This window comes from Tetrao urogallus (assembly GCF_951394365.1).
Source record: "Tetrao urogallus genome assembly, chromosome: 7".
Lineage (NCBI taxonomy): Eukaryota > Metazoa > Chordata > Aves > Galliformes > Phasianidae > Tetrao > Tetrao urogallus.
In genome coordinates, this window is record NC_136820.1 from 13,840,366 (window position 1) to 13,984,544 (window position 144,179).

Consider the following 144,179-nt stretch of genomic DNA (forward strand, 5'->3'; position numbering starts at 1 on the left):
TCTGAGCTGGTCACCTAAAACCAGGAACAACTAAACATATTATTAAGTCTGGCGATGTATTTCACTGCTGTTCTGTATAAGAGGTTGAAATGTCTTATATTTAGATATTGTACACAAGAAGGATAAGAGAAGAAATATAATTTTTTTGGTTAAAAATCAGTTGCATACTTTTTCCACATGTATAGAAATATAACTGAAAACTTTCTGTAAAGCTTTTTGGTACTATTGTTGATGGACAAAATCCTTATTTGTGTTACCAACAGATAATTTATGAGAAAAGCTAATAATAAGAGGAATAAAAAAAAATAATATGGACACACAGTGAGGATGTTTGGTAGTTTGTTGGAGACCTTTTATATACCATGTGGCCATGTATTCTAAAATGTTTCTGTTCACCAAAGCAAGTAAAACTCCCATTGTCAGAACTCTGTAATGATTTCAGTATTGTGACATACCTGAAAATGATTAAGCAGCAGATTTTTTTTTCCTTTTCTCTTCTGTTCTTTTTTTTTTTTTTTAAAAAAAAAGATATACTGAAACTGAAACAAATTTCCCTACACTTAAAGTAGTTATTGAAAGGTACAACTCCTCAAACATAACAGTTATAAAATGTGTAAATCTTTATGTGGGAGAACAAAGAAACATAAGGATAATTGATCTTTTAAAGAGAAAGGAGGAGAGAAAATGAAGAGGAAGTGATTTTATTTCCTGAGAAACCTGTCTTGACTTGCTGTAAGCCTTTCAAATCTACTCTACTCATCTAAACCTGTACTGATTGCAGTTAGTGACTGTAATAATGGTGACATCACTGTTTTGTTTACACTGAAATGTCTTTTGAGGGCATCACAACAGAGATGGTTTAAGGACAGGTATTGATTATGTCTCATCTTTGGAATTTGGTAATTATGATGGTGCACCTCAAACATGCTGCACTTGTCCTCTAGTCTGTTTTTTTCCTGAGCTTTAGATTATAATCTCCTCAGGCCTGTGATTATTTCTTCATAAGCATTTAAAAACCACGTAGAACAATAAATCTCCAGCAAAGATACAAGAATAACTCTTCTCCTTGACCATACTAATATACAATTAATATTTAGTCACCATTTTTGCAGGCTGCTATTGGTTCTTATTTGATCCTGTTGTTCATATGTCTTCTAAGATGGTATGGTATTCACACAGTTGCCTAAGTTTTTGTTTGTTTTGTTTAGTTACAACACCACTCTTACTGCATTCAAGACACGCATAGGAGAGTTTTAATGAGAGCGTTGACAGCTTCAATTAATTATCCATATCATATACAGTTTTAGACACCTTGAACTCATAATTTTTTTGAGTGTTTAGTTCTTTAGGACACAGATATTCAAAATGCAACCTCCATTAGCTTTATTTGCAAGTGTATTTGCCTTTCCACAGTTTGGACCAGATAAACAGGCACCGGGAATGTAAAGAATGCACAACTTAGTTCACTATGTAAGAGAAAGTTTCATTTTTGAAATTGTGATGTAGGAAGTACATTGGCAGGTGTCAATCTTGGTTTAAATGATCTTCCTTGTAACTTTCAGTCCTGAGACTCTTCAGTTTTTCTGCTGCATTCCTCTCTCCCAAGACCCTTTTCTTTTTCATTCACAGCATTTGGCCAAAATGTTACTTCCTACTTTTGTGTCTTTCTTGCCTCCTCCTTAACATTTGGCTTTTAGACTTCTAGTTCCCCAGAGATCAGCATCTTTAAAAGCAGTGATTTGCTTGGAACCAGGCTTCTCATCCTGCCCAGGTATTTCTCCTGCATCTGTGACTCTTTGTACTAGTATTTGTGTCTGTCTTTGCCTTTATCCCTTTTGTCTGAATTCTGTTACTCCTTTTTCAATGCTTTTTGTTTTAGTACAGCTATAGGAATCAGCTGCTTGCATACTGCATCCCTCTCCTCCTCACACAGTGGTTTCATTTCTTGAATTTGTACTTTTTTCTGCCACTATCAGATGTTCCAACAAGAAGGGCTGATGTCTTCCCTTGTTTCCCCTCCAGCACCTCTCTTCTTATTTCCCATTATCCTCAGTCTAAGACATTGTTCTAGCCATGGAAATGATTTCTCCTTTCTAGATGGAAAGAGGGGGCAGGAACTAGGGAATAGTGACTGCTACAGCATTTTCTTTCTTCATCAAGAAGAAAGGGGCACTACTCCTTCCAAAAGAATGTCTTGCAATTATCTGCAACAGGTACTTCCCACCATTGTCAATGTTGCATTAATGATATTTTGTTAGCCTGTGGAAACAGCCCTGACTAACAGACAAAAGCCCTGAGAAGGAGCCTGCGTTGGCAGTGGCCACAGCTGTTGTAATGGCCCATCAGACATGGTCTGGTCATCCGGTTCATGAAGTCTGTGGTAAATTCCAGAGGTCATACTTGCCAGAGCAGCTGGTGATGGCAGTGAATGGGATGCTAATGTCAGAATGGGAGGAAGGTGCTTATATCAGCACCTAACTTCCTTTGAGCCCTGCAGGTGCACGATGGCTGGCAAGAAATGCAAAATCAGGAGTGTAAGGTGTGAAGCTGATGCTGATGGCTCTGCCCTAAGGAGACAGGTAGTTTCCTAATCAGAGATCCGGCTTATCCAACAACTTCTACCTCTTCCATGCATGTCCAAGAATGTTTGTGGGGGTGGTGGGAGGGAAAGGAGGAAGAGGAGTGGAAGAAAAGCATCACTGTGACACTTTGGTGGACAGGGTATGTCATACTAAAATACTGAGGATTCTCTTCCAGTGGCGTAATAGCCCTATGCAGCTCCTTTTGGACTTCATCCATGTATCAGTAACAGTTGCACTTATGTGCACAAAGCTGGTTTCTATTTCAATAGTGGAGGTTTTTTGTTTTGTTTTGTTTTGTTTGTTTGTTTGCTTGTTTTGTTTTTTGTTTGTTTGTTTGTTTCTGGAAAATGCAGGTTTGGGGCATTACCAAGTTCTGGTCAACTTCATGTGAACAGAAGCATCACTTTCTTCTCACTCGGGGCAGCATGGTGTGGGGATAACAGGTTGGCCTTTTCTGCTATATTTATACATACTGTGACCTGATGGAATGCAGTGAGCAAACAAGTTTTTCAGCTCAGGAAATGATTGAAGAGGGTGTTCACCTGGAGATGCTGTTCTCAGTACTGAGTGCCAAAGGAAGTATGGTGAATGAATGCTGGGTTTATTTTGTTCTGCAAATTGATCTGTTAATTGGGTACTCTGATGCCATGGAGAAGAGTGTTAGAGCACCTGTTCTCTGCCAGAGGAAAAAACCCTCTTAACAGATCAAGAGAAAAGGAACATCGTCTAATGCCTAAACCTAACTGACATTCATGCTAGTAGACTCCTTTTTGATGGACTAAACATTCTTCTGACTCTGGCTGAGTTTTTCAGAAACTCTGTTTTCTATGCCCTGAGGAGACACATAAAAAACTGAAGTTTGCTGCACGCTATGGAAGTCCTTACTTTATTACTGTCTTCTGGGCTCATCCCTCAAAGAGCCAAGTAATTCTGTGCTTGTGAAGATGGCTTGTACCAAAGAAAGACATGTGTGATCTATCTCTCAAGACATTGGTGAGAGGGCTGACTTATGGGGTTACAGTTTATCCTCATTATACCCAGGGTTTCTAGTGCAGGATCAATTCAACAGTCTGAGCTGGAACTCTGACAGCTCACCTGTAACTGGAAGAGGAAAGGACAGAATGGGTCACAGAGTAGGTCACATACTGAAGGTGTGTCATGGCACTTCACAGCGTGGTCAGTATAGCAAAGTGCTTTACTTTTCTCTCTTCTGCTATCTGAATTCTCTGAGTTCAAACTCAGCTGAGGCATGAACCAGGCTACAATCTAGCACACTGAAGAGTGTGCTAAGATTGCTGCCTGTTTAATCAGCTCTACACAGTTTGCCTTCGTTTATCTTGTCTGCACAACTGGGCAGGTATAGCTGCTGGTAATTATATGTTTCTCAAACTATAGGTTATGGTCACCTGGTATAGACCTACGCCAAATCATTCATCTGAAAGCTTCCTCCAAGTTGTCTGCACTGGGAGTTCCATCCTCATGCCAGGAGTTCCCCTGTGCCATCCAGTAGCATGGGCCTGCTGCTCCTTCCAGGCCATCCAGAGGAGCCGTCAGCTGTTACAGCTCAAGGTGGTCCCTACTGGCACCTTTCTGAGAACCTCTGAGGAGTGCTGCTGATGTTCATGCTCAGGGCCATGTGCTCAACTGTGGCTGCCCTCCAAAGCGTGCGGCCCTTGAGGTTCTGCGGTGCCTTGTGCTAGTGGCCAGCAGAGGCCTGGTGTGCCTCCACAGCCAGGAGTACATTTCTATCTGCAGGCCCTGCGGGGCCTCCTTTTGTAGTGCTCCCAGCCTGGCATAGTGTTTGCTGATGTGGGCATTCTGTCCATTTGCTGTTTCTGAAGCTCCTGCTAAGACCAGCAGCTCTCTCAGCTCAATCTGAGAGAGACTGTCCGAGACACAGGCTTATCTTCCCCTTGCTGTGATCTGCCTTGACCGTAAGACATCAGTGTCAGCCTGCTGTCTTTCACACTGCATCCCCTCGATGACAGTGTGATCTCCGTGCCTCTCAGCAATCCACTCAGACTTCAGTGCTTTCAGAAGACAAGCTGGGACCAGGCCTGCAGTGAAAGTCCCTGTTTTGTTCCTGAGATTTCCACACCATACAGAGTTCATGTGCTGTAACAAATTAGTGCTAGGCCTACAGCATCCCTCAGGTGCTGCAATATATGGGCTGCGCTGTTCCATGGCTATGTAACACCTCTGCCCTCTTGGTGCACAAGCCCTCTTGTGCCAGCTTCTTGTGTTTATGGCAGTAGAGATCCATTCACACCTCAGTTCCAAAAGTCCTGTACCAACAGAGGATGCTCCTGCTGGGCAGGGCTTCAGGGTGGGAAAAGGAGCTCTATCTTACATCTGCTGTAAAGGCTGTGGTAGCTGTAGTTACAGGGAGAAGCCCATGATGATGTGAACACGTTAACAAACACAGCAAGCACGAAAGGATGGTTCTTCCCCCATGTATGTTCAGTCCCACAAGCACCAGCTGTTTAGAACTGAGAGCATTCGAGGAGGGTGTAATCTTACTTTGGCAGCAACGTGGAGGTTGTCTCTCTGAGGCAAGTGTAACCAGCCCTTCTTTATGGACTTACACCAGAGTCAGTCTCTACAGAGACAGCCACAAGCACATGGTAGCACTAACACCAGTATCAAGCCTTCAGAATGAAAGACTAATGGAATATTTAGACAAGGGCAAGCAGTAGTGTTTTTGAAAATGACTAAATGATCTTGGCTACATTTAAAAGAAAAAAGAAGGAGAAGAAATAAAAGATTCAGCCGGAGGCAAACACGTGGGATGGAAAACGTCAGCTCTACCGGCAAAACGCCCCGAGGCGCGCCGGACAACCCCGAGGCGGCACTGCTGCGGCCACGCGGCTGCTGGCAGTCCGCCGCTCCGTTCCGCGCCGCCCCCTCGCCCCGCCGCGCCCCGCTCCGCCCGGCCTCGCCCGGGCCGCAGAGCGCAGCCAGCCCCCGGGGGGCCGCGGCGGGCGGGGGCGCCTTCGCGCGAGGCGCTGCTCTCCCTGCCATTGGCTGACGGCGCCGCCGGCCGCGCGGGGGGAGGGGGCGCGGCGAGGCGGCCTGGGCTCGGCCCCCGGCGCGGCGGAGCAGTCGCGGCCGCCCCATCCCGAGGGCAGCAACGCCACGAACCTCCGCCGACAGGCAGCGGCGCCCGGCTCCCGCCCGTCTTCCGCTTCTCGACCCGCTGCCGGCCAGCTCGGCGGGGCCGCGATGGAAGAGGAGCGGGCCGGCGAGCAGATGAGACCGTTGCTCACCACGGTAACGTGGGGGAAGCGGGGGCGCGCACAAAGGGCCGCCGCGGGGCCGCGCGGGGTCGGGGGCTGCGGGGAATGGGAGGGGGCGGCGGGGACCCCTCGTGTGCCTCCCGCCCCTCGACGGACGAAGGCGGAAGCGGCGCCGCCGGTGCCGGGCGTTTGGGACGCCTCTGGCAGCGGGGCGGGGGCCGCAGGTGTGCCGCCCGCCGGCCTCGTGCGCGGCGCCCTCCGCACCGCATCCCCTCCCGGGGCGGCGGGAGCCTTTGTTCCGCCGCGAGCGGCCCGGCCCCGGCCTTTGTGAGGCGCCCGCCGGGCTCGTGTCTCGCTCCTGCCGCCGGTGTTCCTGGCGGCGGGGTGCCCCGCCGCGTGCTCCGGGGCCGGGCCGGGCGCCATCCCGGCGGGGCCCGGGCCTGGGGGGCTCGCGGGGGCAGATGGAGCGCCGGGACTTAGGCTCCTTCCTTCCAGGACCGGTGGCGAGGCGAAGCAGACATTTGTTGCCTTACTTCCTGTGCTACTGAAAAATACATGTGGTTCCCCAGTTGTAATTTCCCCTCCCTTCAGATGACTCAAGGTCTGGATTTTGTTAATGAGTCTCTATGCCCTTGCTTTGATATCCTCCTTGGAGGCCCTTTCCAAAAAGGTGTTGCACAGCAGCGTCTTTTTGGTGCCTGAAGAGGACAGATGTGTGTTTGGTGACACAAAGAAGGCGGTGATGGACAGAGAAATAGTGCACAGAACTGTCCGGTTTTCATCTGCCCACTGCTCTTCAAGGAGAGACTTGAGTCATGTTTGACAAAACCGGCACTCAAATGAAGTGCTGCCTTCCTGTGACATCAGTGTGCTCAGTGCCTTTCCTTTGTTGTAACGGAGCTCTGAGAACTCCATCTCGCTGAGGTCCAGGGTGTGCATCTTATCTGTGTTCTTATCAGCTTTGTGTGATGGCTTCAGAAATCAAAATAATTGCACAGCTCTTAACACTTCTATAAATCTATTCCAGACCGTTGCTCCATCATCTCGTTGTTGCTGTCAGAATAACATATTCCAAATTCGTGGCCAGTTGTTTAGGGTAAATCCACAGTGAGAGCAAACAGCTGATGCCATTAACCGTGTTAAAGCTACCTTGCCTCTCTGTAGGAGGTACTTCTCAGCTGGCAGTAGAACACTCATTCCTGTCCAGTAGGGAGATATGAGGCTGTGTGGAGCCAATTGCAAAGCCTTAGGGCTTCCAGTGCGTAAGACTATTGTGATAGATGCTAATAGTTACCCTCAGGTGAATCCTAATGAAAAGAGGATTACCGACCTCATGAAAGTCAATGTGCCCCAGCACATCTTTGTCAGGCCCAGCAGGAGTCACTTAGACTCCGTTGTACCAGAAATTAAGGAGGGGCTTTCGGGTCAGCCACATGAGCTGCTGTACTACTGCAGTTGCTTTTCATGCAGACCTTGGGAACTGAGGTGTTCAGAGGAGTGGTCCAGGATGGTTTCTGTGTATCAGCAGAGGCTAGGCAGGGGCTGGTCTGAGTGCAGAGGGGTGGGTATTTGGGAGGCGACTGCAACTGAGACTGAGTGAAATGGTCAGAAAGGTGGTGAGAGGAGGACAGAAAGATTGGTAAGAAGTAGGAAAAAAAAGAATTTCTAGGGAGGACTGATGAAGCACGTGGCTTAAGCAAAAGAACAGGACATACACTGATCTTTTAGCAATTACATAGTGTAGCAACAAAGGATTTGTTATGAGAAGTTTATACAGAATCACTAAAGTTGGAAAAAGCCTGTAAGATCATCTAGTCCAGCTGTCAACCTGTCATCACCACACACACTAAACCATGTCCCTAGTATGTACCTGGAAGCTTTAGTACAACACTACTAAATCCCAAGTATGAGTGCTTTTGACAGTACAGCTTAGTTTTTCTAATCCTGTGCCTCTGTTACTGCTGCTAGCAGCGTTTGCTGAAACTGCTTACACGTGCAAGGTTGTAAGGAATAAACATCTCTGAAAGGTGACAGAAACTCTGTAGGAAGTGTGAATCAAGTGCTGGGTCTTAGAAATGCAGAAGCGCAGTCAAGGGAGTAGCTTCTTTCCTTTCTTCTTCCACTTTTTGATAAGTCAGATTCTTAGATAAAAAAGCAACTTTGCTGTTTCTTGGGTGGAGGAGCATCTCTGTCAATCAATCCCCACCCTTCCCATGGGACTTTTTCCATCAGCAGCGTAAAACACCTTTTAACTTGCTTATTTTATATTACAGGTCCAGTCCTAAAGATGAGAATCACCATATTCATAGGATATTTTGAGGAGATGGCATGGTGGCAATGTGTACACAAGAGGTGGAGGCAAAACAAATTTCTGCTGTAGTTACTATGACAAGAGAGAAACTGCTGGTCAGAATATCTGATAGGAATAAGGAATACAATAGAAAAAAGATAACGAATTAATAAATCCATGGTTCTTTCATACTTTACATACTGTAAGCTGCTCTGTTCCCCTCTCCTTATTGTTACTGGAAAAGATTCACTGAAGGGCAATAAGATATGAAATAGTTCTTAGATGAGAACTGACTGAACAGGCTAGGGCTTGTCAGCCTTGTAGAGATAACTTGGAGACGGGATGATGGTATGTTAAGGCTCTATAAAGTTACTGTGGAGAAAGCAGATGGAGGGGGAAGAGAGGCGTGTGGTGTTAAATGAAGCCAACAGGAGCTAGGTTCAGAGCAAACAAAAGGAGGTGGTTCTTCACCCAGTGTAGGAATTTTGTATACAAGAAGATTTTGTGGACTGAAGGGCAGGTTAGACAGTGAACTTTTTTGACAGGGAACTTTTTTGCTCAAGTGTTTGATTTTGACCCCTTTATGATATACGTGGTGCAAAGAGTGGTAGACCGTGCATTATGGCTGAGTAATAGTAATGGGTGCTGTGGTTGTGTTCTTTTTCCTTTTTTTTTTTTTTTTTTTTTTTTTCCCCTGGTGTAGCAAATCTGTTTTGATCACTAGTCTGCTGTGTATTATGATAACAACTGAAAGTGGCTCCCGTTGGAGAAAAAGCTTTTCTTGCTGGCTTTCCATGACATGATGACATGACAGAATGTAGTCTACCAGATAGCACTGAAGATAGCTCTCACATTTCTCTGCTGTTCCTGAAGTGACTGCATGATTGTACCTTTACTTTTCAACAGCCCTATATGTGTATTATTAAGTGGGTTTTAGACGTTACTGATCAACAGTGATCATGTTGCAATGGCAGCTTCAGGCTTTTACTTTAGGCTTTGCTTTAGCACTTACGAGATACAGCCTCACTTCACCAACATGCATAATCACTGCAGTGGAGTCTGTCCATTCTTTTATCCCAGTGCTTTTTTTAAATGCAACTAGATAGTGTTTGGTACTCCAACTTTTCTCATCTGTGGTAAAACCCTTGAAGGCTTACAGCAATATAGGGTAACAAAAATCAGAGCCTCTTAAAATAAAAAAAAAATACACAAAGTGACGGAAATTAGTCCTGTCAGAATCGGCTGTGAACTACAATTCTGCAGCTTAATAATAAAGATACAAATTGCGTTTTCTTTCCAAGAAAAATCTTAGATACATTTATATTAATGTATTTTGGGGAGAAACAGGTGTTTGGTGGCAGCTGGACTGGAGCATGTGGCTTTGGAACCATGCTTTGGTGCAGTTACTGCATTTCAGATAGCCCAGTAACTGTGTGGTAATGGAAACAGTTCCTTTTAAAAAGCGTTTAAAGTTTTAATTTACCTAGGTGGTTCCTTATGCATAATAATGTGAGTACCATCAGTACAGTAAAACCAACTTTGATGGGATTGACTGTTTCACATCTTTACACATGTCTTGTATGACTGTTTTACAAATGAGCTGGTGCAGAAGTTTCCTCTTGGTGCGATTGCTAGTCTTCCCATTTGACATGTGGCTTTTGTGATGGTAAGTCAAATGACAGGTCTCTGGAGAATATTATGCTGGTAGATTTACATGTATTTTTTTTCATATTAACACAGCTGGATATGGTGCTTTCTCTTTATGGCTAGATGAGGGTAACTGAGGGCATGTCTGTGCTGCATAACTGAGCACAGTGCGGGGAACTCTCCTCCCCCATGGGTCTGTGGCATCTGGTTGAACACATGCTCTCAACAATTTAAACCAGTACGGTTACACTGATGTGGTGATGTCCCTGCTAAATAACCCTGGCCAGAAAGAGTATCGTTGGCCTGATGACCTTTCTGACTTGTGTCTATGACTTTGATAGACAGACTGCTTTTCTGTATTGTGCTGATTGGATATTCTAGGTTTGGTTAAGGTGTGTACAGCTTGCACCGTGTGGGCCTGTAGGTAATGCTTGTGATTGCTTCTGGATTAGAAATGCTGTAAGCTGCTATTACCTATATGTGCTGTCAGCCTTTTTGAGTTCTTAGGAAGTTACCTATGGCTGCCCCAGACTTGAGAGCTTTCATTAGGCTTAATTGCTGTGGATTTTATTTGTTGTCCAAGATGAGATGCAGAGTAGAGTAAGTGTAAAATCCATGCGATTGAGACATTGTCTTGGGTTTGGTATAGCATATTCTGAAATGATAAAGTTTAGGAACATTTACATTTCACGCTATTTACTAAAGTTAAGGTGGTTGACTAGTTAATATTCTGAAATAATGATATGAATGAATAAGGAGGTTCAAGTAAAGGTTCTATAAATCAGCAGGTTGAGAAATACACCACAAATTGTGCACCACCTTTTATATCAGTAGATGACTGAATGCAAAGATGAATATTGATTCTTTGACAGGTGTTTTGAAATACATATTTCTCAATTCACAGTTAGCAGGAGGTGAAATGATTAAAATACTAGTTTTAAAGAGTGCAGCATTTGCATTTAAAACAAAAGAATTCAATCCTGACATCTTAGAACTCTTTTTTTTTTTTTTTTTTTTTTTTTTTTTTTTTTTTTTTTACTGGCAATAAATGTCAATTATGCAAGCATCCCACATCTACCTTGTCAGCATATCTCAGTGGTTATTAGAAGGGATGATCTGTTCAAGAGTTTGTGTTAGTGCTTGGCACCCTCTAAGTTTGTGTTTCACTGGGAATTAAAGTTTGCTGCAGTTTCTGTGGCAAAGGAAATGTGTATTTTTAACCACTAGATGGAGTCATTTTATTTGCATACCAACATGCTTATTTACATAGGATTAAAAAACTTTTTTTTTTTTTTTTTTTTTTCTTTTTTTAAGTCTCCTCAGTCATTTTGTATTTGGAGTATGGCCTGTGGTTATTTTATTATTTGATTGCAGGTAAGACCAAATATTTTGTTCTTCCAGTCGCAGTGTTAGGATTATACAGCAAGAAGACTATTCCTCTTTTATGGGTGTGTAGAAGAGAGTGAATGCTTGTGCTCTGAGAGCATTACATTTATCTTTGTAAGTTACCCACTTTAACAAGAGCAGAGCTCTTATAGCTTTTGTATACCTTGTGATACCTGAAGTAACGTTTCAGAATATTGATGCATATTATTGTATCTCTCAGCCTGGATGCTTTTGTTACTTGAGATTTTGTTTTTCCTATTCCAGTGCTTTAACTAAACTGACTCAATACTATCCAGTGGAATGGTTGTCCTATTTGGGTATATTGGCACAAGTTGTCTTAATCATTTCGGCAGTGACAGAGTGCTCTATAACCTTTAAAAAAAAGCAAACAAACAAAAACCCACAACAACAACAACAAACCCTTTGCTTATTAGTTCTAGCAAGTCTCATTTTAGCAGGAACATTTCAAATGTATTTGGTGCCAAGCCTCCTATGTTCTTTCAGCAACCACTTTTCTGAAGCGTATGGTTTACTTAGAGTTTGATTCTTTGATCCTGTTGGTGAAGTAACCAGTGTCTAACCTGCATTTATACTTAGTCCTTCAGTTTCCCCAGCTCTTTCAACTCTTCTGTTCTGAACGCTGTTCTTAATGAATGCAGTTTTGAAGACTAGGGCCTTATTAACATCTTCATTTCAAATTCTCTCATTAACAGGTATTTTGCGAGCTATAGGTATGTCTTCTTTTTCCCAGAATTCCTACTGTGAGGGATTTTGAAAGTTCTTCTAACTCAGTGTTGGTGATTTTATGCTTGCTTTTTGTTCCATCTCATTGATAATTTGAATTTTCAGCAAATGATGTACCAAGTACTAGTGTTTTTCATAGTAGTTATGCTGAAAGGCATCTAGACTTGTCTTATTGGCAGTATGGCTAAGACCAATACTAAAATGTTTCTAAACTTCAAAACAGGCTTGAAGGTTTTTATTAGTGAAAGAGAGTCTAAAGTAGAGGTTTCCACACATCAAGCCATTGCCCTGCTTTAACAGAATTCCTGGTACTTCCTCCAAATGAACTGGAGCTTACTGTGGGTAAGGCATGCAGACAGGTATTAAAGAGAGGATGTGGGATTTACCTATGGAACTGTGTCTTTTATGATTCCACCATCTGATGTATATTGAAGTTCTACTGCTTAACCATGTATTCTACTTGCTGTTGCTACTTTCCTCTAGTATAGCTATAATACTGGGGATCTGTGTCTGTAAAGATCTGCTTTAAGGCAGGAAGAACTGGAGGCTTGCCTGACAATCTGACTGAATGATTTAATTGTTTTTCTCCATCATCATTTTTCAGTATGAGAACATATGTGCACTATGAACACGTGTATGGGCAGTGTGTTTGGGAAGGCTATGCTTCCCTAAAGTGAAAGGTACAGATTATTTTTTTCCTAGTCATTTACATCCTGGGCTGATTCTTTTGTATTTTCCATGACTAATGTCTATTAAACATATGCTTGCTGTGTCTTGATTTGGATCTGTTTTTTGGTAAGGAGTAGGACTGTTAAGTGGTTGTAAATACTTGGGTTATGGTAAAGATAATGTTATAAATTTTGCCCTTCTACAAAAAGCTGAGATTTTGTTTCAACAAAAGTACTACTTCTCAACGCTACAACTGTTTCATTAGCAGAGTAGAGTTATCATGTGATGTGAGAATCTGTAATCAGGCTGTTTTGTGGTATATGTCTGTTACCAAAGAACAGAAAGAAGTTAAAGTAAACTTGTATTTGAGAGAAATTTCAGTTGGATCTCATTTGGTCTCCGTTTCTGGAGTGGGACAACTTCCCAAACCAAAATTTCTGTTGCCTTCGGGCCTTCAGGCTGTTGTGCTTCAGCTTAGTATAACTTTTGAGATCCAGAACACATGTGATTTTTTTTTTCTTGAAATTTTTTTTTTCTTCCACACAAGGTTATGAGTGAGTGAGTGCAGCTAATAAATCATGTCTGTTGCTAACTGATCAGACTCAGTTGACATTTGAAAGCCCCAAATCTTCAGATATTCTTTCACATTTGTAAGAAAAGAATGTATTGCAGATGCTGATGGCCATAAAACCTTCCTGTACAAACTTATTTTCTGCTTCTGTTCTATAACTTCAGTTAAAAAAAAAAAAAAAAAAAAATAGTTTCCTCCCTTACTGCTTCCACATCTGTCACTAGTTTCAACTTCTAGATAACAACTACTAGTTTCAGCTCTGCTTTGGCTTGTTTAGTTCTACCCCTGCACAGCTGTATGTCTTTGTATTCCTTCTACCAGTTTCCACCTTTCATACTGTTTTCACATTTGAAATCAGTCGTAAGTTGCCTTTTCTTGCATGCTGTCCCATTTTCAGGCCTTCACGACTTCTTGCGAGTTGAAATCTGCTCTCCTGTTCATTGCCTTCCCAGTCTGGCTTTCCTCAGGAGCCTTCATCCATCTGTTGTTGCACTCCAGCTATGCTAGCTGTTCCAGTGTTACTCTGTAATTTCAATGAAGCTCTGACTTGTAAGTCAGCCTATTACTTCCCATACTGTGTGCATTGGTGTGCAAGCACTTGAGATGGGCCCGCATCCATCACAGAGTGAATGAGTGCCTTTTCTGTTAAGGATTCTCCATGTCTTCACTGAAATCTGACAGCCTTTCTCTATCAAGCTCTATTCACACGATTGATGGCAAAGATGCTCTTGCCCCACTTGAGCAGGTGGATCCTTGATCCTGAAATGAAGCTGGCCATAGAAATAAAAGTCATGCTGGAAATCAGATGTTGACCATGTGGATGCTTGCAGTCCAACCTGAGCCTTCTGCTTATCTTTGGAAGGACTGAGAATGCCACATGGGCCTTTTCACCCTTGCCTGTGGAGTGCACTATTTACACTAGATTCACTCAACAATAATGATTAGTTTTTTGGAAGTATTGCTGATGACTACATGGGTAAGTAGCAAAGGGTGCTATTTTGAGAACTGGATAAGCCTTGACAATCTTTCCAAAACATCCTAGATCCCAGCATCCGGCAAGCAGCAGACCTGCAAGGACTTGCTGTTGATCTTTAACTATATGCAGTGTGTCATCCCATCCTGCAGTTACTTCATCTCCCACAGATGAGGCTGCTGCTATACCAGCCCCTGGGGAGGAGCACCTGCTGTTCCTTGTGGTGCAGCATCTGGACAGTGACATTCTTCTGATGGAGTTCTTAGGATTTCTAAGAGAAATGTTTTCTGTGAGGAATGATTGCGCCAGCTTATGGTAGGGATTTTGCCATGCAGCGAGTTTTAGGCCGCTTGGTATCTGTGCCTCATGGACTGCTTTGACATCTGATAGCTACCTCTGTTAACTCAACCCTGGGAGATGATCTGTGCCTGTGCTAATGTTTTTAAACTAATAAACTTCACCATCTATTTCTGTTCATGAATATATATATATATATATATATAAATAAAAATAATATTATATATATTATATGTATTATATTTATTTATTATTTTATATTGGCTCATTGAGGGACAACCCAATAAAACTTCATTTTTTTCCAGGTCACGTATTTATATTGATGCACATTTCTTTGCCTTACCTTGTCATATTTAATGTGGTACTTGTTAAATGCTGTCATGTAGGGGAAAGAGAATTTTGCTCTTTTCTTCTACTCTGTAGTGTCTGTAGCTCTAATTTGTCATAGGTTGAAACTTCAGTACTCCTTCCTTCTCTAGAAAGAAATAAGAAGAAAATAAGGAAGTCTTTTTCAGATATATTACCTTCTTGCTGTGCTGGTTGCAAGTATAACTTGTTTCACTTAACAACTCGAGCTCATTGGACAACTGTTTGTACAATCTTAGATTACTGTGTTGTTCCTGTTTGTAGATTCTACAGGATGCAGTGGAATAAAATTGGATTGCAATCATTTCAGTCCTCAAATAAGAAATATTTTGGTTTTTATGTTGTGTCAGACAAGGAAATTTTGGACCTGGGGCGTTCTTGTTCACTTGTTTGTATAGGAGTGTAGCAATAAACATCTGTTTATGCTCATACGTTTGGAAGTTTTATTTTTGCACATCTTATAGGTGTAATAATACTTGCTCAGAATTGCCTACTTGTAAATGTTCATCCAGAAGAGCTGTGCTGTACCTATAAACTTTTGTATTCTGACTTATCACTACTATCAAGTTATACTGCATAAAGTGCTCTGATAAGTGCATTGACTCCACTGTACGTAGAATCACAGAATCATAAGGGTTGGAAGGGACCCCTGGAGTTCCTCTAGCCCAACCCTCTTGCTAAAGCTGGTTCCCTATAGCGTACTGCATAGGAAAGCTCCCAAGCAGCTTTTGGGCATCTCCAGAGGAGGAGACTCCACAGCCTTTTTGGGCAGGCTGTTCCACTTTGTCACCTTCACATTAAAGAAGTTTTTCTCACTTTTCACAGAACTTCCTCAGTTCCAATCTGTGCCCATTGTTCTGTCATTGGGCACCGATGCAAAAAGCCTGGCCCCATCTGCTTGACTCCCATCCAGTTGGGTATTTATAAGCACTGCTGAGATCCCCCCTGTCTCCTCTTCTGGCTGAGCAGTGCCAGGTCTCACAGCGGTTCCTCATAAGGGAGCTTCTTCAGGCCTCTCATCATCTTTGTGGCCCTGTATGTATGTGTTGAGTACATGTATGGATTGAGAACTGGGCATTCTTTGGTTGTTATCTGAGAGCTCATTTAATTCTGTTAACAAGCTTTGTATTTATTTGTAGGTAAAATGAAGTTAATGTTCTCCGAAAGATCTGGGAGCTGCTGTGGTTGCTGATGTCTGTTACAGGTGTTGTTGGGGCAAGTCATTTCCATGCTACAGCCTTCCTGGTTGAAAAGCTAGGAAGCTTACTAAAGTCTACAGAGTTTACAAACCTTGAAAACAAAGTAATGGAAGCATAATTAAGAATGCAGTAGGAAGTACTGTGAATTTGTGAAATAGAAAGTGGTGTTACGAAATCAAGTGAAAGCTGTTCTTATACCTGACTCGTTAAGCAACTGTGACATTAGCCCTTGAAGTTAAGGGCAGTTTGACAGGTTGAGGCATTTCAGGAGCTTGAGTTTCTTCATTGTGAGCCTGAATGGAAAAAAAAACCTCCTGGTTTCGTGCAGTAGCCTGATCTACTTTGAACATTAATTTTCTGTCTTGATTATCTCTTGCATATAGATTTCATAGCAGTCATTCTTGCTTCCATTACAGTTGAAAAGATACTGCTACTTTAAATTTTGATGTGTATTTGCTACTTATTGTGTGGCTACATTGAAACTACCATCTCTATGATTCTTTGTATTTGCTTCACTTGGACACAACTGTAGCTTCTAAGAGATGTTGTCCTTTGGCTAATAACCTGTCCTGCTCTGGTTTTCAGGTGTATTCTCTCAAAGGTTTCTTTTGTCTTTTCAGAGAGGTGGTATGCATTTGCTTTGAGACTCAGATGGGATGTCTTTATTTAATTTCCAAAGGCTATTAAAATAAGCTTTAGAAGAGCAGGAATGTATTTTGTTAATATGAAGATGATGAATATGTTCCTGATGGAAGAAAGCTTTTGGACCACAGGGTTACAAATTACCTTTGCAGTGCTGCTCTGGAACAAACCAAGAGTATATTACACATTTGTGCATTCTTTGAATAATTCGTGAAGTCAAAGAACTGATTGCACGTTCTTTAATTAGCTTGCTAAACAATAAGGTGGGATTATTATTTAGACTATTGCTGGATTTATTACTTCTTTGTTTCTCTTAAAAAAAAAAAAAGAAGATTAAAAGATTATACTTAAACTGTTCTAGGGATAGTGTGTTTTGTATGCTTTTTCCTCTTTGGCTTGTACCTCGCTATTGTGAGGATATACTACTGTGTAAGTGTGTGTATATTTTGAGTGTAAGCACACACGTTTCTTTCACACGTCAAACATATTTTGAGGCAGACCTAGTGTACGAAAAAGGAAGTGAGAAACTTTGTAGTGAATAGCTGCAGTTGGTGTTGCTGTTGATGGTAAATTTCTTCATTTTCTGTTTGTCAAGTAACTGCACTCCACCAGCCATGCATTTTAAGACTGTTTATATAAAAACAAACAGATAGCATCAGATGATTGTTATGACTCACTTAAGGAAGTGATAAAACACAAGAGCAGCAGCAGTCCTTTCCTTTTTCAACCTGATTTTATTAACATTGCTGGGCTTGCCTGCTATTGTCAGATACCAGAAAGGAATTTAAGCAGACATATATTTTTGTCATTAATATTTGGTTGATTTGCAAATAGTTACATAACTATAGGGTGGAGAGACATTTTTCAGCTTAAATTAAGTGTTCATAAGAGTTACTGGAAAGCTACATTGTAAACAAGGAAAATTATTAAAACTTCTCTGAATGGTTTTTTTTTTGTGTGCATGCAAATCTTTGAGCTTTCAAAACTGCCATTGTACACATGTCAAAAAAAAGGAAGAATATCAGCCAGCTTTTTTTGCTTGGCATCAGTCTTGCCATCTAACTGCTGATGCTATATAAAGAGATTGCAATTTAAATTCTTTAAAAATATAACCAGTTTCAATTTGATGTACTTATTTTGTAATGTACTCTGCTATATTAACTTTGCTTTTACTGTAACATACAACTGTGTATGTGCATATGGGAAGGACAGATGCTCTTGAGTCTTGCTTTATACTCAGATATGTCCAGCTAGTGCTTCAGCTGAAGATCAGTTTATTCAAAAATTGAGAGTGCTTTTCATTAAAGTTACTAGGATGACCATTAATTTGAACTATGTGAAATTACAGATTCAAGCTTCAGAACAGTGGACCCAAAAAAATGTAGATAAACATCTGATCTCCAAGAAAGAGCAAATTAAATATTGGTAGAGTGCTAGCTTAAACTATTTTTTTTGTATGGGATAATGCCATGCCCAAATGATTCTCAGTCATTTGTTTGACATGCTTAAATATACTTAAATCAGGAATCCATTTATATGCAATTAAATTTCACAGTTTTGTAACTCAACTTCTGTACAATGCATTCTTACTTGGTAGGTAGCCAGTTGGTTTGCAGAAATTGAGAAATAAGATGGTAGTATTATGTTTGGTGTTAACAAATGGTACTAGTTTGAGATTTTCAATTCTTGAGCATGAGTAAGTTACTTCTGCTGTGAAGGAGACACAAGTGAAAGCCAAAATACAAATAGGGAGCTGAAGAAACTTAATGTGCCTCAAACCAAAGAAAATATATACTATTTGTATGCTGAGTTTTGAGTGCATACAATAGACTAAAAAATTGTTAGATGTCTCAAATTGAGTACTGCTAATTCTACTTTTCCCTGTAGTTCTCTGACTTAAAGCAAACCAAAACAAAGTTCTCCTATCTACTCAATGAGAATAATGTGCCGATTTTCAGGGTATCTTAATGAAGTGAATCCTGTTTCCCAGTTATGAAGGCATAGTGAAGATGAAGAACTTCAATCTGTAACAGAAAAATATTATCTGTAAATTATAGTCAGCTTGTGCTATTTCTGAATGTATTAATGTGTAGTTAGTGATATCTGTGCTGTAATGCGGTTGTTTATGGTTCTGTTAGTGAGTAGTAGTGAAATGGTTGAGCCTCTTCTTTCTTTGCATTGAGGTACGACTCAGTGCTGAACCCTCAGTCCAGTGTTGGCAGCCTTGCTGGAAAGATACAATTGCTAGTCTGGATGCTCTGAGGTCTCTTGGCTGTGTGGACTGTTCTCTCTGTGTTAGCTAGTCTATATGTACCAGGCTCTTTGTTACGTATTGAGTTGAGCTGGGCCTGTACATCTTAAAATAAAGGAAAACAGGAAGTTTCAGTGTGCTTTTCTTGTTGCTGTTGGTGCAACTCATAATTTAATTCGATTACGGAATGTTAGCTGATCTGAATACAGCAAATAATTTAGAATACGCTGTTTTGCTAAGTAGGGTGACTAATTTGTCTCTGTTACAGTCACTGGTTCGTTATATGACAAGATGTTTACTTTGTTTGTATTCACTGTGGTAGCAGTGGCCCAGGTGTCTGAGTATGATGCGCCAGTCCTGGAGACTATGTAAGGTGAGAATTTGTACACTAACAGTAGCTGTCGAACCGGGTGGCCTTCCTCCAGATTATATTATTCTGAAGTGTGTACAAAGCTTGAAGATTTATCTGCTTGTCCGTACCAAGCAGCTCTGTGGTTGAGTTTCTTGTGGGGGAGAGGGAGGAGAATAGGTCTAGACTTCAAAATTATATAGTGACGATTAATGCATTCACAGGTAATTAACTTCCTGACATGAAGCTTAATTTTATTTTATTTTATTTTTTTTTTTTGCCAGTTACCCTTGGAAAAGGTCTGTAAGAGCTTGATAAGCACTGGTTAGGTGGTTCAGATCAAGCGATTGGAGCTGCAGTCTGATCTGTTGCCATAAGAGGCTACTGCAATTAGGGGAAAATCACAAGTGCTACTTCCAGGTGCTGGGGGACCAGAACCAGGGTGAATTTGGTGGCAGCAGAAGCACCAGGGAACCAGGCAAAGGTGTACCTGTTTTCAGAAATGGCTGCTAGAGAAAGATGTCACTGTCTCTAGACGTAAGTTTGTTTTAGATGCTGTAGAGGTGGCAAGAGATCTAAACAATAGCAGTACAGGTGTCAGAGCAAGGTGCTGTGGATGCTGCTGGAAGTCCAAGCTGGGTTCTGGCTTGGGAAGGCAGTGGAACTGAGTGCACAGGGAAGTGACAGAAGGGATGTCTGTATTTGTATTTGTGCTTGTTTCAAGAAGTGTGATGTACGCGTACAACATGCATGAGTTTTCACTTAAGAATAAATAACACATACTTCCAGGGTGAGATATTGGGTCTTGTGACTTTTGCATTGCTACTATTTGTTTTGAAGCCTTGAGGATCAAGATGATACGTGGTGATATGGCACAAGAATGTGAACATTAAGACAACATTATGGTATGGAGAACCTGTTTCTTGCTTCAGTTGTTTGGCAGTATGAAATGGGCTTGGGGCAAAAACAGGATAAACTGCCTTTCTTGTCTCAAGTGTCACTACAAAAATATCAATTTTTTTATTGTGCAAGTTTACTGTTTCGTTTACTGATGATTGATTGTTGTGGGCTCCCCAGTGCAAAAAGGACAGGGAAAAGAGTCCAGCGAAGAGCCATGAAGATGATAAAGGGCCTGGAGTACCTCCCTTATGAGGAAAGGCTGAACAACCTGGGTGTGTTCAGCCTTGCGAAAAGAAGACTCAGAGGGGATCTGATCAATATCTATAAGTATCTCAGGTGCGGGAGGCAAATGGACGAGGTCAGACTCTTCAGTGGTGTGTAGTAATAGGACAGGGGGAGAAGGCCACAAACTGGAGCATAGGAAGTTCTTCACAGATGTGCATAAGAAGTTCTTCACACTAAGGGTGATGGAGTACTAGAACAGGTTACCCAGAGAGGTTGCGGAGTCTCCTTCCCTGGAGATGTTCAAGTCTCTCCTGGATGCCTACCTGTGCAACCTGGTCTAGGGAGCCTGCTTTGGCAGTGGGGTTGGACTCGGTGATCTCTAGAGGTCCCTTCCAATTCCTACAGTTCTTTGATTCTGTGATAAACATCTTCTGAATCTGGTAGTATTCCTGAAGCAAAGTACAGGAGGGAAGAGGAGGGAACAAACTGAGGAACTGTTTTCAATCTCCTGTTGCTTATATAGGAACCATTAAAATAAGATAACGATTGAGGAAGAGACTTGTGAAAAGTGATATCAGGTGATGGGAAGCTTGTGTGTGTGTCCTTCTGTGGCCCTTCATGAGAGTTCCATGAGAGGCCCTTCATGGCCCTTCTCCAGAGTTCTATGGGAAATTCACGTGTAACAACTAGAAACGGAGGTAAGTTTTGGAAAATATCCATTGACAAGGGATATTTTCTTACTTTCCCATTTGTTTTGGTTTCCAGCTTTGGCGTAAAATATCTAATGCTTTTCTTTGTTAGAAAAAACTTTGGCTTTTATCCCTAGCCTGATCTGTTGACAGGTGGCCTCAGAGGAATTAGATTGTCACTAAGTGTACTGTTCTGTGTGAGCGAGTCTGTACACAGCGATGTGAAAAGAGTCCTATGGAATGTTTCCCCTAGAAAATGGTTTGGGACTCCGGAGAAGTTGGTGTTTTCTCCACGTACCTGCAAGGATCGGCAGTGACTTGTGTTGCAGCAGTGGAGTTTCCGTTGGTGGCTGCAGACAAATGCCCCTGTGTTTAAGTTGGAAGGAGGGTGCTTGCAGTTCTACTTAGGTGTTGCATACTGCTTTGTATATATCTAAACACTGAGTTCTTTCAAGCTGCACAGAATTAACATGTTACTCTTCTGGTTCACTTTCACATGGGTTGCTAAGCTACTAGTGAAGTGCCTGCTTTATTTCTTTAGTAACTACACAGACCCACAGCAGCTTTCCAGTGGCCTGATGTTAAAGAGATAGAAATGAAAACTGAACTGTAAAATGATCTCCTGGATGTAAACTTCTTCAAAGTTTTGGTTTTCCCTGTTTGGTGCCGTCTGTATTACTGAAGAAAGTGTTTCTAAACCCCTTAGATCCCAATAAATCAGTTTTGTTAGGAGAAATATCAGAAAATTACGAAAACAATTCTGTTTTCCCTTTGTCTTTAGTATTATCTTATTAATGGAGATGTTTCTTCAAAGTTGTTAATAGACTGGATACAATGAAGCAGTGCCAGATTTACTTGCTTTAAACTGAATAATTGAATGTGTTCCTGTATCCAGGACCCTACAAGAGGGGCAGAGCAACGAGCTAGTATTCTTTTCAACTCAGAAAGGGCCACCCAGCGTACAGATACTGCAGAACTGGGAAGTCTGGAGCATAGCACAATCTGTCTTCCTTTCCAGCTGAGGGTTGGTTTTAAATGCTAATTACTTAATTAATACTTTTTTTTTTTTTTTTTTTTTTAGTTTGTTACCATAGTGGAGAGAGCCTGTACTTCAAGGCCTGCTCACAATGCATTTGTAAAGTGGTCTCTAATTGACAAGTATAGGATGGAAGAGTTATGTTCTTCTTAGATTATCTGTTAGTATCATGCAGATATGAATTGTAACTCCTTTGATTGCTGCCCTTCTTTAGTGGCTTTTTTATCACCTTCACGCTCCTTGATACAGAAATTCTTATGTGAATATTTATGTGTCACAATTTTATTTGTGAGTAACAGAACTACACGTAAGTGGAGGCTTCTGGATTTGATCTCTTTTAGAAAATTCTGAGAATCAGCTGTGGATTTTGTTTTCTTGAAAAGTATTGATATTTTTCTTCTGTGGTTTCCTAAGTTCCAGTAAAAACTGTTTGAAGAGAGGATATTTTGTGTTGCATCTTTGTAGCCTTTGGTCCATAAAATCTTGGTGACAAAGATAAGAATCGAGAAAGTGTATTTGAGTCAGTGCTTTAGAATGGATATGAAAGGTTAAGAATACTTGATTTTTTAGCAATGTAAGCATAGATGTGTTTCCTGTATTTGTGTTTTCTATTAAATGCGTAGTTTGATAAGTGTCTTGATAGGTTTCTGGACTAGTGAGGTTAATTTGCAACGTCTAGAAAATATTTGAGTAGTTAACTGGATTTTTTTGTTTCTTTGCTTGAGTAAGCTTTTCTGTGGAATATAATACTGCTTTAAAATGCCAATAAGGATGTAGGACTATAAAAGTAGGCAAATGATTATTTAAAGAAAAAGGAAAGGGGTGAGTTCCAGGAAACTTCTGAACTCTTCCACCCTCTTCCTCCACCCTTTTTGTTATAAACAATCTGTGAGTGCTGCTAATGGCATCTTCTAAACCTGTGTATCTATCTTTGTCTCCTAATGCTACTTAATTCTTTCAGAGCCATACAGGCTTGCCTTCTAAATTCAAACTAAGACCCAGACTAGAGATGAAGCATGCTGACGTGGTGGTTCTCAGTCTGGCACTGCGGTACAGATATCTCCATTGTCGATTGCGTTAGTGATGATGCTGATTAGGAGCGCGTATGCGTGTAGGAATGAGTATAAGCTGCTGGTAACATTACATGCTATTTAAAAAAAAAAGCATTTATCATATGGGGTCAGTCAGAAATTGAAACAAGCTTCGAATACACACTATTATTCTTTATATTCCTTTCTTAGTAATACATCTGCTAGTATTGGTTTTTCTTTCTTTTTTTTTTCTTTTTTTTTTTTTTTGATGCTCAAGGAAGGAAACTATGAAATTTCTAAGATCTTTTAGAAATCTGTTTTTGAGGAAATGTAAATGGTTCCTAAAGTCAGAATATGAAATCTACTGCTTTTATTTAAATGAATTGCAGCCCAGACAAAAGCTCTGAAAAGAACACCTAGATCACCAAAAGCTGTGATGTTGTTTTTCCCAAAATATCTAGTTTTCTTCAAGGGTGATTAAAATTTCAGTAAGAAGGTACTGTTTTCTACTAAAGATGAGTGCCATGTTGGTACAACCTCATTTGATTATGACTACTTAACCAACTTACAGCAACTTAGGCAAAATAACATTGTATAAAAAGAAAAATAGAGTAGGAAGTTGCTTATAATATGGTTATAACCTAGGCAAATGAGTACATTATCATTATAGACATGGGGATTTGCCCAGAGGGCAGGAATATTCAATTTTCTTTCTGTTTATTTCTCTAAGTGTTGATTTTGGCTGTTGGTGGGAAGGTTTCAGTATTTCTACTCTTAACTGTTGTTTCTCCTATATCTCAAATTTCATTTCATATAACTCATTTAATAGAAGTGAACATTTCTCTGTAAATACCCTTAATAACCCCTTCTGCTCCCCCCAATAAAAAAACAAAAACAAAAACCTACTACCATGGTTAAACATTTATATTGCTATTTGTGCATGTGTAATTAAGTTATCTGGTGGCAGAAATTTGCTTGTTGCAGTGACGTCCCTGTGGCTGTAAGCTGTAGTTAACTTTTTCTTTGTATGTCACAGTAAAAGCAGGTGTTTGTTTCTGTGCAGATAGATGATTTCTCTACAGATTTGATAGTTCCGGAAATATATTCTTGTTTTGGAGACTTGGTATCTAAGTCATTAGAAAATACCATGCAGTTTTTTTATTTTATCTGCTCTTCCTTGTCTAATGTCTGTAGAAATGTGACTTGGCTATAACGTGCAGTTGCCACTGTGGGGTTAAACACTTGCGTTTTTCCTGATAATATTTAAAAATTCCATAGTGGCTCTAAAATACTGAATTACAAATGCCTGGGCCAAAGTGCTTGAAGCCATTGGATACAGCATATTTGAGTCATGTTGATGGAAGATCTGTTGTGTAGGTCTCCAGTCCGAAGTATGTATTTGATTCATTTCTCTAATGTTTGGTTTACTGTGTGTTTAAGTTAGCATTTTATTTTTCTGACGTTTAATGGGGTTGTTCATGTTCATAAGGACATCTTAAAGCTTTTGAAACTTGTTTCCAGTTTGGAGAGAGAACGCAGGAGGAGAGTATGTACCAAAGGGTGTAGTTTGACATAGTGAAGCTTTAAGGTTTGTAGGGCTGGATCGGAATTGCCATGATTGCATCTCGGAAAGCATAGGCCTGGAGCAGGCTTGTTCTGAAAGTTCATATTTGCCATATGAGAAAATTGTGTTGGTAAATCACAAGTAGACCTTATGCAAAACTAGATAATAGCCTGTCTTCCAGAAGTCAGAATAAAAACTTGTGTAAATTCTGTTTCATTTTTGAATTTGACTTGAAATCTGTCTTTTTGAAGCCAATATTTTTGCCACTGGGTGGTGGCACAGTGATTAACCTGCATGATACTGTGATCTTACTGCTGTATTAACAAGACAGATAACTTACATTGCCTATCCAAAATGATGAAAAACATTTCTATGTGGTTTGGATAAATTTTTAAGAAAGCACCTTTTTTTGGTAGTAGGCTGGTTAAAACTCAGTTTAAATGGTAACACTGTCTGAAGTAGAGAATTCCAAGCGTTTGTTAAATCAGATAACAAATAATTTGCCTACTGGATGCATGGACAGTTTTCATTAAGTAGCCACTCAAATCATGAGTTTTCAGTAATAGTCCTACAGTGTTAATTTTTGTTCTTCTTTGTGCATCTGTCTTGGAAACACTACTGTGTAGGTTCGCCTACATGATTATTGAATAAAGAAAAAATAATATTGTAGTTAAGTATTACAAAGACTAGTTTTAATGATTGCTCTTCAGAAAAAGGGTGGTGTGGATTCAGAAGAAGTGTGGGTTTTCTTTCCTAACTAATTTTCTGGATCTGTCAGATTTTTTCTCTTAAACGTTGTCCATTGAACTGTTGACTTTACCCAAACTAATCAAGAGCTGAGTTGATTTTATCCAACTTTAGGATAGGTTTCCTCTGCAGGGCATGTCCACCTCAGCTGGAAATGCCCCCATGGTCCTGTCTTTGCCATCTGGGCCAGACACCCTCCTGATGCCATTGGTGCCAACTCAGCAGCAGTGACTTCACAGCTGAAGTGGCAAAATGTTATTAGGGCTGGCTTTTTGCTGAATACCCTGGCCTGGTAAGTTGTTGGCTCCCATGTTTGCCAGCACTATCACAAGAAAGGGAATTACAGTGTTCTGTTACTGTCCTCTTTGCTACTAAGATGCACATGGATTGCTGGAACTGTTACCTCTTTCTTTATCAGAATCTATAATCATTGCCTTACCTTCATGCTACAGCTTGCTGTACATTGATTTGTAGGTAAAATTGTTCATCAGTGTAAGAGTAAATGTGTTATCAGTGAATTATCACATAGATATTTGTTTGGGATGCAATTATATGAATAAAGACAGGGAAAGCTGAAGGTGAAGAGTTAGGCCTCAGATTCATGGGAGATGGTAAGACTCATGATCTACTTCTATGTCAAGGGAAATGTGTAGGTGAATAATTAGTCAATTTTTACAACATTCCTAGAGTAATATTTTATGTGTTATCTGCTGATGTTTGATCTTGTACGGGAGCTGTTCTATGTGGGTGCACTTCGATTTGATAAAATTTGAGAGTGTCATAACTGAATGCATGGATCCCTCCCTTGTTTTTTTCTTTTCTTGCCTGAGAATTTACAGTCAGGATAAGAATTTGGTTTGCGTGTACTTCAAATAACGTCAGTACAAACGAGTTAATTTTATCTGTCCCATATTATGTTGCTTCATATCTGGACTCATCTAGTGTTCATTCTGTGCCATCTATTACTCTAGGGGATGAATGTTTCATGTTTGTACAAGTGACTATGGAACATAAATATATGAGCTTGGTTAGATTGTCTTAATGGTGTTGAAACAGCTCTGGTTCGTACTTCTTGTAGATTTAGGTGGCGATCTGAGACTACTTTAAGATAAGGAAAACTAGAATATCTGTCAAAAATGTTGCCAAAAGGCCTAGAGACAAACTTATGTAAAACTGACTGTTGAGGGACATGTTGTAGATATACAGGGAGTAGCTTTGAATTTGGAAAGCATCCTCCTGCCAGGAAAAAAAGAAATAAGAAAAAAGCACTAGCTAGCTCAAAGCTATTTGCATGGTGACCACTTGCTCATACATGTGAAAGCAAAATTCTTGACAGAGTTATGTTTGAACAGGAATTTCTTCCATCAATCTCTACAGGAGGATGTTTCTGAGTACAGAAAGTACGTACTCTAAAATGTGGTGTAATTTTTTTTTTTCAACTTCATGTTGTGTATCCAGATCAGAACTTCAGGATGAGTAACAAAGTAATCTATACGATGGAATGCATAGTAATCTCACCATTGATGTTTATTCAAACTACAACCTTCAGTATTATCCTCTAGGTACTAGAATTGCAGCACTCCCAATGGTGTGTGATTGTGCAACTTTACAAGAGTTCAGCTCACAGCCTGCGTGATGCTCTGGGTCCCAGTGGCTTACAGCAGCCTGAGAAATCCCAGAGTTCACCAGTAGGGCAGCACACCAGAGAGTATCAGCGCGGAACACTGCTGTGGTTTTGTAAACACACAGATAGTGAGCCTGTACAAAGTAAAGCAAGCTGACACGCGCTGTGTAGATGCACCTCTTGTGATCTAGCTGTTTTGTGGAAGCTGTGTTCTAAAAAATTCTTGTATGCAGTCAAGCCCTTATTCTTATGAGTTATTTCATTTTGTTAAATGATGAGCCACTGCCTACCATGGGTTCTGTTTTTCCTTGCTAAGAGAATTATGTCTACTAAGGGGAATAATGTAATTGATTGGTATTATAGACAACTCTGCTTAGTATAGGTTAGTAGGTTCCTGTATAATAAACAAGCTGAACAAAACCATCTTTAGTGGTACTTGGTACAACTGAAAAGGAAGAGATGATGCTCTTTCATGGATGGCCTGCATTCAAGAAGATTATAGAGTTGACCTTGTATGACTTGTATGATTTCTACAGGGAAGGGCTGAGTTGGATGCAACTCAAAAATCCTATTTCTGAGGGAGAAATTTTTAAAGTAATGATACAAACCTTATCCTAGATCTACCAGTCCCTCAGTTTAGATTTGTATATGGCACTGTGGCCTCCAACAAGCTCTCAATTTCCTTGTGCCCGTATCTATCTGCTAAGTGTGACTGCCATGTGTGAGCCTGTGCTGAGAGCACAGCCCTGGAGATGCAGCAGAAGCCCTGGATAGCAGGTTGCTGGCACTGCATGACAGACTGGGCTGGTAACTGTCATCTCAAGAGCAAAATTTGGAGGTTAGAAAAGAAGAGTTTGTGGCTATAGTAATAGATGTGGCCTGCTGGTTGATGTATTAATGATAATATGTGATAAGGGATATTTTGATAATTGATCCAGAAGCTGATTGTAACAAGTGACATGAAACGCACCTTGAACAGGTCTGAAAGTGAAAATTAGGAGGAAAGACAGATGGACAAAATGTTTATGATAGCTACCAAGCCCTCATACACTTCATAAAGAATCATGTGGAACATCAGATATGTGGTTGAAAGGTTGCTGTAGCACAAATAGTTTAGCTCTGAGTTCTCATGCTGTTGTCACTGAACACGTTCAAGGACAGGATAGTTTTGGGTATAGTTGGCTTCAGTTTGTTTCGGAACAGTTTTTTCTGTAGTTAAGCATGTTGAGGCAGTTGCAGTTGTGAGTTACTGCATAACTTCCCATCTTAAGTAAAACTTTGGTATTTACTTTTAGGTGAGAGCAGACTTTTATCCACAAAGTATTTTGTTATGAGGCTTAAAAGATGAAAACTTGAGTCTGTTTGAAAAAGACTCATTTAATCTTTACAGCGTTGGGTTTTGAGCATGGCTCTACATGTATGTTGTTTTCTATTTCTTTTTAAAGGAAGAAATATTTGAAGTGTTTTTTTAGTTTGTTCCAAGGCTGAGTGACTGTTAACTGGGAACCATTTGACTACAGACAAAAAATAAAAAATAATTAAAAAAAAAATAATCAGTAAACTGCTGCAACAGTTTTCTTTTTTTTTTTTTTTTTATTTTTTTTTATTTTTTATTTTTTTTAATTCCCAAACCAAATAAGTATTCTTTCTGTTTAACAGAATTCCAACAATAAAGGGGTGGCCCAACCCCTCTACTGGCCCAACCACCCCACCTCGAAAAAAAAAAAAAGGTATTCTGCCCCAAAGGAGTAGATGGCTTTTCACCTCACCCAGAGGAAACCTACTTTGCACTCTTGGTGGAAATCAAAATAATTTTATTACAGGTTTTTGCTAAGGAAGGCTGCTTTAAAATACAGGAGAGCTACCCCAAAATACAGTTCAGCATAGCCATGTTGCTAGCAGAGTAGCTGAAGGACTGTGGATATCTGCGCTCTGTATCCAGGACAGCATAGGTGTGGTTGGGGTGCTCAGCTGAGAAGACCTAACTAGGAGTGAGAATGTCTGCTCCCTTCATTACCTTTGTTCTTCCTATTAAATTGTTCAGTCTTCTGTGTAGCAGCAAAGAGGGCCTATAGCAGCTTGGAGGAGAAAAGGCCTGCACACACACACACACATACTTGTTGGTGAACATCTTTTTACTAGAATGGGAGCAAATTGCACGAGGATTTTTTAGTTATCCGTAGTTCATTCTGCAGATTGAGAGCATAAGGTTTATGTCAGGAAAAAAAAAAAACTGCTTTGGAATGAGTGCTCAGTGGAGGGTCGGTGACATGGCTGTAAACGCACTTAGCAGATGTTTTGACTTCTAGGAACCAAGGTACATTTCATTTCATAGAGCTAAGGAAGGCTTGGATCAGCATGGAAGTATAACCTTGTAGCTGTCCTCAGCTGTGGCTGCTGCAGAAAATGCAAAGTCCCAAGCTCCATTTCAGCTCCTTTTTTGGTATTCTCTGAGCAGGAATCAGAGACGCACCGCTGTGCTCCTTCTGCTGCCCCGCGACCCTCAGCGTCCTGGGAGATGGGAGGCCTGCGAGGTGTGATTGGCTGCAGACGGGAGCCGTTCCCCTGGGCCCTCCCGTGGGTTGCAGACGTGCGGCAGTCCTGTACGTGCAGCTGCCTGTGTGCGGCCACCCAGCTCCGGGAGCGCTGTGCGAGGGCACTGCGGGTAGCATGGAAGGAGCTCCGCCGGGGAAGAGAGTGCAACATGTATGTACACAGCAGTGCGTGGCTCCCGAAGGGTGCGAGTCGGTTTGGGTGCAGGGCTTTGCTTTCTGAGTGCTGTGCGCTATCCTCTTGGTGAAGGAAAGGTCTGATGGGGTAAGACTGGAAGCAGCGGTGCTTCTATGCTGTTGGAGAGATTTCTGTGTAATTAGAGTTGCTGAGGTGTGGTAACTGGCTTAATATTGAAAGGTTTGCTTGTACAAGCACAAGTGTGTACTACCAGATTTTGAGAGTGGATTGTTTTGTGTGTGTTGTTTTGAGTCAATTTTCCTTAATCTGAAGGTTACCAACTGTGGCTGTGAGTAATTCTGTGCAAGGGTAGCAGGGGAGTTTCTATTCCTGAAATAGTGAATTAATTTTTCCTCTTCATGCCACCACTCCCACCCCTCCTCCTCCCCAAAAATGCCACGGCAGCGAATGCAATGAGTTCTGTTACAAGTCAAATGTTCCTGGGTGTTTTCTTCTGACTTGAGCAGCATGGCTATAAAAATGCATTTGTGGGGATTTCTGCAGTGGAGCAGTGGACATCAATGCCAGCGTTATGAACTTTGCTTTGTTCTCATATAGGCAGTCTTTATCGCTAATATTTACCTGCAGTGCAGCAGGTAATGGGGATTGCTACTTCATAGTTCCCTGGAAACTAATGTCTATGGGGTGGAATTTTCCAAAGCTGTAAGCCTTTAAAAATCCTTGAATTATTTAATGCAAGTTTTATGAGAAGACTGCTAAATTTTCTATTTTCCTTTATGAACATAACAAGCATTTCATTTACACGTGTCGGCATACATCTAATTGTGGTGCTTTCGTGCAGCATTTGGTTCCTGATTTTCATTGTGGTGCTGCTTTGAACTCGGCACAGGGCTGTCTCAGCGTCCACGTATTGGTAGGGGCAGGCACTGGTTAAAGCTGATGGAAAGCCTGAAGGGTGTGCATACACCAGAATGACTGCACTTTGGCATATTATTGGTATTTACGGATCCTTTCATTATTTGACTATTGAGCTTTTTAAACTGTAATTTGAGAAATAATTGAACTGAAATGAGCCACGTATTTTTGAATGAAACCCACTGCTGTGAGGCAGTGATAGAATGCACTTTGTAAAATGACAACTGGGCTCTTAAACACGCAACTTGACACCTTCTGTTGGAGTGGTGACATTATTTGCTAACTTCAGTAGTAAATTTCCGAGCTCACAGAGCACCCAGGTTGAATTCACTTTGTTTTGCACCGTGATTCGTAAAAGGCCTTGTGGTTATGGTATAAAGACTGCTGTGCGATTGGTCAGAGCCAAGACTTCTCCTGCAGGTTGTGGTGCTCAGCCAGACAGTGACCTGATTAATGTTTGCTAGAACCACTGAAATGATATTACTTATAATGTTTATGAATAACTAGTTTATATGTTCAACTGTGCAGGAAGGAAAAGATATTAAAATATTACTGTTTTCTAGAGCTGTTTTTTTATTTTTCTTCCAAAAATGGTAACTGTTTTTAGATTAATATGTGTACATTTCTTTCCTTACTTCATGTACAGTTTTGAAAAAGTGAAATGCAGCATCCACAGAGTCAGCTGATTCTGTTGATGTCTTTTGGTCTTATTTATCCAAACTGAAGACTTGTGTAGCTCCTATGCTTGTTGTGAGAATTCTAGAAGCGGATTGATCAGAGTTCAGTATTCAGTAGGATAAGCTGAGCAGTTAATTAGAGGATTAGTAGGCTAGAAAAACTTCTTTAAATATTGCTAACCCCTTTTTCTATAGCTGTGGTCTTACTGAAATCTGTGCAGCTTCCCTGTGCGGCTCTGAATATTGCTTTGGGAAGGATTCCCATCGACTTGTGAGGGTAGTTGTGTAACAGCAGTGGGATAACCACAGATAAAATCCGCAGGAAGGAGGAGGTGGGGGGACCCAAAGCCCTGGAGCTGCATTGTGTCTTTCCTGTAGTGCTTGGAAAATAGCTGCTGCTGTGATAACGGGACAAGAAAATATCAGGAAAACAGCTGTTTCTCCAGCAAATGAGAATGTAACAAATAGGACCAAGGAAACCCATCAGTATGATTTCTGTTTTAAAACTGGAAAGTTTTCTGTTTCTACTAGTTTTGTTCTTACCTATGTCTTGACTTATTACTGTTTAGAAAGAATTTTTCATTTTCACATCCTGCATGTCCTTCAAGGCGCCAACAACTGGAGATGCCTGCCTCCTCCCCACTGTCGTCTCATCTTACCTCTGATTTAAAGGGGAATCATTCTGACAGAAGTAAAACTATCTATTTAGAACTTCTTATGTGCTGCTGTTACTGGTTCCTACAGGGGATCCAGGTCAAAAGTCCTTTGCATAAGACTGGTCGGTGCACTGAAAGTATTAGAGGAGAGCTGGGGCACAGAGCTAGGGCACAGACCTGCTGCTGGTGTCTGCCAGTGATTGGTGTCGATCTCTTATGAGAAGTCACAGGCAGCATTATTTCTAAGGTTCCTAATCTTAAGTACTTCCAGACTTGCTGTTGCTACTTGATTTGTTCTATAAAGTTAGGAAGTACTGGTTGTATCTGATTTTTTTAATTTTTTTATTTTTATTTTTCCCCTGAAGCATTACTGCTTATTAGTTTACAGTTCTGGGAAACAGAATGATTGGCTAAGAGGCTGTACATGCATTCTCTGAATTGAAGATGTATTTCAGTGTCTGATTCTGTGGGGTCTTATGTGTGCTTAAACAGAAACATAGGCTTCTGAAATAAGCTGTTAGGAAATGCATTGTGAATTACCCTACCAGTTCTTAATTATTCTGAATGTTTTCAGTTGCAGTGTGACAAAACAATGCATGTGTGCCTATCTAGTAAAAGTCTTTTTTCTGTATTTTTACATGTATACACATTTGTACGCACATCTGGGAAATAGGTGCAGAATCAGTTTTCATAGTCTCTTTTTAGTTATTTTTTTTGTTAGATGTGTGCTCAAAATAGAGTTTTTCATTTCTTTATTTAGCTTAAAGCAGATCACCATTGGCAATTATTCTGTGTTTCATTTTATTTTTCTGATGCTGGAACCTTGATAGGTAGAGTCTATTTTCTGAGTACATGTCCAGCAGAAGGAGACCTGACAGTACAATGTACTTGTGGGGCTTCAGAGAGGGGTTGCCATCAGTGCAGCATGTGTGTTCAGTGTGATGATGTTGACAGCTGTAGTAGGGCACAACAAAATGAGGAGCTTTGTACTTTGCGCCAGGGACAGAGGGAAATGACCTAACCATGCCCTCATCCCCCTTTAGCAAATGCATCTAGTTGAAATTCTGCCGTAGGGGTTCCTGGTAGCATGGAATTGTATGCCTGAGTTGAGAAAAAGGCAAACAATCTCCAGAACTGCTGGGAATAATTTTTGTGTGTGTGTGTGTGTGTTTGTGTGTGTGTGTGTGTGTGTATGTGTGTATACACATTTGTGTGCTGCCTCCTATGCCCTTCTTCCTATGAACACCAGTGCTCTCTTCTGGTGCTGCAATTAATTAGTTGCACTGTCTTGAAGAGCTTCAGTTGAATGGATGTAAGTGGAGCAGATGAGCATTGTCTGAGTTCAACCATAACTTTGCTAAGACTGAGAGACGTGGTCAGTGGGTATGGTGGTGATGGGTTGGTGGTTGGACTAGGTGATCTCAGTGATCTTTTCCAACCTTAATGATTGTCAACACAATTGGGTTATTACATTATTAGATTGTTTACTTGCATTTCAAAAGTTAACTGATCAGTCATCTGAATAATCATTGTTTATCACCAGAATATGAGTGAACTACATTCTAAGTACCTTAAAACTGATGCTACTGCTGTGTGCCCTCTGAAGCCTGTTCTATCTGTGTGAGTGCAGGAGGGCAGGCGAGCTGTGTGGTGAAAAGAGCATGTGCAGATGGCAGTGGAAAGTTTCCTTTACATTTCATAGCCAGTACGTCATATTTTTGCTAGATAGTAACTGACACATGCTGCTGGAGGCTGACAGCTTAATCCTTGCAAACTGGAGTGTTTTCCTTCATGCTTTTCGCAATGTAGGGCTAACTTTGATATTGTAATATTGATATTTAGATGTGAAAGCGTACTGTACAAAATGAAGACACTTGTTTGGGAAGGCAGGTGAAGAAGGCATGGGCAATTTTTGGGTTCCTGGTTGTTTGCAATAAAAGGGAGTTTAAGGTCTTCTCCTTTACTGAACAAAGACACCTGAAAACCAGAGGTGGCAAGGGGAATTCTAGTAGGGATCTCCTAGAATGGCCCACACAAAAGAGAACTTGAAAGGCTGTATTTGGTCTGCAGCATTAAAGGGGACTGATATTCATGCTGGGAAAAGCTGGAAAGCTGACTGGGATCTGCTTGTGCTACCCCTTCTCATTTCAGTTGTTCTGTCTTTTTAGTGGGAAAGGTTACACATGTTTAGAAGTGAGTCTTCAGTTTTGCTTTGGCTTATCTTCATCAGCTGTCTCTGAGCAACTGTGGGATCACTGTGCGTGAAGTTTCACATGGAATTGGTGATGAACTGCAGAAGAATGCTTACTAAGATACTGCTGTTCTCTTTAGGTGCCTTAGAAGGGGAAGCTGACAAAACTGTAAATGGTCCTACATTTCTTTGTACTTTTTTACATCCTGAACAGTTTATAAAGTAAAAGATCAACTGAAATGGGAATGCATTTTGATTCACCAGCTGAAAGTTTTCTCTTGCTTGTGCCTTAAACTGACGTGGTGGATCTTCTATAATTACTCGAAACCTATGCCCTACAGACTTTATTTTTAGCAAGGAAAAGGCTGAAGCTTGGAATCGGTTTAAATTTTTCTTTTTTTATTTGACCTGAGGCAAAAGTATCCTAGGACTTGCTAGCGGCAACACAGTTCAATTAAAATGACTTTGTGCCTTTCTAAACAAAAGGCTATAAATAATATACTTTTTCATGTATGATATTTGTGGTTGCTAATGGTTTATTCTTGGAAGAGTCTTTGCATATGTCGAGTACTTTGAGATAGTGATAGAATGGTTTGCAAGGGCATGCATGCCTTTCTGTAATCTAATCTCAAAAGACGTAAGTTTCACATGGTGTGGTTTTGAAGGCTGCATTTGTATGTATAAAGTTGGCATCTTATTAAAAGAAAAGGATAAATAGTAGTATCACAGTATAAGAGATTCAACAAGTACAGTTTGAAAACATTGCTAGAAGATTAGTCTTTTCTTGCATGTGAATTTTCCAGTGTGTGTAGTTTTCTTTCAGTATGCATTGGTCTGTGTAATGAGGTTGGGAAGAGTCTTGTCTTCCTGTGTTGCTAGAAAACTGCTTGGCAAGCTTCTGAGTATCCTAAAAGAGAAATGGAGGAGGAAAAAAAAAAGTTACATGCATGATATTTTAGTGGGTTCTATGGCTGCATGCATCTCGAATTTTAACAGACTGAAGTGTGCAGATCGCCTGAATTATCTTTATTTCCATCTCTAGCTTCAGAGTTTTCCGGTAATATGCTGGCTTTGTTTGTATGTCAGGTTCGATGAAGTAATGTTTACTACACACTTACAATTTTCTATTTTGTGTTACTGAGATAAACTGGAAAGTGGTTACACTTGATGCTTCCTGTGTAGTGTTATGAATGTAACAAAGTACCAGTGCACTTAGATGTTTTTCTGTATTTATTTGGTACCCCAACAGATCATTAACTTAAACATTTTAGTGTTGCTGCTTGCTTCAACAGCTCTTTTTGTTACTGGCTTTTTGTATGTTAATTTTTTCCCCCCAAATTTGTACTGGAAAACACATCTTCAGTAAAATCAAGAGCTAAGACCTCCTACTGGCACTGTTTCTCTCCTACCTCCAGAACTGTTACCAGAGATGGCAGAGATTGATTGTGTTATGGAGGCATCTCCTGGAGGGCTCTTTAATCCTGTTTTGATATGTAGGAGGCAGGAATGCCTTTCACCTCTGAGATCTTAATACTGTGACTCTTTCTAAACTTCTACCACTTCTTTTTTATTAATGAACTATTCCTATCTTTGTAATAGCTCCCCAGATTTGCGCACCATACGAAACTTTGGTTTAATCACCTGAAATTTATTGTCTCTAGTGGTCTAGGCTGTGAAGAAGTTTGATTTTTCTGACATGCATATCTGCCATTTCAATACATCTGAAGTGACAAAAAGAAATTGCTAACACCCTTCCTGACATCCTCAATCTCAAAGGGACAGAATCCTCCTTTATTTAGTTTTCATGAGATTGTTCTGTCTTATGCTACTCCTTACTCTACATCTTCCTTATTTACATGATGCTAGCTGCTTTCCTTTTTCATGTGATCAAACTGCTTTTGTTACAGCCTTCTCAGAAATGGAAGGACACTTGTTATGGGGTCCATTAGAAATCTCATCTGAAAATTATTTCTTCCTTTGTGTGCTGGGTCATTAGTTGTCTTTATATTCTTTATTCATTCTATTTCTTAATGATTTGGATTTGTTTTTGTGTGGGTGACATGCTGTGATAGTACCTGCTCTAGAGGGACTGAGGAGTTGCGTGTTTGGTTGTTTCTGGGGGTGGTGAGTGGGGTGTTACAGCTTGTTTTGGCTTACAGCTGCTATACAGTGTGGTGATGTTCATTCTCAGTGCTTCCCTGTGAGAAAACATTCCTCTACACCTACAGCACTGTGCTGTTGAGTAATTCAAAAGTCAAAATTTAGGTGAATATCAAAACTGGCTCTCAGTCCCTGTAAGATTTAGCTTGCATTGTTACAGCACGAAACCCGAATCGCCGATCTTGCATTGAGCTATGTAAATGTGCCACTGGGCTCCTTCCAGGGATGAGGAGCAGCCCGGTGCCTTGTGGTGGATCAAGGTGTTTCATGTCCCCGACAGAAGTCAGTTTAGTGAGTTGGAAAACAGAGTCAGTTATTTAAAATAAATAAGTAAATGATTCAACTCTTTATATTCAGCTTCATGACTGATAAATCTGGTTCTGGTGGAGGAAGGAAGTGATTGCCCAGGGGAGTGGTAAAAGCAAGGGACAGCATTCTCCATTAGGTAGCCTTGTATTGCAGGTAGTGAGGTGCATGGCCAAACCCTGCCCTTAGGGCAGGCAGCAGGTGACTGCAGGCAGCTGGTTCTGCTAGCAGGCCATGGATGATGAGCTAGTATGAGTGAGCTGTTTTCTGCAAAATACAAACTGCTGGGAAAAAGGTGAATTTTAAGTTGTTTAGATGTCAGTTCTGAGATGATGTTGAGACACCTGTTGCTGTAAAAGTTATGTTAAGGTTTCTTTGTCAAATTGAGCCAAAAGTAGTGTGTAAAGGGCTGCATTAGGCATGTTCTCTCCAGTGCTGTGTGGGATTAGAGGAAGCGTTCAGAGTATAACTTATTCTGGAGCCTGTATGTATTTTAAATATCACACTTTTGTGTTACGGGTGGTAACATTTCACTAGTAAAGGAACCTGAACAGAAGATACAACTGCAGTTGTCTAACTTTGTACATAAACAGCATGAATTGGGTAGAATTGTAGCATATGCAGAACCTGCTGAAAGCTGGGGAAAGGATTTGTTATTTGAATCCTTGATCTAGAAGAGATGCTGGAGCTGTTTTACCCCCTCATATTACCTGTGGTTCGCAAAAGCTGTGCCAGAAAATCTCACATAGGATTAGTTCTCTAAACAAACAGGTTCAAGATCTCCGAATGTGAACTTCTGTAACTTTTAATAATTTGCCTTCTGTTTTGGTGAAGGAGATTTGCTACTGTTGAATGTAAAACTAAAAAAATATTCCACTCCTGGAATGCATGTCCTGATTCTTGATAAGAGGAAATCAACAGCCTTACAAAGGAAATGCCACGATGTTTAGTGTATCTGTGGATTTATTCTCCTGTTTCCCAGCTTTGAATTCTGCTCTCTGGGTGTTGATATAAATGGTTTTACATTTCTGTAGACAGCATTTGCTCTGAGGGTTCCTTTCTTTTCTACTTTTTTTCTTGGGACTGTTCAGCTGTGTGTTGTGTCCCTCACCTCTTCTTTATCTTTATTGCGATACTGGTTGGAATTCGATGTAAATTTTGTCCCATCTTTTTGCCTTTTGCCAAGGCACTTGAGTCTCTTCTTAAACTTGAAGGAACATCTCTTAAAGTACAGTAGCAGTTATTTTTGTAGAAGTAAATAATAGTCAAGAAGCTTTGAATTGTCCTCTCTTTTGTCTCTACACAAATAGCATGTTTTTCTTCGTTATTTTATGACACATGGTTTTGTAGCTTTAATCATACTGTTATTTTGATATTTTCTAACAACAGTGAAATGTTTTCCTTCAATACAGAATAATATTTTCTAGAGGAATTGTATGAGTAGTTTTTCTATTTCGTTTTCTTTCTCAGTTTCTAAGGGATGAACTTTTATTATTTTAGATCACTTTGGCTGTCAGGTTCAGAATTGAAGAGTATATTTAGGAATTTAAAAGAAGGTAGTGTTAGTTGTATGTTCTTAACTTAAGCTCATGTTTTTTTTTCTTCTTCAGGGTCATGATGAAGAAGCTGTTGTGGATATGGGCAAAATCAGCTCTACTATCAATACAAACTTTGAGAAAGAAGAACTAGAGAGTGAGTTTGGGGTTTTTCTGCTTAATTTTTTGCCTCAAGATAAAATACCTATTTTCCTTCAAGTGCAACCAGTATTGCTAAAAGGAACCTGAATTTTATGGCTGGCACGCAGTTCTAGGAGTAAAATCTGGAAACTGCAGATGACCTATGTTTCTTTTGATCGTTCCGCATGCTAGTAAATCCTCAGTGTTCTTTGAATCTGTCACAGGAAAAAATATTTTAAAAACATTCTTGAAGTTTTCTAAGGGAAAGGTTTGCTTATGAGACTCTCTATTAGAATGTTGTTTTGGATAAATGATTATTCTTGGCAGGTGGTTTCCCAGCATGAATGATGTCAAAACTTAGAGGAGTCTTGAGGAAGATGTTTTGTTTTCTTATCTGGAAGTTTACTGTCTTTGTGACTGTGGTCATACGCTTTTAAGCACTGCTTAGGTGATCAGTTTTTTAGTTTCATACTGAATTGTGTATTTGTCAGTCTGCAATCAGTTAAAATATTATGGAATCCTATTTAATTTCCTTTTTTTTTTTTTTTTTAATGCCAAATCTTGCATTTAGGGCAAAAAGGAAGAAAATACATCAAGTCCATTTTATACTGAAAAGTGCAAAATTAAATACTTTTTCTAAGAATTAATTTCTTGATGGCTTGAAAAGGAGGTAGATTGGCATGAAAATTCATGCATGCCAGTTAATGATGCAAACAGAAAAAGCCAGAGGACATGCAGTGTTTTAAATCTTATTTAGTTACCTGTGCTCTGAAGCTTAATTAACATTTGTGAAATGCCAGAATGCTATCAGTAGTTACATTAAGTAGTATTTTGTGAGAGTAGTGACTTGTTTGTCCAGTATTCTGAAGCAGCATTATAGCAGCAGTTTCTAGTGGATAAAAGTTGAGTTCAGGTTGCTGTCACATTTTCTTTTTTTATGATTAAATGACACAGTTTATAGTGATTGCGTGTTGCTACAGTCATATTACTGTGTTTCCTTTCCTCTTTCTGCTTTCTATCTTGAACTGATACTTTCTGTCTAACTGTATTGTAAGCTTTGCTAAATATCTTAAGCCAGCAGAAAAAGAAACATACCTTACAAAGGAAAATAATGAGAAAGATCTCATCAACTGAGCACCCTGAACCAGTTTGCCCAGTCTGCCAACACTGAGAGGAGGAAGGAAGTGTGGTGTAAAGTTGAGAGGTACAGAGGTGGAGGTGGCAACAATGGCACTTCACATAGAGTCAAGCTAGTGTGAAACCACTCTCATGTCTGTTTTTGTATTTAAGTCTTCAGTGCAGAAGTCTGCTTCAGTGCTGTCTCCTTCATCTCCTTCTCTTGTTTTTATCTGGGACAAGACCCAAAAAAAATATGTGTGTGTTTAGCAGAGAGGCAGGGGTTAAGAGGAGGCAGACATTCAGCTGGAGCAATTTGTCAGTGCACCGAACAGCTGGAATGCCTCAGCACAGAAATGGCATGGGAACAAACGAGCAACCAGATCACTTCCCCAGTCTCCTTGATAGCACAGGCACAGGAATGTTGCAGCCAGCACAGCGCTGCAAGGGGTGCAGGGCAGGGGTGGGGAGATAGGTTAAGGCTGCTCAATGCAATTTCAGCAGTTGCATTGCTGACTGAAAATATCCTTTGTTTCCTGTGGCCAAAGAATAAATTAAGGTGAAACCAATGCGTGTGTTTCATGAGTATTTCAGTCAATAGCAATTGGAAGGAGAGATGAGCAGTTGCTCATAGCCGTGCAGCCTTGCCCTCTTTTCTTTGGCTATCTCACCCTCTCTTTGGAATGGCCCAGTATAATTTTCTGCACTGGCAGTGCAGAGATGAAACAAGTAATTAGTAAGGAGTGTCTGACAAGAAAAATGTGTTCCGACAGAATTATCACAAATCTGAAGCTTCAGGTAGATCAGTATTCCCACTTCTGTGTTAAAATACTTTTGGCAATTACATTATGTTTTGTGAGAAAATCAGATCTTTTTTTAATGGTAGAATGGGGAAAGGCAGAGACTGTGTACTTTTTGTCTTTTGTCAATGGTAACTGTTCCAAAGTAAGAACATTAAGTTTTTCTTTGCATGTAAATACAGTCATTTGAGTAGTGTACTTCTCTGAGATTTACTAAAAGAAGTTGCTTAGATTTAGGATGTTTTAGATGATAAATGTATGTGAACTTAGAGCTGTTTATTATGGGATCAGTGATTGTAAGCTACGATGATGAGACTAGACATGAAGGTTTGGGGCTGCTTTGTTTCTAATTCTGGAATTAAAATCTGACAAGGAGAGAAATAGAATTATTGTCTGCAAGCAGTGGAAAACTCTGGATAGTATTATTTTTCATTACAAGCTTGTGAAAATTTTCTTGTAGCCTTGGAAAGATCTATGGCAACATTAAGTAATGTGTTTCAAGACCTCAAGCTGTTTCAATCCAGTTCCCCCACTGACTTGAAAAGGAGTTCTAGGAAATTGGAACCTCTCCAGCAATGCGTGTTGATTCATTTTAAAGGAGGGACAGCAAACTGTTATTTGTATTCAGCTATGGTGTGAAGCACCAAATCTTGAGAGTCAGCAATGACAGGAGATATTCAACAGCTTTAAAGCCACTGCAAAATGATGCTGATTGGTTTGATGCCACAGAAGGTATAACTTAGTACTAAAGCTATGTTTTTTGGTCCTGTCATTATGGGATAATTATTTTCTGGAAATTTTGAAATGAAAAAATTTTTGACATGAAATTTTAATGGAAAGAAGTCTAGTTGCTGAAAACAAAAATAAATCTTGGAGACTGGGTTCTGTACTCTATTTATGGTTGCTGGGAAAGTGTGGTACATATCCAGAGTGAAAGTATTTAGATTAGAAAGGTTAAACATGGCTACTTGTTTCATAACTCTTCCTGTAAAAGATAAATGGGTCAAAATGGTGAACTGCAATTATGGCTGGATTAAATCAATACTAAACTAAGGTAACACTTTCTACTGAAGCTGTATTTGTTGCTTTAGAAGAACTAGAAAGGACAATAGCGTTTTAAAACAGCATCTTTAGGGACCCTTAAAGTTCTTAGCTTGATGTTAAACTCTTTAAGCTGCAAAGAATGGATTTAATGAGAATAACAACAAAGTAAGGGCAGAAGGAAGTAAGGCAAGAATAGTAGTGGCACAGGTACTTCATCCTGTCTTTAAAAAAACAAATTACAAAAAAAAAAAAACGTGAATGATCCGCAACCAAAACTACTCTACTAAGAGCCATATCTTAGGAAAGCTCTCTTAAACCTGAGTTGCTATGTTTGGCTTGATATTATTAGGTCTCATCTTTTCAAATGTGTAGATGGTTTTTCAAGTAGATTTCAGGATACGTAGACTAGATCTAGCTTAATGGAAAAGAGGTTTCTGCTAAGAATAACAGAAGACAGGTTACAGGCATAGCAAAGATAAGGAGTTTACACAGAACAGAGGTTTTGTTCCAGTAGAAAATCTGAGGTCGAGTGTCCATTTCAGCAGAATAGTATTCTGTGGCATAAATCCAAGAAGCAGCTTTCAAGAGTTAAGATGATTTACTAGCTACTCTAACACTATCCTGTGGCAGGTGTAAGTAGTGTTTACATTTGAAATGACCCTGTTAGCTCTGATACTTCGATGACTTAAAGCCGTATTTTTCCTTTAAGAAAACAGCTGTGCTTTTCTGTTAATCTTAGTTGATAAGTAGATAAATAATCCTGCAGTTTTTCCTCCTTTAGAAGTGAACATTGTGTATCTAAGTGAAAAACTTTCTCTGCAAATGTTCTGCAGTTTAGTGTGTTGGGAGCAGTTGGAAATTGTTTCAGTACTATAAAAAGAGAACTTATTCTGTAACTTGTGGTGGAATGTACTGCTATGTTGATGTGTTTTTTTTTTAGTTTAGGTGGTAGGTTTAATATTCTAACTTTTAGATGCATCTTAATTGCAGATATTCAAAAAGCCATGAATGTTTCCTGTAAAATGTTTCAGGAGACCAGGTACAGAAGTAGGTGAATATAAGATGTAATAGGAACATTGTCCTGTTCTGTAATAGCAAGGTGCACTAATGTAGACAGGCAGTGCAGAACACATTTCTGCATGGTCCTCAAACTACCAAGTAAATGTTTCAGCTTTTAAAAGACTTAAAAATGATCTTGGAAAGAGCCCTATTTGATGGAGGGGAAAGTGGCAAAGAGTTTTGAAATGCTGTTTTTTGTGAAGTTGTACTTGTTCATGTGATCAAAAGTGCAGTGCAGTGGTGTGAAACTACTTCTGAAAGCAAAAATTTAGGATGATCATTGATGGTTCTTGCAGACCACCTTTCATTCATTTTCTTCTGTGATATACTTGAATTTTAATGTTTAAATTTAACTGAAAGCAAGCAAAAAAAAGATCTATTCAAGTACAGTACCAGTCAGGAATGTTAGCCCTGCTCTGATTCATATGCAACATCAACCTACAGTTGACTTGCACAGTAATGCAGCAACATAGAACAAACAGAGATAAATGTCACCTGGCTTTAGCTCTGCTCTGTAAGTCAGAAAAGTCGAGGATATTTTGCTATTATGACTCCTAATGCAGTCTTCATTAAATAAGCATTGGAGTTAGGTTGCATCGCTACACCTTTGTCACGGGTGTGTTGAAATTTACACTTACATTTTTTTCTGGGGAATTCTGCATTTTACAGTCCACAGTCAAGTTTCACGTAAACTGTTTTACTGTTCATTTCTACAGTATTCAGACTTCTATGCAGAGAGAATAATTTTCCTCAACTTTCTTAAAGCATACTGTTACTTACAGTACTAATTACAAAGGCAAGTCCTTAACAAATGTCATCGAAACTATTTTCAGACTGGCTGTTAAGAAGGAAATGTGGCAACCTTGTTGTATAGACATAAAACTCAGTAGAGCACCCAAATTGACTAGACACAATTTTCAGCGTTCACGTTGTTGTTTCTGAAGTCAGAAAATTATTTCTAAATTTTAGAACAGTCTTAGGGAATCTGCTTGATTCTGCCAAACTGAAAATTTTGAAATTTACTTGTGTGTTACTGGAGCCCTTGAAGTTGCCTGAGGCGATAAGTTTTATTTATTTATGAAAAACAACAAAAACCACTGTAAGAAATATAAATTCATATTCCTGGCTAAATAACTGCTGCATAATCTCAAAACTCCCATGCAGATTTTAGTGTTTCTTTTTGAAACAAATTTAAGAAAAATGCCATTAAAAACAAGCCAATGCCTTTTACATAGTGTAAAGCTTTAAAATACATTTATAATGTAAAATGCACCAAGATGAAAGCAATGCTATTTAAAAGTTTATGGCCTAAGGTGTGTATTTATGTTTTTATTTGCAAACTTACTTTATCTGAGGGAGCATTTTGATGCATCTAGTTAGAACACAAGCATCACAAATTTTGTGAAAAGATGGCAGCTTCGTAATCTGAAACATTTAAAAATATTACTCAAGCATTAGAGCCGTGACAGGGAAGTTTTATCTAACGGTACAATTGAAACTTAAAACTTTAAAATAGACTTGATGAGTCAAAATTGCTCAAACAAAGATTTTTGAAATGAGGCAGAAGATGCAGGAAACTGTGCTATTCTGCAGCCTATTGTTTCTTGATGGCTTTTCATAATGTTTGTTACTTTTAGTCCTTTTAAAATCAGTTGTTCTAAAAATTGGCAGAGCTTGTAGCTTGATGGATCTCAGAATTCCTGCTGAATGGTTTGGATCCATCCAAATGGATCCATTTGAAATTCATTTAAAGTTAATGTTTCTAACTAGTTGACACTAAAAACATCACACTTTACTAAGTTTGATTTCTGAATACCTATCTTGTAAAGCAAGTGTGAAAGCTTTTCCTAAGAATGTGTAACCCTTATATGGGACAGGATTCCCTCTAATGTTTTTCTTACCTTACAAAGATCAGGAAATAAATGCGCTTGGGGCAAGTTAATTCATTTAAAGACATTCTGCAGCATTTGTACAAGAGAGGAGTGTGCTCAGATCTGTAACAAGAATGTATTTGTGACCATTAATGACATACAGAAACCTTTTTTGGCAAATGTTTCTTTTGAAGCCATTTACCAGAGCAGTATGATGATTGAGTAAGCCAACATCATTATAGAGCTTAGTATTCTTGGGGATTCCAGCCATTGTTCCTAATTAAATTTTTGCCTGAATTGTCTAGTCTCTGAGTTTTCTACCCTATATCCTTTTTTCTGAGTGTCACTACAGAGCTGGCCTGGAGGAGGTCCTTGAGCTCAGAGCGTCGCTTTCAGTTATGGCCAGGTTTGGATGTGTAGTGCGAGGGCAGGCAGCTCCCTTGGATACCCAGTGCTGGCTCCTGCCCGAGGCTACAGAGATGGGTGTTGGCTACAGGCCACAAAGCCTTGGGACAGACCTGCGGGCGTACAGTGCCAGAATCTCTTTGCAGCTCTGTCATTTGGCACTAGACTTTCCCCATTACTGTTACTACCTGCACGTCTGATGTAATTACTGACAGTGCCTTCTTGAGTACTGTTGATTGAATCAAACAGAACTAAACATTCAGAGCATTTTTCTCTTCTGACTGCTGCACTGACTCATATTTGATTTTAAATCTACAGAAGAAACCCACTTGTATGCGTAATGAGAGTTGTGGAATTTATTGCTTCAGCATAATGTGATGCAGGCTTTCATTGTGTAGTGAGAAGACATTCTTTCTTACTGAGCTGCTTTACCATACGCTGTGCATATGAAAATTTTCAGTTATGCTTTTCAGTCTTATATGCCGAGATATTTCAGTACAAAGACCATATTCTCAGATATGCTTAATTACTAGGAGCAACAGGAAATTTCAGAATAGGGCCCAGAAGGCTTAATAGATTTTAAAATATTTTGAACTGTGGCCTCTAGCTAAGGCACATAACCCTTTGTGGAATAATTTATTTTATTCCTTTATATAAATCTGTTGATTAAAAAAAATTGATTTCGGATATTCTCAAGGGAAGTGATAATCTCTGTCAAATAATTCTTTTAACAAAACACAAAAAAAGACCCTTTGCTTATAATAAGACGCTTTTTGTAGAAAATTGATGCTTGGAAAACCGAGGTGATCACATACAAACAGGCTTCTGTGTAAAATGAATGACCTTTCCAGTTTCTTATCTGAAGATTTTGAAAAATAGCAATTTCTGTTATAAAGTCTCTGTCATCAAGTGACTATGGGGAGCTTATAGAGAATGTGAAGTCAGTCTCTTGCCAGAGGTGCACAGTGAAAGGATGAGGGGGTATAGATGCAAAGATGGGGGATAGGAAGTGCAGCTTGTGCATCTTGAAATTGTTTCCATAGGGGGTTTGTTTATATGTTGGAATGGGTGGCCCAGAAAGACTGTGGAGTTATCATTTCAAATACTCAGAACTTGACTGGTTGTCATCCTGAGCAACTTGATCATAAAGAAGCTTCAGCTTTGAAGTTGGTCCTGCTTTGAGAGTTGATAACAGCTAGCGAGTCTTCACATGGCCCATACAACATTAATTAACATCTCTGCAGTTCAGATTTCGAAGAATCAAGATTTGAGAACGTATCGCATTCCTTTTCACATAGACAGAAACTTGGTTTTCCTTGGTAGCATAGGGAAGAATGTTCTCCTTTGTATGAAGCTTGAAAGGCATCTAGTTATCACTGATGGTTAGAAAAAAGAAATTCCTGTACGGAAACACAGTTGCCACATCAAAGAATTCTGGATGTATGTTTTTGACTTTAGAAGTCTTCTATCACCATTTACATAGAGCTCTGTGAAGAAATCAGGAAATTAAACACAGTATTTTTTGTTAGTTTTGTAGGACTTTATATAAACTGACTTGCAGAGTAAGACCATCTAATTGAGATATGCAGCAAACTCCTAATATTTAAATTCGTTTCACAGGGATAAGGGCCTTAATAGTAAATACCCTTGGTGGATTTTAACAGCTAAGCTTGGATAAAGTCATGTTAGATTAAAATAAACAATTATCTCTTGAATTCTGTATCGCTAAATTTAGTATCAGGCAGTGTAATAAATCTGTTGATTGTAGGTTTAATGTAATTCTTTAACAAGATTTGCTTGGGAGTGGTACTATGGTACAAATGTGTTTGTGTGAGTTAAGCTTTGAAGGTCAAGCAGTTCTACCTTTTTAAGCTTTGAAGAATAATATTCAGATAAAAGGCTGTGTTCCTTTTGAAGTAACATGGTTGCCAATAATATGGATTCTGGGCTTTTAGACTTACCTGTCTTTATCTGATTTTATTTTATTTTATTTTTTTTTTTTTAGGCCTGGGTGAAGGGAACTGTTAGCCACATTGCCCAATTCATTGGGAATGAAGGAAGAAAATCTTGTTAATTATTGGAAATTATGCTAGTAACTATATATATTCATTTTCCAGCATTAATTACTGCTATTTAAATAATGAAACCAAGAGAACATAGGCCTACTCAATACGACTGTTTTTATTTTCAGGAACTTTTTAGCGCTTTTCTCTGCGAAGTTAGAATTAAGGTTAAACTTGTCTGATTCGTGGGCACTTTTGCCCTGCCTTTTGGTGTTAATATACTTGGCAGCATTCAGTAGCAGCAGTTTTTGACTTCCTAGGTAGTAGTAGAGCTTTCTTTGTTCATACATGTCCATGATTAAAAAGACCCAAACAAACAAAAAAGAAAAACAAACAAACAAAAAAATTTGGCTTCAATGGCCAAACTTGATTAGTGTATTGGACTTCTCATCCTCCTATATATAAATAAATTGAGAGATTTTTTTCACTGTTTCTTTAAGTAGCTCTAATAGAATCGCATTGGACTGTGATGTGTTTGACTTAATTGCTGAAAGTCATCTGGCTTGTCTGTGTTTCTTCTTAGTCCTGAAATCCAGTGAGGATCTAGCTATTAGATCACTGTGCAGGTATAAAGCAGATACAAAGGTAATTGAAGAAAGTATTCTTGTTTCACACTTGCCTGCTAAACAGCGTCTACATGAGCAAATAGCCATTCACACAAGTTGCTTATAGGCAGTGAGAGCTGAAGGGTAGTATAAACCATTGGAAGGTTCATTCAGTGTCACTGTGGTACCCTGGAGGTAGAGTAGTGATCAATGAACTGTTGACTGTTTAACAGTATGTTTAATTAGAGCTTAATACATGCTACTTGACTCAGTAAAATATAACGTGCCCTGATGGTGTAAGGTGGTGGGGATGATTGGTGCAGCTGCTGCTAGTGGTGGTTGCAGTGGGCAGATCTGAGTGGGACCTGGTGAATGCTGTTGGTCTCAAGCCTTGTCGGGTGTCTGCATGCTTACTTACTGCATTGCTGTGGTATTAGTAACCTGACTGTTGTTAATGGTGCCATCTAGCTATGTTCTATGCCAGGTTGATTGATTAACATTCAGGAGTCACGTTGGTGATAATTGCTCTGAAATTACCTCTCACGCAGTAGTTATGGAGGGTGAGGTTCAGCTTCTTTTTGTAAGAAACTCATGAAAGATTCTCTGTCTATAAATAGGAGTAATAAATGCGTCAACAATTTAATCAATTTTCCACTCTTAATGGAAACAAATTATTGTTAATATGCTTCATTTCACATTTGGTCACAGTGCCAGTCAGTCAGGTCTAATTAAAGCTCAGTTCAAATTGCATCAAGAATCAAGTCTCATAATTTAGAAAGCAATCTTCAACAGATAAAACAAACATTGAGTTTGTACATGGTTTTTTTTTTTTTTTTTTTTTTGGTTAGTCTTCTCCCTTGTGTTACTTGTCTTACTGTTTTAAGATGTACTATGAAAAAAGATTTATATTTTGAGGAGGGCTTAGAGGTGCTATTCTTGCATGCTAGAAATTATTTTTATTCTTCAAAACTCTGTAATGGACAGATTCTTCAATGTCCTCGTAATCCCTCTCTCTCTCTCTATCTCTGTGTGTGTGTTTGTGTGTGTGTAGTCACAACTCCTGGGGACTTTTTGACTTCTGTAAATTTGCTGAATTTACATTTCTCTAAGAGGTGGAAAACCACTTCCTTTTCCTTTTCCATTCCACAGAATGTCAGCCTTCTGTAATGACTCTTCTACGGTATGAAATCAAGTATTCAGTGTTAACCTCCAGGCTTATTGTTAATGTGATTCTTCCTGAGATTGTTGAAGAAGAAATTGAAAAGATTACTATATGTGCCAACTGTATTAGAGTAAACATGGCAGTAGCTTGTACAAAACGATTGATTTCTTCTGCCAGGCTGTTGGTGCTAGTATTGCCTTAATGTGAAAGGCCAAAGAGAAATAAGATGTTTAAAGTAAATGTTGTAAAGAGCTGTTTGCACTAATTTGAGGATGTGCTATTGAAATTTATTAAAAGATTCTAGAATCAAAAAAGAGAGGAGAAAAAAATCCACAAAAAACTTTTTGTCAGTTGTGTGATATTTTAGGCATAAATTTGCTTGTGTAAGTTTGTTTCCTTTCTCATACTAAATTAATGGTATATTTGAACATGAGGTTCACATAGGCGCGTCACATATTATTTAGAAATATTGGCAGTTTGTTCAACTGTAGAAAACTACTTCTGACTTATAAGCTATGGGTAATTTCTTAATGAAGCTTGTATGATGATTTTCAGTAAACAAAAGTTATATCTTATAATTTTTTCTATTGTGCTTCTGGTTTCCTGGTGTTTATCAGGCAACTGATAAGCATTACATGTTTCGCAGCAGAGTTCTTGAATTGAGCCACAATTTATTCTTACTCAGTTTACCTGGGAAATGACTATAACACTAGTTCCTTGACACTGGGTAAGGATAGAAGACAAAAGGCAACAGTAATTCAGTAAACGTCATTTTGCCAAGTGCTTTTGGATTTCTTTTTGACTTTGTCAAATTCCATGTCTTACAGAATCACAGAATCACTTGGGTTGGAAAGGACCTTAAAGATCATCAAGTTCAATTGCAGCCTATCCGTACTGTCTTTCTGACAGTGATGCTAAATATTGGGCAGGAGGGTCTTTTTGCGTGCATGCATGTGTGTGTATGTGTGTAATTGTTTTCCTTTGAACTTTTTTGACAGGCCACAGAGCTGTGTATATTGGTGTTCATGTCCCGTTTGGAAAGCAAGGTCGTCGACGGCATAGACATCGTGGGCATAGACATCACAGAAGAAAAAAAGAAAAAGAAACTGATAGAGAAGATGGCAGAGAATCTCCATCATATGGTAAGAAATTTGTCTGGAGTTCTTTGTGTCTCTTGAAAATAAGCTTATAATAGTTACTTTTGTGCTCAAGTGCTTATGCTGTTTCTTTTATTCTTACTATAATTGTGTTTCTATTTTCAATCAGGCAAACATTTTGTTGTTTTATATAGTCATGAATTGTTGGGCTTCAGGTGTGTAAATGAATGTTCAGCAGCCTGCACTGAATTGGACTGAGTTTATAATACTGTTTTAGCATAAAAATATTGGCTATCTGCATTAAACTCAATTTCTCATTTTGTGATCTTGTATTTTCTGACACTCAATACTTTAAAAAATATGGGTAGAGCTACAAAGCAGCATTTTCATGGTAACTTGATCCATGATCTTAAAATACTTATTTGAGTTTTCCAGTTGTCTGATAGTAAGGAATTGTACTGCCTCCTGAGATTTACTTTTTATGGATTTCTTTGAATATACTGGAATTGGGACAGAAACAGTTTACTGTAGATCTTTGTAGATAATAAATATTGTTTTCAAGAGCTTTTTTCAGAAATAGTTTATTGGATGATGACAACATTGCAAAAGCAGAATTTAGTTCTGAGTTTATTAGTAATTCAGATCTTTTATCTGAATCTAAAAAATACTCTTGAAGATAATTTTGTGCTGCATGCTTCTTGCTGGGACTGGAAAATGTAACTGTTACATTTTATTTCTTCTATAATAGAAGTATAAGTTATTTTAGTTGTTGAGTTTCTCCTTTTCTTCAAGACACGCCATCCCAACGAGTGCAATTTATCCTGGGTACTGAAGATGATGATGAACACATTCCTCATGATCTCTTCACTGAAATGGATGAACTTTGCTTCAGGGATGGAGAAGAGTATGAGTGGAAAGAAACTGCAAGGTAAGCAAAAGGTAGATTGTTTCAAGGTGTATCTTCTAGTGATTTTATTTGAAAGAACTGCAAACTAGATCTGTGTTGGAATTTTCTTGAACTGTAGGAGTTTTTCAGTTCAAGCTCAGAAAACTGAAACTTCTACTATCGTTGTCAAATTCTGGAGAAATTAATATGGCTTCTTAAAAGACCCTGAATTTCACTGCTGCAAGTTGTAGCTTTGTGAAAGCTACAATGTTCCTTTATTAATACACGTGCTTAACCATGTAGTGCAGAATTTACTGTCTCAGAAAAATTTACTCTATTATCGTTGATAATAAATAGTGTCTTTTTTTACTCAAATCTAAATAATATTGGGTATTTACATATGTTGTTCTTTGGAAGGTCTTTTAATTTTTTGTTTGTTCTGAAAGATTGTGTGTTTGTTCTTTGTAGGAGGCCACAGTTAATTTTTTTCCTTCTACATGTGTTGTAATATGCGCTCTTCCGATTACCTTATTGCATTCTGACTTTTGCAGAAGTTCAGCTTCTGTTATACCTGTGAATTAGAATAAAAGCCAATTAATAGTTAAACCCTAATGTTACTTAACTCTTGAATGTCTGATTTGGCATCCTAGAATCAACACTATATGCAATGCATTTCAGACAGTTTTTTAATCCTAAAATACAGATGAAACTAAGACATGCAAATCAAGTGACATAGCACAGTCCTACACTGTTCTTATGAATTTGTGAATAGATAGGTATTGTTTAAACCTGATGAAACAAAATGGACTAGAACTAAAAGAGCTCAGCCTGGGCAAAGAGCTAGATAAGTGTTCTAACTGTTAATCTGCTCAGCTTTCTGAGAAAGGAAAGTCAGCATGTACTGATGTATCTCCCTCTTCAGCATTGCTTAGAGCCACAGAGGGGAGGGCTTGCCAAGTTGTCTGTTTTCCGGGACAAAAATAAATATTTATATGTGTATTCATTTCAGGTGGCTAAAATTTGAAGAGGATGTTGAAGATGGTGGTGATCGGTGGAGCAAGCCTTATGTAGCAACTCTGTCTCTGCACAGTCTCTTTGAACTGCGAAGCTGTATTCTTAATGGGACAGTCATGTTGGACATGAGAGCAAACACGCTAGATGAGATAGCAGGTTGCAGCAAAACTTTTTTTGGAATACTTTATTTCTAAATTTTAATCTCTACTTGAAATACACTTTTAAAATATTCTTGAAAATAAGGTATTGAAGAAATAGTTATGTACATCTGCAGTTTTCTTCATCTTGTTATCAAGAGCTGGTTGCTCACTTAAAAGGAGCTCTGCTGGTTGCGTAGCACCTCCTTTATTTACGTGTTTTTAGGATGAGGTCTAGAATCTACCTTTGTTCTAATTCTTGAGTGTGTTCTTTGTTTTTACTTCTACAGATGAAGTATAAATATCTTCCAGAGCATTTTAGGACTTATTTGTGCTCTTTAGTACCATAATTATTAATCATAACTTGGCTGATGTTAACTTGATGCCATTAGCGCATTTGAGTGTTGCACATCTATTATTTTTTTCACCTTTGTAAGAGGTGAGCAGAAGTAAATTAGACATTTAACCTATTGTGTTGAATGGCATCACTAATCACATGGTCATTTTGGGTACTGTAGAATCATCTTGGAAAGCTTTTTTTAAAAATCAGAGTTGTACTTGTTTAGCCTGAATGCCTTTGAGCTAGTTTCACCTAATTTTCCTGGTATCTCTTGCTACAGGTGCCACACAGTGGAATGCCTGCTCAGCAATCATGCTAGGCTTAGGGCCGCCCAACACGTTTGAGAAGGACGAGGTGTTTTGGCATAAAAAAGTTGGCATAGCCAGAATTTTTTTTTTCTTTTAAGTCTTCAAATTTTTCTTAGGAAATTGGCATTCCTTTCCTATTTTCCTGACTTGCTAAGGAAAAGTGTACATGGTTTGTAAAGGCAATCGATCATTTGATTGAGTTTTATTACATTAATTACAGAAGTAATCTAAGTTTATAAGAAACATAGTTACTGCTTAATTCTGTGTAAACAGTGCTTTGGTTTTTTAATAGCAAATATTTTATATTTTAGGTGGGTCTGTAACATATGAAGAGATTGCATAAATTTGTTTGAAGTTAATTTTTGGTGTCATTATGAAAGTATACTCTGCCAAGAATTATTATCCTATACAAGGCTATAAATGTGTTATCTCAGTTCCCTGAATAGGTGTTCAGTTTTCCCTTAAACAGGCAGAAGCCATAGCATAAGACTGTGTGTTACCAGTGATTCCCAAAGGACGTTGTTCTGTACTGGCAAGGACTTTATGGCATATAATTTTGCTTGTAAAGCATTTTGAGCCATAACTTTTTTCACTGTGAAAAGTGCTATGCGATTACGGCTTATCATTGTAGTTCATTGATGCACTAGTTAAGAATAGAAAAATACGTTGAAAAGTTATGTGTCACATAGGGCAATTTTGGTTTTGCAGGTGTGTGTGTTTCTGAGTAAAAATAACTACATAATCACAGCAGACTTTCATCTGTGTGAGCATACTGGTGAGATGCACCTTTGAAACTTGATACTGTTTGCCAGTTGATGCATCAGTTTTAGCTGATAAAACTAGCTTTCATTTTACATTTCCTTTTTTTAAAATGTGTGCATTACAAGCCTCAGGAGCTCGAGTCATCTGAAAGTAACAGAAGTTATGGAATTCATTCCATTATCTTACAACTATCCTTCTAGTGTAGTTATATACTTTCAAAATAAGGAACACTAGGTTAAGGCTTTAAGATGTCTGTTGTGTATTCACTCTTAGTTGAATACACAGGTGTTTCTTTTTTGAAAGGAAGTTGCAATTGAAACAAACCATAAAACATTAAGTAGCTTATTTCTTAAAATGATACTACTAGTATTTTATATCTACATTCTCTGTTTTACTTACTTACTTGTTTAATGACATCTTTGAAAATTTCCTGTGGATTCTTGAAGATGGCATTGATGTTGAAAAGGCACTTCTGTTTATCATATAATTCATTTTTTTTCATATGATTTGTTACAACTACAGTGTTTGGGTGTGTGGAAGGATAGTTACGTATATAAACATTTCATTTTTCTGTTTTTGCTCTTCTGTAGATATGGTCTTGGACAACATGATTGCTTCTGGCCAACTGGATGAATCCATAAGGGAGAATGTGAGAGTGGCACTTCTAAAAAGGCACCATCACCAGAATGAGAAAAAATTCAGCAATCGGATTCCTTTGGTTCGGTCTTTCGCAGATATAGGCAAGAAACATTCTGACCCTCACTTGCTTGAACGAAATGGTGAGATAAGTTGTAGTGTCCAGTTTGTTCTAACCTGTTACAAAATGTTTTCACTGGGAGATGAAGGAAAATTCAGCTGATAATTGCAGATAAGTGTTTTCTTCTTGATAAGCAATGAACTAATAGTAACAGTATATGCCATGCATAGTCATGTTTGATGTTTCTGTATATTTTTGAATTCACTCAAATGCTTCACTCCTGCCTGTATATGTAGCATGCATTATTATTTTGAAGTGTAGAAGTAGATGCCCTAATGCTTTTTAGGGTACGCTTGAATGAAATATGTAATGTTTGAGGAATTTCATCATTGTGGCATAGTTTCATATGCTTGTCAGGTAGCTACTGCTTGCTTATTTAGTTTATGCAAGAGAATTTGCTTTGTGATCATGTAGTGAGTTCAGTGATGCTGCCAATTACTGACTTTTAATTCAGTGTTATTTTTACATGGTGAGAGAGCTCACTATTCTAATGGTGAAAAAATTACTTTTATCTAGTACACAGTTCTTGCCATGTTTTCTGTAGAACATTCTGCCTGGGCGAGAAAAAAAAGTGCATGAGAAATATATGCAGTATTTTTAGAGACTTAAAATGCAGAGCAGTTTACTTCTGTTTTTATGGCTTGTTTCCCTCTGTTTTTTTTTGTTTGTTTGTTTGTTTGTTCTTATGCTTTGCATTAACTAAGCCATGTGACATTTCAAGCTAAATTTATTAGTATAGTGAAAGCTTAATACTGATTTCATGAGTCACTCCTTGCAACAAAGTTCCTTTCCAGTCTTTGGAAATGTCTCATATGCCCTGCTTGTTTAAGTGCTTGTTGGATTGAATCCAGGTTCAGTGTGTTTGTGGAGTGTTCTCTAGTCCGAACTTTCTGATGCGTGTTCTTAGCTAGTGAGTAAACGATGCATACTTTTCACTGATGATAGTTTCAGAATCAGTTTTTCCTAGAAAGGAAATGTGACTGAGTAAAAGTACAATTTCTTCCATATAACTTCTGACTTGTTCTTTTTTGTTTAGCGAATGTGCAAGTTTCAAATATAAACTTGGTTTTACCCATTCTTTAACAGCTGTATCCCCAGGGTTGATTTTTTTCATACGCTTGTTAACTTTTCCTTTATTGTCATAAAGTCACCCTCTACTAAACTGGTAAAACAAACATACATGTATAATAATTTTTAGGCACCTTGTACACATGTGTGTTTAGTTTTAAGACATCTGATGTTCATAACTCAGACATCCTTACTAGTCCAGTGCAGCTGTTATTCATAGTGATTAATACAGATAAAATCAAACAATTTGCTTTGGCACTCCTGACTTCACTGTATTGCTATTATAATTGCTCAACTCTAAGACATCAGTTCTTATTTTAAATCATTTGTATCTGTAGGACCCACTTTTCCATGCTGCAGGGGAATGTGTGTGATGTTTACCTAGGTATACTTTCTGTGCCTCTGTCTTGCAAGTTGTTCTGAAGTTGTCAAGTGTATTGGTCTCTGTAATAGTGCCTAGTATAAATTTGAGACTAAATGTCCAGTTCGGTATTTTGGTTTTGCTTGATGGCATATTATGTGAAAGTAGCATGGCTTTGATTTCATGGATTGTAGGAGAAGTAATTGTTTCTCTTTTCAAGGTGACTTTCATCCCAGGTGTTTTTCTCTCCTTTTTTTTTGTTGTTGTTGTTGTGAATAGAACTAAGCTTTCTAATGGAAATATGAAGATACAGTCTCTGTTCCTGCTTTAGAAAGAACTAGAGTCCATGACAAACTGAAACCTTGAAGGACCTATGACAAAAATATTCTCTTTAACATGAAAGTAGTGGGGATGAATCCAGTGGAGACTGGATGGGAGAAGAAAAGTCACAGTGAATTTTGGAGAGATGTGTTTGATTTTAGGCAGTTTGGGGGTATTTGGTAAGTTGCAGTAAAAAAGATGGAGATGGAATCATGTAAATTCCTCTTTATGGCCTCTTTAAGACTATGTATTGAGACTACATCTGGCTAGAAAACTTACAATTAAACAAGAACTCTGTAGGAAGACAGTAGCATGTAATATGATTTGATAGTTCAATCATGTTGTTTTTAAAAATATTTTCATTAAAAATATTAATTATATATAATGAATGGAATTAATTGTGAACTCTTGTAATGTATTAACTGCTAAATATTTTTATGGTAGTTTTTCTTGATGGCATTAAAGGTAGCTGCTGTGTGATTTGGAATAAGTTCTAGGAAACGTTGAGAGTTTGAAGAGATACCATTTTTTAGTTTTGTTCTTAAATTCTTGCCAATTTTAAAACGATATCTTCTCCCACATATCTTTGGTGTTCTGATTAGTACTTTCGAGTAACTTCTGACTTCTCTAATGTCTAAAATCAGATCTGCTCTTACCTTGTCTCACTTGCATGAGTATGACACTTTTGGCCCATAAAACTTGCAATTTACTATGTAAATTGTTAATCCATATTTGTTTCTGATTTAGTATGTCCCTGTTGTAAGCCTCATGGTGTTTCATTTGTTTTATCTCAGGGGAAGGCCTTTCAGCCTCCCGCCACTCTTTGCGAAGAGGTCTCTCTGCCTCAAATATTTCCCTGAGAGGAGAAAACCGTTTGTCAGTTCTTCTCAATTACCTTCTTCCCTCTTCAAGAGCTGGAACCCCGGCAACCTCAAGGTGTACAACCCCTGTAACTACCCCTCAAAATACACCACCCTCCAGTCCTACCTGCAGCCACCCACCAAGCACAAGTGCCCAGCCAAGTCCACTTCAGGGCAAGGATATTCCTTCAGTAATTATCCATCCACCTGAGGAGGACTTAGAAGTGCAGGAAAGCCAGGAAGAGAAGACAGAGGAGAATTTTGGCAAAACACCAGGCAACTATCGAAATTTAAACTATCCACGTGTGATGCTTTCTGCATCAGGATCACTGCATTGTGATGTTTTTGGCACATAACTTGGGCACAAGGGATTGTGATAACGGTTACTTCTGCCTGCATGCTTTATTTCTTCTCACTTGTGACTGCTTTCTTGTTCAGCACTTCTAACTTCTTAGCTTTTTAATAAAAGCTCGCAAAAAAATTATTTATTTAACCTTCATTGGCGTAGTTGAAAAGGAATAAGATTTTAAAACATAATATGTAAGCAAAATGTCAAAAATGTTGGCCTTTTTCTATCATTCACTTACAGTCCATGCCAGGTTTTGTTTTTATTGTATTTTTGTCAGTGGATGAAGTAATGTTTTACACAAGTGATTGATATTCAGAGCTAGCTACAGCTGAAGTCTTACTGAAGTGTTAGTGAGGACTATAAAAACAATTAGGAAGGAATCAGTAGTCAATCTTATCTATAGATTAGTTTTATTATGAAGTTGTTGAACAGACTTATTTTTACTTTTGCACTTCTAAAAAACAGGACAATTATAAAGCAGTTTGATGGAACGGGCAGATTCAATGCATCTATACCTGCTTCCAGGAAGCTTTCCATTAGTGAAGTGTTTCAACATCAGACATTATTTTGTTGTTTGATATGCAACAGTAAGGTAAGGTAGTTCAGAACATTCATAGGTCAGATTTCAGTAATTTATTAGCTGGCTTGCTTACTGGATAAATCTTGTTCTTTAAAGGGACAATCTTGCTGTTTAACCTTCAAGCTCCTGCTGCATTTATTTTTTCTTTCAGAACTTCTTTCCTACCATAATCTAGCTTTTAGGTTTTTCTGCTTTGTATCTATGTGTATTCAAAATAAACAACAAGAGCAGCTGATTCCACCCAAGTCTTTCATCAGAGAAGTTTTTCTTGCTTTCCTTCCTTTCTTATTCAGTAATTAGATTGAAAGATTACTGGACCTTAGTTCCCCCTGAACTGCTGCTGTGCACTGTATTTGATTGTATTTGAAAAATACAATTTGTTTTGTTGTTTGCATGTATTTAGTGTAAGTATTCTTTATTTATTGATTAATGTTTTACCCTTCCAACTCTATCTGTTCATCTCCTTACTAGGATTAGTTTCAAGGTAAAACAGAGCACACTGCTACATAGAGCAGTAAAAATAAGCTAACAGAAAAGGCTGTGGTTATCTGTCTTTTCACATTTTGCAGCCAAGCTGCTTGAATGAAAAGAGTAGATTATTTTACAGACTATGACCTTGAGTTGATTAGAGACCTCCAACCTTACTTCAATTCAGAAAAGTGAACTAAAACCCCTCTCTGCCTCCATGAAGGAAAATAAAGAGAATTCATGTGAAGACCAACCTCTCTTATGAATGACCTTTCTAAGATACTTTACTTCTGGTTTATAATTAGCAGCTGTAATTAGTTTTAAGTTCTCTTATTTTCTGCTCGTCTGACAGGAGTGCCAGACCCAAGATCTCAAGAATCCAACAGAAGGCAAACAAATGATTGAATACTGGTGCTATTACTATCACTAGTAAAGCTTTCCACCAGAATCTCCCAAGTCACATTTGGATTACTTTTGTCTCTCAAGGAGTTGTTTCTCATAATTGGAAAAATCTGAAAGGGGTGTTTTCCCAGTTAGTCCATAAGTAAATGTCTTTCCAGGGAAAGATGAATACCAATAATGATGGAATACAATTTTGTTTTCAGTTGGTTTTCTCCCCACCCCAGTTTTTAATTTGACATTGTCTGACCACAAAAAGACGTCTTCCTTTCAGATGCTTTTGAAGACATTCTCAGACTGTGATTGCAGGCCTGTAACTGAACTAATCTCTGTCTTGTGAGATAGACTCAGAAGGGAACTCTGAAGCAAAAGTCATCTTTATTGTCAGAAAAGCCCACTTGTCTGAGTTCCATTTCATTTAGGGATCATGATCTGTAATTCAGAATATTGCGGCTTGCATACTTTTTCCACATCTTGATGATTGAGTTTGCCTTCTCAGTGAAGTGTTTTAATTTGCTAATAGATGGCTTTATTCTTTTCAGCATTCTTCTGTCCTTGTGCTATTCAGTTTTCATTTTCTCTTCCTCTTTTGTAAATAGCTGGAAGGATTCTGAAACTGATGTGATTTACTGTAAAAGGCAGGAAGGTGGACACTCAAACTACCACTTGCTTTTTATCAAGCAGTCATTAGTTTATATAAAACGAAGCAGGAGAAAGGTACCCTTTAAAATTCTTTTGTCATTTCTCAAGAACAGCTTTATTTTTTTCAAACTTTGAAATGGTTGCATTATGGATTTTGTAGGATGAGCTAGGAGGGCAAATGTCTCAGAGCTAAAGATGATCACTTAAAAGTTTAACAATGTTAGTGAATTGTAATCCCTATGAGTAACAGCTAAGGAGCTTGTTACATGAGATCTCTTAATTCACTACTAATTGTGTTATAAAGCTATATAAAATAATGTTCTGAACAGCTTTCGTAAAAGTCTACTAACTGAAAATAAGTCAGAAGGCTTTTCCATATTGGATTTCTAGGAGTATGTCTTTTTTTTTTTTTTTTTTTTTTTTCCCACCTACTGCATTTTAATTTAAAAAGAAAAATACCTAATATTTCTTCAAGGAGAAATGTGATGTAATTTTGTCTTCAAAACTTTTCTATTTAATAACTGTTGTCTGTATGGACATAATTATGTTGGAATAGTCATGCTTAGGTGTTGAGCTCAGAGTGGAAGGGTAGAAAGTGATTATTATCGGTTGAACTAACTAAGTATAGGATTTATAATGTTAACTCATTACTTGTGCATGGTTAGATTTCACAAAGGAAATTACAGCTTATTAACCTCATTTGCTTTTTTGCTTCAGGACAAACTGGCCACACCACTTAAGCTCATATAAGCTATAGAAGCTTAAGGCTTGGACCTGCATGATTTTGATTGATGATGGCACTTTGAAAGAGTTTTTTGGAAATAAATTTGGGGAACTAATAAAATGAATTCAGTTGTGATTTGAAATGCTATATAATAACAAGTTGCTAAATAGTAAGCATGGAGGGAAGCAACTGTGCATTTCCAGCAGTAGCTAGAGTAGAACAGTAGCCAGAAAGTACCCAGTGGGGACTTTGGTTTTATTTTGACTGGAGTGATGATTGATCTAAATACAAACTGTCTGCTGTAGGCTTTAGGCTTTGTTTAGTTGTTGCTTCGGAAGCATGTTAAAGCAAGCTTAACACCACATCCAAAAGGTCTAGTTTAGACAGTTAATGCAAAATGCCCTTCTAATGCACATTAAACTGAACAAAGGAACACTCTGTAATAAAAACAAAAAAATAAGATTTAGGTTTAGTTATGCATCCTTAGACCAGTTTAAGTGCTACTTATATAGGGCAACGTGAAAGTCAGTATATTAGAACACTTGGATCACTTTATTTTTTGCACCTTTCACTGAACATGCAATTCAGCGTTAGCAAGCCATGCAAAATTGTTGTATCTTGGTGTAGAAATCAGAGGGATGTTGTACATTTAACTTGAGTATCTTCAGTGTACATGACTCTTCAGCTAATATGCTGAAGAGACAATTTGTACAGTAATCATCTGATTGGATTAATACCAAGAACTTTGTTGTGCTGATTAAAGTCATGGTTTGTATGTAGTATGCTATTTGCTTGTAGGAGTTTACTTTACAACCAGGGTATTGCTTCTTGTAGCCTGAGGCTTGCCAGTCTTTTTACAATTGAAATACTTGCTACACAGCAAGGTTATAGTTAACAGGTGTTTGTTTGGTATTCAAGGTCTTCTAAATATAGTGAAGATGCTGTCTAACAACTACTGGGGTGGTTACAGTTAAAATGTCAACATTTGGTAGATTTTTCTACAATCAGAATCTTTCTTACTTTCTCATGGCGGCTCTACAAATGGCCATCATATTGTCTAAGGCAATATTTACTTTTTATTTATTTTAATCATATTGTTACTTTGAGAGCACAGTGAATTGTTAATGTTGCATTTATGATACTAATGTAGAGCACTCTGAATAACTTGCACATTTGCTTTAAGTGAGCTGCCACATTTAGTTTTAATGTGTTGCATCCTTGGTTCGCTTTCAATGCCATTTTGAACTCATCTCCTTTATTTGAACTTAGGGCTGTTAGCATCTCCTCAGTCAGCGCCTGGAAATTTGGACAATGGGAAGAGTGGAGATGTTAAAGGTACTGGGACAGGTGGAAGCAGGGAAAACAGCACTGTTGATTTTAGCAAGGTAAGTCATATTAAATGCCTTTGTTTTTAGCACAAGAGCTATGTAGCAAAAATTGCATTAGCTCTTACTGCAGTCTTAGTTGCATACAAGTTGTGTGTGGTATCAGAATGTGGCATATGTTGTATATGTCAAATATTCTGTAACTCAATGGGACAGAACTTTTAGTTTGGTGGTTGGTGAACTTTTTGATATTTTGGTAACTTAGTAAGTGTAGCCTCCTATACTATCTCATGTAGAAGGTCACTTTTTCAAGTCTGCTATAAAGGTGTATAAAAACAGTTTTATAGACAATGTGGAAGTGTGTTCTCCTAGGTGCTTTCATTTGGGGGCAAGCATGTGGCTTTTAGAGGGGATTCATTCTTTGTTTGAGTTTGCTATACAGAAGTTACTGTTCATCTTAATCACTAGGAGTTTATAATATCACATGCTGAATCAAATCTTTTGTACTACTTTAAATTCATTTCGTGCCTCTTTGATAATTAAAATTTGCTGGGTAAGTTGGATTATGGGCATTACTGTAAAAGTTAGTCTGTAGTGTCATCTGCATTGTGTAACACTAAGAAAATTGGTTTTCCACATTAAATAATTATGCTTAACAAAAGGAACTTGCACCATAGTTCTCATCTGATGATAGCAGGTGCCATTTATTCCTGCTTCTCTGTCACAGTTTTTGTGTTTTTGCTTGGCCTGTCCTTCTGTACACCTGCCTTGTCTCCTGTTGGGCAGGAGTCAGTCTCCTGGCACTGTAGTTGTGGCACACTTGGTGTGGGACTCAAGAGGCCATCTGTAAGTTCTCTAGATAGCAGTGTAATTGGTGCTTGTGCATGTATGTGTGTGGACAGAGTTCATGTGCTTTTCTGAAATTATGTGCAGAAGTAAAGCTTAGATCTCTCAACTGTCATTCTTCATGGATGAGATGTAAATATACAAATTCTTTTTCAAAATTACAACTTCCTAATATATTTGAAATACACAACTGTGAAATAACTAACTGCATTACAGAAACCATGAGTAATTACATGAACTCTCCTTAGCTAATTATGCTTAAATTAAGTATGTCCTATCACAGTATGTCTGTCTTGATAATCTTAGAAAGATGATTATGCAGTCTGGAGTCTTTTAGAATATAGTAGGAAGTAGTAATCGTACCTTACACAAAATAATTTATTGTTAGTGATTGGCAGGCTGATATTTTATGCATATGTCTGTCTTTTCTGTATTTTGGAGTATTTATTTTGCTTTTGTATTTTTCTTTGTAGCTTTTATGTCTAGTAAATAATTGATAAGCAAAAATTTTATGTTATAGAGTTTATGTTAACAAATGCACTTGTTTCATTTTCACATGACTAGGTTGATATGAACTTCATGAGGAAAATTCCTTCAGGAGCAGAAGCATCAAATGTGTTAGTGGGAGAAGTAGATTTTTTAGAAAGACCAATTATTGCTTTTGTGAGGCTCTCTCCTGCTGTGCTTCTCTCAGGCCTCACAGAGGTTCCGGTACCTACACGGTAAATAAATGCCTGGAAAGTCTGGCTTTACTTTTTATATAAGTTAACTTGTAGTATAAGTTAATAATATTTCAGATCTCAAGTAGAATCCATACAAAATCATGGATTTTCAGCTTTGAAAATCTAGACTTATGTTTAACGTTGCAACAGGTTGTTTGATCATACCTCAGCCCTAGAGGAGATAACTTCATTTTCTGTACACGTTGATGCACTGTTGCATACAACAGTATGATGTTTGTCAAAAGTCTGTAAATATATGGGTTTTATTTACTTATTTAAAAAATTGCCAAAGTGTGTGTTTGTCTTCATTGTCTTCAGCATGCATACTACAGCAGCGGGCAAAAATAATCTTGGCAGTGTTTTCTTCAGCATGTCAGAATTTCTAGATGGTAGTTACCAAAAGAGCTCACAGTGTTTCTTGGGAAACTCAAACTAATTGTACTAATGGAGCTAAAATTTTCCTGTCTTAAATTTTTCAGAATTCTACAGACTGGCATATATGGAATAGCATATTTTATTCTGAAGATACAATCTTAATTTTGGTTATCGTAGTTAAGAAAAATAACATTGAGCTTTTTGTGCCTTGAAATGAAAGTGCTACTTTTTTGACATGGGAAAATTGTTTTCCCTCCTAAAATGTCAGTTTCACCTTTTTAAGTAAAAGTAGTCCAAAATGTAGAATCCCTTCCCTTCTGCTGACGCAGGATATGACTATAAGTATGTCTGATGTGTTGCTTAGAAATACATGTGTAATACAGTATGTTTCTTGTTGAAATACATCTGTGTATTGTCAGAAATTGAGAGGGATTTGACTCCCATTTAGGGGCGGTCATCGCGAAACTGAGAGCAGGTCCTAAAGCTCTGAGGCCCTGACTGTGGACTCTTGGCCAGTGAGAATGGCAGAAGAAATACTCATTGCATTGCAGCCTGTGGATTTTTACTCTTTTTTTTTTTTTTTTTTTTTTTTAGTGAAATATGTATATATATCTGTGTATATATTAAAAAAAAGTGTGTATGTTTTCATATATATATATATATATATTCAGCTTCTTACAATAAATACGTATATTTAATCTCTTGCAACAAATGTATACTTATTTATTATATATTTATTTATTTGTTGTAAGAAGTTGAAGAATTATATCTAATTAAGATTTCGAAGTAATTTTTCCCAGTGTTGTCTTTGAAGTCTTTTCTTAGTTTTGTGGCAGTGTGTGAGATCTGAAATGATATTGAAGACCAGCAGATTTTCTTGAAACATTAGTTTGAAAGAAGCCTCTAAATACATTCACATGAGTAATCCCAAATCTTGTTGGCTGATTTCTTCACAGGTTTTTGTTTTTATTGCTGGGACCAGCAGGAAAAGCTCCACAGTATCATGAAATTGGAAGATCAATAGCAACACTTATGACAGATGATGTGGGTGATGTATTTTAAACATCTGTAGTTAAAGACTCAAATGCTGCATTTACTGACTTGTTAATAAATGTTTTAGGGAGTGGCATGCTAAAGAAAAGGAATCGTTCTGTCTAAATGAAGAATAGTAAGAACTTTTCTTGTGTTAGTGAATTAAATGGTAGTAAAATGTTTTTCCTGCTTTTCTTGTGGAATTGCATAATGTCTTTCAGAAAAACTATCTTAGGTTTGATTAACGTATTTTCATATTAGGGAATAAAGCTATTAAATAGAGCTGCATCTGATAAGAGTGCTGTTGTCAAAAGTGACACCAAACTACATGAGTGTTTAAGACGAAATTTAGGAGTGCATTCATTTGAGTCATAACAGGTATTTTCTATCAAAGTAGGATTGAATAATTAATGTGGGAATTTTACTGGGAATTCGTAGCGATATTCTTAGAGCCCTGATGGACAGTTTTGAAGTGCACAGTGACTCAACTATGGTCATTTTACTGAGCAAAATTAGGATGTTTTAATTCTCATCTTGTATTGAGCGCCATCTACTGAATTGAGAAATACTAAAGCTAAATATTCTAATAATTCTTCACTCTTATAAGTTTGGAAATGTAAACGAGACTGGTCATTTTACAATGGGCAACTGATCTGTGATACAGTGTTTCTTCAGCACGCTTTAATTGCAGATTGTAATTTTTAGGTGGCCTGATTTTCAGGAATATTGTAGATCACTGAAAAAATAGTGGCTAAAAAAGACATATATTGTTGGAAATATTAATGGTTAGGTCTTTGGAGATTAATAGTTCAGGCTTCAGTATGTGCAGATGCAATTTAGGATCATCTTCTGCAAATGGTTTTTAATAGCAAAACTAGCATGTTTTTTTTTTTTTTTTCTCCTGTGTGTAAAACGTAGAGTTTGTGTTGTAGTGGCCTGTGAAACAGTATAGCTTAGGTGGGGTTTGGTTATTTATTTATTTATTTTTGAACAGTAAGAAGATTGACTACCTGTGCCTCTTCAGAGGTTTTTAAGGTTGGATTGAGCAGGAGGGGGGACAAACAAAATTTCTCAAGAAAAAAATTGTTTCTGTTTAAAGCTTGTTTACAGCTTTCTGTTGTTAGTTTTTCTTGTTTGCTTTGTCCTCATGTACCACAGTATAGCATTGCAGTGACAGTAGGGCAAAATTTTAGGGCAATATGACACTAATTTGATTTACTGGATATTGAAGATTATAATTCTAATAAATTTTAGAAGTTTTTGTTTTTGAAGATGAAACAGCCTTATTTTATGATCCATAAATGTTTGCATATGCATTGTCTTTAATGTAAAAGTACGCAAGTCTTACTACTGAGGACCTTTTAGAAATTCCCGTGCTTTTTAAAAAATAATCAAGTGTTCCTTATAATCTTTTCCTCATTCAAAAATTTAAAGAAATAAAAAATGATTGTTGGGTGCTTTCTCTTTGTAGGTTTTCCATGATGTTGCCTATAAAGCTAAAGACAGAAATGATTTATTATCAGGAATTGATGAATTTTTAGACCAAGTGACAGTACTACCTCCAGGAGAATGGGATCCATCTATACGAATTGAACCACCAAAAAGTGTTCCTTCCCAGGTAAATAAATGGAAAAAATCTAGCAGGAAGCCTCCATGTGTTTCCAAAATGCAAGTTAATTGTTCACTGAGTATTAATGTCAGTAAAGTATCAAGAAGGCTGTCAGCAATTTGTAAGAAAAAGTTTGTTCATTTATGAAAAAAGTATTGGATCAGTTTCCTGCTTTGTTTTTAAGAAAATTGTATTTAATCTATTTTCTTTTGAAATAGTGAAATGAGATTCTGAGGTGAAAGAAGAGTTGTAACATTGTACCTGTGTTCATACTATAAATTTTATTATTAACCTAGCAGTGATCAGTAAGAATATTGTAATTGTTATAAAAACTTTATTTGCATGTTCACCATGGATTGAAAATAAATCTTAATGTATATCAGCTAACAAATAATGTTTACTGAATGTTTATGGTATAGATAAATGTAGGTCAAGAGCCACAAGGCTTAGAATTAAGAGCAGTGGAGAGGTGTTGCCTTAGGTAGCCGTGGCTTCTTATTGTCTACAACTTTCTTATTGTCTACAACTCTGCAGGGATCAAAAGTAGGGCATAAGACTGATGCTCTTAATCAAAAGGCTGATGCTGGTGTTCTACTGCAATCTGAGGAGTCAGTGAAATGAAGCAGCAGTACAGTTTATTTCATGAGTAGTGCAAGCCTACCATGTATTTCCAAAACACCCCCCCCCCAAAAAAAAAAAACCAACAAAACAAAAGATACAAAGGGTTATGTTTTGTTTTTTGTTTTTTTCAATTGTTTTTTGGGAATGCAAGATTGGCTAAGAAACATACGAGGAGCTTGCTGAACAGAAGAATGACTTCTCATTTATACTTCACTAAATACTGTATTTGTTATAAACTGAGGTCAGTTTCTGATACTAGCTGGAGGCTACTGCTCTGGAAATGACTGAGGGAAACACAACAACTTTGATTTCTAGGCCACATTGCTGAGCCTTTACTGTGTTCTGAAAAGGCGGACTTTGTTTCATCATATCTCAGGGGAGGTAATTCTTGTAGAAAAGGAAGTTTTACAGCATTGTGCAAGCCACTAATAAGATCTTTTTGGGAGCCTTGTACATCTCTGTTCATCTGTATTTAATAAATAATGGGTTTGGCAAATGAAAAAGTGATGATCAGCAGGGGATATGGAAAAGGTTTGGAAGATGTGGAGTTTCTCAACACTCAAATTGTTTTTAGTTCAAAAGCAATCTTTTCAAAATGTGTTTGTGTTGGGTTTTGTTGTTATAGGAGAAAAGGAAGATACCTAAGTTTCCAAATGGATCTACCCCTACAGGAGAGACTCTCAAAGAAGAAGGTCATCATGCTGGACCTGAACTTGAGAGAACTGGAAGGTGTGTTCTCTTCCCTAAATACTAGCTACCACAAAAAAATAGATGTGATAAATCTTCACAGACTTTAATGATGAGATTTGAACAGAAAAAAATACAGTACGCATCCATTTTCCTTTTCAAGTGTTGGGTTCTTGCCTGTAAATGGAAATCTGCTTGAAGCATTTTCAAGCCTGTGGCAATGTTTCTCAACACATTTGTGAAGGATTTTGTATAAGATGCTGCCTAATTTAACTGAATTTTAAGTATTGATTTTTAATTTAAAATTATCAAGAGCATGCAATTATTATAATTACAGTAGGAATGTACAGTTTTCAATATTGGGCTAGCTACTAAAAATTTCCATTAATGCAAACCAGTTTTATTGAACATGTATGAAGCCAAACAACAAGGAATACAAAGTGGTGGAAAAAAAAACGAAACAGTTTTGGTTAGGTTTCTTTTAAATCTGAAATAAAATGGAAGGAATTTTTGAGTTGAGTTGTACTATTGTTCTCTATTAGTTCTGCAATACTTCCCAAAAAACTCTAAAACATTGGAAATGTATCTGGATGAGATTTCGCCTCATGTCATACAAGTAATTATACTAACTGAAAAGATCTGGAAAAGATGTAAAAAGTTTTTATTTTCAAAATGATAAACGTCCAAGTGATTTGCACCTTTCTTATACTTTTGCAAGAGAAACCATTTTGGCTTCATTATACTCATTTCTTTCCTTTTTAATACAGTATATGGAGCTGAATGATTTCTACCCACTGTTATCTCTAGTTAAAACTATTATGTATTACAAAAGTCTTTTAAAAAAAATAGAATTCGTACAACAATAAATACAGGTTTTTTTTTTTTTTTTTGCAGATACAATTTTTACTTAATATTATATTCTTGAAATAAAAAAAAAAAAGCAAAATGCATTTTGATTTCTTGGTAATAACTTTCTCAGTTCAACTGATGAATATATATTTGTTTTCGTGTTTGTACCATTTAGGAATATCTCCATAACCCAAATTTTTCGCTGTTAAATAAATTCAGGTTTATTATCTTTACGGACTTAACCATACCCATGTACAGAATTTGGATCAAAAACAGAGCTACAGCTACCAATTGGAATATTGATATGGAAACATAATTATCAATGTGGTGGTCTTGGTTGAGGTTTAGCATATAACTCTTGTTTCTTGTTCTGAGTATCATAAATCAGGTTTACCTTTAAACATTACTTAGGTAAATGTATTTGTACAGGTATCTTTTCAGTATCTAGCCCATTATATGCATATCTAGCCAGCTTTTATAAATGTGGATGATCTGTTCGATTATATTTTGGAAAAATACTGAATTGGAATAGATAAGATTATCGTGTATATTTAAGCTGTGTTATGATTTAATCTGGATAATGAAATAGCTAATTTGTGCTGGCAGTAAGCACTGGCAGTTTTGTGTAGCCCTTAGTTTTGAACTAGCTAGAATCCTTTAGTGTACAGTTTGACGAGTTTCATCTCACCTATTTAGGCTTTTTGGTGGTTTGATACTTGACATCCAAAGGAAAGCACCTTTTTTCTTGAGTGACTTCAAGGATGCATTAAGCCTGCAGTGCCTGGCCTCGATTCTTTTCCTATACTGTGCCTGTATGTCTCCTGTAATCACTTTTGGAGGGCTCCTGGGAGAAGCTACACAAGGCAGAATAGTGAGTACAAAAAAAATGGTAGTGGCCAGGCTTTTAGACCTTCAGAGGCAAGTCACTGTGTGCATTTGTCTCGTTTATTTATATTTGTATTTGAAGAATTTACCCACAGCACTTGATTAGCCTGCCCCAAAGCAGATCTTCCCCAAAAGGTAATTGCTGTGGAAAATGTGGGGAACCCATGTGAACAGGAGAAGATGCACAGTGGAGGTAAAAATAAAATTATAAAATTAAATTTTAAAATGTTTATCCTGCCTTATTGGAGAGTATCTTCATGAATTGAGAAAGGGCATTGCCTTCTTTTTGGCTACTTGAATAAAATGAATGAATAGTAATAAAGGTGCACCATCCCACTAGGCCTACTTTAGGCAAAGTCAGAGGCTCAAGGTGGATAGTCAAGAATATGTACTGGCCTTGAGTAGTAGGCCTATGAGGATGATAATGCCTACAGGGTTACGGGTAGCAGTCAATTCTGTATATTTAAACAATGGACAGGATATGTGTTTACTTTCACTAGTGGTGTGTTATCAATAAAAATAAAAAAGAGATAAGTTTTAAGAGCCGAAAATACTCTTCTCTGAAAATAACGTGGATATTATCCATAAACTTCTGGTACTGCTACATTGGCAGTGTGTAACACCAACACTTTTTTAACCAAAATGTTCGGTTGCACTTTAGGTTTTTGGAGTGAGGAAGGAGTACTCCTATCAGCAACGTTAATAACTTATAGTTTGTGTTAAATGACGTGTGATAAACTAGTCTGAAGTGTATTTTGTGTTTCTAAATCTATTGCAAAGAAATAAGGCTCTGTCCTTTTGGGGAAAGGAAAGGGTAAATTCAGAATTGTCCCTTTACAAACTTAAAATTCTGGTAAAGTTTACAATACTATAAAATTCTTTGTGATACTTAGACCAAATTTTAAACATGTACTCAATTAAAATTTAGTTAACCTTTATCAATTTCAAGTAATGTAGCTGACTTGAGTATTTGTTTATTTCTTCAAGCTGATAGTGCATGGAAAAAATGTGATTTACTTCTGCATTTGTTATTTCTGCCACTGTAAATGTAGGGATGGGTTTTCTTGTGATTATCTAAATGTTGATGTAATTTATGAATGTACCCCATATAATTGTGAAAATATTCTCCTTTTAAAGCTTGATTCTTAAATACCTTCTTTCTTTTAGCTATCTGGAATTGTTTGCGGGTTTGTTCCTGCCTTCAGATTCTTGGTGTGCATCATTGAATATAAAACTTAGTTACTGCACACACATGTTCAAGCACTGTAGCTGACACTGTAAGGTACACAGTTTGTGTTTGAAACTTTTCCTCACATTCCCAGAGGTCATCACCTCCACAGTATTCCTGTCCCTGCCACCTTGATTGACAGCCCCCAGGTTAATGCATTGACTATGCCAAAAGCAGTAGTTGAAAGGCAATAGCTAAATAAGAGATTGTATTTATATATATATATATATGTATATATATATTTCTACATAATGAAAAAAGGATGCATGCTTTTTTATTTTTAATAGTCCCAGTTCAGCAAACACCTTTGACCTGTTTTAGATGTTTTTCTGAACGGGGCTCAAGTTTGCATAATTTTTATTTTCTTAAGCTCATGTTGTTACAAAGTAGCAAATGCATGAAAATTCCACAGCAAACCCCATAATTTGTGATGTATTAATTTTCATAGTTCTAAGTGGTATATTTAGATATTTTACAACAACATCATTTTAGGTTCTAGAAAGCCCAGTCTTTCTCTTGAGGTACATTATAACATTTCCTTCTAAAAATAACATTTATAGTAAAACATGCAAATCAAGAACTAAAATACATACCTTTCTTTGATTAAAAGAAATGCATTACCAGGTGGGACATTGATTTACAGCTCATCTATTTATGGTGTCATGTATACAAAAATGAGTATTGTTCAGTAATTTCCCCTGCACCACCTTGTCGATTCTTTTTGTTTTGTTTTGTTGTTTCGTTTTGTAATGCTTGGCTGACTGATGCAAGCTTGATGCAGCACACTGTGCCATGTTTTAGTACAGGTGTGTTGTAATATGTTTATATATTTAGATATATATATTTTTTTTTACAGGAAGAGAGAACTTTTTCCGTATGCTATGTATTGAGTAATTTTGTTTTTCAATTGGTAGTAATTGTTGGTATGTTTTTCCTCCTTAGTTAGCAGGACTAATAACTTGTTCTCATGGTTCTGGATGGCTTCATAATTCTCAAGAGCAAAGCTTTCCAAACCTTTAGTCCTTGGTATTGTTACCGCAAAACAGTGCTAACAGTGTCTCAAACATTAATATTAATTGTAATATTTTTACATCTTGTCTTGTTTCTATGTAAACGCATCTTAAAAATGTATTTATGCAGATGTGATGCTATGTGCTAACCTGAAAGGCAGCATAGTCAAAGCGGTTTCTTTTCCCCTGAACAGAGTGCAATAGAATCCCTCTTTGGAGCCTCGTTAACTGGGATTGCCTATTCTCTCTTTGCTGGGCAACCTCTTACTATTTTGGGGAGTACCGGACCAGTTCTAGTATTTGAAAAAATATTATTTAAATTTTGCAGGTAAGTAGTGACATACCCAGATGAACGGTGTAACCTAAGAGACTGTAAGATAACTGTAACTGAAAACATATATTTTGAAAGTAGATGACCATGAAGATATCAAGGCAGCAGCAAGAAACTGCGCTGTGCATGTGGTTTGGCAAAGCTCTGAAGCACTTAGCTGGTGGGAAAGCCAGTGGTGAACTGGGTGGGACTTAGAACTTACTTTTCTTCTTTTATGTGGGGATGCTGGCTTTGATTCTGCAGGGGTGGACAGGGATTGATTTTCCCTTGCTGAAGAACTATCCAAATTATTCTGGACAGAACATCCTCATGATGCTTCCTGGGAAAGGCAGTAGCACCCTCAGTCCTAGAGATACTTTGTGGTGTTGTTCTGTACCAGAGGAAGATAAAAGTTTCCACTTTCTTCAAAACTAGAGTCAGGGATGAGTAAAGTTGTGAACACCTGCAGAGCTTGTCCTCAGTATCCATTTTCAAATAGAATATGATAATAAATGATTTTAGACTCAGTTAATTATTTTGATTTCTTTTATACAGGGATTATGGGCTTTCCTACCTCTCCCTACGAACTAGCATTGGTCTGTGGACTGCATTTTTATGCATAGTGCTTGTAGCAACAGATGCCAGCAGCCTTGTCTGTTACATCACTCGATTCACTGAGGAAGCTTTTGCAGCACTTATATGCATCATATTTATTTATGAGGCATTGGAAAAGCTTTTTCATTTGGGAGAAGTGTATGCCTTCAATATGCACAATAATTTGGATAGACTGACTTTATATTCGTAAGTATCAAGTTCATATCTGTTAGTGCAGTACGTAAGGAAAATGTGTATTGTATAGTGGCAGATCATTTATGAAACTGTAGTGTGTGCCTCTTAGTGGTAGGGCAGGAGGAATGCTGGGGGTGGCAGGAGCATGAGAAATCTCTGAAAAATTCTATTCAGGGTGCTGTGGAATTGAAATTTCTGTTAGCTATGTGTGGTTTAAAGGGATGAGGGGTGGTGACAATGCCTGATTTATCTGCAGCTTGATTAAAGGTCAGCTTACGTTCCATTAGCTGGACAGGAGCTTTGCCTTGGCACTTCAGGAAATTGTGGTGGCTTCCCTCACCTGGGTGGGGATTATTTCCAGGCAGCCAGAGGCATGGAGCTGTGATAAAATGAGGAGTTAACATATTTAAGCACTGTTGCTTTCTATTGCAATTATGAGGGATATTTGACTTTTTTAGAATTTCTTTTTCTATTTTTCTCCATTCTCTAATAAATGAAAAAAAATATATATAACCACTTCTAAAAAATATCCTGCCTTAGTAGAGTTACTGTTTCTTTTCATCTTAGTAATTAGCAGTAAAACTATCAATTCATTTAAGGAATACAGTAAGCAAGCTATTTAGATGTACCTTTTCTCATATTTGATTGATGTGGAAGTTGTGCATCTTATCTACTTTTCAATGTATAGCTGTTCTGTTTCTGAATTAGAGTAGTTCACTTACACCATGAAATCAGCATTAAGTGTCTGTCATACCATGTTCAGTGTTTTTTTATTTTTTGATGGTCTGCTGCTTTCCTTTGCACCTCAGTGTACATTTTTCAAGCTTAGGATATGCTTTCATGAAATGCATTAAATTGAATTGAGAGCTTACACTTGACAGGAGAGACTGCTACCCATTAATGGTGAAAAATCTGCACAGTTCACATAGTTAAAACCAAATTGGTCAAAGCTGTTCTTTGATTCATTGTCAATGCATAGTTAACTGTCAGATAATGGTGTATTTTGGACCCAAGTTGTTACAAGGTGATATTTGAATTTTTGTCTTATTTCACATACTGCTTCACACGTGATGAATGAAATAAAATAAAAAATTCAAATGATTACACTTTCACAGTACGTGAATAAAGTATACTCACTTTGTTTTCAGGTGTTAGTCTGTTTTAACAACTCATCTGCTAGTTTTTAGTCAATATCTTATTTCTTCTAATTCTTTAAAAGATATATGTCAAGTTTTTTGTCCTATCTGTAAAATCTCTGGTGTGGACTTCTTTGTGACTCTCAGCATCTCTTCACCACCTCCCCACTTGCAATCATAGTTCATTTTATGGTAGGAGGAGACTTGTACTTGGCTTCTTTCATACAATATTGGGATAAACCCTGGCTATGAATGTATTTCTAGTTTATGTGCAGCAGTGAATCTGCACCCTGCAGTGGGGCATAGGAAGTGTGGTGTACAGAATCCTCCATCCTCAGTGCTGCTCTCAAGGGGCCCGAGGTCTTTCTGGTCGAGGCCCATTTTTTTTTTCTTTTTCTTTTTTTTTTTTCCCCCTCCCCCACCTTGAAAACTTTCCACATGATGCTATATGATAAGGGATATCCTTCCGGCCATTCCCTCACAGCTCTGCTGTGAATGGCCTTGGCTCTGTACAGCACTGCTTAGCAGCAACTATACACGTTAGTGTGTCATCAACATTGTTTTTCTCCTTGAACCAAAACATAGCATCATACCAGACACTCCGAATGAAAGAACTCTGCCCAGCTGAAAAGAGACTGCACTTGTAAGCATATCATTTGGTTTGTTTTTTTCTTTCCTTCCTTGCCCTCAGATGTGTATGTTCTGAGCCTCAGAACCCCAGCAATGAAACTTTGAAGGCTTGGGGGAAGATGAATAAATCTGTGGAAACTATTGCATGGAGTAACCTTACAGTAACTGTGAGTATCTAAAAGGCAGATATCTGTATCTGTCTCTTTGTTTTTATACATAACACACAAACAAAAACTAAATCTCACAACACTTAATACTTGGCTAATATTTCTTATCTGGTTACTTTTTCATAGCATGGATTGTTTTATTTAAAACTGTGTTTGCAGTTCTTTTATTGCACCCGTAATGCTAAGCAGTCATTGTACTGTTTGGGATAATTGATTTTGTGACAGTAAATACTGGTATGCTGAATGGGATTGCTTGAGATAGCTGCGTGAATACTGGTAGCAGAGCAGTCTGCTTCCTGAAGTGCAGATGAATATGATGAGCATAAACAGGAGATAACTTCCTTTTATTTCCTGTAAAGGATGGATAAATATTTTTAAGAAAGTGCAAAGGTAGAAATTGAAGTTAGAATGTACTAGCAGGTACACGTTTTTAGATCATGTTAGACGTAGGTATAAAAGTGTGTGAGAAACTACTTAAAACTTGATTGGATGAAAATAGTATTTTGGAGAATCGAAGGTTAAAAGAAAACATATTCGCAAGAATAAGTGTGGAAGCAGTAATTTCTGAGCTGGATATTTTGCAGCCACATCTGGTTAATCCCTTGCATGTGATCAGTCACCTAAACATAGATGTTTACAGCCACTTTGTGTGTCCTAGCATCTGGTCTACGCCTACATTTAGTATAATTTGCATTTGCTGTAGATTTGTTGAATTTACTACCTGTGTGTGCCTTCTTAACCCTTCTCCAGATATTAAAATGGCAGTAAATATCCGTATATGGGCTCTGCTGGTGTCTGAATCTGGAGGCTTACACTGAAATTAGGAGGTGTTTTGCACAGCAAAAATATTTTTAAAAGCCTCAGTGTTATACTAGAATTTTACCTGTTCTGTTTTCTGCATGTCACCTGTCTGCTCCTAATCTGTTGTAATTACCCAAAAAGGCAATGAATGTAGTATTTAAAACTTATTTTATATTCTGTTATTTATTTTACTTTACTTTCTTTTGAGCAATTTTATTTTTCTCAGGCAGAACTGATGCAAAATTTTGTGGTGCTTATAATTAAATTCAGTTCTTAGTTGGGATAATTTTTTACATATCTATAACTTACTTATTTTCATAAGCCTGTTTAAAAACTAGGCTGTTGAAATATTACTTCCAGCTTTGTTGGCTTCATCTTTCCTTGTGCCCTGTGTCTGCTTCCCTTTTCCTTTCAGTGAGCCTTTTAGATAAGGATGATTTGATTTTTTTCTTTTTTACTCAGTTCTGTTACTTAAAATATTTTTCCGCTACATTAGATTTTTTTTTTGTCATTTGGATTAATCTTATTTTCTAAGAATCCATTTTTCCTTTAATCATATCAGTATAAAACTTGAGAATAGAGGTGAAACTGAGGACATCTCGTTTTTATGTTCAGCAAGTTGAAAGTTGAAAGTGAATAGTCTGCTTTTCCTGAATGTAGTTCTCAGCCTTAATTTACGTGTTCAGTCTTTTGATGCATTGAGAATAGAATAGAAATTAGGTGAATGTGATTTAAAAAAAAAAAAAAGTTATTTGGGGCTTTTTGAGATCCTGAAAAAGATGAATAATTGCTACCGTGACTCTTCTGGAACAGAGAGCTTTTTTGGGCATTTCAGGCTGAGTTTCTGATGGAGGAAAGAATTGCCGGATCTCCAAAAGAAGGTTTTTATATGTATTTGCTATTAGTAGGTTACAAGTTTGAGTATATTAAATGACTAAAAATTTAGAAACTGAAGGATTTTTCTCTCTTTGCAGGAATGTATAGAATTTCACGGTGTGTTTCAAGGATCTGCTTGTGGCCATCATGGACCATATATTCCAGATGTTCTCTTTTGGTCTGTCATATTATTCTTTACAACGTTTTTCCTCTCCTCTTTCCTTAAGCAGTTCAAGACCAAACGCTATTTCCCAACTAAGGTAATTTCAATTAGAGATGACTGTGACTTTGTGATAAATATATTAGTATAGAATACATTAATATGGCTTAGTAGGGTTGAATTTGTTTTGCTTCAGAACTTTGTTTTGAGAATGTCACTTTAACGTTATTTCCTCTCAGATAGAAAAGGAAGTGGTAAGCAACATTTCCTTTAAATTCAAAAAATTAAGATATTATAGAAATCAACTGCTGCAAATTCAGTACTTAGTATTCTTTCTTGCCATTGGAACAAGATGTTTGGGGTATAAGAACATCTGAGCAAGTCTGTGTTTCGTACTAATGGCTAGTGGCATCTGGAGGGATTATTTTCCTGGTTCCTTTGCCTAGTAGTGTAGAATAATTGGTTGCTTTCTCCAGCGTGATGATGTCTGAAGCGTGTTGAGTTGTTCCTGAGGGGGATTACTGTTTCTAATAGAAGACAGTATAACAATAGTCCTTGGGCCAATTTACATAATATATTTCTACTAGGCAGAATAAAGTGGGCAGATCTTCTCTGGACCTCACCTTGTACCTACAGAGTGTTCCTAATTCTTAACAAAGTCACCTTCAATAACCTGAATTTGTTAAAAATATCTTTCCCCTACAAATTGAACATCAGCTGTATTATTATTGATTTCTGCACAATTTAGTGGTTTTACTAAATTAAGCTCCAGGAGACTAGTTGTGCTGACCCCTCCTCTCAGCCAGGCTAAAAGGACAGAAAAATGAGGAAGAAGTTAATGTGAAGCAATCTGCTTTTTGTACTAGATAACTTTAAATGGGATTATCAGATGAACTATTGTACAGAATACTCAACTTCATGCTATGCTGGCAGGCAGCTTAAATTTAAACATAAAAATAAAATGCATGTAATGTTCAGTGATGTATTCACTATTCCACTATTTATAGGGAAGTAGATTTTCTTTCTGCTGATATGAATTATAATGATGAAACAACAAGAGTTAACACAGGTTTTTCTCTTTATAGGTGCGTTCTACTATCAGTGACTTTGCAGTATTTCTGACAATTGTAATCATGGTTTTGATTGACTATCTAGTAGGAGTGCCATCTCCTAAGCTTCACGTTCCAGAGAAATTTGAAGTAAGAAATAAAGCCTTTTTTAAAAAAATGCCTTTTAAGTGCTTGCAGCTTCATAGACAGTAGAAAAGTAGTATTAAATAAAAACAGGAATTTAACTTTTTGACTTGCATTGTAGTTAAAGTAATCTCCCCTTTTTGTTCTGAATAGTGTCTCTCCTGGCAAAACACTGCTTTGTGCAGTAGTATTAAGGAAATGTATGTAGTCTTTACTGCAAACATGCAGAAATAAAGAAATGGAATGGATGTTCAATTTTTTTCCATATCACATTCATATTTAGCAGTGAGTCAGTCTTTAGGTCAAAGCTACTGGGGGGAAAAAAAAATCAAAGCTCATATTTAAGAGACTGTTTACATGTTCACTGCAGGTAATGTGTGTAGCAGTGAAAACTTTACTTTGTTTTAGTGAGTATTTGTTTATTTTTTCCAGCCCACACATAAGGACCGAGGATGGTTCATAGACCCTCTTGGAGGCAATCCTTGGTGGACGCTCCTGGTAGCTGCTGTTCCTGCTTTACTCTGTACCATTCTGATTTTCATGGATCAGCAAATAACAGCTGTTATTATAAACAGAAAAGAGCATAAGCTGAAGGTGAAAGTCTATTCATTTTCACGAACTTCTAGTTTTGTATAAGTCATGTTTATTTTAAATCAGATCCATTCTGAGTCTGCAAAATAAGCAGCTACTAAATAGATGGGTATATTGACTAATATGGAGTGACTATAATTTTGCAGGCACTTTAAAAATCTATAACTTCCATATGAATGTTATTTACCAAGTAAGTGATAAATCTCGTGTCATATAAATAGAAAGTTTATTGAATAATTCATTTCTTTGCTTGATTTCACAGAAAGGCTGTGGTTATCATCTTGATCTGTTCATGGTTGGCATTATGTTGGGAGTATGTTCCATAATGGGCTTACCTTGGTTTGTCGCAGCAACTGTCCTGTCTATAAGTCATGTTAACAGCCTGAAAGTTGAATCTGAGTGTTCTGCACCAGGAGAGCAACCAAAGTTTTTGGGAATCCGGGAGCAGCGAGTGACAGGATTGATGATTTTTGTCCTGATGGGGCTGTCAGTGTTTATGACCTCTGTGTTAAAGGTAGAAGTTTTACCAAAACACTTGGATTTTCTTTGTGCTTTTTATTTTCTTAGTGGGATATAATATTTTGTAATGTCAGTGCATCTTCTTAAATGAAGTAATACATGTTTAGATCCATTATCAAACTATGTTTTTGATGCTGGTTGAATGGAAACAACCAGTGGAGGGAGATGTGGGAAAACTGAACAAGCTAAAAGTATAGTGAGTAGAGAAGAAAGCAACCTTTGTCTGTGTTGCATGATTTTCTTGCTAGGTGTTTTTTTTGTTGTTGTTGTTTTTTTAGATTCCCAAATCTGTTACCCAGAATAGTTCTATAATTCTTATGTGAATATATAAACAGAGGGAAAAAAGGAGTGTGTTAAAGTTACTTGTGCAGAAGTAATATAATGTGGCCAGTGAAGCAGACAGAAATCGAGTTCAAAAAGTGATAATCAGAATTGACATTGCCTACTTTTCTTTCTTTTTTACCTTTCTAAGCTGCTTTTGAGGTCTGAAATATAAAGATTCTCTTTCAGAGTGTTGTGAAATGGAGGTGAAATAGAGATTTTGCGAGTCACATTAGGGCCTCTGAATTTCACTTTCTCTAAATTTCTTTTAGTTCAGTGAGCTTCCATTGCATGAACTCCAGCAGTTAGGAGAGAGAAATAAATTAAAAAAAACCACCCACAATTGCCTTTAAATGACAAAGTAGTAGTTATGCCATAAAGTGCATAATTGCTAATATCTCTAAAGAACTTCATAAAAGTCTCTTCAAAGAGAAATCACATCTCAGTTCTCAGATAGCTTCCAAGCTGTGCAAGAAAAGGTCGCAGTAGAAAATAAACCTGTGAACATACAGCCATAGTTCAGTAATTCTAATTACAAATTATTAGTAGTAATTATATAAATATATAACATATATATAAAATAGCTGGCTGTTTGTTGAGAACGTTAGGGATTTGAAAACAATAAGGTGATATACATAAACAAATATTTAGATCAAACAATCTCTGGTAGAAAAGCCACCAGGAGCTTAGCTGTATAACAGACTATCAGAATCAAAATCAGGAATACTAAAATGAATTTATTATCGCTCAAAAGCTGAAGGTGCTGATTGCTGAACCCTGGTGTTTATCCCTCTTTTTAGCAGCTGATTCTTGGAAAGCAAAACCTGCATTTGTTATGGGATCAAGGGTAATATGAATGGGATTACTACAATTCATTCTGTGAAATACTTTTCTTTTTCACTGTGAGTGACTGTAATTGTTTAAAGGAAGAAAGGAAGACAATACCTTGAACTGCAAACTCTGTGCTTTTGTTTCGTGTGTGAATGTATGCTGACTTAATTCAGTAGAAGTTAATGCTAATGAAGTATTAGCACGTCAAATTACGTAGCACATGGTAAAGAAGCCATCTAATACATGTACAGACAGTAATTAATCCCTAAGGCATAGTTTTATTCCACGCTATTTTAAGTTTCAGTGAAGGCTTTTGTTCAGGCTTGATGGCAGCAGTTTGTATTAAGATGTCTTTACTCAGAATTTCAATCAATTTGGTAGCAAAGTAGGCTTCATTTGCTTTGTGTAGGCTGCACATGTTTGATGCAGGTGCTACTGGAATCGGTGGACAGCTTCATTATCTTAATAAGTTTTAAATTGATTTTACTGCAAACTTAGCCCTGAAAAAATTAGTAGTTATGGTTTCATATTGTTTCATGTGCTCTGGAAATACTGTGTTAGTGAGGAAAAAAGTTAAACTTCATATGATAGTTTCCCTGAAGTTTGTTGTCCCAGTATAGTTCCTGTCAAATAGAAACATAAACCAATATTGTTAGCATTAATAGAAACACTGGTTGCAACCTAGAAAATGTAATCCACGGGCAGTCAAGACTGAACTACTTTTTTAATCCTGATGACAGCCATATTAGCTCTAGGGAGATGACACAGGTCCTTCTGCAGCTCCCAGCTATTTTTGCTTTTCAATGCTGCATTTATTCCTTCTAAAAATAGAGCATTAACATTTGTAGATTTTCACATAAGTAAAATAGGAATTAAGATAATTTGGTTCACTTCTTTCACTACTATCAACTGCTAAGTTGTATCATGTTGATTCTACAAGTAACTCTGTTGGTATTGTTTTTGTCTGCAGTTTATTCCAATGCCAGTTTTGTATGGTGTCTTTCTTTACATGGGAGTGTCTTCATTAAAAGGCATTCAGGTAAAATCTGACTTTGTTGAACAACTTGCATTTGTTTAAATGAAAAGGGAAATGTAAAATGTTATTTTACATCAGAATCAATGAAGTTAACCAATGTTGTCTGAGTAGGATGTAGGATAATTTCTGCGGTATCACATTCAGTGTTTGTTCTTACCACTGTCTTTACTTATTTTGCTTCAGTAGTGTAGCTGAACAGCAAATTTTCTAAAATATTCTAAGAAGTTATACTAGTAATGTTTGAAAGGAACACTAACACTAGAGACCCCAAATCCTTGAATTCACATGGATCTTTGCTAGTATTTTAATTAGGATTAATTTGTTTTTAGAGTTTCATAAAAATGTTGTTTTATTTAAATATTTCCTTCTGGAGAGGAAGAAAATCATTAACTGAAGGATGTTTTTATATTTCACTGCAGTTTTTTGACCGTATAAAATTGTTTGGAATGCCTGCCAAGCATCAACCTGACCTGATATATCTGCGTTATGTACCACTCTGGAAGGTCCATATCTTTACAGTTATTCAGCTCACTTGTCTCGTTCTTTTGTGGGTGATTAAAGCCTCTGCAGCTGCTGTTGTTTTCCCTATGATGGTAAGTGATTTGTTCTACAAGTTAATCATTTGCCAAGAGTGTGTGCATCATCCAACATCTCTTCAGAATGTGTTTGCTACCTTATGAGGGAAGGGACTGCAAAAGACAAACTTCAGTAGCTGTTCACTTCTGAAACATGAGAACTCCTGAAGGAAAGCAATTCAGCTGTGAAAAGCTACAAAAGGGGAAACGATCTAACTTGGCAGTAAGATAAAACTGCTACTAGGAGAAAAAGCTATGGTTAAGAACACTGAATGTACTGAAAGTGTGTGATAATATTTATTTCAATGGTTTAATATCAGTGATTCCTTTTATGGTTCTCTTAAGGTTTTAGCGCTAGTGTTCATTCGCAAGCTCATGGATTTATGTTTTACCAAAAGAGAGCTTAGCTGGCTTGACGATCTTATGCCAGAAAGTAAAAAGAAGAAAGAAGATGACAAAAAGAAAAAAGAGAAAGCAGTAAGTATAAAAATACTCAAACTGAACATGTTGTAAATTAATAGAAAAACACTAAGTGACATTTTAAAATTCTTATACCCAAACATACCTTTTGAAATCCTTTACTAATGAAACTTACTGATTGAGCAACAGTTACTGGCTGTTAAGGATGAGTCATTATTTTAGTGATGTCGTTATGAATAATGAATTATTCTCCTTTGTAAAGCAAAGCAAAGCAGAATGAAGTGCTTCTTAGCGCAGCATTTTGTTATCTCTGTCATTCATCAGGTTTGAAGGTAGATATGGATGGATGGAAAAGCAAAACTGAAGTAGGAATCTTGACTGGTTAATTCAGTAGAAAAACTTTACCATATGAGGGACCTTCTCCTTGTGTGTGTATGCAGAATGATGGTTAAAACCAACTGCTAGTTGGTAATAATGTATAACTGAGTAATAGGCACATAACTTCTCAGTAAAAGTATCAGCTGGCTGTACACCAACTAGCTGAATTTCTTAAGCTTAAAAATGACTTAGCTAGATGTCAGCTGCAGTACCTACAGAGAAGCATTTTGCCCCATAACCCTATTGAAATACTCTGTCATTGTGCAAACTTGTTGGTTTCTTCTGTATGAAAGAATTTTACAAAATATTTACTTAAAATTTACAGGAGGCAGAGAGAATGCTTCAGACAGAGGACAATGAGAGCGTACACCTTCAGTATGGAGAAGGAAATGTTTTGAATTTTCCTGTAAAAACTCTAAAATACAGGTATAATAATATGTTGGTCTTCTTACTAAGAAGTATTCTGTCAAATGTCATAATTTACTTCATATTCAGTTGGTCATATCTGAGCTTAATTTTTTTCCTCAAGCTAGTAACAGCCTTGATTAAGGTATATCCCCTGGTGCTATGGCAGTGTGGGGCTTTTTTTGTTTGTTTTTGGGTTTTTTTTTGTGGAAACACTTTTAATTATAAATTTACATGACCATCTTGAACAGATCTGATGACTCAATTTCGACCAGCTGTTCTCAAGGTGAAGAAGCTTCCTTGGTCAGTTTTTGTGGAATATCTGTGTGCTACTGTGCATGAAAAATTGAGTATTAAGCAACTAATAGCATCAGTTGAGCCATGTGTTTACCAGCCACTTGGATTTTTCAGTGGTAGTCTAAACATGCAGTTCTTCAATGGTTTATTTAAGTGAATGCTAATTTCTGTGACCTAAAAAAAAAAAATTGTTTTGTAGGCTGTCTTTTTGCTTAAGGAGGTTAATTTCTGAATGTACACTGTAGGGCAACAGGTTATCAGCTTTCTTCCAGAAAAGGAAGTGCTGCAGTTTAACAGCAGTGGAAGGTGTTTTGCCTCTGTGTGAGTTTCTTGTACTCGTGTACAGTATTCTGCTTAGTTGTCAAGTATTTTACAGCTGTTCAACACCTGGAAGTTCTGACAAATTAATAGCATGCCAACTTTTTTGTCCAATACTAAAAATCCCTACATTAAAATTTCAGGTGTTGGGTCTACCCTGATTCAATCATAGAGTCACCAAGGTTGGAAAAGACCTCCAAAATCATCTAGTACACCCATCCAACTACCAATATTTTTCCACTAAACCACATCCTTTAGTATAACATCTAAATTGGCTTGGGAACAGGCAGATTTTCAGTTTAGACATATTCCTGCTCAGTCTTATCATCTGCTCTAAGAGCAGGTTCAGTTCAACTTCAACTGAATGCAAAATCATTTAATTTTTTTTTTTTAAATTGAGCAACTGCTGATTGCTCTCATGATAGAACTATGAATTCATCAATTGTCTGCATGTGTATTTACTATGTATTTCACTGTACTGCAACTTGTGGGGATTCCCAGTGAAAAATAAGCTTTGATGTGTTTCTGTGGTGCTTTGATGTAGTCTTATACATCTGGAGTAGATTCTGAAGCTTAGGCATTGTCTGTATGGACGTTTAAGTCTGCTTTACCTTTAAGTGTGTGAAAGGCAAAGGTCAAAAACAGATTTTGAAAGCTTACTGCTTGTGAGACTGAATTTTAATAGGGGGGGGAAAAAAGTCAAGACATTCAAATTTCTGCTACTTCTTAATCTGAACTGAGTTACCACTTCCAGAATTTTATTAACATTTGGTTGTTTACTGGAAACAGCTTAAAATAATTCTGCTGTATGAATGCCCTAACAGAACTGTATGATTCATTTCATTATTTATAAATATACAAAATAATTTTCTGAAGTTAAAGATAATTTGGAAATGAGATACCACTAACAGATTGTGACTGTCTGTGACAAACTGTTGATGATACCATGAGATTAAGGTAGCACTAGTGAATTATTACACTTTGAAGTTTTCATTGCAGTACCGTGGTAAGTGATTAATTCAACTTGTGGCTGCGTAAACGTTGAGAGAAGGCGCAACTGATGTGATTTATGAGTGACAGCAAGTATAATGTGTTTGAAGGGCATTGAGTACTAACCAGAAAGTATGTTTGTTCTTTAGCATTGATCCCTCAGTTGTAAACATATCAGATGAAATGGCCAAAACTGCACAGTGGAAGGCTCTGTCCATGAGTACTGAGAATGCCAAAGTAACCAGAGCTAACCTGAGGTAGCTATAATTACTCACATGTTTTCTAACTTTTGTCATGTCTTTGGTAGCTAATTACTGTACTCATATTTATTGAAGTATATATCAGATTATAAGCATACATGGTTTATACATGGACTTTTGAGAGGAACTTGATTTTGAGCTTAATTTTTGCTCTCTGCTCTGAAATCAAACAATGTCAAAGGATGTTGTTAAGTGCATTATTAGTATTTTAATGCTACTTTTAATTTGCTTAATACAGTTGTATGCTACTCTGATAAGTTTAGGGAATCTGAATGCTTTATTAGAGTGTATATGAGCATGTTTGGTCCTGAATATTACAAACGCCAGAGAGAATAAAAGGTAAGTACAGCATTTTCACTGCTGCTTGGATCTTCCACTGGGTTGGTGGGTTTGGATATTTGCCCAACCTAGTTTAGATTTCTAAAAATTAAATTGGCTCAGATAGTATTTTTATTGGATATGAAATGTACTTGAATTAAATACTATCTTGACGCTTGAGTATAAAATGTTTGATGACTAGCTTTGAGAAAAAAGAACAGTATCTTAAATGATTATCTTTGCTTTCAACAGCCCTGAGAAACCAGAAAGTGTGAAAATAAATGTGGAAGATTCACCTGTTGTGAAATACGTGGATGCTGAAACATCTTTATAGAACTGAACCAGGGGGAATTGTGTGTATTTGTGTGTGTGTATATATATCATTGTAGGATATTATACCACTGAAGTGTGATTTCCAATTTAAGGAGTAACTTGTATTTAATTCTGCCATTGTTTAGGGAACTGTAGATATGCTGACATGAAAAGATTTGCTTACAGATCAGTTGAGTGGTAATCACACTTCAGCTATTTATTTTATTGGGAATTTTATTTTCATTTTAAATAGGAATATTGTAATGAATGCCTATTATTTTCAATAATCAATATGTGCATAAAAGTTCAATCAGCTTTTGCTGATGATTACTGGTCCACATCACTTAGAATTTGCCATTACCTCTGTTTATAACGTGCGCTACAGAACTTTGTTTTCCGTGCAGGAAATTACTGCTTGTTTTTGCAGGGTATACTTTTTTTGTGATTTCATAGATCAGATATTAATGTCCTGTTAACATGAATTACTGTGTTTTGTATCTTCACTACATGCTAATGTGTTTTGGATTCTGTCACTCATATTTTACAGAGGAGTCCTAGAGCCCTAAGTCAGATGGCTAAATAACCCTTGAAATACATATAAATATCCTGTTCTGATACTTTTAAATATACCCCTGATTTTTCATTTTCATCCAGTAGCTATATGATTTTAGTAACTGTAGTTACAGTCCCAAGTCAGTATTTGCCATTCTGAAATCTGTGTTTACTCAATATAAATTGAACTTACAGGCAGCAAGTTGTTCTGTAGGAAGTTATACTTGCTACACTAGTGCTCTTGATTTCTTTAGCTGTTTTTATTTACACTTTCCATTGACTTTGAAAAACTAATTTACTCATCTCTAAGTCTGACAATTCAGAGTGTTTCACGTCCTCATCAGAATATCTTTCTTGCTCAATTCATTTTTAAAGTTTATTATATATTTGATTAAACTAGCCACAGTTTAATTCTGTAATAGGTTTATGATCAATATTATTTTATGGATTACAAATTGCTTGTGGTATTTCTGTGTACAGTTCTGATTCTCTTCATTGTAAAGGACATATGTGATAGCACACCAACTTATTTTAAGCATTTTATTTATTTTAATTAGTATAAAATTTTATCGTGTTAGAAGAATTGAAAAAGTAAATACTCATTTATTGAAGTAAATGGGATTTTGGAGGTTCATTGATTAAAAATGCATTGATTAAAAAGTGCATTATTGTACTTACGTTTTTGAGGTTTAGTGTTTAGCAGTGTAAAATCTGAAATGATGAGAATTTTATGTGCAAGTGAAAAGCTTGATCAATTACCTGCTGCAGTTTCCATTGCTAATATTTTTTTGCCTTATGCCTTTGTTTTTTGGCTTAAATTTCTGAAGTACTCTTTTTGGATTCTACCAGCCCTTTCTGGATGTATTATAAAGGCTTTAATTAGAATCTGTGCACATTTCAAACTAGAGCATACTGTTAGCTTAATTCTGTTTTGGTAGATTTGTGAGTTTTACTGTGGACTTCGTGGTAAAATTCTCAGTGAATGCAAAGGAGCAGATTTGGAGGAAGGCAGAGTTCATCTGGAAGTACCACCCGAGTTGGAATTCTGGTATTCTTCAGACGAGTAACAATGAGATGAAAGATAATTGTATATTATGAAAATAAACCCATCAGTTGGAATAAGAAGAAATATTTGAAAATAATGCTGAAGTTATATGGGCTGTTAGCCATTCCCATTACACACGATTTAATAGTTTATTTTTTTGTTTTCTCCATTTGACTGAATTGATACGGCAGTTTACTGAAAATGCATAATAGCATACAGCAGTATGAAAGATCCAACCCAAATTCTCATGACAGAGGCTCAGTGGAAAAGCAAGTGAGGTCTGCATTACTAATTTGACTAGTACTGTGTATGACCTCTACAGGGTGATGCCCATTTATCCTTAGATAACGGCGTAGCTTGTGCCTTAGCTTGAGTATTTGCTCTTTCAGGAAATAGCTATTTTCCCTCTAATGAAACTGAGATGCAATGAAAATATGGCAGGCAGTTGCATTATTAAAAAAAAAAAAATACAACCAGCAAACCACAACTGACCAACTCATCTGCTCATCAGTTACTGGCTCTTAGCTGGCTGCTGGTGAATCTAAGAAGGAAAATGCTATTTTGAGCAGTTTACATAGTGTTATCCACAATAAGCTACTTTTGTACCACTCTTCGTAGTAGTATTTTATACGTCATATTCAGAGCCCCATGATTGTTTCCAAAAGTCAGAAGATGATTATAAGCTGCTTAGGTTTTTTAACTCTTCAGTGCCAGAAATCAGGGTTCCCTGGTGCTATACAACTTTTATCTGGCTTCTGCTTTTGAAGGGTTAAAGAACAGCCAATACTGCAGGAAGCAGGTGTTTTTCTTGTGAAGTTTAAAAACAGCTAATGAACCACCAAAGCCCACAAGTCTAACTGCAGTATTTCTTTAATTCTAATTCTGTAGATACTTCCATCAGTGCCAGAAATCCCTTGACTTGCAAAGCAGTTTACAGTGACCTTTAGTTCCAGTGTTCTTTGTTAGTAGCGTGTCCTAGCTTGCACTTTTTCCCCTATGTGAATAGAAGACAATGTGGTATTGAGTGCATAAAAACCCATGGATAACGTATGGTTAATAACTTACTGCTCACTGTGTACCACTTTTGCTTTAAATTTGTGCGTAGTAGAAGTAAAGCTAAGATTATCGCGGACTGTATATTGATAAGTTTTGCCTTAATGGGTGTCAAAGAGCAGTGATAATAACTGTGCACTGATTCTTTCATGGGGTTAAGCCCTATAAAAATTAAGCCAATATGTTTCCATTCCAGCAGTTAGAGGTAAATGAACAGTCCTGCACTTTTTTTTTTTTTTTTTTTAGATGTCTTGGTTTCCCGGAATGGAGCTTAGTGCTACTGTGTATCTGGCTGCAGAGCCGCCTCAGGAATTCCCCAGTCTTCTTTTTTTTTTGGTTTGTTTTGCTTTCCCTTTTTCTAATTTATTTATAAATAAGAATGTTTACATGAAGTGTGGGTCTTAATTTTGACCACTCCATTTAAATTATCATCTAAAATATTTCACTTAAAATGCAGTCTTTTGTTTAAATTAAACTCTACAAAACTCCTTCTCAGTACTTCTCACGTATTACAATGACATGCTTTCATTCTGTTTACATATGCCCAAGTTAATTATACCTTCCTAGATGAATTTTGCAGCTACGACAGAATATGTTGTTGTTTAGGGAAATGTTCCAAATTGCCAAGTTAGACATGGTAAGGTCGCTAGGATAGAATTCAATGCCCTGTTGGGGTTTTTCAACCAAATGTACAGGCCATTTTTTTTTTCTTCTGTGAGTAATGAAAGCTTTCCCATAACTTTTCATTTGCTTCACTTGCATCTTTGTCTTTATGTGGTAGTTTCCTGCCTCGTGTCAGGCAGGTTCAGCTTCTGTAAAATACACCTGTGACAAACCTGTGGTGTCCTGTCACAGAGTCTGCACAGTTTTAAAGGATTGTCTTGTACATACGTTCTGTAAATCTAAGATAAATGACTCATGATTTTCAGTTCACAGTGTAGCCTCTTAGATGAGCATCACAATGATTTTAGTTTTCCTTTTGCTTTCTGTGATTAGTAATGTTTTAATTACTCATTTAGGTAAAATTTATTATAAAGTACAGTACGAATGTGTGAAATACTTTGTTGATACCAACTAATTTATTTTACAGCAAATTTTAAGACTAGAAGCACACAGCTTTGAGTCAGTGTAAGACTAGTGCTATGAATACAAAGCAAATTGCTTAGAATTTTAAGTCCGTTTTATTCTGTAACTTTTTTTTTTTTTAGGGAGAACTTACAGGAACTTCTTAGTTGGCATTGAAGTTAATCTGAAAGACATTTTCGTACTGAATTTAGTATAGTGAGTTTGACAGCCAGTCCTTTTCTACTCCACAACGCTGGGGCGAGGCACACCCTTTGCAATACAGCCCCTCTGCTGCGGCTGCTCCGCGCAGCGCTGTCTTCCGAGGTTCAGCACCCGCAGCTGAGCCGCGCTCTGACCTCAGTGCCGCTGGTCGGAGGCGCCATCACACGCCGTACGGTCCCGCTTTGTACGACCGCTTTTCTAACGGCAGCGACGCTTTCGTACTTTGTAACGGAATCCCAAATGTAGAATCGATCTCCGGTTTGTACAGAGAACACCGATCTCAGACTCAGTCTTCAATGTGAAAGATCCAGCCTTCGTTGTTTTTAATTACTGGTAGAATAAAATTATCTTTTGTAACGTTTCAGAAAGTTGGCAAAAGCAATAAAAATCTACTGGACAATATCTCGCCTTCTTGTATTTGTGCCGGAGAACGGGGCTGCCGCTCCGGCCGGGCGTCCTCGTTCCCATGGCAACGGCGGCCGGCGTCGGTGGTCGCTAGGGTATCCTCGCGCCTCCAAGCACGGCGCCTCGCGATTGGCTGCAGCGTCGTCCGTTGCCGAAGAAGACGACGTGCGATTGGCCGTCGGCTGGGGCCGCGTTCCGGACGAAGCGGTGAAGCGGTGGCGGAGGCTGCGTGCAGGGACTGCCGCGTGAGTGGGGCAGGGCAGGGCAGGGGTGCCCCAATGCAGCCGCGTGAAGAGAGGCTGTTAAGCCGTGCCATAAGGGCCGACCGCAGGCCCCTGTCTGGGAGGGAGCCGGCCCGCGGGGAGGGCGGGGGAGGTCGGGGAGTCAGATGGTGCGGCCGTTGTGTGATTAACGTCGCGGAGAGGTACGATGTAAAGATGTCAGAGGTGTTAAAAAAACAAACTGAAACGTGATGTTAGCATTTGGGGATGCATGCAGATGTGCTATGTGGTATAAGACACATTAAAGTTATCAAGTGCTGGGGTGGGCCTGCCCAGTCTTAAGTAACGCATGGGAAGTGTGGGGAACCGGTTTTGCGCTGTGTGCCATCCACCAGCCTGAGGTCACATCCAGCACTGGGTCTCCTTGGCGAGCTAGAAGTAATGTCTCTTGGGTAAGAGCTGCATTGTCCCCACCCTAGAATCATAGAATCATTGGAGTTGGAAGGGATCTTCAAAGGTCATCTAGTCCATCTCTATGCAATGAACAGTTCAGGTTGCTCAGAGTCCCCCCAGTCTGACCTTGAATTTCTCCAGGAATGGGACATCCACCACTTCTCTGGGCAACCTGTGCCAGTGCCTCATCACCCTATTGTAAATGACTCCTTCCTTATGTCCAATCTAAATCTCCTCTCTTTTAGTTTGAAATATTTTCTCCTTGTCTTATCACAACAGATTCTGTTAAAGAATCTGTCCCCTTCTGTCTTACAGCTTTGAATACTTGAAGGCTGCTCTTAGGTCTGCCTGGAGCCTTCTCTTCTCGAGGCTGAACACCCCCAGCTCTCTTAGCCCGTCCTTGTAGAGGAGATGTTCCATGCCTGGGATCATTTTTGTGGCCCTGCTCTGGGCACAATCCAACAGGTCCACATCTCTGCTCTGCTGAGTATTCCATATCTGGATGTAGTACTCTCGGTGAGTCTTCACCAGTGCAGAGTAGAGGGGCAGGATCACCTCCTTCTACTTGCTGGCCATGTTTCTTTTGATGCAGCCTAGGGTACGGTTGGCTTTCTGGGCTGTAAGGCCACATTACTGGCTCATGTCCAGCTTTCCATCCAACAGTACCCCCAAATGCTTCTTGACAGGATGCTGTGCTCTATCCTTTCATCTTTCAGCTTGTATTTGTAGTAAAGGTTGCCTCGACCCAGGTGCTAGATCTTGCACTAGGTTTCTCGAGCCTGTCCAGGTCTCTCTGGGTGATCTCTTTCCCATCCCTCAGGTGTGTCACATCGCACAGCTTGTTGTCATCTGCAAACTTACAGAGGATGCATTTCATTCTACTGTTGATGTTACTGATCAAGATATTAAAGGGCAGTGGTTCCAGTATTGACCCCTGAGAGACACTTTTCGCTAATCTCCATCCAGACACTGAGCCATTGACCATTGGGTATGATCTTGCAGCCAATTCCTTGTCCATCAAACAGTCTACTTATCAGATCTCTTTCTTTCAATCAGTAGAGAAGGGTGTTACTAGGGACTCTCCCACCTTCCTTCTAACAGTGTTGTCCCCAGCCTTGCACCTTCACTGATCTGTGTGTTCAGAAAGCACTAAACCCTCCCTCATAGTTCCCAGTGTCTCTAGTCCCCCACAGGCCGCCTGATAAGCAAGGCAAACAGCACGGATTTCATACAGCTACATATGGTTCTTGCCTTGGTGGAAGGCTGCTATCTACCCCTCAGAAACCTACTTTTCCTTCATCTATGAGCTGCAGATTGGCATTGTGGGCTTAGGCAGAAAATGCAGATACAAGATACGATCTGGAAAAAAGCCCAGAGTCTCGCACTGTGTGTGCCCAAGAGCGTGAAACAGGCCTGGCCTTTTATGGCTTCCCTAGAACTGGTTTGGTGCAGAGGGAAAAGCAGGGGACTGTGTTTCCATTTGTTGGGAAAATGGGAGCTTCATTTGGAATCCTAGTTTATCTTCAAAGAATCTTCTAAGAAGTGACTGAATGAAATTCAAGAAGAAAATACATGCATATGGATGTTTTCATATAAACATGCAGATTTCCACATTGATTCAGGTGATGCATCTTGTGAGAAGAACTCTTCAAATGTTGTCTGTACATTTTCATGGGTTGGGAATTTCTAGGCTTCTACTGCCCCATGGTGTCTCTTCTGACTGCCATGCTGTCCAAGAATGAGAGGGATGCAGTCCAGCCCTTTGCTGGAGAAGTAAAAGTACATCTTGGGAACTTTTTAGTCTTCTTTGGTGCATCCTTAGCCAACATTTGACCACATTTGAAATGCATTTGTAGTGTGCTGATAGTTGCTCTTTTAAGGAGTGATTTTTCATCTGACCTCACACCCAGCTTATGGCATTAGATAAATTCCTATCTAACAACGACATGAAAAGTCTTCTACTCCTTTATCCAGCTCAAGCCAGTTAAACTTCTGTATATAGTTACGTAGTGGAACTCAGCCACTAGGGTGATTAAGGAAGGAGTTTGTGATCAATCAAGCAGCTAGTTAGATTACAAAGCTGTTTGTATCTGTCATCTGCATCCAGTAGTTATTGCTAATAATATTATGAAGAACGTAAGATATCTTTTTGTTCAAGAGTGTTTTTAAACATTACGCTGCAGTTTATGGAAATAATTTATTCTCCAATATGTCTTTTGTGGTTTTGTTTATTTGGGGGTTTCTTTTCACCTTCTGAAGCTTTATGACCTTGTGTTTTCTGAGACAGACTGGGCCACAGATCAAATCTTTGTGGTGATTCCTTTGTCTCCTGTTTCTCATCATGTGGATTTTTTCTGACAGGGTTCTTGGAACGTTCCTTGTCCTATCCTGCACACCAACACTGTTAGAATGAATCCATCTTTCTATGTGATTGCGTTATGATAGCTAATTAAATGTAATTATCACTAGTTATAATAAATTAGTTAATATTTTTCTCATTTCATTGTTTTAAATGAAGTTGAATAAGGCTCTATCTGCGCTGTGAGGATATTTTCCTTAATACATTTCTATTTTTTAAAGTTGTCCAGTCTCAATCTTTCTCTACCTGACTGAGATGCAGGTGTTGTTTTGTTTTGTATGCATTACTCATGAAGCCAGCTTACTAGCTAGTAAGATAGTTAATAGTCTGGCTCCATGGAAATTTCTTCTGGCACAAGTAAAGACAAAACACAGGGGTGGGAATGAACTCGATGGTTTCAAGAAGGGCAGGTAACTGCGTGTGAATCAATAAGGACATTTTCCACGTCTGTTTTCTCTCAGGGTTATGGCTGGTACATGGAAAACAAGGGGTTGTTTCCTGTGGTACCCATCACTCGGGGTGTGGTGCTTGTGCACCCACATGGTTTAATGACTGGCTCCTGATGAAAGGGTTTTCTGTGCTTCTCATAGCTGTGCACTCCTGTCCTTCCCCCCCCCCCCCCCCCCCCCCCGCCCCTTCTTTGCAAGCAGCTCATTGGGCTGCTGTAATGGTGACCTAAATTTGTAGCACACTGCCTGTACGAAGAGAAGCACATGGCTCTTTGCCTGTTTAGTTCTCTAAACTCTTGGATTTGGACCAGATAAACTGAATAAGTGAAAGGGAGTGGCAGATTTTGTGAGGGGTCAGCAGCTGCCATTTTCACCAGCAGACGGCTGTTCTATTGGTTTAACCCTGGAGGCAAATTGAAGGGCTCAAACGCTTTAAACCACAATGATAAATTCTTTGTTCTGCGTATTATCCCTGCCCTTGTACACCAACGGTACTTGGGGACAAGCTATAAGGTGATCAGGGTTAACACAGAGGATTAGTTGTAACCTGATTCAGCTTTTCCAGTCGAGCAGACGGTGCAGCCTTGTGATGCCATGCTGGCAGATGGAGGTTGTGCAGGGTCATTCAGCAGCTGTGGGGCTGCCCACTTTTCATTCTAGTATTTACTGACTTGTGCACGCTCAGTGTCCTCTAGGAAACAGAGACAGCTTCAGGATGAACCCTCTGCGTTGGGTGAGGGTTGTGTCCCTGGGTGTGCTGCATTCCTTCTTTCTCAGACAGCAGTGAATGAAATTTGGCTTCACGTTGGAAACATCTGCACCTATAACAGCAGTGAGCCTCTAAAATATTACTCAGATACTATTCTGTTTCTTCTTGACTAAGGCACCACTTTGTGGTGCAGATCAGTGGCCTGGCAGCTGTAAAGCAAGGTTGAGTGTGATCTGTGGATGAAAGGTTTCACATTTGTGAGGTATTTTGTAGATAATCATGAAGACCTCAGAGTTTTGAATGTAACCTTGACTGTACTGGAATCCTACTGTTTTACATGTTGAATTTTCTAGGATTTATCTGTATTTACTCATGGTTGGTTTGTGTTTGATTATTTGGTAAGTGATTGAAATCTGTTCTTTGTATGTATGTATTCTTGAGCAAGTTGATAATTCGGGAGAGTCACTGTACTGGTGTACACCTGTGAGGTGATGGTTACATCATGCCATGCCTCAGCAATGTGCCAAATGGATTAGGATACTGGGGAGAGGATAAGAAACAAAAATATTACTAAATCAAGTTGTGGAAATCTGTACTCATGAGGTTTCTTATATATGCCTAACAATGTACCTGACTTCTCGTAACTTTCGCTGCTTTTGAAGGAAATTACATGAATTAATTGAGCTGCCTTCATTTAATCTAAGATGAAGGGTTTTGTCTACTTACTGGTAGAACTGATTCTATTTCTTTTCATTCCCTAGTGATAGCTGGTACCATGGGAATGTTCTGAAGTGTTTTTAATATTGCTTTTGTTGGGATGCATGGAAGAGAATAGTGGAATTTCTTGGGGATCAAGATCCATTGTTCTTTATGGGATTACCAGTGGTAGGATAAAGGCTTTTTTCGTAGAACAGAAACAGATGAACTGGTCTTATAGGACACTTCCCAGAGTGAATTAATGCAATGCTTGGGTTCATGCTGTCAGCAGTTGCATTTTGGTTAATTTTGTGTCTAACATGGGAATGTATAATTGAGAAAACAACTCTGATTTTTCAGTAGGAAGCAGCATCTTCTGGTTTGTTCGTATTCCTTTTGTTTCCATCCTGGTTGTCTTCGTTTCTTTGCCTTTATGAGGAGGAGGAATAAAAATCGATAGCAGAGTCTGCAGAGTCTGACAGTGGTGCTATATTTTCATTTTTTAAATCACAGGTGCTCTACCGATATGATTCGGCTGTATGTAGTTCTCTGAGTAATTCTTCAGCTCCAGCCTGCTTCTGACCATCTCCTTTTTTTCCTCTTGCACTAAATGAATACTAAACCAATATGCTGCACCAACATAATTACCCTCACAGCAGAAGGAGATTCCACATGATTATTTTCTCTTTCTACAACTTACTGAACAAATATGTGAAGGCAACAAAACATGGGTGTTAGTGGGAAGTCTGAGCTACTAATGTGACACTAATGTAACACAAATAGACTGAATGTTTGACTGCAGTGAATCTAATGTATAGTATTGACTCTCCTGAGGCCAAGCCATTACAGCTGTGTTCACCTATTGAAATAAGCTTTATGTCCTACTTTGCAAGAGAAGCTGAGTGCTATGGGTATAAAGCATTCAACTGAAATTCAGAAGACTCAGATTCCAACCTCTACAGAAAATTTATCTGATTGTTTTCTAGACATGTAATACATCAGCAAAAGGTATTACATCACGTATGATTGTCAGATACCTCCTTTTTCTTTCCTTGATCCATCTTTTGTAATTACATAGTTAAGGTATTGTCTCCTATATTGTCTGAACAATACCTTGTATGACACAAACTTAATGCCAGTCTCTAAGCGCTACTTTAATACACACAAGCCATTGTGAGAAATAATGGTAAAAATAAGCAAGAGGAGGAAAAATACTAATAAAAGGGAAGCACAGTAGTAAGACAGCTAGTATTATTTACCTTCACCAAAAACTTGTTGGGAAAGAAAGTCTTCTGTATTTTACATTTATAAATTTCTCGTTAACATCTGGAATTCTAAAAGGTATCCTCATTTAATGCCTAAGGTTTCACGTTTACTGAAGGCTAGAGCTGTTTTTTTTGTCTTGTTTTGTTTCTGGTTGTTTTTTTTTTCTTTTCCTTTTCATTTAGTTGTGTAAGCAGACGTTTGGTGCTTAACGCTCCAATGATATAGCTCTATCTTTTTTATTGTTAAGGAAATGAGTGCTTTAGTCGTGTGATGATGAGACTGATGCACAATGCCTGATCAGGACAAAAAGCTGAAGAGCACAGAAAAAGCAACAGACGAAAAACCTCATGGGATTTCTATGAGGTATAGTATCTGATGTCTTACTTTGTTTGAACTTCAGCAGAACCCGTGTGGAATTTGTACTGGCTGCCAAAGCAGAATGCTTTAATTTGAAATGCAGTATAAACATGACGACTGTTACTCTGGTCACAAAGTTTATTTACACCTCTGTTGACTTAAGGCATTCTGGAGAGGTTCTAAATTCTTTTCCATGCAAAATGAGGACAGTAGACAATTTTATTTTCTGTCAGTAGCACTGTTTATTGATTTTCTTTACTCTTAAGAAGTACTTTTATGTAACTATTAATATATATACTATGCTGTTGTGTTTTATTGTAGAGACTACTCTGACCTTAAAAGACTTCAGTCTCTCTTAAATGCTCCATCAAGCAAACAACAGGTATAATATATATATATTTATATAATAATAAATTATATAAAATAATTATATAATTATATAAATAATATTTATATAGTAATAGCTATTATTAAACATGCTGTATAACTGTATAATCACAAATACAGTTGACTAAGGTTTGTAGCACATGCTTGTGATATTGTTGTGTTCCATTATGATTAATTGTGTTAGTAAAATCTTGTGTAGTGTATGTGGTGTCCTTTTTTTTCCTTCCCCCTTGGCAATAATATAGCACCTCTGTGAGATAAATCCTACTCAGAAAAGTTGGAAGAATGAAGCTGAGCCAATTCCTGTCCTACTCTGCCATAATCTTTATTTAAACAGGAAAAAAAATTATTTATTATAATCTTGAACAGGTTGTATTCAGGTATTAACAGACATAGTCAAGTAGCCTTGTGAATTTATTTTCTTCAAAGCCCTTCCAAAATTTCTGTAGAAGATAGGATTAGAGATTTATTAGTTACAATATGTAATAAACTAACAAGTAATAAAGTAAGAGTAATAAAGTACAGAAAATTAAAAATCAGCATTTTAATCATAAGCAGTTTGTCTTCAGAGAATAATAATTCAGCTAAAACTCTTCTGGGCATAAATATTATAAGTGCTTGAAACTTTTAGGATATTGTAAAATCTTCACCTCAAATCATTTGATGGAGCTCGTGCTTACCATTTGAAGCAATGAAAACCAACATGTGAAGATGGGTGTGAGTCCTGGGAATATCAAAGCAATTTATTTCTTTCTATTCTGTAACAAGAATATCCCAAAGTAAGGGAACTGTCCACGGAATACAGGAGTTATTCATTTCCTTTCTTGGGTAGAGACATGGATTGCTTCTGAGCCGAAAGCTGAAACTTCAATTTCTAGGACCTAGAAGAAATATGGGGGCTGTGCACATAGATGATGTGTGTGTTGGAGATTCTCTTGTTACAAATTTAAAAAGGCTGCTTTCTTCACATTTCATATATCTCCGTGTGTTTGTTTTCCAACCTTGCTTTGCATCGGTTTTCTACCACTTCAGTATCATAGGATGTATGTGTTTGTATTTTACAATGGCAGTTATAGATCAAAGATTTAACAGCATCTATAGTTCAAGTGAAAAACAGAAAAGGTGATTTTGTGTGTTAGAATTTTTGTAAAATTTTTTGTCTCATCAGTGCCTCCTCTTTCCTCCTTAGCTTTCAGCTACACATTTTGAAAATGGTCAAATCAGCACAAGATCTCTGCAAAATGTCAGAAGTGATGGACAAAAACTCCGTTGTCAATGGCAAGAGTCAACTGAAGCTGTTGAGCTTGAAAACTTTAGGTAAAAGAAAGAGCCAGTATGATGACACTGTGTCATATTTCTGAACATCTTTTTGTGTCTTAGTCTTGTTGAGTTGTGGAAATCATTTATATTTTGTGTCTCTTACTTGTAGTTTCATGTCAACCTGCTGAGATGTTAATGATGCAATTCTATTTTTGCTAAACCTAAGTGTGAATATTTTTGCTTTGTAAGTTTGACATGTGCTTCTATTCAATAGAGGGAACTGTTGAAAGTTAATATATTCAATTTAAATAAAGTAATGGCTTGTTTGGAAAGCTTTTATTATACCGTTATGATAGATTCACATTATGCAAGTCAGACTGTTCTTCAAAATTATTACTGTCTGAAAACCTGAAATTATGTTATTCTATTGCAAGTGCTTGTATGACACTTCTTCATTTTTCTTATTGGCGTTAAGTTTTGACTTGTTAAAACATAACTACCAGCTCAGCATTTTCCTTTTTTTTTTTCTTTTTCTTTTCTGCCATTAGTGTGACCTACAAGAATGAGAGAAATTTTAGCCAACATCCCAAACACAAGCTGTTTCAAGACATTTTTACCGCTTTAGTTAAGAACAGGTTTAACTGCAGGTCAGTATATTAAACACATTCATTTCCAATGAGGAGAGATCACTCTTTCTTGCCTTAATCAATGAATGAACATGCATGGATAAGGCCTGGTATATATGTTTCATAAACAGATGTCTGTGTGGAAACTTGTAGCTTCATGTTTTTACATAATCTGAGTTATAATTTTAAAATGATGATTTTGGTATTAGCTTTGAAGTCAAAATGCTTGGGTGGCTGGGAGTGAAGAAGGAAGGATGGAGTATTTTGTTGAAATTTGAACGACCAAAGTTCTAACAACTGCTTGATAGTTTGTAATCTATAGTTTGTTTTTCTAAATAATTCCATTCTTATTTTGATTTTTTTTTCATTTGCATTTTATAGAAGAAGCTCTTTCTTAGGCTGCTCTTATTTGGATGAGCAGGAAAATTTTGCGAGATCTTCAAAAATGGAGGGGTGAAGAACGTTTGCTAAAAAGTACCTCAGAATTTCAGGATTTGTATTAATATTTACCACTGCTATATGCTGTATTTTCCCTTTTTGAATATCAGATACTTTTTATGAAGAATTCTCAGCGCAAAAATTTGAAGGAGGAATCCCAAAGCATTTAAATCTGCTGATATGTAACAAATAGATTTTACAGATGTACTCGAAAAATACCACAAAATTTGCACAGTTTGCTTGGACCCCATTGGCAGAATTAACTGAGGAACCATCTTATCTTTGATAATTTAAGTATGATTACAAAGGTGATTTAGTTGCCCTTTGTAAGTATTTTATCGTGGATGCGATGGTTTCTGGTGTTTGGAACTACTGCCACTGCAGTGGGTCAGAATTGTAGAATGGTCTGCATTACACACTTTTGCAGGTGTAACTATGTTGATTGGGATGCCAAAAAAAATCCAGCACACTTACTTACCAGCATCACTGTGTTGGCAGAAGTTAGAGATGGTTCTGTTGGCAAGAAAGCCGTGAAAGCTTAGCTTAAGTTATTTGGATATGAAGTTTAACAAAGCAGGCAGAAAAAAATCCTGCTGGCATATGGTGAGTATTACACTGAGTTCTCTAGTAACAGGAAATGTAAATGTAGCTATAGTAGAAGAGGCCTGCAAATGTCAACCAGGCTCAGAGAATTACTGTTTCTGCACAGAAATATGACAAATTATTTGCCATTGAAGATATTCACTGTCAAGAGTCAAAATGTTTTGAAAGAATAACTTTGAAGAACCACCAGTTAAAGTGAGCTGAGCTGAAAATAGTTTTCCAATCTGACATACTAACTTTTGCCTACCAGTATATTGTTGCTGCCCATGAAAATCATGCACTTTTCTTAAGTGGCTGAGTATGGAAGCATACTATTATTTTGGGCAGAATGTTGGTATAGAAGGAGTGAGATTTTGCTAGTATCTGTTTGCAAAACATTTTATTTTTATCAAAATATTTTTAGGCATTGGCATCTTTCCCAACTGCAAATGATAAATTAAGAACTGCCATATCACGTAGACTTCTGTTCCTTGGAATCTTGCCCAGATACAGATTCTGTCCTCTCAGTTAAAAACAACAAAAAAATCCCTGAAGATATCTGAATTTAGGTTTATTTTAGATGGGAAAATAGTGATATATACCTTCAACAGACAATGGAAATAGTTATTCTGTTACTGGTATTTATACAGGACTGCTGTCCCTAGATGCTTTGTGCTTTCTTCCAAGTCTTGGTCTTGAACTGTATACCGAAACAAAAAAAGAGGAAATTCTATTAGGAAGTATAATCCTGTATCGAGAATATTTAAATGTATCACTTTGTCACTATGTTGGAGAATTGCTCAGAATGGGATAGAATTCTATGGTGCTGTATATTCTTAAGTTGTTACAGGCCAATAATCTTATAGTCATTTGCTTCCTGTATCAAAATCTTTTGTATAACACTTATGTGTTTGTACTTGTTTATTGTATTTGCTTTATGCTTAGGACATTTGTTTTACAGGGAATGGGTTAATCAAGCTTCATCCATCCATTTTCTTAGAGTATTAATCTGCCTGAGATTATTAATAAGAGATCCACACTATCAGGTCTGTATGTCAAAGTATTTTTTTCTTGCATGAAAGGATACATTTACGCATCATACTTACGGTTCTGTTGTTAAATGTACATATAAATGTGTACATTCTTGTGAATGCATACTTATTACATATATGTGTGTATATACCTGTATTTCTATGTCTGAAGATCCAAGTGTGTTGCAAACAGGTTGCACATATGAACTCTTGCTGCTATTGGATAACTTGCTCAATTTCTGATATAAATTTTGTAGCTTCTCATGTTGCTAACCCTAATAAATAAGCTTTAAATTTCCATAACAGATGGACCATTGCCCAGAGCCCTAGACTACATATTTACTTTACCTCTCTATATAGATATGTAAAACTTTCATAATGTAGCAAGTGAAGAAAACTGAAAGCTGCCTATTTTTTCTAGCAGCCCAGTTCTCTGGGTTACAGACAGCTTTAAAATGTGTTTCTGACGATTATAGCCGTTATTCATACGACTAAACCCCTGACATCTGTTAGGATATTTGTTTTCATGTATTTCTTTTTAATGTGTACCAAAGATTATACTTACTGTTCTGATGTTAGAGCCTTTCAAATTTCATTTCTATAATTTATTTATTTACTTAAGTAATTCTAAACTCTGAAATTGCTAAGCATATCTAAAATCCATTGTCTTTGGTTGCTAGAATTACCATTTCTCAGCACTCGTGACAATCAGGGTACTTATGTTCAAGTGTCTCTTACTGCAGTGTTTTCTGTATTTTGATCCTTTTTTGTTCTTTTTTTTTTTTTTTTCTTTTCCTTTTAGGAAATCCTCTACAGCCTGGGTGGGATTGAAAATCTAGCTCAGGTAAAATTCCTCATGGAAATGTTGTCTACAAAGCTGTATGCTGCCTTATTATGAGTGGAATGAAATACACTGTAAAAAAGCAGTGTACATATGCTCTTGTTTTTTGGAAAGAAGTAAGTTGTATTCCTCTGTCTGCATATAACCAGTTGGTGTGCTTTTTCACTAGTTCATAAACGATCTGTCCTTATAACTTAGCAGTATTTAACCCAAGACTTTTCAATAGAAGGCTTAACAAAGGCCTCTTGAGCTAAGAATTACGGAAGTCAGCACAATTGATTCATTCAAAAGAAACCGTAGACTTTTGAAGGAAGAGGTTTATAAGCTCCCTGAAATTAAGCAAATGACTTCTCAAAGGTAAAAGCATAGCAATAAAATGGTTGAACAGATTGAAATTTGTGAACATTATCGCTAATCAACTGCTGCGTTGTTACTGCCTTATGTTAACATTGCTTTAGTTCTGAATTTTAATACTTGTTCTTCAATGAGTGGGAGCTGCCCATGTATCAGTGAAATCTTAAATATGCTTGAAACTGAGACTGATTGTTGAGAGTTTGCATTCATGAAAAATCAGAATTTGTACATTTTGTTTAAACAAATGTATCTTTCTGGAATGCAACTATCTTTCATTCTTATTTACTGTGCCACGTGTTTATTTCAAATAAGTAGTGGTGTGCTACAGCTCCTAGTTCAGACAGTCACCTGTCTGAAATGTTCTTGATGTTATGGGAGTCAAAGATTGTTTCTAATATAGTTTTCATTCAAGTAGTTTGATGATTTTTGGTGATATGGTTTCACTTAACTGTTTTCACTCTCAAGTGTTTTGAGGTATATTGGTAGAAAGCACCGATTAAATTATTGTTACCGATGATATTTTACATAGTATACTGCTACTGTAATTCTAGCCTCTCTGTACTATATGCTTGAAACCAATTTAGGTTACCTATACAGTTTTTTGGAGACTGCAAAATGCCACCTCATTAAGGATTTGTCCAATATTGAAGGATTGTAAATATTAAAAAAAAAAACAGTATGTAAAGACCAACATGTAAGTGATGCTGGGAATCTCATCATGATTTTGTGTGCTAACAGAAATTACATCCTTGTGATAATTTTCATTTCTCAGATGATTGTTTCACTCAGTAGCTATTAGAGAAATATAAAAAGGCAGACCATCGTTTCCCACCTGTTGGATTTGTTCAACCAGCCCCACAGCTCCTGCTGGTCACCATTGTGTATGTTGTGCAGAATCTGAACCTGTGGACTAGCTTTTCCAAACAGCAGCCAAAAAAATGCTTATGAAAAGTATGAGAATGGGAACATCAAGTGATAATTCAGTTCTACAGAAAACTTTTCAAGCTCACAGCTTGTAAAAAAGGAATTTTGGCCCTAGGAGTAATGTTTTTGTATTTGCTGCTCTGTAACGGATTTTCCACTGCTGGAAATTTTTCATTTGACTTAGAATTCTTCTATATTCTATACTTGTATACTTCTATATTCGATGCTATTCTGTACTTCTAATACCTCTTCTGTACTGTGACAAGTTTTACAGCTAAATATGAGTCCCATTGCGAACGTACGTTTTTATGAAACAGATGCGCCATCTACCGGCTGTTATCACGCCTAACGCCCTGGATCTGTGAATTAATTAATTAATTAATTTGTTTCCCTTCTTGTAGCATATGGAAACAGTAGCAAATGGCTATCTAGATTGTGGAGAAGAGAAACATAATGTAGACAAGTTGGTCAACATGACATGTAAGTGATTTTGCTAACATAAATAGTTAATAAAGCTTTATTAAGATAATAGTTAATAAAAGCATAATAAAGTGCTCTAATGATATTTTTCTGTGAGGTGAAAAAATGTTGAAAATACTTGAAATGCTTGAAATGCCTGTAATTAATATATTAGTAATATATTACTAGATTCATCGTAGGCATCATCATGAATGTATGAAGAGAACTGAAATTTTTGTGGAACAGCATGTCTTGTTTTGATGCATGTGTAATATGTCTTAAGAAATTAACTGCTGTAAGAAATAAAATAACAGAGTAAAATGAGCTAGTCATGATTCGAATAGCTTACTCTTCTTTTGTTATGAAATTAATAAAATGAAAAATACTAAGTGGTAAAAATCCAGAAATTGTGACTCCCTTTGTTCCATAGACATTCTTCAAAAGATTGCTGCTGTTAAAAATCAAAGAGAATGGGTTATAGCAAGTGGAGCACATAAAGTAAGTGCTTTATAAAATTATTTATCAAAACCAATTAGCTGCTTAACTAAATGACTTATCCACTTCAGACTTAGTTAACACTGAGCTCCTAATAATGCTAAGTTGGTAGAGCAAGATAATCTAAATTCTGTTTTCTTGGTATGAGTTAGCATAATATATGTATTTTTCTTGTATATGACATAATTGATCTAATGCATGGTTATTAGTTGTTCGAGGTAGTTGAATCCTAAATGTTTCAAATAAACCAATTCCAGTAATTGAGTGTACACTGTCCTGAACTACATACTATTATGACATAAATTGTTTTTAAATTTCTGCTGTGATTATTCACTTAGACAACACTGTGTGTTGGCAAGGTATTGGCCAACCTTGCTAGAGATTACAGCTAACATAAGGGTCAACACTTAATGTATTTTATTGCTGATTTCTAGCCAAACTCAGTAATGTTAGGGATAAAAATCAGTATAACTAGTGATTTGTGATTCTATTATGTTGCAGTTGGAGATTATGAATAGGTAATATTTTTAGAAGATCTAGACAAATATGATTTTTTTATTTGATATACATAATTAACAACATGTATATGAGGTCTTAAATTATGTACTGCATAATTTAAACACAGGCTTAAAAATAGCTTTTTACATCGGAAGGTCTTCATCTAGAGTTTTGAAGTGTTTTGCACAGGAACAGTTATTACAAAGTTACATTAAATTGGACAGACACTTGAACAGTCTTGAGAGATACATCCTTAAATATGAAACATCTTTGTTTGGCCTAAGTCTGTTTGTATTTGTATGTACCCGGAGCATATTTTAAAAGTCCCTGAAACTTTCATTGTATTCTTTAAGACACTTGTATCTTAATTCTCAAAATTTGTGACTTTTCAGTACATCATTATTATTTTGTTTGAGTCATAAAAGAAAAATGTGAAATTTATATTCATTTATCTTGTTCCATATTTTATTTTTTAGACCTTAGTAAATTTGTTATCTGCCAGAGACAGCAATGTGCTTCTGGGTGCTCTCCTTGCCCTGATTAGCTTAGCAGAAAGGTAGGCTCGACTTCACATGCTGTTCACAATAAGCATTTTATTGTTTTGTCTTGATGTAATATTAAAATTGCTGCTTGTGTGGAAGACTTCTTTAAAAAAAAAAAAAAGAAATCTTGTTCTGTACAAGTCTAGGAAGTATGTTTCATATTACGTTAAATTAGTAAGAAAGAGAAATTAAAACGACTTTACTAGCTTCTAAGTAGAAACCTCAGTCCTTGCATTAATTTACACTTCTCACTTGTGCGGAGAAGTTTGCAAGACTGGAGTCATGGGAATCCCTCTGTTGTCCCTGTGCAAGATTCTGTAATTCTTACTGATTTACACCTGTATAAAAATATTTTATATTAAACTCAGTAGAACAGTACTCCACAATAAACAAAACTAATACTCTTCAGTGTAGTAAATTATCATATGATTGTTTGAGTTGGATGGGACCCATAAAGTTCATGTAGTCCACTCCCCCTGCAATGAAGAGGGACGTCTTCAGCTATATCATAGTGCTCAGAACCTATGCATAAGGAACACATGCATCTATGTACATGTATCTTCTCTTTTCTAGTGACCATTTTAAATAAAGATGTTTGTTTTTTCTCTTTTTCTCCTGTTGTGAGCAGGAATAGCAGAAAGAAAAGGGGAAGATACAGCATCTTTCATTTGTAATAACTTAATTCTTAATGTATTCTGGACTTGTATAACAATTTATTTATATAACAAATGAAAAAAAAAAAAGAGGAAAATTGTAGAACTGAAAAGAGTAATACAATTCCTTGAGATCAGTGAAAAGTTAACTACTAACTTTTCTGTTTGCCCCCCCCCCAATGTATTTCATTCTATTTCTGTTTCAATTTATGGATTTTAAAAATATATATACATTTTAATAATTGAGATAATATTTCAGTCTTGATGTACCCCATTTGCTTGATTTCTAGCATGAAACAAATTAAATACATTTGCACCTTTACTTTTATGCATTCAGATGTTCACTTTTATGGTTTTTTTTCCTAAGAAAGTCAGAAACCATTGCAGTGACAGACTTGACATGACTTATCTGTGGCTCTAAGTATTTGTGATAGTATTAGATAAGATTGGAGGAAGAGATACTGGTCAAAAAAATGTATAAGGAATGAGAATAAAGAGCAATATGTTTTTGGTATACATTAATTTGATATAAATGCCAGGAATAATCAATTTCCAGTCCAGAATGTAGGGAGAAGATAAGTGAGCTCACTGTTGTTGAGAATTTGCTGGTGATATTACGCGAATACGATTTGCTTTCTAAAAGGTGAGAGTTCACTTATGGATTAATCATGTTGAAGTATTTTTGACTTTTTCTCATTTAGAGATATATTTGTTTACAGGAATTAGATAATGTGCCATATTAATATTCTCAGGGTGAAGTTCTGAAACCTATGTATTTTCTGTCAGCTACAGTACATGTTAAAATAGTTGATATAGCAATGTATTTTCTATTAATTCTGTTATAGACTCACTTTCTGATGATGTTCTACAGTGCAAATAAATTGTAATGTTACTATAAGGTGATAGAAAAATGTTTTGTTTTGTTTTTTTTTTTTTTAAATATATCTTCTCTTAACTGCTGAAACCTGAATGGTTAGATGGAAAGTATTGAACTTGTATACGTGTACTCATATACGTGAACTCGAATACATGGAGCTGCTGGAGTTTATGTCAGAGGCTGTGTGAGAACCCACATCACTCTAATAAAAAAATTGTTATGATCCTTAAACACGCTTTAAGCTCAACTGAGCTTGTTAGCTCTTAGTGACATATCTCTAGTAAGAAATAGAACGACTTTCAAAGCTGACATTTCACATATGTTATCCACATTTAAAATCAGAATTTTTTTAAAAAATTGTGTTTAATTACTTCACCTATGTAAATTATTTTGCATATGATTAGAAATAATGAAAATGCCAAAATCTTTTTACTTCATTTCTGCATTTGAAATTACATCGATCATATGTAAACCAAAGGGTTTTAAGAAAAATTGGAATTTGAATGTTGGCAGGATGCTGATGAATTTCATTGCTCATTACAAATAATTTTAAGTTCAGGTAGGGATTTTCATGTCTCATCAAACATGAATGCAACTTTTTGGTCTCAAGTGGAGATGGAAATCCCTAACCATAGTTGCTCTAGAAAATCCATCTTAATTACATTGAAATGAATGGAAATGCAGTAGGATTTTGTGAACATTTTATTCAAACCATACAGGTGAAGAATCCAGATTCGGGTTATTCAGTTTCCACTGATGAAGTTTACACTTGTACACATAATTTTCACAAATGCATTACTACTTGTTTTACTTGTAATGCCATTGGCAAGAAGTTTTCTTTAAACTCTTCTTCTTTTGTTTTTCAATATGTGGTCTATTTTGTTTTTTAAACATTTGCTGAATTTTCTCCTCTTTGCTGATATACAAATTAACAACGAATCTCTTACTGAATTTTTTAGGCTTACAGCAGAGTTGTTACGTCTTCTCTGTGCAGAGTCACAAGTCAAAGAACAAGTTAAAATTTATGAAGGAGTTCCAGTTTTGCTCAGTTTACTCCATTCTGATCATATCAAGCTTTTGTGGAGTGTAGTTTGGATTCTTGTGCAGGTTTGTGAAGACCCTGAGACTAGCGTGGAAATCCGGATTTGGGGTGGAATCAAGCAGCTACTTCATGTATTACAGGGGTAGGTTTCCTTTCCTGAGCATTTTGCCAATTACGTGAGAATGTGCCATCTTTTAAGATACATTTGACCACTCTCATTTTATCTGGTAGCATTGCATCTAATAGTCTTGCTCAGTTGTGTCTGATGTCTATAGAAATAAAAAAGCAATTTTAAATATAATGAAAAATCTGGATTTTTTTTTAAGCTATGCATATTTTATTGGTCTCTTACAGTGTTTTTCATGTTTTTAATTTTAATTTTTTTTTTAATTATTTTTTTCAGTGATAGAAATCTTGTTTCTGATCGCTCTTCAGTTGGAAGTTTATCTAGTGCAAATGCAGCAGGGAGAATTCAACATCTTCATTTGTCAGACGATTTGAGTCTTGATGAGATACAAGAAAATACTTTCTCCCTTCAGGCAGGTTGGTTTACAAGGCATAGTTCTCTCTTCTGTGTTCACTTACACCTTGTGCAAAGGGTTTCAAACTGTTTCAAAATTGAAATTATAAACATTTATACCTGCTAGTATTTGTACTCCCACCTGACACAGCAGCACCACATCAGCTCTGTTTTTTTCTAAGTGTGCAATATCAGCACGTATTTTTAAACACCGCTTTTGGTTTTTTTTTTCTAAGAAAGGAACAAAGGGTATAATGTCAAGCACACAGAAGTCATATATGTTTATATATATGTTCATAAACATCTCTTATTTTTTTATTTATTTGTTTTAAGCCTGAGATTCGTTTTATTTCATCATATTGCTCCCTCTGTTGAAAATTACTGTAGTATGTTGGTAATGAATTGATTATAGCGGAACAATTTCAGAGTGATATTTGAAGAAGTGAGGAACTGTTTACTGACTGAAACCCTCATGTATCATCCACCCTCTGCTCCTTGAGGGATGCAGTGTTAGAAGAGCTGGGCATGAAGATGATTCTGGGAAAAAAAGGAGGAAATAGAGTGAAAGTGGTTTTTTTTTTTTTTTAATAATCTCTGTTTCTCCCTATCTAAATCTAACTGGTGAGTCATTAAATTAATTTTCTCCAAATAATTGATTCTATTTTGCTTGTGATGATGTGATAATAACCGGTAAGCAATTTCCCAGTATCTTCACCCATGAGCTTTTCTGTCCTATTTTCTCTCTCTCTTCTGTTGAGAAGGAGGAGTGAATGAGTGGTAGGATGAGCACTGAGCCCTTACCTGCTATGCCATCTGAATATCTTTATGAATCTGGCCCTAAATATTACATCTGAATTTTTGTTCTAGCTTGTTGTGCTGCAATTACTGAACTGGTGCTCAATGATACTAACGCTTACCAAGTAGTACAGGTAGGAAGACTTCATTCAGTTAAGTAAGACATTATAGTTTAGGATTTAATTTAATTAACAAGGAGAATATGTTTTAATGTGATTGGACAATATTGCTCTATATAACTTTCATATACATTTTTCTATAATAGTATATTTTTTTCATACATTTATTAACACACAAATATACACAAAGATATCAACATATGTATCTAGATGTTTAAAATAATAATAGATAACTTTTGTTATCGATTATTTTGGTTGACATCTCCTGACATGATTTTGCTGCAATTTTGCTGCAGACCAGTAAGTGTCATCATGGAATTATCTGAGAAATACAAACTCTTAGTTCCCAGCTGTGCAGCCGAGTGTTGTGTTCTTTCACAGAAAAATTTCCATTTTCCTCAGAGTTTCTGAAAACACCAGACTTCCTGGCACTCCATCCCCAGGGGGGTGCTTCTGAACAGCATTTTAGAATGTAACATTTTAATCAGTTCAGGCTTCTGAAAATCGTTCTTTAAATCTCTGGTACGCATTGCATGCGTTGCCAAAGACAAAAATATTTAGAACAGTAATTCCAGCTATAATCCATCACCTACATATTAGCTTAAAATCCAGATAGAGATATTCCTAAAGGAAATGAGAGAACAGGGAGTCTTGAATATTTTAGATATATGTCAAAAATATTGTTCAGGCAGAATGGAATGGAAGTAAGTCTAGAAAAAATTATCTATATATTTAAAGCATCACAATTGTTATTAAACCATAAAATTCCATTAACTTTAAAGCTTCACGTGTTTTAGGCTAGTCTGGTTTCATCAAAATAAAAAACTCTCTTATTTAAAGTCGCTACACTTTGAAAACATTGCGACTCTTGTGAATCCTACTGAAGACTCACTCAAGCTATCTTGTCTGGTGTCTCTCCAGCTTATGATACTGCTTCATTGTATGTTTGTAAGCTGTTTTATAGTGTCTGTTTAAGTGTTAGGGCAGTTCATTCTTACATAAGTAAGAAATGAAGTAAACTTCATTTAAGTTATTTCAGGTTGTAAATCCAGTATGGACTAGGAGACTGAGATTTTGCAAGTCAGTATTAGGTTCTGATTTATCTGAAGAAACAAGGTTTTTCATTCATGGTCTCTGTGCAAAGGAATGCTATTGATGTTCACCTTTCTCTGTTTCCAGGCAAATGGAGTGTATATAATAGCAAAACTGGTTTTACCAGACAAAGAAAAGAATGCTGAAAAAGCTTATTTATTACAGGTAACTTCTTTTAGTATAACTACATGTTGAAATTCCAAAACAGTCCCTAAGATTTTTTTTTATTATTTTGTTGTTGTTTAAAAGTTTATTCTAGAATGCAGTAGACATCTTGCTTGTAGAGAAAATAGGACAAAATCAGTAATAACAAGTAGTCCAAGAAGTAAAAACTCAATTGTAATTCAGTTTATGGTACTTTATTCTGATCTACTTTGTTTCTTGCACTTTATATAGTGTGAAGGGAAATGAATATTTTTCCTTTGATAATCTCTCCCCTACTTCTTATGCTTCTCAGCATTAGATCCTTTTCTTGTGTGCTTTGGTCTTCATTGGTGTTCAGTGAAGTCTTGATGTTGTACTAATATCTGCTTCTTTCTGGAGCACCCTACTGGAGCTGTTAAATACAGGAAAACTTCACATAAAATAGAGCAAATTTAAATGTAGAATAAATAAATAGCAACTAAGTGTAGAATGATTCTTGTTTTTGAAAGAGATTAATTCTCAGTTAGAGGGCATTTCCTTACTTCCACTGTTTCAGATGCCAATACCTTATTTCCATTTGATTTACTTCACAGTCATCTTTCTTTAGTGAGCCATATTGTATAGCAAGTAAAGTAAATGATTCTTGATGCAGAGAATTCAAGATGCATTATATAAAAGTGTATGTATTAACTACCTGTCAGTGGATGTTTTACAAACAAACTTTCTTCAGTAGAGATAATTTAGAAACTTTTCTCCATTTTTTTTTCTTTTGTTCCCCCTAAATAATCTTGTCTACTTTTAAAGAATAGAATGTACTTAAGAAACTGTTTTTACTCTTTTCATTATCATGCTAACAATGTAATCTACCTAGAAATTCAAGGAAAGAGGTTATTGAACTGTTGGGAATCCCTGATGTTTATCGTTGTCTTTTTTATTTATGTATAGATTTGTCATTAAGTTTAGCTTTTCCTACTGTAGTGCTATGCTTTCAGAGCCCTGAGATTTCTCTTCAGTATGGAAAGAAATAGACATATCTTCAGAAGGTAAACTAATAAAATGTTTTGTGAAACTCCTTTACAATAGCTTTCAGAAGGTATCATTGCAATCAGAATGTTTTTAAATGCCAGTTATTTTCAGCAAAAATAATAAGTTGCAGGCAACTTCTGTCCAGTCTGCAGACACAGATAGATTTTGCTGCTTTGTATTAGTGCCAGCCTACAAGATGTACACATTCATTGTGGGGACTTCTATTGCTATGCATGCCAGAGAACCTAGCTCTGTAGGGCCTCTTTCTTCCCCTGTGAAGCAAGGTTTAAAATATGAAGAGGACATTTAAAACTGTTACAGATAAACCATACTTCCATCTGAAGATTATCAGATATAATCAACAGCCCTGGATAGTAACAACTGGCAAAATTATATTTTTTTGCTGCTCAACCCTCCAGTCTTTCACATGGGAAGGATTTTACATCAAGACAGTTTACTTAACAGTGTTAAAAAAAGACTTGGATCAATAAGTGGAAAATAATTACATCAATTAGCCATTTTTTCAAATTAGCTGACAGTTTCACCAGGTAGATTACAAAGGCTGTGTAAAATCTTTTGGGATTAGGGAAGTACTTGTACTGCTTATGACAATTACCTGGCAGCAGTGTTTTTGAATGATTTTATTCTATATTATATATTCCTTGAATTCTAAATAAAACATGTATCTCATTTTTACTTTTAAAAAAAAATGATTTTGTACTGAAAAAGGATCTCAGTTTGCAATCAGTATTGATGGTTGGTGTCAAGTTTTTAAAGTGATAAATCTGTCTGCTTGTTTATGGGTTTTTTTTTTTTCCAACCCCAAATGACTTACTTTTCCATATTTTCACTTCTGTCAGAACATTAAAAAGAAACTGATCTCCAGTTAAGCATATCAGTAATCAAAATACTGTGTTGTATCTTCTAGCTTACACACCTTTCTTTTCATATTTTAGACTAGATTTCCTGGGACAAAAATTCTAAGATGCATATTGTGATTCTTTAAATGCAGAAAAATTTTAAACCTATCAAAGGTAGAAGGAGCTCAGATAAGTCAGCTATGAGCATAGTGTAAAATACTACAAGAAAAAAATACAAAAGCAAATGGAAGTTTGGAAAGTTCATTGAGGCTTATAGTGTTCAGAGAACTGGCATTTATAGCAATATCCAATCCATGGAGGCTGAAGTCTAGCTTTTGAAAGATTCTTCAGTTAGTATATATGTGTGTTGTGTTAAAATAGTTAATATCTGAATACATCATTCAGGAATAAGTGTGTTATTTAGAAGATTTTGAAGTAGGAAGTAATAATAAACACTTGCTGTAGATTAATAGCTATTGTGAACGTTTTCTGAGACACATAAAGATGTTAAATTTTTGTAGACTTTTTCCTCCTGACTTGTTTGAAATCTTCATTGATATTGGACATTATGTGCGTGATATTAGTACTTATGAAGAGCTGGTGTCAAAACTGAATTTATTAAAGGTAAGTAAAGAGCTTTGTAGCTTTAAGAAACTGTATTCTTTGCATATTCTTAGCATAAGAAAGACTTGAAATATTTTATGCTTACGTGTTTGTCATTTAATGTATAATCAGGAAGATGAATTGAAGCAAATTGCTGAAAGTATTGAGAGCGTCAACCAGAATAAAGCACCTGCAAAACATATAGGCAATTATGCAATTTTAGAACACCTTGGCAGTGGAGCTTTTGGAAATGTATATAAGGTAAGCTTCCCTTTTGGTTCTAGTGTAGAGGTTGGAGAGGAGCCTTCATGATGAGGGTCTGATACCTGTTTTAAGCATAAATTTCCTTTGAATTTCAGTAGGAGAGCGTAGTTTCCAGAAGGCTGTTATCCCTCTGAGCTTGTTGTTAACAGATGTCCATTTTTTTTTTAGTGTTTGCTGTGATCATGTTTGTCCCTCTTGTATTTATAGGATTGATCGGTATATTTCCTAGATTTACTAGTTTTACTTTGTATTGATTTCTCACTACAAAGATTGTGTCTGTCTTCTGCTGTGTCTGAAACTGAGTTCAAGCATGTTTTATTTCAGAAAAAAGCATTTGGTACTGGTAGCATTTCTTTAGACATGATGACGAGTTCACCAGTTTACTCCTAACCTGCATTGTAAAGCTCTTTTGAGTGCTCCAGTTCTTTTGACTAATTGCATTATATACAGAAAAGACTATGATTGCAATATTTGTGAGATGGTTTTGCACTCAGATAACTGATATGATAGCTATAATAATATCCTATCTGTTCCCATCCTGTACCAACTTTACAAAGGTGTTATCTTTTTTGTAGGTTAGAAAACATAATGGGCAACATCTTCTGGCAATGAAAGAAGTCAATTTACACAATCCAGCATTAGGAAAGGACAAAAAAGACAGAGATAGCAGAGCACAGAACATTGTCTCTGAGTTAACCATCATCAAAGAGCAGGTGGGTCTCATGAACTCTAGATTCAGGTACTGGCATTCTGTTAACATTATCCTTCTCTTGCAGAAGGGCCTCCACCTACTGTTACTGTTTTCATCTGTTCAGTACAATGTTGCTACTTTTTACCTAAATGTTGTCAATATTCCAAAAATTCTTTCCGCGCCATTAGCAGAAGTGCAAGATGTTTGATACAAATAATTCTTCTGCTGTTGGAAGCGCATGAAATTTTATCAGGAATACTGTAAACAATTTTTTGGATTTAAAAGATAGCTGTTTTCTGTAATTGTAAATAAATATTAAAAGAAACTCACAACAACATAGACAAATCATTAATGTTTTTTAACTATGAAAGAAAATACTTTGGTGCAGGTGTAATTGCCTTTAAACTTCCTTTACTGTTCCAGTTGCTAACAAGAGTGTTGGTATGACTCTTGAGTAATTATACATACATACATACATACATACATACATACATACATATATATATATATAAACTTTATTATATATATATAGTATTATATTTATTATATATATGTATAATATAGTACATGTATAATATAATATATAAAATTATATATATATAATAAAAGTTATTATTATAATTATTATTTTTTACAAAAACATGTTTGGGGATGGCTGTGAATGTCTGCTGCACTGCAGTTTGTAAGCAAGTTTTTGGAATCCTTGTGGGATTCATTCTTCCATTATGTAGTTAAGCATTATAAATGCCATTCCATCAGTCTAACTATTCTAAACAACTGAATTTCTTTCCTCATTGTAGCTTTATCACCCAAATGTTGTACGTTATTACAGAACCTTCTTGGAAAGTAAGTATAAATGTAAATAATTACTGTATTGTACATGATGAAGTAGAAATATACAATAGGAGTATTTACCTTTTGGAAGGAGTGTATCAAATTTGAGCAGTAAGGTCCCTTCCAGTCCCTACAGCTCTGTGATTCTACACTTTGGACAGGCTTATAGTTCTTTAAAATTGAAAAAGGATGAGACATAATAATTATGTTTATCTATTAGTCAAACAAAAGAGTAAACATGTAGAAAGTGTCTATCCTAGAGCTAAAGATCCCAAATTTACAGTTGGAATATTAAGTAGGGTGAAAAGGTTTGGTGACTAGTGGAATGAATAGTAGCATGGCTTAGCCATATTGTCTCCTTTTTCTTTCTAAGGAGTTGTCTACCTACACCTGCCCACTGAGTGATTATTACTGAGTGATTAACAAGCATGAAGTTCCTTATATTTACTGTGATATAAATGCTTCAGTTCTTGCAGTGCAGTGCAGGAGAGAGGGACTGCACTCAGAGCTCTACTAGTGCTGTAGCTAGAAAAATGACTTCTCTGAAGGGATGGTGAGGCATTGGAACAGGCTGCCAGGGAGGTGACGGAGCTACCATCCCTGAAGGTTTTTGAGAAATGTGTAGATGTGGCACATGGTTGGTGGGGATGGGTTGACGATCAGATTATGATTTCAGAGGCATTTTCCAACCTTAATCATTCTGTGATTTTATGAAAAATTGGAAAAACATGGAATAGAACTATAATGTACAAAAAACTTAAAAATCAAAAAAGACAGCTTTAAAAATATATTTTAGCCTCAAATACTCCATTATCAAATGCCTTCTGTATAAATGTATTTTTTTAATTGAAGTTTCTTTTGTGTAGATGACAGACTGTACATAGTCATGGAACTCATAGATGGGGTGCCATTGGGAGAGCACTTTCACTCTTTGAAGGAAAAGCAACAAAAATTTACAGAAGAAAGAATATGGAATATATTTATCCAAGTAAGTAAGAGGCACACATTTTTTTTTCACCAGGACATGTCTACCTGTGGTTACTAATTCCATTTATGTTTGTTAGGCTAATAATAAAAAAAAATAATACTTATATCAAACACTAATACCTGATATTAATGTGATTTGATGTGATTTCACTTAGATTGTCATTATGAATCTTTGTTTAAGGCTCTTTTTGTTTCTTTGCAAGCTTTGCCTAGCTCTTCGTTATTTACATAAAGAGAAGAGGATTGTTCATCGAGATCTCACTCCAAACAACATCATGCTGGGGGATAAAGACAAAGTTAAAATTAGTAAGTAGAACTGCTTTACTTCAAGAGAATTTCCCTTGATGAAAGTGAGTAGAATTTCTTTACTGAAACTCACAGAAGGTTTCAGATTCTGAGGCACTGGCCACCATAGTTGGAAGCTAGTAAATTATAGTGTTATAATACTGTTTTGTGAAATATTTTCTATTATTTCTATTTCTATTATTTCTATTATTATACACAGCTTTTGTGACCATGTGATCATTGCCTCTAGATGTTATCAGCCATGTTTTTTCGCAGCTGTGATATCAAATATGACCAAGGAGATGATTTAGTCCTAAAAAAACCCCCAACCTAATAGTTACATATGTCAAGATAACTAGATTATATAGCCAGTGCTAATGAGCATGCAGAGTAAAATGACCATCTGTTCTATTCCACTCTCACCATACGACTGTTAGTATCCATCAATTGTTCTGTGATCAGCTGCAGTGAGATTCTATTTCTGAGGCTATAGTAATGAATATTCTTGTGTATTTCTATAATCTCTGTGCTGTGGAGAAAGTGACTCAGAGATGTGTAGGATTTGAAAGCTGTAGGTGTGTGAGCAGTGCTCTGCTGTATGTCAAAATTTTACTCTTTGAATGAATTAATACAACTAGGAATTTACATCCAGAATGACAGATGATTGAGATACTGTGGATTTTAATGTTCTCAAAGAATTCCTGCATGATTTTTTAATGCTTATGACACAGAACCAAGTAAACAATTTGAATTTTGCAGAGTTGCTATGAGAATTCTTGACTCAAAAATTAATTTATCTCCTTTAAAATAATGGAGAACAGTAGATCTATGCACGCACAACCACAAAACTATGATTAATGATCTATAATAAGCAAATCTATTTAGCAGCTGTTATTTTGTAGTATTTATACCTGATGAGTTACATATTTAAATTCATTCGTGATTAATTTGTATTGCTTCAAAGCTCTGAATCTTATAGCTTTGAAATAAGGTAATTTAATGCAACATTTCTCCCTGAATGATAAATATAAATAATCAAAATATTATATTAAAGTAAAATACTATGTCGTTGTATCTTATACCAAGACACTGCCACCGAGGGGCACTCTTGTATTAGTTTAACACCTTTGCCAAGGTCTAGCCTGAACAAACTATATAAAAGCATAAATATATTTTTAAATTTAAGCCCAAAATTAACTTTGAAAAACTATACAGCTAGAAAAGATTTACAGATATTGTAAAAAGGGGAAAAACTGAAACTTACTTTCTACAGTGATTGGTTCAAAACTGTTATGCAATATTTAAATAACCATTTTATTCATACTTTAATTAGTAACAGTTTTTATTGAATTTTCAGTGGGAGCTGAAATCCTTTTATCTGTTTCTTCTGGTACTTTCTGTTACTTACTGGTACTTCTTGCTTTATTGCCATAATGAAAATTTAAAAAATTTCCTTTCCACTAATAGCAAATATATACAATATGTAGCTGTATTACATATAACACATGAAGTCCAAAGACTGGGGCATTTATGTATTGTGTTTGTGTACATTATCCGTGATTACTGATGATTTCAAGTGCCTCCAGATCAAAGTGATACAGCTGTCAAACAAAGATGGAAGCATGTGCTCAAATATTGCAAAATTTTAAGTCTGCCTCTGCAGTGAATTCAACCTATCAGTTTTTATAAAATAAGAGGATTTTCTCCACAGATCTACTCAGAACTGTAGTAGCTGCACAGTCATCCTAAAAAATGAGTTTTGGCCTGAGCCAAGTAGGTGTTGTGTGGAAACAGGAAAACAGTCCAGTGTAATACTGTGAAATGTAAAAGATGAATGGAAGAAAAAAAAATCAACTTATCATCTCCCCTTGATGTGTGAAGATTTTCTTTTGTTTCCCTTTTTAATTTTATTTTATTTTTTCTTTTTTTCTTTTTTGTTAGCTGATTTTGGTCTTGCAAAGCAAAACGAAGAAAACAGCAAACTTGCATCAGTAGTGGGAACTATTCTGTACTCTTGGTAAGTACTACTGCATACAACATTGTGGAACATACAACATTTTTTCTCTTACCCCTTCTTGTGCATTGGCAGTAATGAGTTAAGTTGGAAGAAAAACGAAATGTCTCCTGTTCTGAGGAAACTTATTAATCTTAAGCCTTTCTTAAGAATTCTTAAGAATAAAGAAATTAATTTTCAAGAAACAAGAAAGGTAGGTAAAAATAAGATTTAGTTTTAATGACTCATAGCATAATTGGGGCTGTCTATAGTGTATGTAACTGAGAGCATTAGATGCATATTGGATTCTCTCAAACACAGTTAAGTGTGAGCAGCACAGAGTTGACTTTTGTGGTATTTATGTATGGATATATGCCATTTAACTGAAGTTACTGTATTGCCAACAAAAGTGGAATCAAGGTAAAAATCTAACTAGGAGTAAGCACTAATCCCAGTATTCATCTAATGACAGTTGGTCTGTTCTGGGCATGTCATTTATGTTCAGAATTTCTGATGACTGAAATTCTAACATCTGAAATTAATCAAGGAATTGCTAATTGGAATCATAGTTCCAGATCTCTCTTGTGTAAGATTATTGGTTAATCTTTGCCTCTCCTTACTAGTGTTATATTTCAGAAATATGTCTATGTATATGTTCAGCTGGAGCAGATAAAAATATTCCTCATTCCTACACAAGCTTGTTCCAGCTTCTTTGCAACACCTTTTTACATACAGCGGCTGTTTCTTCAGTGACTTCCTGTTTCTTCTGTTAAGCATTTAGCTTTCTCAACTCAGAAGTTCGCTTTCTTCTTCTTCTAGGAAATTCCTGTTGCTCTTGTTCCATTTGCTGTATTTTGCCACTTCCAGCTCCCTTAAAGTGGAGTTCATTTGACATAGGAATTTGAAAAAACAAACTACAATCAATGACAGATTAACAATCCAAGAATACTGCACAGCATTCTATCTATGGTCTAACTATCTAATGTATCTATAATATGTTTACTCTTTCTACCAGAACTTTTCATTCACAAAGTATCTGCCAATTAGGAGAAAAACCTGATGCAACATAATATCCTAAGTAAAACTGGAAGTGGCGTCATTCTGAATCATTTCTGACACCAGCACTGTGTCTGTGGCACTGACAGAAGTTAACAAGCCTTTTCTAACATTGATCTTAAATCTTTTTTTCTGATGACCACATGTGATGATTGTACACCTACCCAAATTCTTGGCTCATGTCCTCGTAATAAGTTATTAAAAGTTCTGAGCTATTAAAGGGACTACTAGTGGTTCTTCTCAATTACGAGGAAAGGTCAAGAACTCGGACTTTTGCCATCTGAGAATAATAAACGTTGCCACTTTTGAGACTTTTTACTTGAGATTTCCTAGAAGTCACTAACTCTTAAATGGCTCCAGAAATGAGTCTCTGTAATGTGTTAAATGTTTAAGTCTATACCTTAAAGACTAATGCATAACCTGAAACTGGGTAAGGCAATTGCAATGATGCATTAATTTGTTCCCTCCGAATTCTCTTGTAGTATAGCACAAATCATGAGTGATGGCTTGGGTAGTTAAGAGTTATAAGATTTTGGTGTGATTATCTCCTTATCATCTTTTTGGAGCTTCTTAATAAAATTGGTTTTTGTTCACTTTTCCCTGGGCAGCTGTTGATGGGAACCTAATGTGCTTTTTTGGACAAGTTATTTGCAAATTGTTTGCAAGCTACAGCAATCTTTAGAAGTTTCAGTTTACAAACCCTACCCCAGTGGTCCTCTTGGTCATAAGATGTAATTTTCTTGTCCTTTTTTCTCCTGTTCACTTCTGTGCAAAATGTAACTGTCTTTGGGTCTTTTCATGTTTTGTGGGAAATTACTCTTTGAGAGTAGCTCTGCAAATATCTTACAGATTTAAATATACACACACACAAATATCATGGAGGCAGTGATCCCTGCCTGCACACCATCAGAAGACAGAACAAGGAGAGGCTGTGTATGTCTTTGTATTTAAAATGTATACTGCCAAGAAATTTAAAGTGGTGGGTAAAGCACTAGTCTTTCCAGTACCACGGCCATTTAAAAATGTTGGAAAGGTTTTGCCAAGAACTGAATGCGTGGATTGCCATTTTTGATGTATTTGGTTGGTTCTGTGCATGACAGAGGTGGTTTTTTGTTGTTGTTGTTGTTGTTGTTGTTTTTTTTTTTTTTTTTAGATATGAACCTGTTCACAAATAACTGACTGTGTTTTTAACAGAAGTGATGAGGCTGAAGGACAGAAGTCAGAGTATAGAGTTATTCAGTGCTTGAACTTTTTTTTTCCTTTTCTTTTCTTTTGGATGATTTAAATTGAGGTGAATGGCTTGAAAGTAATCAAAATATTGGGATTGCTTACCTTGCAAGAGCAGCAATATTAGTTCTTGCAGATAAAAGGGTAAGGATGGAGAGAAAGAGCTATGTGACAAGACAGCATTGTCATTTTAGAGTGGCAGAAATTGGTTTCTTCTGAATTGACAGGAAAATGGTTCTGGGGAGTTTGAATTGCAACTTACCCTTCTTGGAGGAGTACAGAAACAAAATAATAAATATCAAAATAAATAGTGGCTGATAATTATTTTTTGGACTTGGCTATACGTCATTATGCAGGCTTAGATAAAAACATATCTCTCTGTGTACCAAACATGACCTGTAAAAGAAAGTACTGAATCCATTTGTTAATCTATTTTATTAAAAACTAAGTCATCACAAATAACAGCAGACACGGTTTCATATTTAAAGAGGAGCTTACAAATTATTTTTTCCAACTGTGATATATTCAAATTCTACTTCATACTATTCTTATTCTAACATCACACTAATTAAATTCCTTTTAATTCATTGTGTCCTTGAATTGAAAAACCCAACAATGTGTCCATTTAGAATACAAAATGTATCAGATGGATTTGTTTACACTTAATACATAAAAAATTGAGGAGATGACTGCTTTAGGGAATTGGTAATGAATTCTGAAGTGATTTTCCAGCTCATAAATCATCGGAAACAATCTGTTCCAAGTTGATGTTGACAGAGTCTTTATTATCCAGCTGTCTTGAACACCTACCCAAAAGAGGTGGCAAATTGTGCATTGTAAAAAGAAAAAAAAAAAAAAGGAGAGAGGGAGCACAATGGAACAATGTTTACTTTCATGTATACCCACCACCCACCACTTATTTGTTTCACAAAGTGGATTATGAAGGTGTATCAAAAGCAAGAGGTTATCTACCCTTATCAACTCTGAAAGGGTAGATCACGGCAGGACAAGGGGAAATGGTTTTAAGTTGAGGGGGGGAAGATTTAGGTTGGATGTCAGGGGGAAGTTCTTTACAGAGAGAGTGGTGAGCTGCTGGAACAGGCTGCCCAGAGAGGTTGTGGATGCCCTGTCCCTACAGGTGTTCAAGGCCAGGTTGGATGGGGCCCTGGGCAGCCTGGTCTGGTATTAAATGGGGGAGGTTGGTGGCCCTGCATGTGGCAGGGCGGTTGGAGATTCATGATCCTTGAGGTCCCTTCCAACCCGGGCCATTCTATGATTCTGTGAAGAGGTGAAGAGATGCAAGTAAAAATTTGTTGAATCATGTTTATGGTAACTGCTTTTATAATTATATAAGCATACAGAATTTTTTTAGAAAAAAATCTGGGGAACATTGTAAATTTTGAGTTTGGTTGGCATGCAATTCCTTAAGAATTTGAATGATTTTGAAAAGCTGTTGAAAAACTGTAAAGAAGAGCAAATCTCTTAGGTGTCATTAAGAAGCAGGTAACAACATTTCCCACTAGTTGTGGTTTTAACATGATCTTTCTGAAACATCGTTATTCTAAAATGTCAGAGAGCAGGTACTCAAAACTATACAGAAAGTTTTCTCCTCCTGGTGTTTTGAGGAAAATTGTATTTCCTTTAATTAGAGGTAATACTGTATTTTTGTATTTTCCATTATTGTTGTGGCTGTGAAAGAGGATTCCTGGACCTTAATTTCTTTTTATGGAGTACATATTCAGTCTGTATACTGTGTTATATTACCTAAACTTCATTGAACAGCTGGCTCCTGGAGAGGACATTCGGTTTGATTAAAAGTATGACAGAAGTTGAATAATTCTTTCAGTATATGAATACTTCATTTTTATAAGAGGATCTTCTGAAAGGCAGTTAATAGAAGTATTTACTCTGATAATGAAATGAAACACAGCAGTGAAAAGTAATTCTGATAGAGCAGCTTTAGTTTAGGCATTGGTTTATAATAAGATATGTCAGCAAAAAGCTCTGTGCAATTTGAGGTGCAACATGCCATTCCAAAAAAGATAACTAGATGAACTTCAGGGAAGAACAATAAAAGTAATTGACAGTGATTGAGTTATGAAAACAAACCTAAAATGTCTGAAGTTTATACAATTTTTATAAAGCAACTAAGTTTGACTAAATAACAACAGAAAATTCACATTTGAAATGTAGACAACACCACATCCAGTCTTAAACAAACTTATACATGGGAGAAAATTTTATATGATGTAAAATGTAGTAAGAAAGCTTGAAAACCTCTGTACTGACATCTGGAAAAATGTTTCAGTAGAAATGATAGAAGTCCCTACCTAAAACATAATACTATACATGAGAGAATTCTACATTCTTGGACTGAAAGAAAGCCACTTTGCAAGTGATGTGAACTAGTTCATACAGATTTTTATTTTTTTTTTTTCTGTCTATGGATCCTAAGACGGGAAGGGTTTTGCTCAGAAATGCTTAGAAGTATCTTACAAAGTCAACGCATAGGTTTTCTTGATGAAAGTTCATGTGAAAACATGCAGGTTAGTTTATACTTGTTTTCTGACAAGAGAGTGCTGCTGATATGGCTTCTAAAGAGTTACATTAGTACTTGAAAAAATATAAAAGCGCAGAGTATGTAGTGGTCTTATAAACTCAGTGATAGATTTAAACTGCTGAAAGAACAAGTACTATTCTACCAAGACAATATATTGTAAACAAGCAATGTATTTCTTGGAAATAATTTCTTCTATGGGACTTGTATCACAATTCTTTTAATATGTATAGATTTGCTTCTTTTGACTAAATGACTTAAGATTCTGGGTTTATAATCACTTTAGAACAGATAACTATCATTAATACTTTATTATAATAATATTGGACTTTTCATCAAACTCATTTATGAGCTTGTGAACATCTTCTAGTCCAATGCTACTGGTCTTTGTTCGCAAGAGTTTTTTCTCATTCATTTCTCTTTTAAGTAATGTCAAATAAGCTGCATTGAGGTGAGCAATATTACTCTGACATCTGAACTGCAGGACATGAATAACTTTGGTGGCTTTAATCATCTTAGGTTAAGCTGCCTTTAATTATATTTTTCATGGAGGCAGCTCAAATTTTCCACACCTACAGTCCTCAAACACCTTGTTTGTGGACAGCCATTCTTTACAGGAGCATCATAAAGAGGATGAATATTATTAATACCACGTGATTTTAGACAGATGTATGTTTGTGTTTGAAAAATATATCTGTTCTTAAGAAAGTTTCTTTTTCCTGGACTACTGATCAAAATCTAGGTTCTCTACTTATTCAGCTACATGAGCAGAAGTCATTGATTTTATAACAAAAGAGGTAAATGCAGTGTTATCCAGAGATATAACAGTGAGTTTGCCATATGCCCTCGCTTGCAAGCAAGCAATTGGTATAATTTTATAGAGGTCGAGATGCTCAGTTAGTAAACTGAGAGATGAAACTTGAAAATGAGTTGCTAAAGGCTTTAGCTTATTCCTAGAAGGAATTTTAGTGGGAATGTAGAGAAGAAAAGTGTGGAATTAAATATTTTTAACATCATAGGATCATGTGACAGTTCAGTTTACATCAGTTGTCCTGTTTTGTTTCTGGACACTTTCTCATGTATGTTAGGTTCCAGGAAATCCAAATACTTAAAGTTATCTAATTGATATGTTGTTGTCAGAAAGTAATCTCTATATGACTGGATTTCATTTTGCTTCGATGTAGCCATCCAAAAACTAGACATCTAATTCAAGTCAAGCAGTTAGATGACTACAGAAAAAAAATTGTCATTTCCATAATGAATTTCATCCCATCTTTCTTGAGCAGCTATTTTAGGGCGAGATGAATCAAACTCTCGATGTGCTTGTCTCTCTCCATTTGCGACAGAGGGAGCTGGAACACTAACTTATCATAAATCTAATTTTCAGGAGTTTAATTTTAGGTGAAATTAACACCTTATGTGAAATTGGTTATTTGATATTTAAGTTTATTTTTGAGATATTATAAAATAGGACTTGCTACTGCTTGTAGTCATATTCTTGCAAATAATTATTTTTTCATATCTCCCTTTCAGTTTTGAATATTCATGTGATTTCTTGTTAAGCTTGGCTGTCTTGTACAAAGTACACCGAATAGAATTTATTCTAGAAGGCATATAGCTCAATAAGCAAAATCATTTACTATTTTTAAGTGTTCAGATTTCTGTTAAATTGAGAGAAGACGAAAGGTTTTTCCTTTTGTTGATCTGTTTGTAAAGTTACAGATTTGAGGTCATTCCCTAAAGCATTTTGTAGGAAATTGCTGTTGTAATTCACTGGAAAATTTGTCTGGTTAGAAAGAATCAGTTTTGAAAACTATCTGTCATAAAATCATAGGATGAATAATCCTTCGAGCTGGAAGACACCTTTAAATGTCATCTAGTCCAACTCCCCTGCAGTGAACAGGGACACCTATAGCTGGATCAGGGTGCTCAGAGCCCGTCCAGCCTGATCTTGAATGTCTCCAGGGCTGGAGCATTCACCACATCTCTGGGCAGGCTGTTCCACTGCTTCACTACCCTTACTGTAAAAACCTTTTTCTTATATCCTCTTTTTATCCTTTATATCCTCTCTTTAAGTCTGAAACAATTTCCCCTTGTCCTGTTACAGCAGACCCATGATGTATATTACCAACACCTTTTAGAATATGAATGTTTCAGTTTCTGTGTACATGGGTAGCGCTTTCCCACAACTTACAAATGTAATTTGTCTACAGCATTTCTGTTAAAACTGGCAGCCCGACATTCTGCTAGTTATTTTTATATGCTTAAGAATACTAGATGTGTTGTCCGTGGAACGGTGCTTGCCTTCAGTAATACAAATAAAAAAGTACATTGAAAAGAGATTTTTATTTTTCAGGTTTCAGAATCTGACTTTTACCTCCTCTTGCTGTTTTAGACTGTGTACCATGATGCATCTGAAGGAAAAGTCAGTATAAATTAGCACTTCAATGTGTTTTTCTGCTTTATGTCTCCCAGAAGCTCTGTATGTAATACTGGAACACTAAACTACATATGGATGGTACTTTGATTTTTCCTTGTATTTACCAGACATGCATATGATGATCTTGAAAATTCAGAAGCATAAAACCAGTTGAAACAATGATACAATTTTGAGCTTAATTAGATATATATTTTTTTACTGTTAATGTGAAATTTGCTTCTTTATGTTAGTAATAGAAACATCACCTTTTCTGATAGAGTCTTTAAAGCTTTTAAAATTGTCTTGAAATAAGTTAAAAAAAAAAAAAAAAAGCTTAGAAACATGTAGTAGTTTTGCACACTGGCAGCAAACTTTTTTTCCAAATCAACAAATATAGTGTATAAACAAGAAGGTCAAATTCACACTTAATTGGATCATTAAAAAATATTTTGCCAGTATATCCACACATTGTATTGTGTATCCTGATGAGAGGAAATAAGATGACAAATACACTTTAACTTTTAAAAAGCTAATAGAAACCCCTCAGCTGGGTACAGTTTCATGGGCTTTTATGTAGAGCTTCAATACTTCTGGTCAGTTTGTAAAAGGTTCTTAAATATTGATAACCTGGTCTTTGCACTGCTTTTTTTTTTTTTTTTTTTTTTTTTTTTTTTTTTCTTTCCCCAAGGTAGGTAAATAGTACTGCATTCATTTCCCTACTAGATTTATGAAATACAATATGCACAGAATACTGTTCTGGCTGGAAAATTCTAGCAGCCCAGAATTTGTTTTTATGTAGAAGTATATATATATATACTTATATATATATATATATGTTCATATGTACATAGATGAAAATATACATAGATCGCTCGGAAAGTAATGCCTCCTATTTCTTTCCATGGAAACTACAACGGATACGAAAACAATAACACTACTTGATAAAGCAAATTCTCAGCTATAGAACACTATTTTTCAACATTGTCACCACTATTAACCAATTTGCACAGATGAGTAGTCCGAGATGCTCTTTGTTTCATGGAGTGACAGCTGTGCATGGCCATCCAGAACATGTCTTATCTTTCACATCACTGTTGACACTGCTGAAATGCTTCACCCTTTACCTCATTGTGTTCACATCCTCTGTTTGGTTTCCAGAAACATTCAGCAAGTATTGAAAAATGTCAATGGGTTAAATTGTTTCAATGTGGAGGAATTCAATTACACCTCTTTGCATCCTCTGCACTTCCATGTCAGACACCATTCTGTCAGACTGCCCCTCTGTTGCCATCTGGCAACAATATGTAACAGATATTGGTGGGAATGCTCAACCTCTACAGCTCTACCATCACTACCTGCCTCTGATGTTGTGGGCCAATATAATAAAATGGGAGGCAATACTTTCAGAGCTATTTTTGTATAGATATGTACAAATATACACACACACATCTCTATATATAAAACAAGAAGTGTTTGTACATGTAGAGATTTAATTCAGTTTAGACAGTATGAGGCAACAGAAACAGTGAACATCAGTGAGATTTATCCTTCCATTTTAAAGATACTTTAAAAATAAGTGCTTAAGCAATGAAATGTTTATTTGCTACTGCTCTGTGAGATTCAGAAAGAACTCGCTTTTACTGGCAATGAAGGTTTATATGTGTAAAAGCAGTGAAAATATAAAGTTGCTAGGAAAAGGTAAAATATTCTATCAAGTAAATACATGAATCTTTCACTGTCAGATATGCATGCTCTTGTAGGACAAGTACAAAGATGGTAGAACACAAGTATGTACCTCCCTAGTCTACTTTTGAAGAAGAACACAGAAGCCCTCAATGTAAAAGTCTTCTGCTCTGTTCAGCAGATTTTGTGCTCAGAAGAAATATTCTGAAGGTTTATACATATTTTATTAGTTTAGTTATATTTTGATTAACTATTCTTTTCTTACTTAGAAAAGGATAAAAAAAAAGTTTCAACTGAACATTATGAACTAAGGCTAAACCTGGCAGTTGTTTCAGTAGAAGCTATTTTTATTTCTATTACGGTAACCTCTTGGCAGTTGTTTATTATGTCCCCTCCCTACAAAAACAACAACAAAAAAACGGGGCCTGTCAGCTTCAGTTGTTTTTAAGATTGTGATACAAATTGCTGCAATGAAATTATTCAAGTTAAAAAATAACTGGAAAAATAAAATCAGCTATGCCACTCCTAGGTCAGCACAAACGTGTAAATACACATTGACGGACCAAATTAGAGAGCTTACTTGACTGGAAATAATTAATAATTAGTAAACTAACTTTCTTAATAAAGGAAGGTAATGCTTGCTCTAGAAAATGAAACTATTGAGATTATACTAAGGGGAGCGATAATACATGCGAAAGTTATCTCTCCTAGCTGACTTCACCCATTTTGAAATTACATTCACCATCTGGTGGCAGGAGGATTTATTACACTGTAAAATGGCAAACCAAAGATAGCAAGTTTCATCCCTGCCCCTGTACATTTTAAATATTGGTGGAAATGATTAATTTTCTATAGTCAAAGAGGCTTAGGATGTTTGAAGGAGTGTGTTTTGTGAGGAAAAAGCATATGTGTAATAGCTGTGTATAATAGTTTACAAATATAATTACTTAAGAATTTCTAATGAGAAAAATAAAAATGCAAGTTGGTAGATAATGCAAGAAATTACTATAGAATTCTTTGGCAATAAATTTCAAAATAGAGAGCTCTGAAGGCAAAAAAACCCTAGAGACTGAAAATGCTGTTCCAGCTTTGTCACTCCAGGGACAGACAGAATAGACTACCTCCAAAAGGCTGCTTCTTGTAGGTGAGAAAAGCAAATAGCTTTTAACAGTTTTCACAGAATCTCTTTTTTGAATTGTCAGTTGTATGGCTCCTGTTCCTTCTTTTGTTGCTATTCTAGTAATTATGAACCTACCATACGTACTAAGTGTGACCTATAGCTTACAGCAAAACATCCAGAGAAAAGATTATTACGAGCAACTTTTTCATTTTTCACCTTTGGGAAGCTAGGATGAGTAGCTTTTCTCCCTCACCACCTACTCTTCCGTGATTCAGAGGACTGATTATAGAGAAGCTATGTTCTCTTCATACTACTCTCCAATACTCACAAAGCATTCTGCAGTAGTTTAGTGAAAAGCAGAATCTTTCACATGAACTTAAATTTAAGTTCCTTCTTCTATTTTGCTGTAATGAGTTCTACCAGCAACTGACAACAACTAAAAGGGCAATCCACTACAAGCGAGTATTATTTTATAGATCTTACCTTAATAAAGAGATCTGAATATCTGAAGCTAATAGAAGCCATAAATATTTTTTCATTATATGGGACAAAAAAAAAAAAAGTAAAGCAATCTTGTCTGTCATCTCTCCTCTTGTCCCATTTCCATCATTGCCAGTTTGTATATCTCCATAGGGAAGGAAGAAGGGATAACCATATTTTGTACTCTTCTTGCCTCCAACTGTATATGGCTTGGGTAGCTTCCTGAACCACATATGGTGCCTATGAGTATTTGTAGTACCACCAGTAGCTGCAGAAATGTCTATCAGAGTGTACAGAATGAATTGAAAGAATTATTATGATAAAAGCAATAATTATCATTCATTCTTAAAATCTTCTGCAGTTGTATTTGCTTTTATTTCTTTGACCTTTTTTTTTAATATCGTAATCTCCTTTCTGGGAGGTTAGTCTTGAGGATTCACTCTTTAATTAATCCATAACTGTCTAGTAGAAATCATGTCTTATTTGAAGGTATGCCTCGTATTACAGAGTCAAATACACCGACCTGTATTTACATCTGTCAGAAACACTGTTAGACTGAGCAGTGAGCACTGTACCAAAACAATTCAAAATTGGCTTATTGAAGTTCTCTGCAGCATGGGAAATCTTCACCAGTTGTGTCTCATGTAAAGTCAGCCTGATAGTATTGAAAACATTTCTTAGAAGCTTTAGAAGCTCTAGAAAATCAATGCTGTTTTGAAAAAGTCATTCTTTCAGTTCCTTCCTTCCTTCCTCTCCAAATTCAGGACTTCTTCCTTCATACTGGAACATCTATCCAGTAAAAACTAATGTGATCATGAGCTTATCCTGTGAGAACAGTCATATTTCATGTAGATATGTGATAGTGTTAGTGTAGAGAATCCGGAATCTGCTTGTGAAGTTCTAAGTATTCTTCAGTAAATATCACAAAATAGCATCAGTGGCTAAAGTTATAAAAGCAAGTTTGATTATAAAAACGTCTCAGAGGCTATATAGAGATGATTTGCTGAAATGGTTCTGTTTTATAAATAGAACCAATATTGATAAGATTTAATTTTTATTTGCTTTTTACCCTAATAAAAAATTATTAAATTAGCTTCTAAATTAGGTCTTTAATTTTGCAAAAATAATTCAGAAGATTAAACAGATAACTCTTTGGATTAATTGATGACATAATCAAGTTCAAGACTCATTTTCAGGCTGTTTGTGTAGACTGTCATTATATGTGGATATGGTGAGCAGGAGTGAGCTTTCTGAGAAGCAATTATAGATCAGTCTATTCAAGGATACTGAGAATTTAGAAAATTATTCTGTGGATGTATTTCTGTGTCTCTGATTGAGAAGAATTTAGCCTTGCTTTTGCTGTGGACATTCATTCAGTGAAGGACTCTCCTTGATACAATGCAGCAAAAGTAAGCTCCTGCCATGAATATACAATCTGGAAATGAGCAGTGATGTGTAAAGTTAGAAGAAAACTGCAGTGAATATTATGAATAAGTTAATTGCAAGCACAAAGTGACTAATTTTTAAAGTATCTGCTGCCTCTCTTAATATTGGACACTGTGGGTATCATAGAGTATAGCATTTGCACTGCTGCTTTGCAGCAGTATGATCAGCCCCTGAAGCAGTGGTAATTTTTTATCAGCTCTCAGAGTTTCTCCATTTAAGTATTTTATTTTTACACTGAATGCATTTTATGATGTGGACATCTGTTTGCTAGAAATTTAATTAGTGCCACTGTTCTATTTCATCCAATCCAGATCTCTTAATCTAAGAATCAAAGACCCGCTTTTACAAGTAAACCAGAAGCCATACCAATGTCACTCCCTTAAATCATTATTCTGTACTTTTTACTAAGACAGACTTTTATAGAATTTTTATGGAATAAATGTCAGTCTGGTTCTACTCGTTCTTTCTGGTCTTGACCAGACAGTAAGAGTTTATACACAGTTGTCACCTGAATTAGATAAACTGTATGTGTTCCCACCATCCTCCTGTTAGTGGGCAGCTGAACACAGGAACAAAACAGGGATCTTTCTGTTTGACATCCCTCAATAGTATAGATCCAAATGGTGCAGCTTGACTGCAAAACTGTTTTACTAGTCAACAAGTACTGTACCTCACCCACGTTTCTAACTAGCAGATGGTGAGGTTTGCCTTTAGAACGCGGTGAGGAATTTCACCACTTCATCTCATAAAAGTAAATAAATAATATTCGAAATTTCTATTTGAAATTCTAAAGTATTGAATTCATTAGCTATGAAAGCATAGTATCATATACATTTAGGATTTTAGAACCTCTGTATCACTTTTGTGGTCACATTATGTAACTTTTACTTCAGTCATTTGCATTTTTCTTAAGTATTTCTATGAGACTGTATGTACATTAAGGTGCTGGCCATCTTCACGTGCTAAATATCAGACTTTTGTTCTGGAAGAAATGACCAAGTAGTATGCCTCTGGAAGTCCTCCTTTTGATTAAAAAAAGAAAAGAAAAGAAAAGAAAAGAAAAGAAAAGAAAAGAAAAGAAAAGAAAAGAAAAGAAAAGAAAAGAAAAGAAAAGAAAAGAAAAGAAAAGAAAAGAAAAGAAAAGAAAAGAAAAGAAAAGAAAAGAAAAGAAAAGAAAAGAAAAAAGGATTAGATAGGTATTTAGAATGGGAAATCTTTCAGCATGAACAAACAGACCACATATTTTCAATAATTTCAATCAATTATGTGTTCTTGTGGAACCATGTTAAAACTACAACCTTCATAAACTTATCAGCACTGTATTTTTTTCTGTAACTTCCAAATCATGGTAGCAATAAATGTGTTTTTGCTAGCCACCACTCCAATGGGCTGATGTTTTCTCTGACAGTCAAATTAGGTTCTGCCTCATACATTAATACTAGATTCTGCTGAGCAGGTCATGGTTGCTTCTGTGTGTCTCTATGGCCTTCTGTCTTCAACATATTATTTCAGTGACTGCTATGCAAAACCACACTATCACCATCTGTATGTTAACTGCCACATCAATCCTCACTCTAATGGACATATTTAATGTATCAAAATGAAAGTTCTTCAAGGCCCTCTGAAGAACTGGTATCACAGTGAGGAGTAATGACAGTCCAACTCTAGAGAACGTGTTATGTTTTAACATCATGTTCAATACTCTTTATTCATCTCCATTGTTCTACAATAGCAGCAGCAAAATTAAAGGGAAGTACCTAATGAGTTTCACACAGGAATCTTTATCTTGCCTGATGAATTTCATCAAAAATGTCTGACCTGTCAGACTACATCACTTCCCCACAGTGACCTCCATTCTGAATTTATGTTCTATTAAGATCACTTAATATCATTTCCACATAACAATTTATCTAAGAAATGTCAGCTAATTTGTTTTAAAATTTATTTTTTTCATTTGTCTTGTACAAACTGGCAGCACACCTTCTAGCACCATATCCAGTCTGCATCAGTAACTGAATTTGCGCAGTACCTCTTAACTCCAATTATAATTTTGTATTTCCACTTAAAGAATTTGACTAGTAAAGGAAATGCAACCTTTTGAAAGTAACTGTATAAGCTCTGGAGGTATATTGCAGTGACTGGTGATTTTTTATTTTTATTTTTTAATTGAGGCTAATGCTCAATGAAAACTATTAATTAAATACTTATGGTTTGCACTGCTTTTCACTTAGCCCTGAAGTTGTAAAGAGTGAGCCATATGGAGAGAAAGCTGATGTCTGGGCTGCAGGATGTATCCTTTATCAGATGGCAACTCTGAACCCACCGTTTTACAGCACCAATATGCTCTCCTTGGCAACTAAGGTATTCAGATTTGCCAGATCAACTCACCCATTATTCCTACATGTGATCACAAGGTCCATGAAAATTTGTGTTTAAGGCTGTAGAAGCACAAAATGCTTTCTGCTCTGATGTGTGAATGAGCAGGAGCATTCTTCACAGTATCAGTTACTGTTTTTTCATTCTACTTGCAAAAATTGCTTGTAAATATAAGTACTTCTCAGACTGATATATTTTTATTGCTGCATTATGTGATTGGGTTTTTAGATATAAAAATTCTTATCACTATAATGCGTTTTCTATAGGGTTGTATATTACCCTGTAGAGTTGTGTGGACGTTTGGATATGATTAAAAATAAAAGAAGAAATCATTGTTTTTTGTAACTGTTTCCCTTACTCAGATATTACAGTCCCCTGATCTACAGTGGCTATGTACATTAATGTGGATACCTGATTAGAAGTGATATTTTGCATTAGAAGATGTGTTCTAAGTTATTTTACAAGTTAAAGTTGATGATGTAATGCCTACCCATCAAATTGTTCCAAGAAGTATGTATCATATGAAATTTCTAAATAAAACATTGGATTTTTTTTTCAATTAACTATAGGTATTTTATTTTACAGATAGTAGGGGCTGTGTATGAACCTGTGCCGGACGGACTGTACTCTGAAAAAGTATCATTTACCATTAAGAGGTAAATCTTGTTTTGTTCTTGCTGCAGTATTTGTTTTATTTGTATTATTTTTTCGGCTGACTTCAGCAACTGCTAGTATTTGTCTCTGAATATGAAATGTCTACTGATTTTAAGTAGTATGCTAGTAACATACTCAGTATAGGTGAATCTAACAACTGCATGACAGTGTAAGACAGTACATTTCAGAGAATTATAGAATGGCTTGGGTTGGAACAGATCTTAAAATCATTCAATTCCAACCCCCCTGCCATGGACAGGGCTGAGATCTACTGAAACAGGCTGCCCAAGGCCCTATCCATCCTGGCCTTGAACATCTCCAGGGATGGGGCATCCACAGTTGCTTGGGCGGCCTGTGCCAGGGCTTCACCAGCCTATGAGTGAAGGCTTTTTTCCTACTATCTAACCTAAATCTAACCTATTTTATTTTAAAGTTTGGTCCCCCTTGTCTTGTCATGGTCTGCCTGTGTAAAAAGTAGATCTCCCTCCTGCTTATAAACTCCCTTCAAGTACTGGAAGCAGTGTTTCTCCAGAGCCTTCTCTTCTCCAGGCTGAACAAGCTCAACTCCCTCAACCTTTCCTTATAAGGGAGATGCTCCAGTCTTCTGATCACCTTCCTCTGGACCAGCTCCAGCAGCTTCACATCTTTCTTGTCTTGGGTCCCCAGACCTGGACACAGTACTCCAGATGGGGCTTCACAAGGACAGAGTAGAGGGGGACAACCAGCTCCCTTGCCCTGCTTGCCAACTTTCTATTGAGGCATCTCAGGATACTGCTGGCCTTCTTGGTTGCAGGTGCACACTGATGGCTTAGGTCCAACTCTTTGCTTATCAGGACCTTCAAGTCTATCTCCACAGCACTGCTCTCAAGGCATTCTTCTCCTAGTCTATTTGTTTAATTTCATTCAGTTCACAAGGGCCCACTTTTCACGCCTATTCAGGTCCCTTTGGATGGCGTCCTTTCATTTTTTTTTTATATCAAGTGCACCATTCACCTTAGCATTGTCAGCAAACTTGCTAAGACTGCACTCAATCCCACTGTCCAGGCCATTGACAAAGATATTGAAGAGCACTGGTCCCATTATGGGCCTCTGGGGGACATCACATACAGCAGACTAGACTCAGTACTGAATTTTAATATGCCAGTGCTCTAGTTAATCCACTATACATCAGATTTTTTTTTTTTCCATAGAATTACAGCATTTTAAGTAATGTTCAAGTACAGCTGTAGATCACTATATGATGACATTCATAGTTTTGTGACTGATAGTAGTACATTTCCTGCTACCTTCTAATTCTGTTAATGAAGAGAGAACATAGTAGTGGAGGAAAAGAAGAACCTGTATTTGTTTCACTCACTCATCACATATTTCGTTTAGTTACAATTACATGTTCCTGGTGTTAATGTAATAAGTGCGTGAGGCACACTGTGTGAGTATAGAAAGTGAGTTGGTAAACTAAAAGATTTAGCTCCCTTGATTGCCCATTTTAGAAAAACTCCAAAAATAGCTTTAATAGCTTTCTTTTTCAGTCAGATGTTGAATTCTACTTCTCAAAAGCACTTTATAGTGCAAGGAATGTAACGTTTTTGTATTATATTTTTTGCACAAAAAGGTTTCTATTGTTTAAGGACCCTGAGGATGAAGAAAAACAAAGAGGATAGGAACTAATAGAATAGAACTAAGATTTAAAAGGTCATTAAATGTTTTGAATATTTACAAGTATTTGTATTTGGAATAACTGGGTTTACTAATTAATTACTCACCATTTAAGAATAAAGTAGTATTCCCAAATGTTTCCAGAAAATACCTTCAAGTCAAGATACATATCAGTATTGATATGTATGTGAGAATCTGTTCCCTCTATCTTCTCCTTTTCATTGTTGATGATGACAAGAAACTCTATAGTGGAAATTTTTAAAGGATTTTTTGAAGGTCAGCTATTGATTTACTCTTTATAATTATAGATACAGACATGTATAAAGTAGGCCTACTCTAAGTCCCATGTAATTATGAGATTGGTTGATATATTAATTATTTACTAAGATTAGCTGGTTTAAATAGATGATTAAATAGGTATCTGCATGTAAAATTAACATTATTTTTCTCCTGTAATGTAAGCATTTTCCAGCTTTTCTAAAAAGCAGTGGGTAGCATGAAAAGTTTGTTTATTCTCTTACTATGGATTAATCCTTAAATGAGATATTATGTTTAGCTATTAGTTTATTTTTGTGAGATATTTAGATAGAATAGAGAACATGAGAGAAATTCAGTAATAGGGAATTCTTACTGATAGTACAGATGAGAAAACATTATCAGAAATGAAGAAGTTAATTTCTGAGTAACTTTAACACAATACCTGTGAAAGATAAAAGGAATACGTTTTTTAAAAAAAGTTATAAGGATTAGAAAACATTGAAAACTTCATTTTATAACTGAAAAATTGCATTCAGTATTGTCATTATTCAGTATTATGGTCATTATTAAGATCCAATTTTATTGGATTAAACCACTTTAAGAGCGTTCTTTTTTTTTTTTTTAGAAAGTAATATTTTAGAAATAATACAATCATTCTGTGATACTTTCTTTAAGAAGGAGTGTTGGGTCAATGTATGCTAGTTGGTAACTATTACTCTGCATGCAAATAATAGAAAATTATCAGATCACTGGATTTATTAGATTTAAGACAGTTTATAGTACATGAAGAAGTGTGTCTATCAGCTTTCAAGCCTTCTCTAAGTAAGTCAATGCTTTGAATGTCTTGAAAGATGGAGATCCTACAACCTTCCTAGATCCTCTTCCAGTTCTTGTTCACCTTTTAGATTAGAAGTAGTAATACATCCTCATATCTAGTTGGACTTTCCTGTTTTGCTGCTTGTGTATATTACCTCTTTCCCTATCCCCTTTGAGAATTCATTCATTTAGCTTCTATGCTATCCCATTAAATAAATAGCAGTCAGCTCTGTGTATCTTGCTCAGGTCCCACTGATCAAGGTTTATTATCTCTCTCTGTCTCAACTGCTCCCAGCAATTTAGTTTTCATAAGCTTTTTGAGAATTCATTCAGTTGTCTAGGCTATTAATAAAGATGTTAAATAGTACCCAGTCCCTGAAGAATGCTACTTTCAGCCATCATCTGGACTTTGCACTTCTGATAACACCTCTTTGAGCCAATAATTTCAGGCAGTTATTTACCTAACCTATAATCCTGTGGATACTGTGGAATATCACGTCAAAGACTTTGCTGCAGTAAAGGTATCCACAGTGTATACTGCTCTCCCGCTGTCTACAGAGCAGCAATCTCTCATCATGGAGAGCAGTCACACTAGTCAGATGTGACTGAAACACAATAAATCCATTCCAGCTGTTCCCAGTCACATATTTGTCTTTTGTGTCATAAATATAGCAAGTATTTAAAATAATGATTGTCTGTTCCTGTAATTCCTGCCTATAAGCTCTTGACTATACCAAGCCAGCTGTTGACCGGCAGGCTGCTTTCTCCCTGACTCGACATTTTTCCCCTCATTGAAAGAATTGAGGATTGCCACTTCAGCTCCCTGTCCTTCTCTCTTCTATCCCAGTGCTCTGAAGTCACATTTGGTATTTTCAGAATTAGCCCTAGGGATAAATTGGTGTCTGTACGGATGAGCAGAAAGGGGGTAATGAGCCAAGGGTCAGATGAGTCTCGGTAGTCTTTCCACAATGGCCTTTGGTGTGTCAACACCAAAGCTGCTGTGTCGGACTGTCCCTTATAGGCTTGAGCAGAGCTTCTGGGCCCCTGTGTGTCCCTGCTGTGCTATCTGTTGTGACAACTTCTACATCTCTGTTATCTTGCTGTATTTGTTGCAATCTCAAATGGGAAAATACTGCTTGATAAATTTCTCACTATGAAGACTTCTGAAATAACATTTTTATAAGCTAGCAGATGTTCTCTCTTCAGTCTTTTTGTGTAAAATTATTTATGCCTTTCTGAAGTGCATCCATTTTTAATTTTTGAGAGTGTAAGAAATAAAATTTGTTCCCTTGCTAAATTTCTGTTTTGTCCCAAGTGCTGGCTGCCATGGTTTGATAATTATCAATGGAGGAATGCAGTGGTAGCAAAGTTTTTAGAAGGAAGTAATTAGCTTTCATTAAAGAATGTTTCTTTTTATAGGTGCTTGACCCCTGATGCAGAGAAACGTCCAGACATAGTGGAGGTCAGTTCGCTGCTGTCTGATGAGATGATGAAATATTTGGATGTTTTATCTACCTCCCATCTCATGTTGGAGAAGAAACTGGATCGGGAGAGAAGACGAACCCAGAGGTACTTCACGGAAGCAAACCGAAATGCAGCAGCCTGTCAACATCAGCTTTCTATTTTACCACAAGTAAGTACGTGCATTAAGCTTTATTTTTGTTTATCACTGTTTGCCATACCTAAGAAAATAAGGTTAAAAAAAAAAAAGAAAAAAAAAAAAGGAGGCAGAAAAAATAAACAAAACTGAAAAGACCAATTCTCTTAAAACATTTTCCATGCTGGATTTTTAATTTATTTTCAACTAGATATTCATTCACTGTTTTTTTTTCGTGGGCATCCTCATACAGCAAAAATAACAGTATCTTAAAAAGTGCTTTCATTTCAATTGGAAAATGAAAATAGAAATTATTATGGAGGTGCTTCCTGTTTTGATAGAATCTGACAGTATTTAATTACTAATAAATAGTTACTAATATTTAATTACTAATAAATGTTTAATTGCACTTGTGAATGAGATTTCACTACAGTGGAACATTGATAATTTTGGGTATGATTCTCAAACAATGGAATCTAGAAAATGGAAAATACACACATGATTTTAAATTACAGATTTAAAGAGCACTGATGCTGGTATTTGTTAATAATTTCTTACTGTCCGATACACTTTTGTGAATATACCTCTTAATGTTCTTTTATTTGCTACAGACTGTTTTAAGCACTCATCATGAAGTAAATCAGTGTTTTACATGATGAACCAAACTTCTATGTGATCCTGGAGAATTTACTTAAAAAATACAAGCACAATTTATTTGTGTGCTAAAACCTCACTGTGATAATTATTGTTAAGAGCAGTTATAAAGTAAAATTATAATTTACACCACTGCTCTTGTCTGTCCAATTGTTGTATCACTGCTAGAAACACTGACTCCTTTGATCATGGGCCAGAAGTTTGCACTGAAAAACCTCTGTGTAGTAAAGAGTTTTTCAGGAACACATTGTCTTGCACTCATGGATTTTTTTGAATATGTTTTCTTCATGTGTCTGATTGAGACTGTAGAAATTGTTATTAAAAGTACAAAATTTTTTTTTGTTTTATACCTTGTTTTCAATAAAATGTTGCCAATGGCTTTTAGGGAAGAATGATCTATCCAAATACTTGTATAATAACTTTACATTGAACTTAGATTTGTATAAATACATAACAAAATAAATGAAAAAAAAGATACACCTATGTTCAAAAAGAGAAGGAAAGTCCCTCTGTATTCTAGGGTAAAATGGCTAGTCTTCTTAAGGAAGGAATGCATTAATTTTATTTCCACTCCAGTGGATACTTTATTTTGTATAATAAATGAAACAGATACAGCAGGAGAATCTGGGAAAGATCCAGAACTCCATGGAAACTGGGAGAGTATGGCTCACTAATGATAAGTGGAAGACCTGGCTGTAAGTTGTTTTAAATAAGACAGTATATCAGGATGGGATTTTTCCAAATATCTTAGGGGTGTTACAGAGCTTAGAATTAGAAGGAGCCAAGTTATTTCCTTGCTTTCAGCATTGAAGAGAAACTTTATGAAGTTGGAGGATTTCTAATAAAAAGAATAATTATTCCTGAAAATTTTTACTTACAAAAAAAAAAGGACAATATCCTGACATCATTTATTAGGAAGAATTTCAAGCAGCTGATCTTTAAATAAAAACTGTGAGGTATGGGCAGCCTAATTAATCTTAGTCAAGGCTCCAACAAGTCCATAGCTAGGTAATTTGTCATTTTTCCAGGGTGTCAGAGAATTCAGTGTTTCTGCCATGTAGTTCAATGCTTTGTTGAAGCCAGCTACCTTATACTTTGTTTTCTCTCTACTGAAATGTACTTTTTGCCTCCTTCTTCATCCCAATTGTGTCATATTGTGAATGTTTCCAAAATAAAGAGCATGCTCTGTGTCCTTGCTTATGGAACTATACACCATATATCTTTTAAAGCCAGTGTAGAATCTCTTTCATACATAGCTTAAGTCCAGTATAGAAACTGATCAATAGGCAGTGTGACAGACTGGTGAGCAGATGATGCTGAAGAAGCATAGACACCTCGCCTGAAAAATATGGCATAAAATCCATCCTTGAAAATAATTATAAAAATAAACAATAATTATCAGCTTTCACTTATATGATTTTATTTTTCATTGTCTTCCATAGATATTGTTGTTGATGTAATAATAGGTGCAGTTGTAAGGATAAAGGGTGTTTAATATAATTAGTGTTTTCTGTTCTGAAAGGTGAAAATTTGCTGACATAACACAGGGTACAAGGACCTAATACAGTAGTTGTAATAGTAGTAATTGTCTCTTGGATGGTACCTTTCATTTCAAGGTAGTCAATATTATATTTTTGTACCCTGGGTAGGAAAAGATGGAGAGGAAAAAGGTAGTTTGTGCAAGGTGATCAAATAGACTAGTGGTAAAGTTGAGTTTCCTGACATCCAAGCCAAATCTAAACCCCAATAACTAATAATAAAAGTATATTTTTTATATTTTCTTTTAAAGATGTAGAAGAGTAACAAAATATGATTTTGATAGCATTTTTTGAGAAAAAAAAATAGCCCTGTAAATTTTGTGATAGGAATTTGTCAACTATAATATGTATAAGAAAATAAAAACCACTTACTCCTCCTGCTACTCTCAGCAGCCAGTCTATCAAGTCTGCCCATTTTTAACATATTTTTGGGGAGAAGCTTCCTTTTCTCCATTTCTGTGGTTCTGGTTTGTGCATCTGGCACACAAGGTCTGTCACATTTTTTCTCTATAGCAGGATTTTGTAATATTTCTTTGTTTGGGAAGTAAAGCTGACTTTTACTTGTATTCGTAATGTCACTTGAATACAGTTTTTATTTTAAAATCCATAGATAGAAATTCATATACGCAGATAAGTTCTGAATTGTGCACCAATGGGATACTAACAGTGAATAAGTATGTACAATTTTGGGGTTTTGGACATAGTGCAATCTATTGGGGTACATCCATATCCAGCGCAGGGGATCACTCATTAACTGTGTTTGGTCTAAGCTGGTCCATTTAGATTACCATTAGTTGAGTGTGTTGTCCTAAGGTTCAAATGCACAAGACTGCTCATTAGCAACATAAAAGTTTCTATGTAATTTTCCCGGTTTCACATTTTAACTGATAGGTCTTCCATAATCCAGTGTGCTAGACAACATGGCATAGAGACCTAAGATGAGTAGTCTTATCTCTAGATAGAATTTTTATCTTCAGGTAAGCACCAGTCCTTTCAGACCTAGATTTGCAGCTATCATGGTTTTATATTTCTGGTAGACTAAGATGTCACTGCCTAAAAACATACATTGATTATTCTACTTGCAGCAGCTTGATTCCAGGCTATACTAAGAAACCAGACTTATTCTCTTGCAGAAACTGTTTGTCTGTTCATTGTCTGGAAATAATGGAAGAAGCAATATAGCAGGACATTTAAATTTGAAGAGCCGATAATGGCTGACGCAGTTTTCTGTCATCCATGGCATGAGTAATCTACCTTCATAATCCAAATGTAGATCATTAGAATACTGTATTATGTCTTTTCAAGACTGGTTTAGAAACACAAAGAGCATATCTAAATTCTACAAATAAGTTGAGACTTCTTTGTATTTCACTTATATCAGAAAGACCACAATGAAAATAACTGTGATGTATTTTGTAGGAATACCTCTAAATGCAAAACATGTTACTTCTCCCATTTTTCTATATCCACAGGAATCAATTCTCTTTATCCCAATCTGTTTCTTCACTCACAGTGACGTGTGGCCAAAAGGGAAGAGTTAAGACTCGTAGTTTACAAATCCATACCTTTGTAACCACTCTGCAGCCTACTAGCAACTCTCGTGATAAGAAAAACAGTAGTCAATCTATCCAGCTTTAAAAAAAGGAGGACAGGCTCACAGCTATTTGAAAGGCAAAGGAGATCAAAATGATTCAGCCGTTTTCATCTACTCATTTTCCTCCACACCCAAGTTCACTTCTGCACTGTTGGCAGTTTGACCCTGCTAATAATAACGGTAGTTTCTAAGCATCACCACCTGCATTACAAAGTAGTACTTAATTAGCAGTTTAGTTTGAATTCATCTATTTTTCTTGTCAGTGTAGATACAGAAAGAAAAAATGGACCAGTGTTAATTTTAGTTTCCTTTTTCTCTGGATGTCTATTTTATTTGTTCAGTCAATCAGTGTGTCCTGAAAGGAGGTGAGGTGGAGATTGGCATCTTATCCTGCAAAACTGGAGATAGAATGAGAGGGAATGGCCTCAAGATGCACCGAGGGAGATTCAGGTTGGATTCTGGGAACAATTTATACTCCAAAAGACTGATCAGGTGCTGGAACAGGCTGCCTAGGGAGGTGACTGAGTCACTGTCTCTGGAGGTGTTCAAGAAACTTTTAGATGTTATACTAAGGGACATAGTTTAGTGGAGAAGCTTTGGTGGTAGGTGGATGATTGGACTGACGATCTTGAAGGTCTTTTCCAACTTTGGTGATCCTCTGAAAATGCATACTTTTTACTTTAATTTTTTTTAAAACAACTGTGCGTGAACACAGTGAGTGTTTTTGTATTGGTTGAAGCAAAGAGAGGGATTGACTTTAAATCACCCAGAATGTTACAGGTTATTGATGTCGCAGCAATATGGCCCGATCATGGGTGAGGTCACAGGGATGTCATGGAAGCTTAGCAATCTACAAGTCTTTTCTTCATCCACCTTTCACTCCATTGGTTTTGTTCTGGCAGCTTGCTGTTTTGGAATTTATGTAGCAGGCATTGGAAAAAGGAATAGTTATTGCTTTTAAGGATGCTCCCATTAAGGATGAACGTATTATATGTTTAATTCAGCTTCAATGTATATGTCAAAGTACTTCAATAGAATCATGGAATTTGAGACAAGTCTGCAGGCCTTAGAGCTACCTGTCACTCTTGACAGGTGTTTCACCCTTCAGTCATAAAAATGTTTAGTGATAGAAAGTCTCTATCATGCCAAGGAGACTATCGTGGGTTAGGGAACAGTTTGGAACCAGAACTGAATGAATAGTAACTGCCTTTACTGTCAGTGATTGTATATCCATCTCAATCTTTTATTCCATCCAAAGATAATGTGTGGAAAACTATGAACTGTCCTGAAGTAATTGGAAATCCTGGGCATGTCCATAGCACATCTGCACTGTGCTATATGTTGTATCTGCAGTTTGTGTCTTTTTTTTTTTTTCTCAAGAAAATGTTAGTCTCACATTGTATGCTTGACACTTGCTATCTTTGTCTTGTTTCCGGGAGATATTAGATGGACATAAGCATGTGCATAAGATGGACATAAATATGTGGGATGTATGATCCTGAAATTTCCAGATCCACTCTTAACTGTCATACAGTTGTTCTGAGAGCAGTAAGTTCAGCAAGTCCACAGAACATTAGATTTACAGAGCACATTCAAACCTATTACACAGTGTGCCCACTTCTCTTCGCAGGATTTCAGATGGTTAAGTCCTTCCTTTGTGTTGGGTGATCTTAAAGTCTAACTTAAATTGCACTTGTTACAGCTTAAGCTGCATGATTTCTCTCAGTGGAAATCATGTGGAAATATGTCTCCTCTGTCATTTATTTTCTTTGGGCTAAATAATCAAATTCCATCAGTCTGACTTTCTAATTCATGTCTACTAAGACCTCTGATTATCCTCATATCTCTCCATTGGTATCTCTCTATTTTTTTTTTTTTTTTTTTAAGTTTAGTCAAAACTGAACTCAGTTACTCCTACTGAGAACCTTATTGGTACTGAGTAGAAAGATTATATAGTTCTTAGAGATTATTCTCCTCTTCACATATCACAGTGTGATTGTTTTTCATAACAGCATGGTATTGCTGATTTATGCTTTATATCTTATCCATCAAAATCCCCATATCTTTTTATGTAGAGATGCTGTCTGGCCAGTCCTTTTCCAAGCCTGTGCACACTGTTTCTCCCTGTATAGATCTTTGCATTTTTCATCTTTAAAATTAGTTTTTTTTTTCCCCAGTTTCTCCTTTATGCCAAATTTGGCTTCAAAATCTCTCACTTGCCCTGATGCAACTCTGTATATGGTATGTGTGCTGTAATATGACATGATATGCTTGTGTGCACATTCAATCAACATTCCATCTAGACTGTCATTGGAATTCAGTGACTTGCTCGACAGTTTTGGACCTAGGTCAAAAGAGATCCCGAAAAATTTTGCTGACTACCCATTTTCAGTTTAATAAACACTTGAAGTACTTAACAAGTTCAGTATAACTTTTCTGTCATATATGTTTACAATCTCTGGCTTAGATGCAGATAAGAAACAGTAGTTTTCAGGATGTGCCTTCTGCTGCGTTCCAGTAAGGTAGAAATGCTTCATTGGACTGACTGGGGAAGAAAATTGCCTTACAGTCCAAATTGCTATTTACACACCTAGCAAGAACAGACTTACTTAGAAATGTATTATATGCTTCTTTTAGTATTGTCAGCACAAAATGTGATAAAGAACAAGTGATAAATTATGAAAATCTATCAGGTTAAACAAATGACTATCTTTAATATTAAGGTAATTTCAGGATATAAAATAATAGAATCACCGAATGGCCTGGGTTGGAAAGAACCTCAAAGATCATCTAGTTTCAACTCCCCTGCCATGGGCAGAGTAACCTGATAGATTTGCATAATTTATCTCTTGTTCTTTATCACACACTATGCTCGCAATACTAGAAGAAACATGAATTTACTGATACACAACAGCAATAATATGAGAAGACTTGAAATGATTTATAGAGAGATCATAAAAGCAGTCTGCTTTCAAAATTTGTTGCATTCAAATAGGAGAAACAACAAGGATCAAGTATTTCTATTCTTTCCAGAAAAACTATAAACAAAGAGAGCAGCAGAAATAGAATTTTATATTCATTAAAGAACCCTTTGCTACAGGTGAGACGTAGTTCTTAAATGTGACAGGTAGAGCAGCTCTGAAAGTAATGCCTCCTGTTTTATGATGTTGGCCCATGATATCAGTGGCATGTCTCGGTGTACAGCAGTAGAGGTCGAGCCTTCCCACCAATATTCTTTAACATTTTGTTGCCGTGTGACAGATGGCAGCAGAGGGGCAGTTTGACAAACTGGTGTCTGACATGGAAGTGCAGATGAAGCAGAAGGGTAGAATTGAATTTCTCCATGCAGAAACAATTGCACCCACTGACATCCACTGATGCTTGCTGAATGTTTCTGGAGACCAAACAGTGGATGTGAGAGCAGTAAGGTGCTGGGTGATGCATTTCAACAATAACAGTGACATTGACATTCATCTCCACTGGTGCAGGTTTTCATGAGCACAGCATGCAGGCTCTTGCTCAGTGCTGGTCAAAATGCACAGTTAATGGTGGTAAATGTGTTAAAAATAGTGTTTTGTAGCTGAGAATATGCTCTGTCAAATAACGTTGTACATTTTCTTGTGGTTTCCATGGAAATAAATAGTAGATAATATTTTGGAGTGACCTACATGTATCCCATATTTTGATTTTCTTAGCTGTGCTTTGATAATGCCAGCCAGCATTTGGTCCTTTCAGCCTTGTGCAATCTCTCTGTTGTGATGTCACATCCCATCACATCAAGTTCACTTCATATTTTATTACTAGCTTGACTGCTGTGCAGGCTTTGTGTTGTCCAGAACTCAGTTGCTTATTATTATTTAAGATAAGATAAAGCTAATTTCCCATAGGTTGTATATGCGATCCTACTATCTTTATCTTGAGTCATGACTCTTTCATTTGCAGGTTTTCTGATGGGTGCTGTATAAGAACAGTGTCTAACATTTCTTTTTTGCTCTTTGTCGTCAGAACCATTATGACAAGTTGAGACTTCAAGGAAGCACCACTGGAACAGCGAGTTGCCGAAGTGATTTTTCAGAAAACCTTGGCATCCGGGCAGAGAATTGTCATTCTACATGTAGAAAAGATGAAAAGAGAGCATATGAAGAAATCCTGATAGAGGACAACAGCAGTTTAGAGAACTCTGAGAAAGGTAGTTGTTAGCAAAAAAAAAAAAAAAAAAGCATCGGAAATATCAGTATACTGCTCAGAAGTGGATTAAAAACAATTTGCTTTAATTTTTATTTGCAGATTTGTTCTCAGAATTAGATGACGAGCTCGATGTATTGGACAACTCAAGTAGTTCCAGTTCAAGTCATTTCAAAGAGTCTGCTTTTGGTAAGGAACTTTAAGAATGAGAGGGTCCAATGCTTTCTAATAGCAAAATAGTCACTTATTCTAAAATGCTAGGTTATTTTATGATTCATTGCAAGGTCACCAGCTGTTATGGGCCCTAAGTAAAAGAAAACTAAAACAGTTGTACCTCTATAGCATGCTATATATATATATATAATTCATTTTACATCACATTTTCTTTATGTAACTCATGCTTGTGTTTTCAAATAATGGCTATGAAACCTGGAATATTATTGAGAAACTTGACAATGAATTTGGTTTTAGATTTGAAGCATAAAATAATTGGAGTGGATAAGAAACAAGATAGATAATGTGAAAACTTTTGTCTCAAT

General features: G+C 36.6%; 2 protein-coding genes across 5 annotated transcripts in view; both read left to right on the plus strand.

Annotated features, from left to right (window-relative positions):
* Positions 1-5,804: 5,804 nt before the first annotated feature.
* On the plus strand, positions 5,805-84,272 carry SLC4A7 (solute carrier family 4 member 7; the record flags this gene model as incomplete). Of its 4 annotated transcripts, XM_079538248.1 has the most annotated exons (26): positions 5,805-5,852; positions 38,225-38,306; positions 49,354-49,497; positions 50,245-50,380; positions 51,348-51,508; positions 53,490-53,678; positions 56,201-56,542; positions 60,698-60,813; positions 62,164-62,321; positions 63,653-63,740; positions 65,200-65,346; positions 66,584-66,687; positions 68,191-68,365; positions 70,812-70,945; positions 71,483-71,728; positions 73,544-73,649; positions 75,425-75,586; positions 76,572-76,685; positions 77,112-77,273; positions 77,533-77,784; positions 79,912-79,980; positions 80,397-80,570; positions 80,898-81,029; positions 81,676-81,776; positions 83,510-83,617; positions 84,191-84,272. In XM_079538248.1, the coding sequence occupies 26 exons, from the start codon at positions 5,805-5,807 to the stop codon at positions 84,270-84,272; spliced, it is 3,732 nt and encodes a 1,243-aa protein (XP_079394374.1). The 4 variants fall into 4 exon arrangements, with proteins under 4 accessions (XP_079394374.1, XP_079394376.1, XP_079394375.1 ...); XM_079538250.1 differs by lacking the exon at positions 56,201-56,542; XM_079538249.1 differs by lacking the exon at positions 83,510-83,617 and having other exon boundaries at positions 53,490-53,639.
* A 10,762-nt stretch (positions 84,273-95,034) lies between these two features.
* The window catches only part of NEK10 (NIMA related kinase 10), a gene marked incomplete at both ends in the record, with an annotated part of 74,831 nt that continues 25,686 nt past the window's right edge, over positions 95,035-144,179 (plus strand). The window contains 28 exons of the mRNA XM_079538585.1: positions 95,035-95,108; positions 95,424-95,484; positions 96,679-96,806; positions 97,298-97,396; positions 99,357-99,441; positions 100,229-100,270; positions 101,947-102,025; positions 102,435-102,502; positions 103,474-103,553; positions 104,749-104,835; positions 106,029-106,253; positions 106,515-106,654; positions 107,499-107,560; positions 108,725-108,802; positions 109,760-109,824; positions 111,189-111,291; positions 111,403-111,531; positions 112,110-112,247; positions 113,026-113,071; positions 113,926-114,047; positions 114,250-114,352; positions 116,273-116,348; positions 123,521-123,589; positions 130,544-130,673; positions 131,274-131,344; positions 135,492-135,705; positions 143,461-143,644; positions 143,743-143,829. Of these exons, the coding sequence (XP_079394711.1) occupies positions 95,035-95,108; positions 95,424-95,484; positions 96,679-96,806; positions 97,298-97,396; positions 99,357-99,441; positions 100,229-100,270; positions 101,947-102,025; positions 102,435-102,502; positions 103,474-103,553; positions 104,749-104,835; positions 106,029-106,253; positions 106,515-106,654; positions 107,499-107,560; positions 108,725-108,802; positions 109,760-109,824; positions 111,189-111,291; positions 111,403-111,531; positions 112,110-112,247; positions 113,026-113,071; positions 113,926-114,047; positions 114,250-114,352; positions 116,273-116,348; positions 123,521-123,589; positions 130,544-130,673; positions 131,274-131,344; positions 135,492-135,705; positions 143,461-143,644; positions 143,743-143,829 (2,845 nt within the window). The remainder of the gene's footprint in view (positions 95,109-95,423; positions 95,485-96,678; positions 96,807-97,297; positions 97,397-99,356; positions 99,442-100,228; positions 100,271-101,946; positions 102,026-102,434; positions 102,503-103,473; positions 103,554-104,748; positions 104,836-106,028; positions 106,254-106,514; positions 106,655-107,498; positions 107,561-108,724; positions 108,803-109,759; positions 109,825-111,188; positions 111,292-111,402; positions 111,532-112,109; positions 112,248-113,025; positions 113,072-113,925; positions 114,048-114,249; positions 114,353-116,272; positions 116,349-123,520; positions 123,590-130,543; positions 130,674-131,273; positions 131,345-135,491; positions 135,706-143,460; positions 143,645-143,742; positions 143,830-144,179) is intronic.